At 43.1% G+C, this 121,896-nt stretch overlaps 1 protein-coding gene across 1 annotated transcript; it reads left to right on the forward strand.

Moving 5' to 3' along the window:
- Nucleotides 1–42,862: 42,862 nt before the first annotated feature.
- Nucleotides 42,863–118,196, forward strand: LOC308516480 (WW domain-containing transcription regulator protein 1). Its single transcript, XM_081087445.1, has 5 exons — nt 42,863–42,992; nt 83,608–83,810; nt 104,974–105,107; nt 106,717–106,829; nt 116,059–118,196. The coding sequence occupies exons 1-5, from the start codon at nt 42,899–42,901 to the stop codon at nt 116,241–116,243; spliced, it is 729 nt and encodes a 242-aa protein (XP_080943571.1). The 5' UTR covers nt 42,863–42,898; the 3' UTR covers nt 116,244–118,196.
- The last annotated feature ends 3,700 nt before the right edge of the window (nt 118,197–121,896 follow it).

A 121,896-nucleotide genomic window follows, 5' to 3' on the forward strand; every position in this document is an offset into this window, starting at 1 on the left:
AAAAGAAAATGAAACAAAATCAAACAAAAAGCTTTATTGCATCTTAATAATCATTTTGCAACACTAAGCAGGTATGAATTTGGACACCTGCAAGTTGAAAATTTAATTATAGACATAATTTTCAATTTTTAGAAGATGTGTAATATAGAAGGACAGTTTTCACATTTAGAAGAATAGTATCTTGCCCTAACCTGTTTGGCTCAGTGGATAGAACATTGGTCTGTGGGCCGAAGGGTCCCGGGTTCGATTCCTGTCAAAGGCACATGCCTCAGTTGTAGGCTCCTCCCTAGCCCGAGTCTTGGTCAGGGTGCATTTAGGAGACAACCAATCGATGTGTTTCTCTCACATCAACATTTCCCTCTTTCTTCCACTCTCTCTAAAATCAATGGGAAAATATCCTTGGGTGAGGATTAAACAAACAAACAAACAAACAAACAAACAAACAAACAAAAAACCCACAAAAAACAAACAAGAATAGTATCTCAAAAAGTAAGAAAAAATGCTTTTCAGTTCCAGATAATAAACATTCTTTTTTTCTTTCCATAGGGTAATTTTATTTTTGCTAAAGTAGCTATTTGTTTTTTCCCTCCAGCTTGAGCCCTTCATTGTAAAAGAGAACCTTTAGGGGTCCTGAATTCAGTAGGGGAGGATGTACATACAAACTGGTGAGTGAAGTAGTGCTTTAAATTTCACTGGAAGTGAGGCAGATGAGGACCTTGGAAAAGGAAGGTTATTATTTCCTTTGTGGAAACTTTTATCTTTGTTTTCTAAGTGACTGGTAAAAACAATAGTTTGCTGTGGAGTTTCAATAATCAAATAAAAGGAAATAGCATGCAAGTGACGGCAGCTGGTTGGCAGGGACAGGGCTGGCTCTTTGGAAGGTGAAATTTACCAAAGTCACGTTAACTATCTCCTGGTGCAAGGGTGGGAAGACCTCTTCTATAAAGGGCCCGATAAATATTTTAGACTCCATGGCCACGCAGTCTCTGTTGCAGCTGCTGCCGTAGCACGAAAGCAGTCACAGGCAGCACACAAGTGTGACTGCATGCCAATAAAGCTTTATTTGAACTTTCATATGTTCCAACTATTGTTATACTTTTAATGTGTTCCATTTATTTAAAAATGTAAAAACCGCCCTGGCTGGTTGGCTCAGTGGATAGAGCATTGGCCTGTGGACTGAAGGGTCCCAGATTCAATTCCAGTCAAGGGCACATGTCTGGATTGTGGTTCCATCCTCAGTAGGTTTGCAGGAGGTAGCCGATCAATGATTCTCTCTCATTGATATTTCTATCTCCCTCTCCCTTCCTCTCTGAAATCAATAAAATATATATATCTATAATAATAAAAGCATAATATGCTAATTAGACCAGACAGCCGAACAACATTCCGGACATCCTTCTGCACATCCTTCTGGATGACCTTCCGGACAAAACCAGGGCTGCGAGGGCCAAGCCCCTTGCACGAATTTCGTGCATTGGGCCTCTAATGTGTGTGTGTGTGTGTGTGTGTGTGTGTGTGTGTGTGTGTTTATAAAAACCATTCTTAGTTTGCTTACTGTATAAAAACAGGTAGTAGGTGGCATTTGGCTGCAGCCATTATTTGCGGACCCCTATCCATCCTGGTGGGTCAGCAAGGTGATTTCTTGAGGTTGAGGGAGGGTATAGTGTTGAACACATTGCATATCTTGTACTTTTTAGTTTACCTTTTAGTCTGATTATTGATTGGTTAACACAGACTTGTGAAGAAAATTCCTGGTGGGTTGTGGACCACTGTAGGAGTCCTTACACCACGAATAAAAAGTTGAGTGGTACTTGGTAGCTCATCTGGTGTAAGATGGGATTGGACTAGATGACTATAAAGGCTTCATGTAGATTTTAACATTTTAGGCCCTATGTCACTTGGATATTTGCTAATGATAATTCTTGAAAATTACCTTCCTAAAAATTATCTAAATATTTATTGAGAAACAAATATGCCCTACCTGTATAGGGCTTGATGATGGTGGGTGGTAGGGTAGTCAGAACACATACATGGAGGTGGATGGTAGGGTAGTCAGAACACAAAAATGTACATTTTAGTATTCCAAACGAAAAATTTTCTAGATTGTGAAAAAGAGAAAAATAACCTTTCTTGTATTTATAAAAACAATATAATGCAATTATACACTTAAAAAAATTTTTAAAAATAAAAAAATTATTCATTCATGCAACACATATTTCTTGAGTACCTACTATGAGTCAGGTACTGGTCTGGCATTGAGCATCAAATAGGCTTTATAAAGCTTAATTTTTTTTCTTAATAACATTTTTCAAAAATATTTTTTAAAATATATTTTTATTGATTTCAGAGAGGAAGGGAGAGGGAGAGAGAGAGAGAGAAACATCAATGATGAGAAAATCATTGATTGGCTGCCTCCTGCAAGCCCCCTACTGGGGATCGAGCCTACAACCCGGGCATGTGCTCTTGACTGGAATTGAACCCGGGACCCGTAAGTCCACAGGCCGATGCTCTGTCCACTGAGCCAAACCGGCTAGGGCTATAAAACTTATTTTTAAAACTTACTTTTATTTTTTAAACATAAAGCGTACATGCTAATGGGAATCTTTTGGTGAAGGTGATGGGTTGGTAGTTTTATTTGTGCTTTTCACAAAAGGTCTGCTTACTCACTACTTGTTTTCATATTGTTTTGTTTCAGTTATCTCTTGGCAAATCTCTGAGTAATGTTTTTGAGTAATCAGAGGAAATTTTACCGTAGGTCACACAGGTTTTTGTTGACGCTTCCAGTCTCCTAAGGTTTGTTAATCATTGAACATAATTCTAATTCCTCACTGACAGAAAATGAATTCGCTCTTTTTAGTTATAATAACCAATTTAATCTACTTAAAAAAGCACTTCGATCTACTTAAAACTATAGGTAAGGCCAATCAAGTAGGTCCTTTAGAAAATTACTGTCACATTCTCAAAGGAACTTTTTATCCATACTATCAGTCTTCTAAGCAATACTAATGAATTTAGGTTTGCATTACACAATACTGTCTATAAAATATTCCATGTGCATTTATTCAGCAAATACTAAAAAAATTCACAGGCAAAATAAAAGCAACTGAAAATACTTAATACCTGTTAAAGCTGTCTCACGGCTTTACCTGGATGCCACAATTTTTGTTTTTTATAAGAGGATGGCATTCTTGGACTTTACAACTAGAAAAAATACCATTCCATTAATATTATGACAATAACAACCATAACCCAAGGATAGTGAAAGCTGTCACTCCTCATCACTCTCCCCAGACCACTCCCCATTCTGCTCAACTGCTGTTCAGAGTGGTCACCACTTCATTTTTCTAAAAAAATAAAGTCAAATCTGGCCTCGACCTTTCACACATTTATTTGCTGCTTTTGGGGATTCCCCTCATTCTAACCCTACTCTCTAGTTAATTTCTGATGTCTGACCTTGAAAGTCCATCCCCTCTTCACTGAAGCATTCCCTGACCTCCCTGGGGATGGATGTTCCCTTGTTATACACCCTGTAGCATCCCCTAGTTTTTCATAGCCACGGTAATTATTTATGTCATCTAACAGTAGGCCATATGAATGTAGAGACTGTATTGCCTATCACACCACCTCAGCACTTGGTATAAATTGGTGTCATCCCGGAGCCTCCCTCCTAGGCATCTCAGTCACAGAAGTATCAGTATAAGCTACTACTCATGTGATTTAGTGAGAAATCTTGATGTTTCCTCTTCCTGTGGTTCTGTGTGTCTTTTGTGGGTTTCAAACTTTCATGGCCTAAATATTTAATTATAATGTTAGCTGACTAGTTCGTTCAATTACTCTTTTAAAAAATATTTTTATTGATTTCAGAGAGGAAGGGAGAGGGAGAGAGATATAGAAACATCAATGATGAGAGAAAATCATTGCTCAGCTGCCTACTGCACATCTCCTACTGGGGATTGAGCCCGAAACCTGAGCATGTGTCCTTGACTGGAATCGAACCCGGGACCCTTCAGTCCGCAGGCTGATGCTCTATCCACTGAGCCAAACCAGCTGGGACTCAATTACTCTGAGGAAATGTTAGAACTTTTCATAACATTTAATAGCACAGAATGAATAGGGTCAGGATATTTGGAACCCAGACCTCCTTGGAAAAATCAGGGCATGTAATAAGCACATATTTGTCTTTAAAGATGAGTGGCACGGGAAAATACATATGCTTGAAATAACTAGTATGCAACCAATGACAGTGTTTGTCTGTCTGTATACCAGTCTGATATTCCCCTCAATATCTCATTGATATTGTACAAGGCCATTAAGTTCAGAAGAGGAGTCAGGAAAGGAATTGATGTGAGAAAGCAGCTTCATGGAGTAGCTGGGGTTTGAGTGGGCCTATAAGACATAGCCACATTTCAGTAGCTAGAGAAAAGGTTCCAGTCATTGGATGTCATAAGCCCTCTATCTAAACTTCAAGCTCAAATCTATCTTTTGGGTTCCAGACCCTTAAATCCATTAGTGCATTAGACACGTCCACTTGTGTGTCTCACCGTCACCTCAAAGGCAACATGTCCAAAGTGAATTAATTTTCTCAGCCTCAAAATTGCTTCTCTTCCATTGTGTTGGAACTAGTAAATGTTACTCAAGCTGGGACCTCACTCATCATGTCTTCCTCACCCATCACATTCAATCTTTCTTCAAGTCCTCTTAGCCCCACCTCCAGAATTTTCCCACAACCTCTCTCTCCACACTCCCTTGTCTAGGTCACCATCCTCTTGCTCTGGCTCCTGCAGTAGTCTTCTAAGCGATCTTCCTCCTTGTAGGTGGCCTGTTCTCCTCTGATTCATGCTTTGGCCACAGTGATTTTCTTAAAAGACAAATGTCTTAATATCATGTTATCTGCTTTAAAGCTTCTCACAAAGTAAAAATGCCTTATCTGAACTTACAAGGCCCTCTTGATCCCTGCCCAGCCTCAGCCATGCTGAACTTCTTACAGGTCCTCCCACATAGTGCATTCTCTCCAACTTCCGCAATGCTGTTCCTTCTGCCTGAATTACTTGACTCTTCAGTAGGTGATCCTTCCCTCCTCCAGTGCACAGGCCTGGAAGACTTTCTGTGAACCTCAGTACTTTGAAATCCAGGGAGTAAGGTGACTCTAAACCTCAGCAAGTCAAGCCTTCATTGACATTTTTCCTCTGCTTGGTGGGTGAGAATGTGGAACTTATGGCTTCAGTTTCCTTGTGTGCCTGGTTTCTTCTGGCACCTGTCCTCACACCTGCTTTCTGGCCTGCCAGTGTGTCTGATCTAGGAGACTTGGGGAGGATTTGAGGGGGGTCAGCAGTGCTTTAGCAGGAAGGACAACACAGGGAGGCCCAGGAGCCATGGGCTTGCCTGACTCCTGGCCCTGTGTGCCGCCCCCCCGTTCCCCCCCCCCCCCCCCCCCGCCCCCAACACACTCACACAGAAGCATGAGCAGCTGGTCAGCATGTGGGCTTGGAAGAATGGGGCTGGGCTGGGGACTAGGGATTAAGGCAGCCCTCATAGCAGCAACTGTGACATAGGGAGCACCTGGCCCTCCTGGAAGTCCTAGGACTCTTTGACCTCATTCCTGCATTTCCTGGATTTTCTGAATTATAGCTAAAGTAAAGGAGACAGAGCTCTAGGAATCAACCATTGATTTCCTGAGATTGACTTCTTTTCAGCTGAGGAGCTTCTCTGAATATGCCTGGAAATTGGAGCCAGCTCTGGCGTCCTTGCAAAGCCTCGTGACTAACCCCTTTCCAGTGTGCCCTGGGACTTGCACTCTGTGAGCCTTGATAAGAGGCCCATCCCAGGAGCTGGGTCTCAGCCATAGTCTTACACAGCGGTTCTCAACCTGTGGGTCGCGACCCCGTTGGCGGTCGAACGACCCTTTCACAGGGGCCGCCTAAGACCATCCTGCATATCAGATATTTACATTATGATTCATAACAGTAGCAACATTACAGTTATGAAGTAGCAACAAAAATAATTTTATGGTTGGGTCACAACATGAGGAACTGTATTTAAAGGGCCAGAAGGTTGAGAACCACTGCGTTAACCGAAGAAAAGGAATGTGAGGGGATGAGGAGTGTAACTACAATACAGGACAGAAAAATGTAACTCCATAATTCAATTGTTAGAATTATTATGAAGGAACTGTCTTTTGAATTGTTTTTAAGCAAAGGAGTCATAAAACTTTTATGTGACCATTTTTCTTTGCATTTGAAGTTTATATGCCAAAAGTTCTTCATAAATCTTCATTAAGATGTCAGAATTCCTTGTGAAGCCTCTCTTCATTTGCATTCCCTTGTACAGTTATTAACAAAAGACTCTTTATGTCCCCACCCAGCCTGATTTCAGTCATGAACTCCATTTTCCTTTTATTATTTCATAGAATCTGGTTACTTGACTGAACTTAGTGAATCATTTCTTGAGGACTTGGTGGGACAGAGAATGGCAGTGATGAGGGCAGTATGTGAGCCCTGGGTGAGTGGGGACAAAGAGGGGTAAGTCACCTGTGACACCACTCACTCCTCAGAGTAGGAAGAACCAAATTATTACCTCAGAGTTTCTTCTTGTCAAGTTTTAAAAATTGTTGGCCAGAGTTAATATTTTTTGCACTTGGAAAATAGATTTCTGCAGTTGAAACATATAATTGGATGAAGCCTGGTTATTATTATTATTGATTAGGCTTCTCTCATAAATTATTTGAGCATCAGCTTGGTCAATTTAAACAGTGATGACAGTATGAGCTATGTAAGGGGTTTAGGGACCATTTAAAAATTGTGCCATGGTTGATCAATCACAGGGGTTTAAGTTCCTATTCATATCTTGTGCTTTATTCATTTGAGGCCTGTGAGATTGAGTGGGATGTCCCCAAGCATTTAAGAGCCTGTGTCTGCTGGGATTTCAGAGTTGCTCAGCACTCAGAGTGAAATGAGGGAGGGAGGGTTACTGCTACAGAACACCTCTTCCCATCTCAGGTTTTCTCATCTCATATTGCCTCCATTCCAGATCCCCAGCTTGTTCCTAAGTAGTTGTTAGCAAAAGTATATGTGAATGCTCATTTAAGAATATAAAACATTTAAAAGTACTCTTTTACACTGTGACTTTGGAATGAAAAATTCTAACTGAACTTGGCCTTGTGTTTTTCTAACATGCCTTCTGAACCCCACATAGATACATTTCCTTCTGTGAGAAACTTAAAAAAATTCCCCCCCCCCCCACCTCATTTTCCAACCAGCAGTATTTGAATGCCTACAAAATGCATATTGATAGTTTTTCTAGTGGGGCCTGGTTGTGGCTATTAGTGATGAATGTGAAGATTAGATGTGGTTCAGGCTCAGAAGGAATTTAAAATGTGGCAGAAATAAGACCTACCCCAGCCATGAGTGTAAGTCTCTGTGGGTTAATGTAACTGGAGTTATAATGTACCCCACTGCTCACATCTTGCTTAGTTTACATTGAATTCTTTCTGTGTGAAGGGATACACTCTATACCAGCCGTGGGCAAACTACGGCCCGTCCGTTTGAAATGAATAAAACTAAAAAAAAAAAAAAGGACCGTACCCTTTTATGTAATGATGTTTACTTTGAATTTATATTAGTTCACACAAACACTCCATCCATGCTTTTGTTCTGGCCCTCCAGTCCAGTTTAAGAACCCATTGTGGCCCTCGAGTCAAAAAGTTTGCCCACCCCTGCTCTATACCATATGAATCTATGGCTGCTTACTTGCTACAGTACTGCCTTTAGAATTGTTTGCTGTGTTATAAACATGCACATCTATTTCTCAAGTAAACTAGAGGATCCCTAAAAGGTATGCAAGGAACAATATTTTGTAAATTTTTGTTTCATATCCTAAGTCATGGCTTCCTTGTTAACAGTGACATGATAGGATGAAGAATTGAAGGTTGGTTTGGGGTATTTGAGCTGGTTGTTACCTAGAGAAGAATTAGTTAGTAACTACGGGGAAGTTATTGGGGGAGGACTGACCTTGCAGTTTCAAGTAAAGGAGAGCCATGCCTGCTCATTTTTTGGGTTGCTTCTTTGAAATATGGCCACCTCTTAAAATTTATATATTTTCCAGTTAAGAAATGTTGATTAATTAGAACCTGAGCATGGCTCTGTGCTTTACTGAGATAATGTTATTTTTAAAAATTAAGACTATTGCCGAAACCGGTTTGGCTCAGTGGATAGAGTGTCGGCCTGCGGACTGAAGGGTCCCGGGTTCGATTCCGGTCAAGGGCATGTACCTGGGTTGCGGGCACATCTCCAGTAGGAGATGTGCAGGAGGCAGCTGGTCGATGTTTCTCTCTCATCGATGTTTCTGACTCTCTATCTCTCTCCCTTCCTCTCTGTAAAAAATCAATAAAATATATTTAAAAAAAATAAAAAATAAAAAATAAAAATTAAGACTATTTATTTTTCTCTCAAATCTGCAATTTTGACAGAGTGTGGTAGGGACAGTGGATCTCTGCTTCAAACAGTGTCCGTTGGAGAGGCAGCTCATTTCTATAGATAGCAAGTTGGTGTTGGCTGTTGGCTTGGTGCATCAGTTTCCTTCCTGTGAGTTTCTCTGTGGACTGCTTGAGCTTCCTTATGGCATGGTGGCAGGGTTCCAAGCATGAGCATTCCAAGAGACAGAAGGTGGAAACTGAGTTTGTTAAGACTTAAGCCCAGAAACTGGTACCGTTCTAATGGTCAAGCAGTTGATAATGTGAATTTTGAATAGGAAATTATATGTGAACGCCATTTAATGCTTACCCCCACTTACCCCCACCCATGGCTCCTACTTTGGGTAAGGGGAAGGTGGTTTTATTCCGATTGAAGAGTAAAGGAAAGTGCCAAGTCCATGAGGTACTGTTAATGCTTATTATAAGGTCTGTTTTACTATTCCCATTCAACTGAATGGGGTGTCAGGGACAGAAGATTGGATCCCAGCTTAAGCTTCTTAGAGGGATGAGGAGGGCACACTTGTGTTAGTTTTGGGGTGAGGAAGTTGACAGGCTTCTTTCCCCTGTGATTTTATTAGCTGAGCTATTGCTTACATAATACAATGTACCAGATACTACAGATATTATCCTATATAATAAAGAGGTAATATGCAAATTAACCCTCACACCCTCACAAAGATGGCTGCCTATGACCAGGCCAGCAGGGGCGTTAGTGAGGGACATCCAAACGACTGAACAGCAGGCTGTGTGGGGCAATCAGGCTGGCACGGGGGGGGGGGGGCAGTAAGGGGTGACCAGGCCAGCGGCGGGGGGGGGCAGTTAGGGGTGACCAGACAGGCAGGGAGGTGAGCAATTAGGAGCCAGGGGTCCCAGATTGGAGAGGGTGCAGGCTGGACTGAGGAGACACCCCTGCCCTGTGCACGAATTTCATGCACCGGGCCTCTATTCTCAATTATATTTCCACAAGAGACTGTTACTGGTAGAATCTTAAAGTACTGTTGCTGTTGAAGAGGTTATTATTGATAATTCCTTGCCTTGTTTTATTACTCTGTATAATATATACATTGCTGCCATTCAAAGGTAATTCTAAAGATATTCAGAAATTCTTACATTTTTGATGTTTTTGAACACATCCTTAAATCCTTCCTCATATTATTTTAGTTTCTCTTAAGACTAGAATAAATATTTTCTTACTGCTTTTTACTTTTAAGTTCAAAAAAATCTGATTTAGTGAGAATCCATATATTTTAATTTGGGATATTACCACACTGCCAGAGTTGATTAAGTCTTATTTCCACTCAACACCATTTAATAGTATATTGAGTATAATAAGCACAAGTTTGGGATTGCCCCTTCTTTTTAGTTGAGGTCAGTTGGCAGCCAGCATGCACTGTTCCTTTATTTTGCAAAGGTTTTGCTTGGGCAGAGACTCCTCTTTTAACCAAATCCTGCTTTTCATCTGTTTTTAATGGCAATAGAGCACATTTCCCAGCCATTTGTAAACAGTGCCTGTCTGGCAGGATTTCCTGGACACAGAGCCTTGACAACCATTACCAGCCAACTTTTTTTTGAACTTCAGTGATTAACCTGGTTATTTGTTCTGCATTTTCTGCCATGGGAACCAATAAAGCTTATCTTTTTGAATTTAGCAAAAGGTCCAAGGAATAAGCCATTTGCTAATTAGGCCTTTTGTTTTCCCCAGCATATTAATTTGATGATTCCAGCTATTCATCTGTAAGTCAGTACTATGCAGAGTGATGTTAATTTCTGAACAATGTTCCTATGGTAGACCTTGGTCATTGCAATCTTGGAATCCTTACCTTATAGACTGACATAATCCAAATATGGCAGGAACACTGGCCTATGATTAAAATTTGGTTGGTCAACTAAAGATAATTTTGCAGTGAAAGTATTATTAATATGGTTTTTTTTATTAATATGCTCTTAAGCACAATAATTTTAAAAATCCATATGTAATGAGTCATCCTCAATAATAAGGCAATCATTTTTTTTTTTCACCTCTATAAAAATAAGCAAAAGATAAAACGTGGTTGCTGACACTGGTTGCCTGTTGATTGTGCCAGTCCTCTAGGGGAACAAAGTCCCCGAATAATGGAAGACTGGGGAGGTCAACTGGGCCAGCACCCAGAACAATGATGCTCGTGCCCAGTCACATTCTCTTCTCCGTGGGTTGAGATGCTCTGTGAGATGTGTGTGACTCGAGTGCTTCCTCCTGTCACTTAGGAATGTGCACAGTGAAGCAGAAGACAAATTAACAAAGAAGTTAGATTAGATGGTCTCAAAGTTTTCCTATTTTTTTAGCATTCTAAGTGTGAAGGGAATGATGTATTTACCTTTTTTGTCTTCCAGGAATAAGCTTTTTGATCATAATGCAAATGATAGAAAAGAGGTGCTCTGATTTAAAAAGTTATATTTGAAGCCCTGGCTGGGTAGCTCAGTTGGTTGCACTCTTTACCCAATGTGCCAAGGTTGTGGGTTCGATTCCCGGTCTGGGCATATACAGGAAGCAACCAGTGAGTTCTAAAATAGGTGGAACAACAAATCAAAGTCAGTTTCTCTCTCTCTGTCTCTCTCTCTGTGTCTCTCTCTCTCTCTTCCCTGCTTCCTCTTGTATTTGATAACAGATTTTCAGAAGCACAGCCTTCCTGGTAAGTGATGAATGTCTACACATTGCTGGATATTATTAATAAAACCATTATTCAGTGAAGTGAGCCTGCCCTGAAGAAAGCTGCAAATCTAGTCTTCTCTGTAGCCTGCCTGAGGGTTTGATGTAATATAAACAGCTGGCGGAACATAGGAGTTCTGTTGGGAAAAATTACTCACATATTGTAGGATCCAGTATGATTTATGATCTTTGTAACCAATGACCAGACCACTGCTATAGGTATTTGGGATGTATTCTGGGTGAGTATTAAGAATCCTGATATCTTAATTATCAGTATATTTACTTAGTTACACAAAACTTGATGAGAATGGGAAGGCTGATCTATATAGTTGGATCATCTTTTCAGGGCTCTTTTTTGAAAATTATAATATTTTGGTCTATGCTTAGAAGTGTTACTATTAGTCCTTATAGAAAACTCTGTTTCAATATGTTTTTCCCACAAGGGCTCAAAAGTTAAATATGAAAATGCAATGACTCCTGGCTTTGATACTGATAAGTGTCATGAAAATGTCAAGAAATTTATCAACGTTTTATTCGTTTTTGCTTCCATTAATTAAAAATGCATTTTAACAAGTAAACCAACTTTTTGTATGTACAAAACTACGTGGACCTTATAGGCAAAGTGTCGCCAAGCCTCACTCCTTTCAGCCCCACACTGAGAGGTCAGACTACCACTGCAGGTCACAATGGTAAAAAAAATATCACCTATACAGTATTTATTTTGCTAAAAATAAAATTGCTGGATGTTTCAGCCTCTAGCAGTTTTCCCCTTTCAGATGAGTTTTATCTCCTTTAAGAAGCCTGGGAGGAAAGCCTGCCAATTGGAAAATAAGACAGGAGTTCATTTAAACGCACATTTTAGTAAAGCATCACTGTAGCACAAAGGCTGTAGCTAAAATCATGTGCTACTTTTCTTGAAGTGCAGCCCAACTTCAGACGCTATAATGGCTGTCAACTACTTTTCTCCTCTTTGTAGCTAAGCATTGAGTCACATTCTTTAGTGACAGGGGAGTACTTCCCCCTTTCTCCCCTCCCTTCTCTGTCTCTGTTCTAAAACCTCATCAACCTTCCTGCTGTGATTGGACCTAGGCATATTAATTTCAAGTAGTGAGCTGGCCTGGACAGCCAGGGAGACAAGAGCCTGTGGATATCACTGTGGATGGGCGCTGAGAATCAAGCAGGAGGCAACCTGCACAGTAAGCAGAGCACAGGGGCAGGGGACCCATCGACTTGCTTTTGTTTAGAAAGTGATGTCTTTTGCTCTGCACAGAGCCCATGGGGAAATTCTTGGACTTGACCAAGTTTAATTCTTTATAATATTTATTTTCTTTTAATTTTGGATTCAGTTTCTTAAGATTCTAAGTAAATTATTTTTCTTCCAAGGAACACTAACAAGAAGATTAAGGAAAATTTCAGGAGTGCTTGGTTTTGGTGCCAGGCAGACCTACCTAGGTCCAAATTCCTACACCACTTATGAGTTAGGCAAATTTCTTAAACTTTTAAATCTCAGTTTCCTCATTCATAAAATGGGGATAATTTCTCTTTTCAGGATTATTGTATTAAATGAGATAATGATTCAAGTAAAATTCTTGAGGTTCTGTAAGAGATGAACAGCTGGGTGGTAGCTGGTATCAACAGCTTCAAGAAAGTGATCTCCTGTTGTATTCTTGACTTTGACACTGTGCTGTGAATTTTGCATTGTTTGCTCCTAATTTGACCTACCAGTGGGGAGAATGTTTTTTTATGGCTTTTCTGGTCCACTATAGGCACATGATCAGGGTCCATCACTCTCTACCTGAGATGGACCAATAACACCAACCTGAAGGCAAACACTCTTGAATACAGATGCTTATTATTTTCAGTTAAACAGGTATAGGAAAATCTGTATCTACAGTAACATTGATAAGGATGGAGATTATTTTTTTAAAATGTTTTTATTGATTTCAGAGAGGAAGGGAGAGGGAGGGGGAAAGAGAGAGAAAGAAAGAAATGGAAGGAAGGAAGGAAGGAAGGAAGGAAGGAAGGGGGAAGGAAAAAAGAAAAGAAAAGAAAAGAAAAGAAGAGAAGAGAAGAGAAAAGAAGAGAAGAGAAAAGAAGAGAAGAGAAGAGAAAAGAAAAGAAAAGAAAAGAAAAGAAAAGAAAAGAAAAGAAAAGAAAAGAAAAGAAAGAAGCAACAGTGAGATAGAACTATTGATCGGTTGCCTCCTACACTCCTACACGCCCTCTACTGGGGATCAAGCCCACAACCAGGGCATGTGCCCCGACCAGAATCGAGCCATGACCTTTCTGGTTCACAGGTCACTGCTGAGCAACACCAGCCTGGCAAGGAGAGCTTATTTCTTTAGGAAAAATAATCACTCACTTTTCAAAAAGATTCGCATCAAAATTATTTTTCACAGGGAGCAAAGTAGAAAAATAAACTACATCTTAATCCTATTCCTTATAAATACTTTAGGTTAATCATTATGCTTCTGGAGCTGACTACTATATCCCTTTTTCTTTTATAAAAATTACTTTAAGAATTAATTAATCTTAATTACTTTAAAAATGAAGTATAATTTTTGTAGAAAAGCATACATATTTTAAGTATACTGCTTGATGAACTTTCACAAATTGAACACACCCACATAGGCAGCTTTCAGGATACAGGGCATTCCTGCTCTAAGAAGTGCCCTTCTCCCCTTCTGGACCCTTGGGCCCCCCAAGGGTGCCACTCTCCTTATGTCCAGTTGTCATGGGTACATTGGCCTGATCAAAATGACTTCTGTTTCCCTAAAAGAGGGAACACAAATTAGAGAAACCATAAAAGATATGTATATTTTAGTTGCAAATTATGAAGACCCATCTTCAATCAAAGAAATTTTAAATGATATATGTATATATTTCACACAAAATAATTCCCACAACAATGTTGTACATAATGGTTTCATTCAGTGGCTTCCCCTGCTTCTTGAGAAATGGGATTGCATCCAAAACCCTAAAGGTTAAGTTATCAATAGAATCAAAGGGCATTTTGTTTCCATTTGTATAAGTCGTTTAATGTTTTTTAAGTCCACGCATGTTAACAATGGATACAGTCAATTATAGGGGAGCTTAGCAAGGCATTCTTAAGAGTTCTCCTTGGAGGTGAGTGTCAGGGTGAATTCAGAAAAGAGCAACTCTTTGCATGGAAGGAAATTATTTTAATTAGTAACTCTCAAAGGATAGTAAATAGTCAAATAATTCTGAAATCTGGCTTTGGGACAAATAGCTACAATTAGCGTGCAGTTAAAAAAAAAAGGAAGAGCTGGTGTTGCTCAGTGGTTGAGTGTCAACCTATGAAACAGGAGGTCATGGTTCCATTCCCGGTTGGGCACATGCCTGGGTTGTGGGCTCAATCCCCAGTGTGGGGCATGCAGTAGGCAGCCGATCGATGATTTACTCCCATCATTGATGTTTCTGTCTCTCTCTCCCCCTCTCCCTTCTTTTCTGAAATCAATTAAAAAATACAATAAAAAAAAGAAAGGAAACTAGGATGGGGGCATGTACAATCAATTAAAATGCAAGGATATACCTCATGAAGACTTCATGACAATTTTATGGTACATTAACAGTGTAGAAAAGTGAGCATCTTACATTCTAGTTAGAAAACCGACAGCACAGTCCATGTGCTTACCCTGAGCATGGTTTTCAGGGTCTTCTAGACTGTAAGTTAGCGATTTTCAACCAGTGTGCCACAAAGATTTTTAAAACATGCAATACCTGCGTATTTAGTCAGGGGCACTGACCTCTTTTCCCTTAGATTGTCAAAGGGAAATATAATAATAATAAAAAAAGATAACAGCCAGCATAATGGTAGCTCTCTCATGTGAATGCTCTGTCCTCAACCATAAATATATAGTTCATATAATAGAATTTTATCTTATTGGTCATGACACATAATAAGGTTGTGTCTGATTGGTTAATTCTTGTTACCAGAAATCCTTACTAGTATATCCTATCTAATAAAAACAGAATATGCAAATTAACCATCACTCTGCAACAAAGATGGTGGCACCCACAGCCAATAAGGAGGGAATATGCAAATTGACATGACAAAGATGGTGGCGGCTGGGCCGGGCCTCTGGGCAGTGATCGCACGCAGGTGCAGAGTGGTCGGGGCTGGGCGGGACGCCTGCTATGAGGGCGAGTATGGGGAGTGGAGGGAGCTACAGGAGGGCGGCAGGGCCGGAGCGAAGGCCTGGGTCCAGGATGCCAGAGGGAAGCCAGTGCCAGCAGCCAGGAGAAGGAAGGCCTATTTTTGCACGAATCTTCGTGCATCGGGCCTCTAGTACAACTATAGGCACCTGATTTTTTAAAAAGTCACTTTGGAGCAAGAAGGGTAGGTAATTACTACTATTATTATTTTTTTGTAAATCAATCAACATTATACCTATTTTTTGTTACAACTACAAAAAACATAATATGTTTTATGGTGTGCCACAGAATATTAGTAATGAGTTCATGTGTGCCGGGGGGTGATGAAGGCCTGCTGATTGTGGTGTCTAGTGAAGCCTTTTTAGTCACGGCATACCTTGAGTAAATGAGGTCCATGGACTCTGCGTTTTGCATCTGGGTGATACTGCTGTAGGCACCTGAGTGGGACTTTGTGTGCCTGCAGTTTTTTAGGGGGGGTTGGCATCTATCTGCCTTCACTGATGTGGTTCACAATGTGGCATGCCCTAGTGACATTAGTTTGAAGTGACTTGCTAAAGTTAGAAAGTGATATTGAACAGCTGGGTTGATGGCCCAGTGCAGTTCCCACCAGTTGTTTCAAGGAGATGGAGAGGAGCCACCCAGAGTGCTGTGCAGCAGCTGTGACCCTGAGCCGAGGGAAGCCACACATGGAAAGCATGCTAAGAAAAGACAATCACAGGCTCTTTATTTTAAAATAAGGAGGAAGGTTAAAAGCTTCTGGATGCAAACAGCTAGTTAACTTTTTAAAAACACAAGTTTAATTTTAACATAATTTTGAAAAGCTTGAACCCACGCATGCCTATATATGCCCTCCTCCTCTCTGTCTCTTATCTACATTAACTCTGCTTTGGATAAATGTTGTCATTGGGGTGCTTTGGAATCAGGGCTTTGTAGCATCACACTCCCATTTGCCCAGTGACTCTCGATAGGAACTGCCTATAGTTTTTAGTTCTGATAAGTTGGGTATAAAAATATTGTTATAATGTCTGAAGCATATTGTGTGTTCGGATAATGTTGCTGAATTGAATCTGAAGCCATGATTGAAAAAAATGCCACAAATGTTATGTCTTAACTCCTAAACTGTATTTTTATAGCATATTAATAAAATAAAAAAATATTACACCTAAAATAAATTAGAGAATTGTTGGATTAAGCTAATTTAAACTCAGAGCCTCTTGTAATAATGCATATCTATACTAATAAAAGGGTAATATGCTAATTAGACCAGATAGACCAGATGTCTTCTGGATGCCCTTCCAGACAAAGCCACAGTGGCTTCAAAGGCTGAGGAGGGCTGGCAGTGGCAGCAGCAGTGGGGTGATGGGGGTGGCGCCTTCCCCTGATAGGCCTGGTTGCCTCCTATAGAGGGAGGCCAGACTGCGGCTTGGGCCCGCTCCCCACAGGGAGCGGGCCTAAGCCATCAGTAGGACATCCCCTGAGGACTCCAGGACTGTGAGAGGGGGCAGGCTGGGCTGAGGGCCCCCCCGCCTCCACCCCCCTAGTGCATGAATTTTCATTCACCGGGCCTCTAGTATAATATAAATTTTATGAGGGAAATATAAAATTCAGTGTTTCCCAAATTTGTTTGATAACAAAACACTTTTGAGTATGGACATGTGGGGTTTATCTTCTAGTACTAATATTTTGAAGAATATACTTGAGGTGACCTTGCCCATAACTGTATCTCCTCACAGACAATGTGGCTGAGCACACAGGCTTTTGTAGAAGTGGAGAAGTAGATTTTAGGGTGAAGTGCCATATGAGGCCCATCCATGCAGTTATGTGATGTGTACATTAAGAAGTGTCTTCTTTAATTGCCTTATGGTACCTTAGTATTAGTCCCTAGGCCCCCACCTTAGTGCACACTTTCATTTTCATCTTTTTGTTAAAATAGTTGTTGCCAGGCCCTGGCCCATGTTGTTCAGTGGTTAGAGTATCAGACCATGCATCAAAGGTTCACAGGTTTGATTCCTGATCCAGGGCACATACCTGGGTTGCAAGTTTGATCTCTGGCCCCAGTTGGACATGTGCTAGAGGCAACCAATTGATGTTTCTCTCTCACATCGATGTTTCTCTCTCTCTCAAAATCAATGAAAAAAATATCCTCTGGGGAGAATTTGAAAAGAAAAAATAAAGTTTTCAGGTTATGGGAAATTTCCAGACTAAAGCTCAATTGCCTGGCTTAATTTAGCTTGCAAGAATGTAATGTGCAAAGTAATGTTTTGGAGCAAACTAAGAAAATACAGGTAGTTAATTTAGATAGTCATGTAAAGTCAAGTTTCTGTCTTTTTCCTCTTGATTTTATTTCATTGCAACAATAGGCTCTACCCTTTTCTCTCATTCAGCAACATATGATAACCAGTGTTTGTACATTGTTTGGTAGTTTTTCGTGTTAACGTTGTTTTTATTTGTCTGAATATGTCAACATGAACCTTTTCTCAAAAAGTCATTTAAAGTGAATGCAAATCCTACTCCCCAGTGAACTGTTTCTTTTAATGTAACTATTTCTATTTCTATTTCTATTTCAGAGAGTCTCACAAACATAAACATGTGCCTCTGTTAGTGTAAAAAATATGAGATGTTAAAAAAAAGCTGGAAGGTAGTAGCATAGTAAAATTGGAATTATCTTGAATACTTCTTTCCCCCCATTGAAGTAAAATCAGGAAAGATGTTGAAAATTAGTTAAGTTATTACAGGCAACTAGAGGTCCGGTGTAAGAAATTCGTGCACTCGGGGGTTGGGTGGGGTGGGGGTGGGGTGGGGTGTGCGTGTGTGTGTGTGTGTGTGTGTGTGTGTGTGTGTGTGTTTCCCTTAGCCTGACCTGCATACTCTTGCAGTCTGGGATCCCTTGGGGGATGTCCAACTGATGGCTTAGGCCCGCTCCACATGAGGAGTGGGCCTAAGCCAGCAGTTGGACATCCGTAGTGCTGCTGCGCAGGCGGGAGAAGCTCCTGCCACTGCAGCTGTGCTCGCCAGCCGTGAGCCCGGCTTTTGGTGCACTGACCACTAGGGGGAAGCTCCTGCGTCGAGCGTCTGCCCCCTGGTGGTCAATGCACATCATAGTGACGGGTCCTTCTGCCATTTGGTCGATTTGCATATTAGCCTTTTATTATATAGGATAATATAAGCTAGTAACCTAACATGTTATAGAATGAACAGATTTTTTTTATGGAACGTCAACCCTATTTGGATATTTTTCCTAGTAATCAACATTAATACAAACTAAAGACAATCCAGCTGAAACTGTTACTGTTAGAGACTGGTTCCTGGAGGGACAGGCTTTCCAGAAGGCAGGGCCTTCAACATTACAGCCCAGCTCTGGCGTGGCTTTCTTGCCACACTCATGCCGGCACAGCAGTTGCTATCAAATCTCCAAATCCATCTCCCAAGTCCTTTTACCACTTTCTTTTAAGTCAGAGAAGAGCATTGGCTTCTGCATTTTTATTTTTTTAAATAAATTTATTTAAAAATATTTTTTATTGATTTTTAGAGAGGAAAGAAGAGGGAGAGAAAAATAGCAACATCAGTGATGAGAGCGAATCATTGATCAGCAGCCTTCCGCATGCCCCACACTGGGGGTGGAGCCCACAACCTGGGCATGTGCCCTGACCAGGAATCAAACCGTGACCTCCTGGTTCATAGGTCGAGGCTCAACCACTGAGCCAGCTGGTCGGCTTTTGAATTTTTAAAAGCAGTAGTGTGTTTTTCCCTCTCCTTTCTCCCTGACAACAACTACAAGATCACATGGAGCTCATTCGTTTTACTGTCACGAGACTCCCTTTTCTTGACAGGATGAGCCTGATTAAAACCAAACAGTTAAAAGGTTCAACTTTGTAGGCCAGTTTTATACACTACGTGACTCAGGACTTTGGGAGGGACGAGGCAGGATAGTAGTGTGTTACTAAAGCAAGAGCAGGGAATCTGTCTGTGGGGCCTTTTGCTGCCAGGGACCAAAGGAGATGTTGTTTCAGACAAAGTCCTACTATCAGCAGCACCCACCGTCCATATCCTCTTTTCCTTCCTTCCTAATGGCCCACATATTTTGCATCAGCTTCCTTGGGTTCATGAGGCAGTACCATGTAATGGGAAAAGCTTCAGGAGCAGCAAGTTCCTCAAGGAATTTATTAGGTCATTTCACTTCTCCCAACTTGATTTCTGGATCTTAAAAATGGAGATTAATAAACTATGTGAGGATCAAGTTAAGATAAATTTTGAAGCTATAAAACACTATGTAAATGTGAGTTGTTACACATTATCACTATCATTGTTGTGATTATTATGAAGTATGACTAAATGAATCATTAGCATGACCGTTATTATTAATGAACATTGGTACCAATTCATTCAACAAACATTTACTGAGTGTCTATGCCAGGGTGGTGTGCTTTCAGGTCTCATGGTGGGTGGCACTTGGTAGAGGCTCAGTGATCTGTTTGTTGAATGAACTGAGACTGTTTTCACATATTTTAGAGGATGTTCTAGCTTCCTAGATAAGTTCTTTGATTATAGATAAAGATATGTATGATATTCATAAGATTCATTTTATACAGACACTCAGAAGCAAAATGATTTGTTAAAGGAACACCATTAAATTTATTCATTTTCTCACTCATTCCTTCTTTTTCTTACTTCATTTATTCCATGAGTTTCTGAATATCAGGTCTTCTATACTCAATCCACAGTTGGAACCACCGAGAAGTTGAAAGCTTATTTAAAGTCTCCTTCAATTTCAACACCCTTTAAAAGAGTCTCACAGAAAGGAAAAATCTGAAAGCATCCTGTGAAGAAAATACTATTTCCTCTGAAAATTCTTGCCCTGCTTCATTCCTTGCATAAAGTTCCTCTCCAAGTCAATGGGAATTGCGTGAAGGGTCTGAAGTCAGGATGTGCCTCCGAGTGGGATGAGAAGGAGCCTTGTGGCTGGTCATCAGACTAAATTTAAAACATTACTAGAAGAGAATATATAATTAACGTGGGGGTTAACAATGAAAAATACAGCTGCAAGGGTAGGTAAAAAAAAAAAAAGTTGGGTGGGGTACTAAGCAAGAAGAAAATAAACACAATTACATGAGGTATGCATTCTCTTCTATAAGAACAATCAAAAGATAGTTTCATCCTAATCTTTCTAGATACAATAAGTGCCTGTCCCTTCTGGATTAGGCAGATGACAGCAATAACAGCACCGCAGCCGGGTGTCTCCAAGGCCGACAGGTGCTGGATATAAGATGCCCATCTGCCCTGTGAAGTGCAGACAGTGCTGCGAATGATGGGCCTCACTTGATCTGCCCAGGGAGGGGTTGTTCCCCTTAGTTGATGCCTTGTTCAGAGTCTGCCCCTGGCTCAAACAGCTGCAAAGGCGGCCATAAAATATTGCTGAATTATAGAATTTCCCTTCATCTGCTTTATCCCTTCCTTCTACTGCTCTCTTCCCACCTTTTTTGTGCCCTTCCCTGGTTCAGAGCACCTCTAAGCTAAGCACTCATAGGGGCATTACCATGACGCTGTTTCCAGCTCACTGTTTCAGGGACTGACAAGATTTTCAACCCTACACTCTAGCTGTGGAATTATTCTCAGAGGTTGTAATTAGCAGGTACAGGTTCAAATGTGGAATGCAACATTACTTTTTAAGCAGGAAGTGAGTTCATTTGGGGGGAGGATAGCTTTCTCATTCTCTCCTTTTTTCCTGATTGAAAAAATGCATGCTTATTGTACAAAATAAAGTACAAAGCAATCTAAAGATATGAATACAAACCACTGTCTCCTCATTTTCATGTTATGTATATTAACCAAAATGGGTTTATGTTCACTTAGCAATAGATTATGAACATTTTTCTATTTTCACAAGGCTGTTTGTGATTAACAGGGAAGTGAAATGAGATTGTTTATTATTGCTAACATTAAAGAAATCTGAAATAAGATAGGCAAGGGCTGGCTTGATAGATCCTCATGCACTTACCCTTTTAAAAAAATTGTTGCTTTTATTAAGTGGCTTCCATTCCTCATGATTCAAGAGGGCTGCTGTAGCTCTAGCCATCATGCTCACATTGCAAGCAGGAGGACAGAAGATAGGTGGAAAGAAGAAAAGACTTCTGTTTATTTTGTTTATTGTTGTGGATTGAGTCTGGCCACACCTAGCATCTAGAAGAAGGGTGAGCAGATACTCAGAAGCAGCCTGCCATCTCTATCTAATTGTGCTCTTGGTATAGTTTCATGGAAGTGGAGTTGGTGGATCAAAGCTTTTTCAAAGTGTTTTGTTACATGTCGGAAAACTATCCTCCAGAAAGATGGTGGTACAAAATTAAGTCTAGTTATGACCCTTCATAAGGCTGCGGATTCTTTTGTGAGCACTTTCTGGGCATTTTTAAAGCTATTTTCCTAGAGCTGTGTTTTCTTTTGTTTAAAGCACATTCTGCAGAGGGTGATGTGGGGATTTTTGATATATTAACAATTTTTTCTTCAAAGACTTTGTCTATACAAGTAAAGCATTCATTCCAGATATTGGAAGGTCATTTGCCTGAGAACCTAAATGTTATTTATTTGTATTTTCTTTACTTCTAAAAAATACATGTGGAGGTTGAATTAATAAACTAACCAAACTAAGGTGGCTTTCTCCCAGTTTGAAAAATCTCCTTCCCGGTTAAGTAAAAGGCACAGGGAAAAGCTGTTCTGCCCAAGTCAGTGCTGAGACCTGTTGGATCCTGCCGCAGTGGGTGGCCCTCAGCAGTTCCAGACATACTGGACTTGTCTGCCCCTGTTCCTCCTCTTGGGTGGGGCCTGTTTCTCTTTCAGTGAAAGGATTTTAAGGGTCACCATTATTGCTGAATTTTTATGGTTTCTGTTTAGACATTAAGGAGTTCAATTCACTCGTTTCTTGATTTGGTTATTCAGATTGATTATCTTAGCCTTTTTTCTTCGAATTTCTACATCTTGCATATGTTACAGAGTAATATTCATTTCTCTTTTTTTTAATGTATTTTATTTTATTATTTTTTTAAATTAAATCTTTATTGTTCAAATTATTACAGTTGTTCCTCTTTTTCCCCCCCACAGCTCCCCTCCACCCGGTTCCCAACCCACACTGTCCCCTCACCCCCGCCCCCACTGTCCTCATCTATAGGTGCACGATTTTTGTCCAGTCTCTTCCTGCATCCCCCACACCCCTTTCCCCCCCAAGAATAGTCAGTCCACTCCCTTTCTATGCCCCTGATTCAATTATAATCACCAGTTTATTCTGTTCATCAGATTATTTATTCACTTGATTTTTAGATTCACTTGTTGATAGATGTGTATTTGTTGTTCATAATTTGTATCTTTACCTTTTTCTTCTTCTTCCTCTTCTTAAAGGATACTTTCAGCATTTCATATAATACTCGTTTGGTGGTGATGAACTCCTTTAGCTTTTCCTTATCTGTGAAGCTCTTTATCTGACCTTCAATTCTGAATGATAGCTTTGCTGGATAAAGTAACCTTGGTTGTAGGTTCTTGGCATTCATCACTTTGAATATTTCTTGCCACTCCTTTCTGGCCTGCAAAGTTTCTGTTGAGAAATCAGCTGACAGTCTTATGGGTATTCCCTTGTAGGTAACTGATTTTCTTTCTCTTGCTGCTTTTAGGAATCTCTCTTTGTCTTTTGCTCTTGGCATTTTAATTATGATGTGTCTTGGTGTGGTCCTCTTTGGATTCCTTTTGTTTGGGGTTCTCTGTGCTTCCTGGACTTGTAAGTCTATTTCTTTCAGCAGGTAGGGGAAGTTTTCTGTCATTATTTCTTCAAATAGGTTTTCAATATCTTGCTCTCTCTCTTCTTCTGGCACCCCTATAATTTGGATGTTGGTATGCTTGTAGCTGTCCCAGAGGCTCCTTACACTATCTTCGTATTTTTGGATTCTTTTTTCATTTTGTTTTTCCGGTTGGGTGTTTTTTGCTTCTTATTTCAAATCTTTGACTTGATTCTTGCAATCCTCTAGTCTGCTGTTGGAACTCTGCATAATATCCTTCATTTCAGTCAGTGTATGCTTAATTTCTAGTTGGTCCTTTTTCATAACCTCGAGGGTCTCACTAGATTTTTTGAGGGTCTCACTACGTTTATCGGTGGTCTCACCAGACTTTTTGAGGGTCTTACTAAATTTATCGGCGGTTTCTAGAAAGTTCTTGAAAAACCTTAAAAGTGTGGTTTTGAACTCTATATCCAGTAGTTCGCTTTCCTCCATTTCTGTCATTTGTGTTCTGTTTCTTTGTCTCCACATTTTTTTATGCTTCCCTGTGTTGATAGAGTGGCTTTCTGTGCTAGGTGTCCTATAGGGCCCAGTGGCTCAGCCCCCCCAGTTACCTGAGGTGGACACTCTTGGTGCACCCCTTTGTAGGCTGTGTGCACAGTCTTGTTGTAGTTAAGCCTTGATTGTTGTAGGTATCACTGGGAGGAATTGACCTCCAGGCCAACTGGCTGTGAGAATCAGCAGTGTCTGCAGTGGGAGAACTTCTGTGCTGGATACACCCCTCTGGGGCAAGACTTGCTTCAGTGGGGCTTTGGTGCTCACTGAGTCTGCCCTCTGAGTGTGTCCTTTATGGATCCGAGGAGCTGCAATCTGGATGGTCCCACTCTGACCACCGGGCACACTGGCTCCTGGATCTCTAAGGAGGTGCTAATCTAGCCTCTTCCTGAGGCTACCCAGCAGGAGCTCAGCTGTGAAGCAATGCAAGTTGCTGTGGGGCCTTTGGCCAGCTGCAAGTTTGTTAGGTAATTTTCAGATTGCAAAGAGCCACGCCTTTCATATGCAAAAGCTGGCGCACAGCTTGGGCGGGGGGGGGGGGGTGGTGTCCCAGGGGATCAACAGAGCGGAGTAAGCAGCTATGGCTACCTTCAGAGACCCCACTTCTCAGTGTCCTGGCAATCGCTGCAAGCACCTCCAAGAGAAAGCTGCCCTCGAGTTCCGACCGATGCCAGACAGTCCAGTTTTTCCCGTATGAGTCTGGATCCCCAGAGACTCGCCCAGAACTGGAGCTCAGCTTGAGACTCCCTACCAATTGAAAAAGACAACCATGTCCTCAGCCACCAGTCCTCTCCACGTGCGCCTCCGTACCTCTATACTTTACTTCTGCACCGCAGCTCCTCTGAGTCTCGGTATGCTTTCTCTTTCCTTCTAGTTGTAGAATTTCCACTCAGCCAGCCTTCCTGGGGTTCTGGATGATGATTGTTTCATCCTTTAGTTGTATTCTTGAAGTGGTTGTGCTAAGCAGCAATCTCCGGTGTTTACCTATGCCGCCATCTTGGTTTTCTCTATTCATTTCTCTTTAAAGTCAGAAAAGTGACCTGCCAAAGTACTGTATTTTTTCATCTATAAGACGCTATTTTTTTCTAAAATCGTTAGACTGAAAATCAAGGAGTGCCTGATACACGGAAGTCAGCTGAGGAGGGAGCCCCGCAGTGGGGTGTAGCTGCCCATACCTTGTCACACAGGCTTCCTTCAATCACGCTCCTTATTGTTACTGATGTCAGCTGATGCCATAATTGGATGTGGAGAGTGCGCAGATGTAATAGGCAAACACAACAGGGACCAGAGCGTTCTGAGCCCATAAAGAAGTAAAAAAATAAAAAGATAAATACTGGTAGGTGATTGTCTTACTCTGCAAAATTCAAACTGAATGTAATCAACTATGCAAAAGAGCATGGACATAGACCTGCAGAGAGGAAATTTGGACCTCCTCCCACTGAGTGTGTGATCAGACAATGGAGAAAACAGGAAGAACAACTCCTTACAGTGCCAAAAAAGAAGAAGGCCTTAAGAGGAAAACCAGCAAAATGTTTAAAATATTGATTTAATTTTGGGTTGGAAAAGAGGGGGGCATCTTATACATCGGGACATCTTAGTCACGCAAAAATACTATTACTATCACTGAGGAATTATATAAAAGCAGATGAGTATTCTAGTGCTACTCATCAGAAGTAATTTGAGGGAAAAAAAGCTTGTGAATTGGTAGATGGAAGTACATTGTATATCCTTGCGAGTTTCCTGTAAATTTAAAATCATATCAAAGTTAAAAGTTACATACACATAAGTAACTGCTTATTTTATATGAGAATTAATACTGCCTGCTTTAGTGAAGAATAGTTGGGTTTGGATGGAGAAATTACTCATAAAAATTGAAACAGATACATAGTTATGTTCTTTGTTAAATAAAAAATTTAAAGCAATAGTAAATTTCTAAATTCAATGTGTGGGTACAAAGCTAACTCTCTGGAGTGGGCAAAAATATGCATTGTATAAAATTTTACTACTTTTAGGCTAAAATTTGTTTTTCCTTTTGTTGTGTCACAGAAACCTCAAATTTAGTCAGGTTACATTTATGTAACCTGATCTTTACCCCTATATTTTGGGGTTTAACTGTTGTCAACTTGTAAATGATTAAAAGACTAAATTAGCCTAAAACTTCTTGAGCATTTCTGTTACATAACTATGGAAGCTTTTATATACTGTCTTCTAAGTATTCAGTCCTACCTTGTTTTTTCACTTCAAGGTGAAATCTTTTTTACTTTATTTTATTATATAAAAATATCTTTTTATTGATTTCAGAGAGGAAGGGGGAGAGATAGGAACATCAATGATGAGAGCGGATCATTGATCAGCTGCCTCGCCTCCTGCAGGCTCCTTACTGGGGATCGAGCCCACAACCTGGGCATGTGGCCTTAACAGGAATCAAACCCAAGGACCCTTTAGTCTGCAGGCTGATGCTCTATCCATTGAGCTAAACTGACTAGGGCTACTCTTTTTACTTTAAATGAGAGACTGAAATCTTAGGCAGGCACAGGAAGCTTATCACACTCACCACCTAAAGGACTGGACAGGCACTGGAGGAATCCCAGCTTTGGCCTTTTCTCATGTGTGGTTGAGTTATTCTATATAATAAAAGGGTAATATGCAAATTGACCATCACACCCTCACACAAGATGGCCACCCCCATGTGGTCACAAGATGGCCACCACAAGATGGCGAACAGGGGAGGGCAGTTGGGGGGGGGGTGCAGGCCTGCAGGGAAGGGCAGTTGGGGGGCACCAAGCCCACAGGAGAGGGCAGTTAGGGGCAACCAGGCCATCATGGGAGGGCAGTTGGGGGCAATCGAGCCAGCAAGGGAGCAGTTAGGCATCGATCAGGCTGGCAGGCAGGTGAGTGGTTAGGAGCCAGCAGTCCCCGTGGGATCGGGCCTAAACTGGCAGTCGGACATACCCCAAGGGGTCCCAGGTTGGAGTGGGTGCAAACCGGGCTGAGGGACACTCCCCCCCCTCCCTTGTGCACTAATTTTGTGCACCGGGCTTCTAGTCATTAGAACAAAAAAGAAAAAGAAGGTGGAGGAGCCACTTGGGCTGGTGGTTAGCTAGTTCTTTTGTGCTTTGAGAATGTCTTATGTCTTTAGATCAATTATTACTTAGTCATTCTGACTATGTGAAATTAAGTATAGCTCTAGTTTTTGCAGCAAGTTGGTATCCACCATTATTTCCCCTCATTTTTGGTGGTTCATTGTACCATGGGTGTTTGCATTTAAATTTCTCATCTATTTAAACAATTGTGATAGATTTTCACAAGGAAAAGGAAGGGCATGAATGTTTACAGTGTTGTGTATGTCTGACACTTTTGTTGTTTGATGAAATATTCAAAACAATAATATTACTTATCTGGTTAATAGCAGATGTAAAATTCAAAACCACTGTGCACTCTGTCTAATTTGGGTGGTACTTTGAACCAAAGATGCCAAGAAATACATGTAAAGACAGAATGTGGGCTGGATTTAAAATAGGAAACATAGGCAGTGCTGCCCAGTGATTACCTTCAAGGTCCCTAGCACTCCCTCCCCTACCAGTGAAAGCCTAACTCGATCCCTTTTAATGCCTCAGTTCTTGTCTTCGAATCTCCAAATCATTTCCTGTGAAATGGCACCCTGGGTCTGAACAGCACCACCAATCTTCTTCAGACTGGGTGTGGGGTTCCTGTCAGTTTTCTTTCTAGTTCCAGTTGTCATGTCTTTCAAACGTGCAGAAAGTGACTTTGACAACCAGACAACCAGAGCCCAGGATGGCTCATCCTCTTTCCAGAATTAAAAACACACGTAAAGCCAACCAAAAGGAATTGAATCTCTTCACATGAATAGAGAAGAAGATAGACTAACCCAAAAGAATTTTTGGTTTTAAGGAGGCTTTTACCTTTCTTGGGGGGGTTGTGGGCCAGGTGACACTGAAGTCATTTGGCCTCATTAGGAAGTAGAGAAATTAGGGCAGCCACTGTTTAGCTGTGAGGTAGTTTATACTTGCAATGGCTTAGGGCAGTGGTCGGCAAACTGCGGCTCGCGAGCCACATGTGGCTCTTTGGCCCCTTGAGTGTGGCTCTTCCACAAGATACCGATGTCTGCGCATGGGCCACGAAGTTTCAGTCACACTGTACATGCGCGCCCGCACGTGGTATTTTGTGGAAGAGCCACACTCAAGGGGCCAAAGAGCCGCAGGTGGCTCGCGAGCCGCAGTTTGCCGACCATTGGCTTAGGGGGAAGCAAGCCGTGTGTTAATGTCCCATTTAAGAAACAACTGGAAAAACAGCACGTTGAAACATGTGTTGGGCATGGAGAGCCTGGAAAAACAATTTTCAAAGTATTTTAACATTTAGAGTAGCTCAGTGGCCTAAAAACAAGCTCCTTTTAAAAACTGAACATGAAATTAAAGCTGTTTACCAGTTGTCAGACACAGTTGATATGGGGAGTGTATCTAACATGTGGCTATCAAGGTAGAATGTCAGGCTCTGGACACTTATAATAACAATAAAAATAGGGTCTGGTCTCTGTTGCCCTCCACACCCCTTGTTATTACATTGTTACTACTCCTCACGAGTTTGATTGCCAGCTTGGAGGGCCCACGCTAGATCATCTTCCATTACACCCAACCTGGAGCAGAGGACACCACAGGCACTTGGGCCATATGCCTCTTTCCATGGCATGAATTCGAGACTGCACACCCTGCAAATCCCAACATTGTGCTTGGGGACAGCATCATTTCACTGGAGCTTGCCTGTAGAAACAGTACCATGCTGCAACACTGGAAAGAATTGGCTATGATTACTGAAAAACAACATAATGTATAGAAAGCCTAGTAGGCTGTACATTATGGGACTTTTAAATGATTTTCAGTGGTAATTTTCACCACTTGCACATATGCCTAAACTGACCTTGAAACTGAATCCCCACGGAAGATACAGCTCCCCATAAAGGCTTGTCAAATGAATAAGTGAACGTGTTTCACTTCATGTTGATAATTCTAGAATTCAGCATTCATAAAGAGCCTTGTCTTTTCTCCACTTTCCTCATTTTCATCTCATGTTTATGTTTGGGAAAAATAAAGTGAGAAAATATGTATCAAGTACATAATTTATTCTTGACATCTTTAAATAATAAAACAGTGACACAGACTGTTATGTTGTTCGGTTTGAACACAACAAACTTAACGTGATTTGTAAATATTTTAATAGCATTTTTGATCCTGACATGAGAACAGAAAAAAAATCTTAAGTGCCCATAGTGAAATCTTAATTCAGTTAACATTCTTTGATAAACCTCTTGGCCTGAGGCAAACAAGCAAATGAAAACACAGGCCTTCACGTTTTCTTCTTGCTTTATCAGGGGATAGAAAAAATGAGGTTAAGTGAGAGTTTAGCTAAGTTTGCAGAAGCGATGACAGGAGTCAGGGTTGCCTACATTGGGTGACATTGGGGACCTCACCCGGAACAACAGGGCTCTCTAACACTGTGGCTCCCCCTCAGAATGGATCTGTGAGTCACATCTCGTCTGTGCTGATGAGTCACTGGCTTCCCAAAGTGGTTTTCTCCAGAAGTGTGGCACATTCATAGTGTCCCCTTCTTCCCTACCTCAGGGACAAAATGCTGGTAAATAGGCCTCGCAGGAACTGCGGCTATTTCAGTCTCAAGTGGCTCACACCCAGCTTAGGGGTGGACAGCAGGATGGCTTGATTCGGCTCTGTCCTGACCCGCAGCCTCAGTGGTGAGTCTGCAGAAAAGCCCGCGGTGCTCTGTGGTAAGCTTCCAGCAGACAGAGCCGCACAGCTGGCCAGACCCGCACAGCTGGCTCAGCGGAAGTGTGCACAGAACTTTCACGCTGCTGCTGCTGCGACTGCTGCTAATTTAAATAAGTGGAGGCTTCTTGGCATGGCTGTGATGGAAGTTGAGGATTAGAGCCTGGTAGTTAAAAATACAATCCCTGCCATTCATTCTAAATTCCAGAGAACTCTGAAATTTTTTGAATTGGCAAGTGAATGGTAGAGACCGGAAGCATGCACCAAAATAATAATTCTGGTTTTGTATCCTCTTTTATTAGAGGAGCCTAAAAAAAAAATCCTCTCTTTATATGTGAGTTATTATTTCTGTGTCATAGATTGCAGCTATGTTTGATGAGCTGCTTAACTAAAAATCTGACCAGAACCTTTTAACTATAAATCCTTTGTGGTTTTCAAAAGATGAGCTTTTACATCCAACATGCTTCTGTTATGTGAGAGTCACCTGTATTATATGGTATGAGAGAGTCAGTTTTTATAGCTTGGGGATTTAATCTTTGACTGATATGAATGTTTGCTAATGGATTTGTCAGCCTTGTCCATTAGAAGCCTGATTTTTACTTCTTTGTAGCTTTTATTCTAATGCAGTGGACTAGTAAGAGATGGTGTTGTTTTTAAGATTTGGGCAGAACAGAGAAAGAATTGTAGTGATCGTGCTATGAAAGCTGCTTTGGGGCAAAGAACCATCCTGTCTGGGTGACGATAGGAAGGACGACAACTTGGGGGGGTGGGGGCGGGGAGTGATGGCTTTAGAAATAAAATTAGAACATTAGCTCTTCAGCTAGGTGAAGAGCCAGCACCTTATTTCTGATTGTCAGTGTATCCAAGTTCAAAAGCAGACTCCCCAATTTCCAACTGAGCTGATAGTGTTAAGCAGAGGAGAACAATTTAGTGGATGTCTACTCATCAGGTGGGGTTGTACATGTGGGTTGTGAGTTATCCTGGCAATGGGGTGCCGCTGTTATCAGCTTGCCCCATGTTCTGGTTTTAGATGACAGCAGAGAAACTCTCTGGAGAAAGACTGTGCATCTGGGCCTGGGAGAACTGTTGACTGTGTATGCCAGCGGTCTTTGTTCTTGTGGTTAAGACCTACCTAGGTGTCCCATCGAAGAGCTAAGTACTGAAATAGGAGTTTTTAGGGGTGAAATAGGAAGGTTTAGGGAACTTTTAAAAATTAAGGGAGTCCATGGAAAAAGCACAGACTATAGAGCTGCAAAAAGTTACTTTTCCGTAAGTGACTTTTTTTTCCAACATGGGAGTTGGGGGAGGCAGAAGTTACATTTCCGTAAGACAAGGGAGTTGGAAGCAGCAGAAGTTACACTTCCATAAGACAAAGGAGTTGGGGGAGGCAGAAATTACATTTCCATAAGATAAGGGAGCTAGAAGTAGCAAAAGATACACATTTACAAAATAAAGGGAAGGAAGCCTCTCATTCAAAGAAGGAGAATTAGGAAAACAATAAGGGAGGAGGGCCTCACTTTTCCCATGTGAGGTTTGACCTTTTGAGCTCAGGAGTTGCTGTAGTGACCAAATCAAAGCAGGATAGTGGCCAATCAGAAGGGCTATTGAGGCAGCCTTTATAAACTGTGGAAGAAGGGTCTGGGTGGGGACTCTTTCTCCCTCCCCATGTGAGAGTCTGCTTGTTCTTCAGAACATTTCCACCTTTGCTATGCCATCTTCTGTCCATGGTTTCATTCTTCAACTCCAATGGGCAAAGAGCCTGGGGAAGCCATCCTGCCCAGGGGAACACCGCGTGTTCTAGTCTACAAATCCCGTATCAGTACCACTGGCCAAAAAAAACCCCCAAAAACAAAAGATGCCACTCAAAGAAATGTAAGATATGAGTAAGATATGATGTGTCTTTCCTAGGTCTTGACATTTTAAATAAGAACACACTACTAGTGTTGTATCACAAATCAGCAAGCTGGACAAGATGCCTAATGAGTCAATTAGTAAGGAGTCATCTTTATTGCACACAGGTTCAGAGCAGATTACCTCTGTCAATTTCTGAACACCCAAAGGAGGAACCATTTTCTTTTTATATTCTTTTAGGTCCTTGTGTAAGTTATTTTTGCAGGCAATTTGTAACCTTGAGTACATATCTATATAGACACCTGTAACCTTGGATGAACAAACACTTGGCATGGGAATATAAGAATTATTATCAGTACAAGATAAAAATTTGTGCACCGGGGGGGGGGGGTCCCTCAGCCCAGCCTGTGACCTCTCGCAGTCTGGGACCCCTCGGGGGATGTCCACTTGCCAGCGGGGAGTAGGCCTAAGCTGCAGTCGAACATCCTTAGCGCTGCTGAGGAGGTGGGAGAGACTCCTGCCACCACCACTGTGCTGGCAGCCATCAGCCTGGCTTGTGGCTGAGCAGAGCTCCCCGTGTGGGAGCTTACTGACCACCAGGGGCAGCTCCTGCATTGAGCGTCTGCCCCCTGGTGGTCAGTGTGTGTCATAGTGGCCAGTCATTCCCTGTTGTTCCGCTGTTAGGGTCAATTTGCATATTACCCTTTTATTATATAGGACTAGAGGCCCAGTGCACAAAAATTTGTGCACTCAGCGGGGAGGGGAGGGGTCCCTCAGCCCGGCCTGTGCCCTCTCGCAGTCTGGGACCCCTCGGGAGATAACAACCTGCTGGCTTAGGCCTGCTCCTTGGTGGCAGAGGGCAGGCCCAATCCCTAGGTGCAGCTCCTGGTCGGGCTCAGAGCAGGGCCAATTGGGGAGTTGGGGCGCCCCCCCCTGTCATGCACAGAGCAGGGTGGATCTGGAGGTTGCGATGCCACCCCTAGTCACGCTCAGGGTATGGCCGATTGGGGGGTTGGGGCACCGCCCCCTGTCATACTCAAGGCAGGGTCGATAGGGAAGTTGCGGCGCCACCCCCTGTCACGCACAGAGCAGGGCCCATCAGGGGGGTTGTGGCTCCGTACCCTGTCATGCACAGAGCAGGGCCCATCAGGGGGGTTGTGGCTCCGTACCCTGTCACACACAGAGAGGGTCGACCAGGGGGTTGGGGAGCTCCCCCCTGTCATGCACAGAGTAGGGCCAATAGGGGAGTTGGGGCACCGCCCCCTGTCACACACAGAGCAGGGCAGATCAGGGGGTTGGGGCACTGCCCCCTGTCATGCACAGAGCAGGGCCCATCAGGGGGGTTGGGGCTCCGTACCCTGTCACACACAGAGCAGGGCCGATCAGGGGGTTGAGAAGCTCCCCACTGTCACTCACAGAGCAGGGCCCATCAGGGGGGTTGGGGCACCGCCCCTCATCACACATAGAGCAGGGCGGATCAGGGGTTGGGGCGCCACCACTGTCACACTCAGGGCAGGGCCGATGGGGAGGTTATGGCTCTACCCCATCACACACAGAGCAGGGCCCATGGGGTGGGGGATTGGGGCGCCACCCTCTATCACCCACAGAGCAGGGCCGATCAGGGGGTTGGGGCGCTGCACCCTGTCACACACAGAGCAGGGCCGATCAGGGGGTTAGGGCGCTGCACCCTGTCACACACAGAGCCGCAGGGCGATCAGGGGGTTTGGGCGCTGCCCCCTGTCACGCTGATCCCGGTGCCGGGAGGCATATTACCCTTTTACTATATAGAATAGAGGCCTGGTGCAGGGGTGGGGGCTGGTTGGTTTGCCCTGAAGGGTGTCCTGGATTAGGGTGGGAGTCCTCACTGGGGTGCCTGTCCAGTCTGGCTGAGGGGCTGAGGGCCGTTTTCAGGCTGACGGGTGACTGAAGCTCCCAACCGCTCCTTTTTTTCTTTTCTTTTTTTTTATTCTGGGCCAGCTTTAGCTCTGAGGCCTCGTCTGCTGAAAACAGGTTTCTGGCCTTTGTTTACTGTCTGTATTTGATACAATGTTGCAGTCCAGCTGGCTGAAGCCCGGCTAAATAAAGCAGGTTTCTGGGGTTTTGTTTAGCTTCTATATTTGCAACATAGTTGCTTAGAGTTGCAGCTGAGAGGCCAACAAGTCAGGCGGGGAACGTTGGAGTCCTCCGTCACTGAAGCAAGGAAGCCTCCCTGTTCGCATCAGCTTCCTCGCTGCCGGCCGCTATCTTGGCTGGCAGTTAATTTGCATATCTCCCTGATTAGCCAATGGGAAGGGTAGCGGAGTGACACCAATTTGCATGTTTCTCTTTTCTTAATGTAGATAGAGGCCTGGTGCATGGGTGGGGGCCGGCTGGTTTGCCCTGAAGGGTGTCCCAGATGAGGTTGGGGGTCCCGCTGGGATTCCTGGCCAGCCTGGGTGAGGGGCTGAGGGCCGTTTTCAGACTGGCTACACCCCCTTCAGGTTGGGGGTCCCTGCTGGAGTTCCTGGCCAGCCTGAGTGAGGGGCTGAGGGCCGTTTCCAGGCTGGCCACACCCCCTTTAGGGAGGGAGGTCCTGCTAGGTGACTGGCCAGCCTAGGTGAGGGGCTGGTGGCTGTTTGCAGGCTGGCCATGGCCCCCAGCCACCCAAGCTCTCAGTGGAGGCTGGATGGAAGCAGGCATCTGGGATTTATTTATCTTCTATAATTAAAACTTTGTTGCCTTGAGGCCACAGCCACAGCTGGGTAGGGCAGGTGGGAAGCTTGGCTTCCTGCATCGCCGGGGCAACAAAGCCTCCTGCTTGCTCCAGCTCCGTGGTTGCCGGCCGCCATCTTGGTTGGGTTAGTTTGCATATAGTCGCTCTGATTGGTTGGTGGGTGTGGCTTGGGCGTAGCGGAGGTGCGGTCAATTTGCATGTTTCTCTTTCATTAGATCAGTGTATCAGCCCCTTTAGATGGCTAGCTTGCAAGGTCAGACAGTTAAGTTTATCTTTTCTATTATTCAAGCTTAAAACAAAGTTATTTTACAGTCTAAAAATAACAGAGTTGACCTACAGAATAAGAGACTAAGAATGACAGAGTAGTTCAAACATCAGTTTCAAACCGCCATTTTTCCAAAGGAGGGACCACTATGCTTCACTAGCATGTTTAATTTAATTGAAACACAGGCATTTATCCTTGAGATACAACAAAAAGGTAAACCAGCTTTTGCATATTTGAATTTGAATTTGAATTGAAGGAAATTTAAAAAGTTTAATATGAGTCTTGAGCAACAATTCTTGCCATCTGGTCCAGGAGTAAGCATTGGTATAGCATTTGTTGTCTTTTGACAATGGGTCAAATTTGCTTGGCCAGCCCTACCTCGGAAATTATCACTCTCATGCAAGTCTGTTTCAGTTTTCATTTTTAACACTGATGGGTTTAATCGAACTGGTCACAACAAGCAAGCTGCAAACCTGTTTCAGTTAGTAGTTTTAAAGCAAGCAATCTTCAGTTTATGATAACTGGTTATAACACTAATAGGGTGGTGAATTGGCCTAGTACAGTGGTCTGCAAACTCATTAGTCAACAGAGGCAAATATCAGCAGTACAACGATTGAAATTTCTTTTGAGAGCCAAATTTTTTTTTTTTAAATATATTTTGTTGATTTTTTACAGAGAGGAAGGGAGAGAGATAGAGAGTTAGAAACATCGATGGGAGAGAAACATCGATCAGCCGCCTCCTGCACATCTCCCACTGGGGATGTGCCCGCAACCCAGGTACATGCCCTTGACCGGAATCAAACCCGGGACCCCTCAGTCCGCAGGCCGACGCTCTATCCACTGAGCCAAACCGGTTTCGGCAAGAGAGCCAAATTCTTTAAACTTAAACTATATAGGTAGGTACATTGTTATTAACTTAATTAGGGTACTCCTAAGGCTTAGGAAGAGCCACACTCAAGGGCCAAAGAGCCGCATGTGGCTCGCGAGCTGCAGTTTGCCGACCACGGGCCTAGTAAATAAAAAAGGTTTTTAATGCCTGATTTAAAAAAATAAGACAACTTACTTATATCCTAAACTGGACTTGTGAATATTATGAGTATTGCAGCAGTATTGCTTTTCAGATGCCTGCTATGGGCAGAACACTTTGCTTTGTCCAATAGGGTCATTTCTGTCATCAAAAGAGCTTATGTTCCATTGGAAAAGAAATATCAGCACCCCTAAAAAAGAAATAGTGAAGGGAGAGGTTAAGAAGAAACTGGGATTGTCAGGGGATGAAGTGGAGTGGCACTTATGAATTGAGTTGGAAGCAGTCAGAGTTGGTTGTATGACCCAAGCCGCTTTTAACTTCCCATCCCATTGGCTGGTTCTGTAACCACTACACTAGGTTGTGGTGGAAAAGAAGAGGCAGGTTGGAGGCTGACTCCAAGTCTTGTCCTAACAGCTCTGTTGATGATAGGGAGCCCTGAGTAATGTCTGACACTAATGTGAAACTAATATATTAAAAAAGTGGGGGTGGGGGAAGAGGTTGGGGAGTAAAAAGGCTTATATTTAAAGATGAAATCTTTGCCCATGGAAATAAGCAAGCAGATTATGTTGCTAAGAATTCTAAATTCTTTCAAAATTAAGCACTCATAATCATGCCTATTTTTTTTATTGTTTAAAGTATTACATATGTCTCATTTTTACCCCATTGACCTCCCCCTGGCCACCCCCACCCTCCAGCATATGCCCTCACCCCCCTAGTGTCTGTGTTCATTGGTTATGCTTATATGCATGCATACAAGTCCTTTGGTTATCTCCTACCCCCCTCCCCCCCCAGCGCCCCCCTCCCCCGTCCTCCCACTGAAGTTTGACAGTCTGTTCAATGCTTCTCTGTCTCTGTGTTTATTTTTGTTCATCAGTTTATGTTGTTCATATATTCCACAAATGATTATTCCTATTTTTTGTATGCTTCCAGGAATACAAAATGTATTACATAGGCCTCCTATTTCAGAATCTTTGTTATGTGACTTCCTTCCATAAAGTTGGTAGAGGGTAAATTCATCGAAAATACTAGGCCTTTTCCTGGGCTCTGAGAGGCCAGTGGATTCTAGTTTTACAGATAAGATTTTATCTTTGCCTTTAATGGTTCTGCTGCTAGTCAGGGTTTTTTTTTTTTGCATTTACAAAATGATTTTCCTTTTTATACTTAACCTAGTACATCACACACAATAGGTATACTGTCCCCACTTGTTGAATAAACTTGAACCGAGCATTGCCAGCCTTGGTGATAGGGACGGAAATAGAATATTGGGGACCAGCTATAATTATAAGAAATATTAATCATGCTGTGTTAATTGCGATTGTTTTATTCTGAATAAAGAAGGTACATTCTAACCTGGCTGGCAGTTGCACCCAGGACCTGGAGACCTCAGCTCACCTGGAAAGACAGCCCATCCTCTCCATTTGGAGCTGCCAATTCTCATGGAAAGATTAACAACCTTGTTGCAGAATCCAGAATCACCAGCCCTTTGAAGACTCCAGTCCTTGCATATTACTAAGCCCTTTGAAGATCCCCAGCCCTTTGCATACCTGTAAACTGCCCATTTGTCCTTTTTGCCTACATCCTTATGTAGTCTTTGTCCTTGTACCCAGTATAAGCAGCTGGATTATGTTGGGGTATAGAGCAGATGACCTGCTGCTTTCCCCATACTGCCAGCATTATTGGAATAAACACTCATATGTGATTCAACCCTGTCTCTGCTTAGTTAGCTCAGGTAGTGAAAGGCAGCTTGGACCCATTGATTGTCCAGTTACATTGGGAAGGCAGCAGCTGCCTTCCATGCTGCAAGGGGAGCCCAGATAACTGGTCCAGAAATCTGTGGTTTCCCAGAACAGACCTGTTTTACCTCCACAACAAGGAGCTGGTGTGCTTATTATTTTTATTTTTTTACCTACTCTCATGGATACAGGCACTGAGACTAGGATGGGTTAAATGGCTTACTCAGTTAGGTGACACAAGGTCAGAGCTAGCATTAAAACTCAGGTATGTGTGAGCTCAAGACTTTGGTCTTTCCAGGGCCCAAAGTATCTCACAGGAGGCTGCCTGTATGGACCCAAGTCACTTCTGGGCCCTTGGTCCCCTTTGCCCCTGAAGTAAAAGAACTACTCACTTAGGGTGGAGGGTGGGAGGAAAACTAGGAAGACTGGAGGCTTTTGTGATCATCCAGGTGAAAGGACATAAGGAGGCTGGCAAGAATTGCTCAGCTAAATTAACAATCCCCTGCAGGCTGATGGGAGGGTCCAGGCAGAGGGGGAATGGTGACTGGAAAGATGGTCATGCTGACCCCTCTCCTGCTGATTTCAATGACATTTTTTTGTTTTGTTAATCCTTACAGAAGATATTTTTCCATTGAGTTTTTGAGAAAGGAATGGAGGGGGAGAGACACAGATGTGAGAGACACATTAATTCAGGGGTCCTCAAACTACGGCCCCCAGGCCACATGTAAATACAAATATTGTATTTGTTCCCGTTTTGTTTTTTTACTTCAAAATAAGATATGTGCAGTGTGCATAGGAATTTGTTCATAGTTTTGTTTAAACTATAAGTCCGGCCCTCCAATGGTCTGAGGGACAGTGAACTGGCCCCCTGTTTAAAAAGTTTGAGGACCCCTGCATTAATTGGTTGCCTCCCACACGTGCCCTTGATAAGAATCGAACCCGAGACCCTTCAGTCCTGGGCCCATGCTCTATCCACAGAGCCAAACCAGGTAGGGCTGATTTCAATGACATTTTAACTCCAAACAGAATTTCCTTAATAAAATAAGTTTCTGTCTTTATTGAAGAACATATTTATCCAAAAAAGAAAAATTATTTCACACAACACCATTTCCCATAAGCTACAATTTCCAGACAAATATCTTCCCAGAGAAGTGCCCACCTTTCTTACCCCGGGACAACTGAAGGTCCTGAGGGCTGAAACTCTTCTGGACCTGGGTGGGATTCAAGCACTTGCTCCTGATGTGGTTGGAGACCAGGATTTGTTTTGTTCTCTCTGAAAGAAAAAGACAACCTGGGAAGTAGTGGTCAGAGGGACTCTCAAAGGAACAGGAAAATACCATCCCATTATCTTTGCTATAGACGCCTTTCCCACCACACACCCAGGGCCTCAGTGAAACCCTGCAGGCATTTTTTTTGTAGTCTAGGGGGAAAAAAATACTTTTTTTTTGGAGGAGGGGTCGAGGGTGTCAGTTTTTCTTTCTTGTAGGATCTGGTTCTCTTTTTTTCTATATAAACAACATGGAGCTGGTAATTGATTCCATTTCCCTTCTTACTTTGGCCACATGATGACAGATATGCATCATTTCCCTTTTGTCTTTTTGTAACTTAATAAGTATTTTTGTTTTTACTGGTTATGAAAACAATAGATAATCACTGTTAAAAACTTGAAAGTTCAGAAGAGTTTAGATAAGAAAAAAAGCAAAAGTGAGCCATTGCATATATCAGCATAAAAGTTTGTTATCTTTTTAAATATATGTTTTTTTATAGATACATAGATATTTTGAAGAGAAATTAGACTTTTAATGATGGCATAGGGATATTTTCTTGCAGTAGATTCAGCAAGGGAGTGAAATCAGGAAGGAGGTGGGAATAGTAGGGGAGTGGGGATTAATCTGACTAACTGTGGGTCCTGGCAGGCAGTAAGGTTACACTGACAAATACGAGAAAGGAAACGACTCAGAACTCAGAGAGGCAGCTGAGATGAGACAGCAGCACGGAAGACTGAATGGCTTATCCTACGTTTGGGAATGGGGTGAGGGGCACTAAATGATTTGAACCATAGTAGAATTTAGTTTTCAGGTTAAATAATAAGCAATGTATTAATGAGTACTTGTGAGTAATGCCCTTGCATTTGGCATTCAGACTTGGGCCACTCTGGCTTTCATCATAGAGGTCGAGCCTTAGGGTAGAGCTGGTGTCCTGTCCACTGGCTGTAGTGGCTGAGAATTTGAGTGGCTTTCAGAGTTGTTTCAGAGCAGTGAGAATTGCTCACTTAAGAAAGGCTCCCCCTTTTACTCAAGTCTTTGGAAAATACTGTGAGTGACACTTTTAATTAACAAATCCTCTGGGAACAAAACTCCTTTAAAAGCATTGGCTGGGTATAGAGTTTAAAGAGTGGGCTTCGGAGGCTCCCACAGTCCTGGGGGAGTTTTGGCATTTGAAGCCATGGCCGCATTGTACATCTTTGGGGTTAGACCTATTGGAATGAGGGCCAGAGTGTTTGTCCAGAAAGCCCTGCACTCTGTCTCAGGGGTGGAGGCTGGCCAGGCTCACGGGCAGTTCTGGGCTCATCCACCACTAGAGTGGGTCTTACAGCTCTCCCCAGATCCTGGGGCCACAGCCCACTTTTTTTTTTTTTATGTTTTTATTTAAAAAATGTATTTTATTTTTCAGTTACAGTTTACATTGAATATTATTTTGTATTAGTTGCAGGTATACAACATAGTGGTTAGACAATCATAAACTTTACAAAGTGCCACCCCCCACTCCCCAGTATTTCAAGTACCTACCTGGCACCATACACAGTTATTACAGTATTGTTGACTCACAGCCCACTTGTTCAGAATGGCAGAATGGAGGACCCGCATTTGGGAGTGTATCACTCTAGCTCCTGTATGATTCCTTTTACTGACTGGTAGCTGAGTGTGTCTGACCACAGTAGTGTCCTTAATGTCTGCTACCATTCCATGTACATCACTCCATCTTACCGGGCTGTGCTTATACTGGTTCTCGCACAGCATCATTATTCATGGTGTCGGAGGGTCTAAGAAAGGCTCCTGATAGAGAGAATGATTCCTCCCCTCTGGTACTATAGTGGGAAGTATTTATGCAGGACCTTCCTACCTTGGGAAACAAGTTTCAATAGTATGGTGCTGAAAGAATAGTTAGTCAAAGGGTTTCTTAGTTCTAATTACTTTGTCAAAGCAAGTTAGTTAATTTTGACATCTTCAGCAATTGCTCTCTCACTCTGAAGGCCTGTTACAACCCTCCCCTCCCCTCCCCACAGGCTGGCTGTGAGTTTCCACAGAACCAAAAGTTGACAAAAGTACTTCATGAAAAGCTTCAAACAGAATTACAATTGTTAAACTGAAGGCATAACTAAAACCATTGTTCTTTTTTTCATTTTTTTATGCTTAGGTAAAAAAAAATGATCTCTTTAGTTCAATCTCTTCCCCCTCTATTTGTTTCTTTTCTTAACAAGATAGTTTTCTTTTTAATCCTCACGCAAGGATATATATATATATGTATTTTAAATGATTTTAGAGAGAGAGAGGAAAGGAGGGAGAGAGGGAAACATCAGTGTGAGAAATATCAATCAGTTGCCTCCCATATATGCCCTGACTTAGAATCAAACCCACAACCTTTTGGTGTAGGCGGGGATAACATTCCAGTCACCTGCCAGGGCTAAGAAGATAGTTTTGGTTCTTTGATTTTATTACTCTCACTGCATTATTGATTTCTTTGAAGACGGCTGATGGCTCCTACAGGAGTGAGATGCAGCAGTTCCACCTTTTCCGAGGCTGTTCCCCTGCAGCTCCTCCTTAACACTCACACTCATTTCAAGCATTCTTGGACTCTGACTGGTTTGGCTCAGTGGATAGAGGGTCGGCCTGCGCACTGAAGGGTCCCAGGTTCGATTCCAGTCAAGGGCATGTACCTTGGTTACGGGCACATCCCCAGTAGGAGGCGTGTAGGAGGCGGCTGATTGATGTTTCTCTCTCATCGATGTTTCTAATCTCTATTTCTCTACCTTCTTCTCTGTGAAAAATCAATAAAATATATTTAAGAAAAAAAAAGCATTCTTGGGATACGTCCAAGTTTTCAATCAAGGCAATGGATGAGTTCCCCAAGGCAATAGCTTCCAGTCTAGGATGGGGAAATCTGAAGAGGAATTTTAGCAGGGCCAGTGGCAGCATTTCAATGTGAGGAAACAGCCTAGCCGATTGCACAGTGGTTGAGCCTTGACCCACGAACCAAGAAGGGCACATGCCTGGGTTGCAAGCTCAATCCCCAGTAGGGGGCATGCAGGAGGCAGCTGATCAATGATTCTCCCTCATCATTGATATTTCTATCTCTTTCTCCCTCTCCCTTCCTTTCGGAAATTAATAAAAAATGTATTTAAAAATAAAAATAAATGTAGCCCTAGCTGGTTTGTCTCAGTGGATAGAGCGTTGGCCTGCAGACTGAAGGGTCCTGGGTTGGATTCCGGCCAAGGGCACATGCCTAGATTGTGTGCTCGATCCCCAGCAGGAGGCAGCTGATCAATGATTCTCTCATCATTGATGTTTCTATCTCTCTCTCCCTCTCCTTTCCTCTCTGAAATCAATCAATCAATCAATCAATCAATAAACAAACAAACAAACAAATAAATAAATAAATGTGGAAACAAGCAACAGAAAAGACCTTTTCTAGCAGGGTCAGTAGTACCTAGGGGTTGGCATTGCAAATTGGGTTGGGGAGTGCAGCCAATTGTAAGGCCTGGAACAAAGGGCTGGCATTCAGTTTCTGCTATCAGTTTTCTGTCTTTGAGAAACATAGAAAATCTCTGATATAGTTCCTAAAAAAAGGCTGTGAATATGCTCATCTGTAAAAGAAATACGTAATAACCTCTCTAAAAAAGATGGAGCCATGGAATGGTGCGGGGTTTATATAAAGCACGCAGAATAACTTGTGATGTGGTTGGGAGCCAGGTAGGTAGAGCCGGCCCGTCCATCCTTCCAAAGACATATCAGAAACTGGGCAGAAGCTTGTTGTGCTACTTTCTCTGAGACAGTCATAATGACAAACAGTGGTAGTTGTATGTGACTCAAAGTCTAATGTTTTCTCCCTCAGAGGCCTTTGTGCCTCAGCGTCGAGCTGTCTCCTTAATCTGGTGCTCCTGCCCTCCTGCACTTACTAGTACTTCCTGCTGCTTTGCTCAGTCACACAGTTGTGACCATGCACGGCAGAACATAGGCCTCTCGAGGGTTTTATGTATCACCCATATGGACTTCACAGTGCCTTACTTAGTAAGGACACAGTGAGGTCATGGTTATGAGGTTGGTTTCAAGGTCCTGGTCTTTAGCTGAGGACAGGTGGAGGTGTCAATTAAATGAGCTTTGCGAGTGTCGGAGGGCTGGCGGCCCTGCTTCTGGATAGGAGCTCACCCCGTGGCGTCCCAGTAATTGGATGGCAGTGATGTCCCTGAGGAGCTGGGAACACAGGATCCTTGGGCGGTGGTGAGGACTGCTGGGGATGGTCTGTCCCCAGTAAGGCAGAAAACCTTTCAGAGGGGCTTTTGGGACAGCTTAGTGATGGACTTGTGTTCAGAGAGTCACTGCAAAATCCCCAGTGTAGCCTTGTTTGGATGCTAGGTAAGTGACCTGACCTTGCATGAAACCAAGTACAATGGGTCAGCTGCTCGGAAGCAGGTCCTAAGGGAAGAAGAGCCAAAGTCATGGACTGTTGTGCTGTTATTGGTGATGGTGATAAGGATAATGATACTGAAAATTAAAAAGATAATTGATAAGGATAATGATACTGAAAATTAAAAAGATAATTGTTTTCTTTCTTTTAGTCACATAGAAAAAATCACCACATGGCAAGACCCTAGGAAGTTGATGAATCAGTCCCTGAATCATATGAGTCTCCACCCTGCCGCCACTTCCACACCAATGCCCCAGAGACCCATGGCCGTGTCCCAGCCGAATCTTGGTAAGCCATGCTTTGACTTGGAGTTGAATGCAGTGTTCCATCAAGGGGCTCTGCTTGCTGTGGTGCCCATTTGTGCACCCAGAGAGCATTTTTTCCTGCCTTTGGCTGCATTACTTATCCTCTTTGCTACAGTTCAACCTAGGGTAGGGTTTACACTGCTGGTCCGGCCTCTCCTCCAACTTCCTTTCTTTTTCCTTTTTTTTAATTAAATCTTTAATTTTTTTTAATTAAATCTTTTTTCCCCACCATAACTCCCCTCCACCCAGTTCCCACCCCACCCTCCGCCCTCACTCCCCACCCACTGTCCTCATCCATAGGTGCACGATTATTGTCCAATCTCTTCCCTCACCCCACACCCCTTCCTCCCCCCCCACCCCCCAAGAATAGTCCATTCCCTTTCTATGTCCCTGATTCTATTACAATCGCCAGTTCATACAGTTCATCAGATTATTTATTCCCTTGATTTTTTAGATTCACTTGTTAATAGATGTGTATTTGTTGTTCATAATTTGTATCTTTACGTTTTTCTTCTTCCTCTTCTTAAAGGATACCTTTCAGCATTTCATATAATACTGGTTTGGTGGTGATGAACTTCTTTAGCTTTTTCTTATCTGTGAAGCTCTTTATCTGGCCTTCACTTCTGAATGATAGTTTTGCTGGATAAAGTAATCTTGGTTGTAGGTTCTTGGCATTCATCACTTTGAATATTTCTTGCCACTCCCTTCTGGCCTGCAAAGTTTCTGTTGAGAAATCAGCTGACAGTCTTATGGGTACTCCCTTGTAGGTAACTGATTTTCTTTCTCTTGCTGCTTTTAGGATTCTCTCTTTGTCTTTTGCTCTTGGCATTTTAATTATGATGTGTCTTGGTGTGGTCCTCTTTGGATTCCTTTTGTTTGGGGTTCTCTGTGCTTCCTGGACTTGTAAGTCTATTTCTTTCAGCAGGTAGGGGAAGTTTTCTGTCATTATGTCTTCAAATAGGTTTTCAATATCTTGCTCTCTCTCTTCTTCTGGCACCCCTATAATTCAGATGTTGGTACGCTTGAAGCTGTCCCAGTGGCTCCTTACACTATCTTCGTATTTTTGGATTCTTTTTTCATTTTGGTTTTCCGGTTGGGTGTTTTTTGTTTCTTCGTATTTCAAATCTTTGACTTGATTCTTGCGATCCTCTGGTCTGTTGTTGGGAGTCTGTATAATGTTCTTTATTTCAGTCAGTGTATGCTTAATTTCTAGTTGGTCCTTTATCACAACATCGAGGGTCTCATTAGATTTCTTGAGGATCTCACTACATTTATCTGCGGTCTCACCAGTCTTCTTGAAGATCTCACTACATTTGTCGGCGGTCTCACCAGTCTTTTCGAGGGCCTTATTAAGTTTATCAGCGGCTTCTAGACAGTTCTTTAAAGACCTTAAAAGTGTGGTTTTGAACTCTATATCCAGCAGTTTGCTTTCCTCCAATTCTGTCGTTTGTGTCCTGTTTCTTTGTCTCGGCATTTTTTATGCTTCGCTGTGTCGATAGAGTTCCTTTCTGTGCTAAGTGTCCCAATTACCTGAGGTAGACACTCTTGGTGCACCCCCTTGTGGGCTTTGGTGCACAGTCTTGTTGTAATTAAGCCTTGATTGTTGTAGTTATCACTGTGAGGAATTGACCTCCAGGCCAATTGGCTGTGAGAATCAGCAGTGTCTGCAGTGGGAGAACTTCTGTGCTGGAGACACCCCTCTGGGGCTAGACTTGCTTTGAAGGGGCTTTGGTGCTCAATGAGTCTGCCCCCTGAGTGTGTCTTTTATGGTTCCACAGAGCTGCAAACTGGATGGTCCCACTCTGACCTCTGGGCTTCCTGGCTCCTGGATCTCTAGGGAGGTGCTAATCTAGCCTTTGCCTGAGGCTATCCAGCAAAAGTCTCCCTGCAGGGCTTGGGCGTGGCGGGTCCCACCTGATCTACAGGGTGGGGCTAGCAGTTATGGCTGCTCTCAGTCTTTCCCTCAGAGGCTCTGCTTCTCAATGTCCCGGTAATTGCTGCCAGCCCCTCGGAGAGAAAGCTGCCCTCGAGTTCTGACCGATACTAGACAGTCCCGCCTCTCCCGTTTGAGTGTGGGTCCCTAGAAAGTCGCCCGGAACTGGAGCTCAGAGCCTGAGACTCCCTCCCGATTGAAAACGACAACCATGCCCTCAGCCGCCAGCCCGCTCCGCATGCACTCCGCACCTTAGTATTTTTCTTCAGCACTGCGCCTCCTCCGAGCCTCGGTATGCTTTTCTCTTTCCTCCTAGTTGTAGAACTTCCACTCAGCCAGCCTTCCTGTGGTTCTGGATGATGTCTGTTCCATCTTTTAGTTGTATTTTTGAAGTGGTTGTTCAAGGCAGCAAACTCCAGTGTTTACCTATGCCGCCACCTTGGGTCCCTTCCAACTTCCTTTCTTGAACTTCTTTGAAAAATCACACAGGCCTCTTGTCTTCATCCAGACCAAAGCAAGGAGGAGGGCATGTAGCCACTTTCTGTGAATTTGGTCCCTGAAGACTGCCAAAGAGTACAATTCTGGTCTTGAATCACTTTCTTTTCTTTTCTTTCCTTTTCTTTCCTTTTCTTTCTTTCTTTTTTTTTTTTTTTTTTTTTTTGCATGATATGTGACTGATACCAGGGTAAGTGTTTTCTTGCTTTATCTCATTCAATCCTCTCAACAGTCCTACAAGAAGTGACAGCATTCCCATTTATAGATAGGAAACTTGCTCAAAGTCACTACTTGCGGATAGCAGAGCTGGAGTTGAACCGAGGTTGGTTTGATTTTAGAATGCATTCTATCATTATATAACCTGCAGGTGGCTTCTCCTATACCTGCTCTGGGATAATTGACTCACTTGCCATTTCATTTAGAATGTTTAAGTGTGATTTTATATTTGAGAAGAGATTATCTTCTGCTAATTTCCTTTACTTCAGAAAACTAAAATTCTGCCCAGTAGAGATAACCAGATGTGAATTAATATACTGTAGCAACAGAACTAATAAGTTTTTGTTGTAGTCATTCTCCCCATCCCACAAAGGCTAAAAATAAGATGGCAATTTTAAATTTTTCTAAAAGATGGTACCATTTTCAGATAACATTCCCATTTAAGATCAAATGTCTAGATACTGCTTTATACACAGAATAGTTAACTTTAAAGTAAAAAGAAGCTCCTGTTAGATTGGCAGGAATGGAAGTCTTTTTGCTAGACACCCTGCCCTCATACCCTGGCTTAGCCAAAGTGAACATGAACTTAAGTAGACCCAGGTTAGCTTCAAGTAAATATGCAATCTGTTCTTGCAGGAAGTTTGGACCTACCATTTTAAAGCTTGCAGATGTAAAATATATCCAAAAAGCAAATTACTTGGGATAACCTCTGTTGTGTTACTTGTCTAAAGGGCAGATCAAGGAAAATGGTATCAATGCTTCTACCAGCAGTGGTAACCCAAAACTTCCCATGAGTCATTTATCCCCAATATATAAAAGCTCACATAGAAAGCAGATGCAAATGCAGTAAAGAAACCACATGTTAGGTAAATTAGAGTAGTTTCAAGGTTTCTTTAAACATTTAATTTTCATTAAAAATTATAAAAACTAATTATAAAGTATTAACCTTAACTTTATAATCACTATAATAGAAAAAAATCTTTTATGAACCTGGTTGAAAAAAATTAACTCATTCAAAGAGGTGTTCAAAAAGTCAGTCTTTGTCTGATCCCAATTCCCTGTCCCTTACATGTTGCATGGGGTCAACCAATGTTTTCAGTCACATACAAATGCTAGCATATTATACCTACTGTTCTGCACCTTGCCTTTTCCATTTCTATATCTGTGCATATAGAGCTGCCTCATTCTTTTAAAAAATTAACTAATAGCTCAACATGTTGGTCTGCTATAATTAGTTTATTTAATCAGCCCCCAAACTGATAGATATTTAGATATTAGTGTGTTACTAGTACATAATACACTACAGTTAATTTTTAAAAATTGTACAAGTAGGAAGTACTGCCTACACACATGCACATGCACACTCGTGTGTGCTCGGGTGCATACACACACAGCTCAATTGATGGTAAAGTACATCAAAAGAAATTGAAATCTGAATGTCTGAAATAAGTTTACCTGTGGTTGAATAAAGTACTTTTCCAGATTTCTAATAAATTGGGGTAGTAAATTGCTCATGACACACATTCTGGGGTTTTCCAACAATATTTGAGTATTTGTCCATTACAAAGTGTGTTGCTAGCCTATAGAGAATCACAGATGTGTCCTGTAGATGGAAATATACTGGGGAATGCAAAGTAAGCACCAAAGATTGGGACAATTTAGAGAGTCACAATAGGGTCTTTTTTTTTTTAATTAAATCTTTATTGTTCAGATTATTACATTTGTTCCTCTTCCCCCCCCCCCCCCGTAACTCCCCTCCTCCCTGTTCCCGCCCCACCCTCCGCCCTCACTCCCCACCCACTGTCCTCATCCATAGGTGCATGATTTTTGTCCAGTCTCTTCCTGCATCTCCCACACCCCTTTCCCCCCCAAGAATAGTCACTCCATTCCCTTTCTATGTCCCTGATTCTATTATAATCACCAGTTCATTCAGTTCATCAGATTATTTATTCACTTGATTCTTAGATTCACTTGTTGATAGATGCATATTTGTTGTTCATAATTTGTATCTTTACCTTTTTCTTCCTCTTCCTCTTCTTAAAGGATACCTTTCAGCATTTCATATAATCCTGGTTTGGTGGTGATGAACTCCTTTAGCTTTTCCTTATCTGTGAAGCTCTTTATCTGACCTTCAATTCTGAATGATAGCTTTGCTGGATAAAGTAATCTTGGTTGTAGGTTCTTGGTATTCATCACTTTGAATATTTCTTGCCACTCCCTTCTGGCCTGCAAAGTTTCTGTTGAGAAATCAGCTGACAGTCGTATGGGTATTCCCTTGTAGGTAACTGACTTTCTTTCTCTTGCTGTTTTTAAGATTCCTCTTTATCTTTTGCTCTTGGCATTTTAATTATGATGTGTCTTGGTGTGGTCCTCTTTGGATTCCTTTTGTTTGGGGTTCTCTGCGCTTCTTGGACCTGTAAGTCCATTTCTTTCACCAGGTGGGGGAAGTTTTCTGTCATTATTTCTTCAAATAGGTTTTCAATATCTTGCTCTCTCTCATCTTCTGGCACCCCTATAATTCTGATGTTGGTACGCTTGAAGCTGTCCCAGAGGCTCCTTACACCATCCTCGCTTTTTTGGATTCTTTTTTTCATTTTGCTTTTCCGGTTGGGTGTTTTTTGCTTCCTCGCATTTCAAATCATTGACTTGATTCTTGTGCTCCTCTGGTCTGCTGTCGGGAGTATGTATAATATTCGTTATTTCAGTCCGTGTATGCTTAATTTCTAGTTGGTTCCCCAATATAAGATCGAGGGTCTCATTAGTTTTCTTGTAGATCTCATTAAGTTTATCGGCGGCTTCTAAACAGTTCTTGAGAGACCTTAAAAGTGTGGTTCTGAACTCTATATCTTCCATTGACAATTTTGTCCTGTTTCTGTGTCTCCGCATTTTGTTATGCTTCCTTGGTGCACCCCCTAGTGGTCTTTGTGTGCAGTCTTGTAGTTAATACCAGGGAGGGTTTGACCTCCAGGCCAAGTGGCTATGAGAATCAGCTGTTTCTGCAGTGAGAGAACTTCTGTCCTCTAGGGAGGTGCTAATCTAGCCTTTGCCTGAGGCTATCCGGCAAATGACTCTGTGCAGGGCTTGGGCGGGGCGGGTCGCACAGGATCAACAGGGTGGGCCGGAGAGAGCAGTTATGGCGGCTCTCAGTCCTGTCCCCAGGGGCTCTGCCTCTCTGTGTCCCAGCAACGGCTGCAATCCTTGGAGAGAAAGCTGCACTCGCTCTGACCGAAGCCAGACAGTCCCACTTCTCCCGTTTGAGTCTGGGTCCCTAAAGACTCGCCCGGATCTGGAGCTCAGAGTCTGCAACTCCCTCCCGATTGAAAACGCCAACCGCACCCTCCGCCGCCAGCCTGCTCCGCGCACTCCGCACCTCAGAATTTGACTTCAGCACTGCGCCTCCTCTGAGTGTCCGTATGCATTTCTCTTTCCTCCTAGTTGTAGGACTTCCACTCAGCCAGCGTTCCTGTGGTTCTGGGTGATGTCCCTTCCGTTTTTTGGTTTCACTTTTGAAGTAGTTGTTCAAAGCAGCAAACTCCGGCGTTAACCTATGCCGCCATCTTGGTTCTCCCTCGTCACAATATGGTCTTAATAAAAAATTATTTACTAAGAACATTTTATTTCAAGCTATGGTCTGCCTGAAGTTTATGCACTTTGTTATCAATCTTTAAAAATATAAAGAATAGATTCTTTCCTCTGGTATTTTTTAAGATTAAGAATAATAGGTCTATATCAGTGTTTTTATATATTATACTAGAGGCCCAGTGCATGAATTTGTGCATGGGTGGGGTCTCTCATGGTGGCCTGCAGGGATCGAACCGAAACCTGCAGTCCAATGCTGCCTGCCGCTCCCGCTCATCCCGGCCCCCACTGCACCTGCTGCGGACTCACACCCAGTCAGTTCTGATCAGGAGAGGCTCACACTGCTGCAGCAGCTCTTGCCAGCCATGAGCCCTGCATCTGGCATCTGGCCGGAGTGGGCTGGGTGAGGCTGGGACATGATCAGCCCAGAGGCGGTGGGATGCCCTTGCCGGCCCAGAATCCAGACCCGTCCTGCTGATGTTCATGCTGGTTATCAGGAGCCACCTGGCAGCCACTTTTATATAGTTTCTTCCTTGTGAAGCATCTAGGGAGGGGAAGCGGCTATGGTGCCCAAGGCTGACTTCCCAGAGGCTGGCGGCACTGTCGGGACCGTGCTAGCTGCGCTGGTCCATCAGTGCCTGGCCCGTTCTCCAGAGATTGGACTTGCAGGACTGCTGAGGGAGTGAGTGGCTGTCGCCAGGCTGGTGGGCCGCCAGGATGGGGAAGTCAGCTGAGCAGCACTCCAGCTGTGGGAGTGCACTGGCCACCAGGGGGCAGTTCCTGTGTTGAGTGTCTGCCCCCTGATGGTCAGTGCATGTCATAGCGACGGGGTCATAGCGACGGGTCGACTGGTTGTTCAGTCATTCAGTCGCTTAGATTTTTTTAAATATATAGATTAAAGGCCCGGTGCATGAAATTTGTGCAAGGGGAGGGAGGGTCCCCTCAGCCCATCCTGAACCCTCTACAATCTGGGACACCCCTCTCACAATCCAGGACCACTGGCTCCTAACTGCTTACCTGCCTGCATGCCTGATCGCCTCTAACTTGCCCCCTTGCCAGCCTGATCGCCCCTAACCGCCTTTGCCTGCTGACCTGATCACCCCTAACTGCCCCCCTCAGTTGGCCTACTCACCCCTAACTGCCCCCCCCGACAGCCTGGTTGCCCATCACTGCCCTCCTCTGCTGGCCTGGTCACCCCACGTAGCCTCCTGTTCAGTCGTTTGGTCATCCCTCACTAACACCCCTGCCGGCCTGGTCGCCCCACACAGCCTGTTGCTCAGTCATTTGGTTGCCCCTCACTAACACCCCTGCCGGCCTGATCACCCCATGCAGCCTGCTGCTCAGTCGTTTAGTTGTCCCTCACTAACCCCCCTGCTGGCCTGGTCGCCCCACACAGCTTGTTCAGTTGTCCCTTAGGTTGTTTTGGATGTGATGGCCCCTGGCTCTTTATATATATATAGATATAACCTATGCCATATACATTAGCATATATTAACATATATATGTATGTATATAAAAAATCAATATTTTGAATATGATTCAAAATTTCTATTTCTGTTTTACATCAACTGCATTTTATTTTCTTTTTACCTTTTGATCAGAATATATCCTCCCCCTGCCTTCTTCCTCCATCTCCTCCTCCTAGAAGTTTGGTCTTTTCATAGAATATAGCTGACAAATAAGATAACAAGTGACACATCCCTTCATTGGGAGGTATTTATATGTGAAAATGATGTAGAAATACATCATTAATAGTTAATAATATTACTCTCAGATGATAGAATCCGTACCATTCATAGCTAATTTTATGTATTTCTCTAGCTGTGATATAATCAGTGACAGATAAATAAATTCCTCAATAAATCTCCTTTTATTGTGATTCTTTGGTTTTCTGTAGGTTGGGTACATGAACTTGGGGGTCAGACTGTCAGAATTTGAACCCTAGCTCTGCCCATTACTAGCTTGGTGACTCTGCTAAGTTATTTAATTGTGTTTCAGTTTCTCCATATGTAAAATGAGTATTATTTTCATAACTAGAAGCCCAGTCTATGAAATTTGTGCATGGGAGGGTGTTGTCTCTTAGCCTGGCCTGCACCCTCTCCAATCTGGGACATTCCTCTCACAATCTGGGACTGCTGGCTCCTAACTGCTTGCCTGCCTGCCTGCCTGATCACCCCTAACTACCTCTGCCTGCTGGCCTGATGGCCCCTGACTGCCCCCCGCTGCCAGCCTGATCGCCCCTAACTGCCTCTGCCTTGGCCCCTGCCACTGTGGCTTTGTCTGGGAGGATGTCCAGAAGACATCCAGTCTAATTAGCATATTACCCTTTTATTAGTATAGATAACCACTAAATTTTTTGAAGGAGTTAAAAAAAAAATGAAATAGAAAAAATCCAAAGACAAGACACCAGCCCTATTGTAATATACAAAACAATGGACATGGGAAAAATGGAGTTTGCTAAAGAAGTCAGTTAGGATGTTAGGGTGGTGATGAGGGTGGGTGGAGGGCAGGGGACCTTTTTCTTTTTTTCTTTCTTTTTATTGTTTAAAGTATTACCTACATATGTCTCCTTTTTCCCTCATCAACCCCTCCCCGGCCATTCTCACTGCCCAGGACAAGCCCTCACCACCCCAGTGTCTGTGTCCATTGGTTATCCTATCTAATAATAGACAAACATGGTAATTCACCATACCTCCGACACGCTTCCCATTGGCTAATCAGGGCGATATGCAAATTAACTGCCAACCAAGATGGCAGCCGGCAGCCAGGCAGCTGAAGCGAAAGGAGGCTTGGTTGCCCCAGCGATGGAGGAAGCCAAGGTTCCCCGCCTGCCGCTGCCCAGCTCTGAGCTCCTGAAGCAACAGCTCCAAAAGATACAATGTTTCAATTATAGAAGCTAAAAGATGGCGGTTAATTTGCATACACCAGCTGCGAGCGAAGACTGAGGACAGCAGGGAGGCCAAGCGGTACCGAAGGAAGCCAAGTAGAGGCCGCGAGGACAGAAACGGAGCCAAGGCTGCGGAGGTGGGAGCGGGAGGTGGGAGGGCAAGCCCAGCCGCAGCACTGCGAGCGGGAGGGGCAGCGGCTTGGAGGGGAAGGGGCAGCGCCTGGGAGCGGGAGGGCAAGCCCAGCTGCATTGGCTGGGAGTGGGAGGGGAAGCCCAGCTGCATCGGATGGGAGTGGGAGGGCAAGCCCAGCTTCAGCCAATGCGAGCAGAAGGGGCAGCGGCTTGGAGGGGAAGGGGCAGTGGCTGGGAGTGGGAGGGCAAGCCCAGCTGTAGTGGCTGGGAGCAGGAGGGGCAGTGGCTTGGAGGGAAAGGGGGAGCAGTTTGGAGGGAAAGGGGCAGCAGCTGGGAGCGGGAGGGCAAGCCCAACCACTGTGGCTGGGAGCGTAAGGGGCAGCGGCTGAGGGCGGGAGGGGCAGTGGCTGGGATAGGGAGGGCAAGCCCAGCCCCAGCGGTTGGGAGTGGGAGGGCAAGCTTAGCCCCACTGACTAGGATTGGGAGGGCAAGCCCAACCACTGTGGCTGGGAGCATAAGGGGCAGCGGCTGGGGACGGGAGGGGCAGCGGCTTGGAGGGGAAGGGGCAGAGGCTTGGAGGGGAAGGGGCAGAGGCTTGGAGGGGAAGGGGCAGAGGCTGGGAGTGGAGGGGCAGTGGCTGGGAGCAGGAGGGCCAGCCCAGCCCCAGCCACTGGGATCAGAAGGGCAAGCCCAGCCGCAGAGGATGGGTGCAAGAGGGCAAGCCCAGCCCCAGTGACTGGGATCGGGAAGGCAAGCCAAACCACTGTGGCTGGGAGCATAAGGGGCAGTGGCTGGGGGTGGGAGGGGCAGCAGCTTGGAGGGGAAGGGGCAGCGGCTGGGAGTGGGAGGGCAAGACCAGCTGCAGGGTCTTGAAGCAGGAGTGTAGCCCTCCTCAGCGAGTTTCGCTCCCTTCTCTGCTTTGCTCCAGCCGCACGAAGCCCTATTCTTGCAGGAATATTCCTGCAAAGGGCCTCTAATCCTATCTAATAATAGACAAACATAGTAATTAACCATACCTCCGCTATACTTCCCATTGGCTAATCAGGGTGATATGCAAATTAACTACCAACCAAGATGGCGGCTGACAGCCAGGCAGTCAGGCAGCTGAAGCAAACATGAGGCTTGCTTGCTCCAGTGATGGAGGAAGCCAAGGTTCCCCATCTGCCACAGCCGGGCTCTGAGCTCCAGTCTAAGCAACAATGTTGCAATCATAGAAGCTAAACAAACCCCAGATACCTGCTTTCAGCCAGCCGGCCTCGGGAGCTGGAGCCGCAACAAAGTTTCAATTACAGAAGGTAAATAAATCCCAGAATAAAAAAGAAAAGAAAAGAAGGAGACACTGGGAGCTTCAATTGCAGGCTTGGCCCGCCTGAAAACAGCCATCAGCCCCTCATCCAGGCTGTCCAGGCACCCCAGTGGGGACTCCCACCCTGAAGGGGGTGCGGGAAGCCTGAAAACAGCCATCAGCCCCTCACCCAGGCTGGCAGGCACCCCAGTGGGTACCCCCAAACAGCCATCAGCCCCTCATCCAGGCTGGCTAGGCACCCCAGTGGGGACTCCCACCCTGAGGAGGTGCGGACAGCCCGAAAACAGCCATCATCCCTCATCCAGGGTGACCAGGCACCCAATCGGGACCCCCACCCTGATCCAGGACACCATTCAGGGCAAACCAGCCGGCCCCCTCCCGTGCATCAGGCCTCAATCCTATATAGTAAAAGGGTAATATGCAAACTGACCCTAACAGCAGAAAGACTGGGAATGACTGGTCACTATGACACACACTGACCACCAGGGGGCAGACGCTCAATGCAGGAGCTGCCTGCTCTGGTGGTCAGTGAGCTCCCACATGGAGGAGCTCTGCTCAGCCACAAGTCAGCCTGATGGCTGCCAGTACAGTGTTGGTGGTGGGAGGCTCTCCTGCCTCCTCAGCAGTGCTAAGGATGTCCAACTGCAGCTTAGGTCTGCTCCCCACTGGCAAGTGGACATCCCCCGATGGCTGCTGGGCTGCCAGAGGGATGTCTGATTTCTAGCTTAGGCCCAATACCCTGGGGAGCAGGCCTCAGCCAGCAGATGGTCATCCCCTGAGGGGTCCCAGACTGTGAGAGGGCACAGGCCGGGCTGAGGGACCTTCCTGCGCCGCCCCCCCCCCCCCGAGTGCACTAATTTTTGTGCACTGGGCCTCTAGTGCTAATATATGCATGCATACAAGTCCTTTGGTTGATCTCTTCCCCACCCTCCCCTTCCCTCTGAGGTTTGATGGTCTGTTCGGTGTTTCTCTGTCTCTGGATCTATTTTTGTTCATCAGTTTATGTTGTTCATTATATTCCACAAAAGAGTGAGATCATGTGATATTTATCTTTCTCTAACTGGCTTATTTCACTTAGTATAATGCTCTTCAGGTCTATACATGCTGTTGCAAATGGTAAAAGTTCCTTCTTTTTTATAGCAGTGTAGTATTCCATTGTGCAGATGTACCACAGGTTTTTAATCCACTCATCTGCTGATTGGCACTTAGGCTATTTTCAAATCTTAGCTATTGTAAATTGTGCTGCTATGAACATAGGGGTGCATATGTCCTTTCTTTTTTTTTTTTTAATCTTTTTTTATTGATTTCAAAGAGGGAGAGGGAGAGAGAGATAAAAACATCAATGATGAGAGGGAATCATTGATCAGTGCCTCCTGCTTGCCCCCTACTGGGGATTGAGCCCACAACCCGGGCATGTGCCCTTGACTGGAATTGAACCCTGACCTCCTGGTTCATAGGTCAATGCCCAACCACTGAGACATGCTGGCTGGGCCATATGTCCTTTCTGATTGGTGTTTCTGGTTTCTTGGGATATAGTCCTAGAAGTGGGATTACTGGGTAAATGAGAGTTCCATTTTTAATTTTTTTGAGGAAACTCCATACTGTTTTCCACAGTGGCTGCACCAGTCTGCATTCCCACCAGCAGTGCGCAAGTGTTCCTTTTTCTCCACATCCTCTCTGGCACTTATCGTTTGTTGATTTTTTGATGATAGCCATTCTGACAGGTGTGAGATGGCACCTCATTGTCGTTTTGATTTGCATCTCTCGGATGGTTAGTGACTTTGAGCATGTTTTCATACATTTCTTGGGGGACCTTTTTCTTTAGTGGTTAATGGGAAGAACTTGAAGTCAGAACTGAGTTTCTGTTGGGTTAGATATTTACGAGTTGCTTTTGCTATTTAACCCTCTGAGTCTCCTTTTCCTTATCTGTAAAATGGGGCAATGAGAGTATCTGCCTCATAAAAGTTGTTTTGAGTACTTAGGGTTGTGCGTGCCTTGGTACTTGGACTAGAGAAAGGCCCCCAAAATATGCCTTGTTAAAACTAATTGTTACCAGAGAAAAAGGGGGGGGGGATGGGAGAGGTAGAAGGAAGATATAGAGGGGATAAATGGTGTTGGCAGAAGACTTGACTTGGGATGGTGAACACACAATACAATATACAGATGATGTATCATAGAATTGTACACCCGAAAGTTATATAATTTTATTAACCAATGTCACCTCAATAAATTCAATTAAAAACACACCTCATTTCTAGCTGGTAGCCTTGTTTCCCCCCACGTTTCTGGTCCATATATATATTGAAGGCAGAGCCTGTGTGTGCTCCCTCCTCAAGAAAACCCAGCCATAGTTCCTGTAACTTTGGGCACTTTTGCTTACACACTATGAAAATAATCTTTAACCCCAGACAGCAGTAGCTTGTGACCTGGCTGCTTCACTGTCACATCTTTGACAGGGAATTTGTGAAGAAGATGCATACTGAAATTATGCAGCAATTTAACATGTCTCCATGTTGTTGTTTTTTAACTTTTTTTTTTAAAGCCTCACCCGAGGATATGTTTATTGATTTTAGAGAGAGAGGAAAGGAAAGAGATCGAGACAGAGAGAGACATCAGTGTGAGAGACAAACATCCATCAGCTTTCTCCTGTACTTGCCCCTATCAAGAATCAAACAACAAGCTAAGTATGTGTTCTGACTGACTGGGAATTAGCATCTTTTTTCGTTTATGGGACAACACTCCAACCGACAGAGCCACTGGCTGGGGCAACATATCCCCATGTTTTAAAATGTTTTTGCCAAACCTTGGCCATAATGGTTCAGTTGGTTGAGCATTGTCTTGTGCAACGAAAGCTTGTGGGTTTGATTCCCAGTCAGGACACATGCCTGGGTTGTGGATTCCAACCCCGGTACGGGGCATGCAAGAGGCAGCCAATCAATGTTTTGCTCTCACATAAATGTTTCTCTCTCTCCCTCTCCCTTCCTCTCACTTTTGAAAACAAAAACAAAAACAAACAAATCAATTTTTAAAAATCTAAAAAAAACCTCCATGTTTTTGCCAAGAGAAGTCACGTACAATTTTTTCTTTTTGGTGATAATTCTAGCAGTCATAAACCATGGTGTGTTGGGCTCCTGTCACATGTTAATGGTCTCTTTGCTAGAGTGAGGCCCGGCTGGGGGCACCAGTGTTCTCCCAGACAGGACAGGAAAAGTAAAGACTGTGTAAAACCTTCACTGGATGGCCATCCCTAGCCAGTTTAGAGACTATTGGTGAAGTGCAGCCAAAGTGTATTTTTAATGCTATTGGAATTTTAAAAATATCTCTCTCTCTCTCTCTCTCTCTCTCTCTCTCTCTCTCTCTCACACACACACACACACACACACACACACACACACACACACTTCCCTCCTTTGAAGGTGTGCCATCCCCTAAGCCAGAGTTGATGTCCTCCAGGTCTATCTTCTTCTGTACTTCAAATTACAAATATATGTTTTTTTTGTTGTGTGGATTTTTTGCAAGGCATGCTTTTCAAGACAAGATGGAAAGAAAATCTTGTCTGTGCTCATTTGCTAAGTTGGCTCATTCTTCCCTTTAGGAAGTATACAGAAACACAAAACCATTTTATCAATAGCAAATAAAATAGCCAAGCATTGCTTAAAGTATATGGGAAGGTAGCCTGAAAGTTTGTCAAGTGTCAGATTTTTATGTAGGATATCTATTTCTTTTTCCTGTGTTTTTTCCTTGTCAACTTTATGTGGTGAGTTCATGAAAGACGCATCTGGCTACTATGTTTTTTTCCAGCTCTGATCTTCTCACTACTTTTTGAACTTTGTGGTTTCTGCAGTATAAATTAGCCTAAAGTGCACTAACACATGCACACACAAACCCAAAGACAAACTGGCAACCTTCAGACTTTATGGGGAAGGGTGGAGATGATGGGGCGTTGGTAGGATTGGGGTGAAGGAAAGTGGGTGTGTATGGAAAGGAAGGAAGACTGGTGGGTATGGGAAAGAGGAAAAGGGTTCTGGTAAAGAGAGTTTTTTGTGTGTATTTGTAAATTTATTTTTCAATTGTAGTATACATTCAATATTAGTATGTATTAGTTACAGGTGTGAAAGTCGCCCCCCCCCCCCCTTGATTAGAAGAAAAAGGAATAGTTTTTTCTAAACTTTGTGGAAAATCAATATTATAATTTCTTCTTAGATTGATTTGGTGGAAGCCATCTATTGTCAAAATTTACTCTATTGAGTCATCATTATTGTAAACTGCTCTTTGGGTTTCCCAAAAGGAGATTCATTACCATTTTTTTTCTTGTAAAGCTTTTAAGGAATTTGTGAAATGGGTACTGAAAACAAATTATCAACTAATTTAATTCCTCTTTTTAAAAATAATTGATTGATTGATTGATTTGAGGGAGAGAGGAAGGGAGAAAAAGTGGAAAACATCGATTTGTTGTTTCACTTATTTTTACATTCGTTGGTTTACTCCTGTGTTTGTTCTTACTCAGGAAGGAACCCGCAACTTTGGAATATCAGGATGACACTCTAATCAACTGAGGTACCTAGCTAGGGCCTGATTCAGTTCCTCTTGTGATTATATATATGAAAGGCTAATATGCTAAGTGTCCGTCCGACCAGTCTTTATGATGTGCACTGACCACCAGTGGGCAGACGCTCAATGCAGGAGCTGCCGAGTTGCAGTGACTTGGCAGCAGCAGTTCTCAGGTGATTCACCCTAAAACCAGAGAGGAGGGAGCCCGATTCCTCACGGGGGCGCGTGATTCCCCCTTTGGCCATGGGTTATGTTGTTGCTGGGGCACTGTTGTCCTGGATCTGGTTTACTGCACACTTGCGTTTGCGTTCCACACCCTATACAACAGAAACTTTGCAGAGTGCCCTCTCACACTTCAGAACCCATCGGGGGATGTCGGAGAGCTGGTTTCAGTCCAATCCCCGAAGGCCAGGCTGAGGGACCCCACCTGCCAGAGGGACCCCCGCTCACTCCGCAGATACCCTTTGAGTCATGGCACTGCCCCCAAGTGTGGCCGGTGGGGGAGAGATTGCAGGAGGTTGGCTCCAGGGCATGTCTGGCCAGTCTAGCCCAGTCCTGCCCTGCTTGGCCACCTTCTAATTAATTTCTTTTCAATGTGCACGAATCCATGCACTAGGCCACTAGTAGTATATAAAGAAATTAACATTGTGTTGTGATGGCATATTTTATTTATCTTAATGTGCATGAATCTTTTATTTAGATCAGTTTTTATTTATCTTGATACATTAAGTTTAGGTATTGTATTAAGATTAGGTATAAAGACTTACAGATTTAATTTTACAAATTTAGGAATTTAGGTAGAAAATCTTTGTATGATAGGAAGTCTCAAGACCCATGAAAGCTGATGCCACAATTTTCCTATAAAGATATTCTTCAAGATAAAATTTTTATGTCATATGCTAGATGAACACTTTGGAAATATGTACCCAAAGATGTGTTATTTATAATGTAGCCCCCCTCTCATTAAATGCCTGCAATAAAAAAATAAATTTATTTTTACTATTAAAATAATAGTTATAAGGATTTTATGGCACATAAAAAACTTTATGTCAGTCTAATTTTAAAAAGCAGGCAAAAGGGCTTATGCCATGATTATAATTTTACTTTTTATAAAAGACTTTGCTTGGATTCTCTTCCCACAGGATTTTGCTCTCCATCTGTGTATTTCTAGCTCCTAGCCAGGGGCATTATGTAGCACAGCTAGAATAATGGTATTTTACCATTTTGTAAAATAAATGTATTGAGTAAATCAGGTATGTATTTTAAATATCAGACGTGAGCATAGTAAGACTTAGATTGGGGGTGATTTTCTTTATTTTTTTTTCTGTTATGTGATTATGTCTTTTTTGTGATCGATAGAAGAAGAAAAAGGAGAACCTGTTGGTGTGGTTTTTATGGTGGGAGAGGAGGGTGCAATGTTGAGAAGAAGGCTTTAGTCCCTCCACCCCGCTCCTCCATGAGCAATACAGATAGAACTTTGAATCGTCAAGCCTCCAGAGTCAACCCCGTCTGCTTGTGGCCAGCAAGTCATTCTCTAGTCTCTAAGATCAGTGTTTCTCCAAGTGGGGTCCAGGGCCAGCACTACTTGTATCCCATGGGGCATTTATCAGACACACACGTTCGGAATCCAGCAGTCTGATTGCTCCCCAATGGACAGTCATGGGCTGCTGATAGGAGGAATACTGCCTGGGCCCCCACCCTTGGGAAAGCCTGTTTCAGACAATGTGGGGTGGGGTCTGGGAATGGGTGCTGTTTCATGTGCCCAGATGATTCTGGCCATCAGCCAGGTGTGGGAACCACAATAGAATTGTGTGTTTTAGCACCATGATTGGAGAATGCTATCATAGTAAATGGCAAAAACCAACTCAGATGTTTAGTCTTTAAGCAGTTACCTGAATAGAACTGCAAGGATGCTCACTAACTTTTTGATTTTTGTCCAAAGTAGACATTAATGTGGCATCGACATTTGTCACTTTGGCACTTGTTGGCTTTAGTGCACACAAGAGCATTGGGTCTGTGAATGCTGACACCACTTTCCAGAAAGTTTTGACCCCAATCATACCAAGTAAACTTCAAAAGTTCAGTGAAACGTTTGGCTTTCGGATTCAGATTATTGAACTGTATTGTTTAAATTCACAGGGTAACTGTGCAAGCCTGCCTTTAACTTGGCTTCCTGAGAGCTGGCTGGAAAGTCAGGCATCTGCAGGCCTAAAGTTCCAGAGGGTGCCTCATGCCCTGAAGGAGAGCAGAGCCTCTCAGAAAGGAGATGGAGGCAGGTCAAGCTTTTCCTTAGTCACTTCTTTGTGTGCACTACCTTAATTTTAAATTATTTTTAACTAGAGGCCCGGTGCACGGAATTTGTGCATTGGGGGGAGGGTGTCCTTCAGCCCAGCCTGCACTCTCTGCAATCTGGGTCCTTTCGGGGGATGTCCGACTGCCAGGTTAGGCCCGATCCCAACTGCCCTCCCCTGCTGGTCTGGTCACCCCAAACTGCCCTCCCCTGCTGGTCTGGTCACCCCTAACTGCCCTCCCCTGCAGGCATGGTCCCCCCTAACTGCCCTCCCCTGCAGGCATGGTCCCCCCTAACTGCCCTCCCCTGCCAGCCTGATTGCCCACAACTGCCCTACTCTGCCAACCATCTTATGGTGGCCATTTCGTGACCACATGGGGGCGGCCATCTTGTGCAAGGGCATGATGGTCAATTTGCATATTACCTCTTTATTATATAGGATGGAGTCTGATCTCTTCATCAAGCTGTGGGCTTCTGCTGCTGAGAATTTTAAAGATAATGCTGGCTGACTTCCAGTAGCGTGCCCTTGGGAGCTTACTTGCTGTGGCACATTTTGCCTAATGTGAGGCAAAGGAATTCTGGGATGGTTTGTCATTCGGTCACTTGTTCCAAACTGATTAGTGTTGAGTGACATTTGGACACTTCTTTGACCTCCTCTTTGGGACCCCCTGATGATGCTGTCCACCTGTGTCTTTACCACCACCTCCCCCAGTCCATATCAGCTGGAAGATTGATCTCGTCTTCCTTTCTGGAAGTCTAAATTTATTCCCTGGTGTCCTGCAGTTGCTGGTGGTCAGGGACAGCTGTTCCGCCACGCTTGACTCTGAATAATTTTGATGAAGTCAGCAAAATAACACCATAAAAGAAACCAGAAAAACAAAAGCCTCCATAGTCTTTCAGCACCTTCTCATTAAATGCTGAAGAGAGGGCGATAACCCCCTCTTCCTGCTTTTAGGGGGGGAAAAAAAGGAAAATATAAGAATCTAAACTTATTTTGAGTCAGCAAGATTCAAGAATCTTCTTTCCCTCATCTTATGAAATTACTGTTTGCTCATTGTAGAAAATGCTGATCAGCAAAAAAGCGAGAAAATATAAAACACTCTAATCTGACCATTCTAAATCACATGAACATTTTCTCATATATTTGCCTCTTTTCAATACAAATGTAAGTAAAAAAGTTTGGAAAGTCCTCTACAGTTTTTTTTTTGTAGCCTCCCTCCCTTCCCACTCATGTATCATGAGCATCTTTCCATTTCAGTAATGATTTTTCTACAATATTTTTGAGTAGCTGTTTTTATTGGAAAAATAGCACAAACATGGCAAAAATTCAAACAGTTCCAAAGAGTATTCATGAGAAATACGTCTCCTCCACACTAGAACCCTCAGTCTTTCTCTCCTTCCCAGAGAAACACTGAGTGAGATTCTAGAAATAGTCTATATACACATATGCATGCTTGGATATATAAGTTGTCTTCTTATAACTTAATATATCTTAGAGAGCTTTCTAAATTAGGACTTGTAGATGTATTTTTCTTTGTTAGCAATATATAATATTTCAGTCTATTGATGTACCGTAATTTATTTAACCTGTCCCCTGTGCTTAGATATTTAGGTTCTTTTCTGATTGTTAGCTATTATTAAAAACTCTACAGTGTGCATCTCTATACATAAGTTCTTTTTTTAAAAATAAATCTTTATTGTTCAGATTATTAAAGTTGTTCCTCTTTTACCCCCATAGCTCCCCTCCACCCAGTTCCCACCCCACTGTCCTGGTCCATAGGTGTACGATTTTTGTCCAGTCTCTTCCCACACCCTCACACCCCTTTGCCTCCAAGAATTGTCAGTCCACTTCCTTTCTATGCCCCTGATTCTATTCTATTCACCAGTTTATTCTGTTCATCAGATTTTTTATTCACTTGGCTTTTAGATTCACTTGTTGATAGATATGTATTTGTTGTCACTTTGTTTTTCATAATTTTTATCTTTACCTTTTTCTTCTTCTTCCTCTTCTTAAAGAATACTCTTCAGAATTTCATGTAATACTCGTTTAGCAGTGATGAACTCCTTTAGCTTTTTCTTATCAGTGAAGTTCTTTATCTGACCTTCAATTTTAAATAATAGCTTTGCTGGGTAGAGTAATCTTGGTTGTAGGCTCTTGTTATTTATCACTTTGAATATTCCTTGCCACTCCCTTCTGGCCTGCATAGTTTCTGTTGAGAAATAGGTGACAGTCATATGGGAACTCCCTTGTAGGTAGCTAACTGTTTTTTTTCTTGCTGCTTTTAATATTCTCTCTTTGTCTTTTGTCCTTGGCATTTTAATTATGATGTATCTTGGTGTGGTCCTCTTTGGATTCCTTTTATTTTGGGTTCTCTGTGGTTCCTGGACTTGATTTTGATTGGCTTGTATATACATAAGTTATTGTATGCTGTTTATGTAAAGGATAATTTTCAGTAATGGTATTCCTGGGTCAAAGAGTATATGCATTTGAAGTTGTAAAAGATGTTCCATTTCCCTCCAAAATGGTTACACCAATTTATACTCCTATTATCAGTGGGTCAAAGTGCTTCTTCCCCCTACCCTGTCCAGTCATGTCCATGATTACACTTTTTAGTCTTTAGAATTCTTTTTTCTTTTCTTTTTTTCACATTTGAAAATATATATTTTTATTGATTTCAGAGAGGAAGGGAGAGGGAGCGAGAGATAGCAACATCAATGATGAAAAAATCATTGATTGGCTGCTTCCTGCAAGCCCCCTACTGGAGATCGAGCCTACAACCTGGGCATGTGCCCTTGACTAGAATTAAACCTGGGATCCTTCAGTCCACAGGCCGACGCTCTATCCACTGAGCCAAACCAGATAGGGCATTCTTTGTAATTCTGACGGTACAGACTAGATTCTCATTCTTTGATTTCTTTGTTTTTTTAAAAAGTTATTAATGGACTTGGGAAGATTTTTGATTATAAACATTATATAGTGTTAATAGCTGTACAATATTCTATGTGGCTCTACCACAATTTATTCAACCAGTTCTTCTACTGAGAGACATAAAAGCTGATTCTATATTTTACCATTATAAATGATGTTATAACAAAATCCTTGTACATAAATTTTTTGTGCCTTCCTTTAATTCCCTCATTTTTTTTCAGTTTCTTTGGAATGCTTGTTAGTAAAGCAGAATGATTCCTTTAAAATTAAATTTTGACATGGTTTGCTTCTATGGAACTAAACAAATAATTGTTTGCAGATGCACTGTGTGTGTTGTGGGGGGAGGGATTTGTTTGGAGTGCTACTTTCTTTTAGAAAGAATGATTGCTTCAAAAAGTGCATTTTTAACCAGGCACCTAGCTTTCCCACTAGCTCTGTTTTGCAGCTTGCGTATCCATATGTTTTTGACTAAGCCATAAATGGAAGTTTCATTTGAAGTTTTTTTGCTTCCCAGTACTACATGTTCTGCATTTCATTCCATATTATTTTCATCCTTTTCCTTTCCAATATTATATTTCTCAGACACAAGTAAAAAGTGAGTTGTGAATTTTCAATTTTGCCAAGAGTTAAATATTTGCATAGCTGGAAAAAAATAAAGTAAAACAATTTTTAATGTGACTGATTTAGTCTTGATTCCCAAGACTTTCATTTAGCTGTTTCAGAGCTCACACTTAGTAACTATCAGGAAAAATATTCTCTTTCCACCCTTATCAATTGCCATAATGCCTGAATTAATTAGAATGGAACTATAACTTCTCCCCAAATAGAATTGGGTCATCTCATCCTAATAAAATGGACACTCAGGGTTGATGCACTTGGAAGGTTTCTGTATTCCTTGCCTACGTTGTTTATGTTGTTTTTCTTTTGCTACTGCCTGGAACACAGCGAACAAGGGATGCTCCTCTGAGATCCCACTTGTCGCATTTGCTTGTGCCATCTCCTCCGTCTTTGCTCCAGTTTTAAGCACAAAGCTTTTCCCCTGCAATTTGAAGGAATCCCATGGTTCAAACTGTATTAAAATAGGTTGCTGTGGCCTGAGACATTCCTTCCTGGAGCATACTGCCATATGTCTGCATTTGCTAGTTTCTTCTCCAGCCACAACTCTGCCCTCCTCAGCTTGTTTTTTTTCCCCCCTTCTATTAAGATGCCATGCGCAATTTCTTCAGCTGTGACCCTGGAAAGTGAGGTCCATTCACAGCAGAGCCTCAAGCTTTAGGGTCAACAACTCTCTTGGAGCTTGGGTTCCCTCCAAGAAAATGTGTAATTCTTTAGTCCCCTGTCTTGTCAGGCACAGCTGTGCAGAGCTGTTGCTTCTGAAAGACCGAACCAGTTCCAGAAGGCAGCAGTTTGTCCTGTATTCCCAGACTCTCTGTTTTTTGAAAATGAGATATTTGCCCCACTTTTTCAAAATTGAGATATAATTGAAATATAATATTACATTAGTTTTAGGTATACAACATTCGATACATGTATGTATTGCAAAATGATCATCACCACAATAAATCCAGTTAACATCCATAAGCACACATAGTTACACATTTTTCCCTTGTGATGAGAACTTTTAAGATCTACTCTCTTAGCAACTTTCAAATATGCAGTACAGTATTATTAACTACTAGAGGCCTGGTGCTTGACATTCGTGAACTGGGTGGGGGTGGGTGGGGGGGTCCCTCAGCCTGGCCTGCTCCCTCTCACAGTCTGGGACCTTTCAAGGGATGTCCGCCTGCCACAGAGGTGGGAGAGCCTCCTGCCACCACCACTGTGCTCACCATCCATGAGCTCAGCTTCTGGCTGAGCGGCGCTCCCCCTGTGGGAACTCACTGACCACCAGGGGGCAGCTCCTGCATTGAGCATCTGCCCCCTAGTGGCCAGTGCTTGTCATAGCAACTGGTCATTGTGCCGTTCGTTCGATTTGCATATTAGCCTTTTAATATATAGGATAGTCACTGTGCTGTACATTACACCCCTAGGGCTTATTTATTTTAGAACTGGATGCTTGTCTTTTTTGACCATCTTCACCCATTATTTCTCCATTAGCAGTTGAGTTTGGGGTGGATAGGGTAGCTGGGAGGAACAGTGAATGTGAGGTATCAGAATCATGTGGTACATACTACAACCAGGGTTCTCTCCCCTACATCCCACTTGGTTCTCAGAATCATTGTTTAGTGGGGATTTCCTCAAAGATAAATCACCCACAGGAAAATGCTCAGATATGACACTGTTTCTCTGGGCCCTGCCAGAATTGTCAATCGCCAGGGAGTTTAAGGTGTATATAGGGACTTTTTTCTTTGTTGTTTTTATTTTATTAATATGTCACTTTTTATTTTGAAATAATTTTAAACTTACAGAAAAGTTTCATGTATAGTACAAGGAACTCCCATGTACCTTTTGCCCAGATTTGCCCCTGTTCATTGTTTATGATTTGCCTTTCTCTCTCTCTCTCTCTCTCTCTCTCTCTATATATATATATATATATATATATATATATATATATACACACACACACACATATATATATATGTGTGTGTGTGTGTGTGTGTGTATTTCTTTTTTTTTTTTTGAAAAATATATTTTATTGATTTTTTACAGAGAGGAAGGGAGAAGGACAGAGAGTTAGAAACATCGATGAGAGAGAAACATCGATCAACTGCCTCCTGCACATTCCCCACTGGGAATGTGCCCGCAATCAAGGCACATGCCCCTGACCAGAATCGAACCTGGGACCCTTTAGTCCACAGGCCGACACTCTAACTGCTGAGCCAAACTGGTTAGGGCTCTATTTCTTTTTTTCCCCCCTGAACCCTTTGAGACTAAGTTGGAAACATAATGCTCCTTTATCCTTAAGTATTTCAGAGTGTATTTTCTGAAAGGACGTATTCTTACATAAACACAGTAGAAGTATCAAAATCAGGAAATTGAATATTGGTACAATAGTATCGTCTAATCCACAGTCCATATTTGAAATTTCTTCATTTATCACAATTATGTTCTTTTTTTAAAATTTAAATTCTTTATTGTTTAAAGTATTACACGAGTCTCCTTTTTCTCTCATTGATCTCTCCCTGGCCGCTCTCACCCCCTGGCACATGCCCTCACCCCCCTAGGGTCTGTCCATTGGTTATGCTCATATGCATGCATACAAGTCCTTTGGTTGATTTCTTACCCCCTCACCCCCAGCCTTCCCTCATAGGTTGGACAGTCTGTTTAATGTTTCTATGTCTCTGGCTCTATTTTTGTTCATCAGTTTATGTTGCTCATTATATTCCACAAATGAGTGAAATCCTGTGGTTTTTTCTCTGACTGGCTTATTTTGCTTAGCACAATACTGTAATGTTCTTAATGGTTCTTTTAGTTTCTGGTTCAAGAGCTGTCGAGGATCATGCATTGCATTTAGTTGTCCTGTTTTCTTAATCTTTACCTTGAACAATTCCTCAGCTCTTGTGTTTCTGGATCTGACATTTTTGAAGAGTATAGATTAGTTATTTTGTAGATTGTTTTTTATTTTATTTTATTTTTATTATTTTTAAACGTGTTTTTTATTGATTTTTAGAGAGGAAGGGAGAGGGATGGAGAAATAGAAACATCGATGAGAGAGAAACGTCATCAATCAGCTGCCTTCTGCATGCTCCCTATTGGGTATCGAACCCACAACCTGGACATGTGCCCTGACTGGAATCGAACCAGCGACCTCTTAGTTCATGGGTCCATGCTCAACCACTGAGCAATACTGGCCTGGCAGTTATTTTTAATTTGGGTTTGTCTGGTGTTTCCTCATGATTTAGATTTAGGTTATACATCCTTGGCAGAAGTTCCTCAGAGGTGGTGTGTGGTTTGCTCAGTGGCACGTGCTGTCAGGTTGTCCAGGCTGGGTGACGTTGGCTTTGATTACTTGGTTAAGGTCGTGACTGCGGAAGGCGGGGAATGGGGAGGCAGAGTTTGCCTGGGTCAACTGGCTCCTCTAACCAGCATGTTCCATAAAGACAATGCGATATAAGGAAAACATTTTGGTCCACCAGGTCTCTGTCAGAGATGGCCTCAGGTCATGCAAACCCTCCTCCTTGGGATGACGGCAAATGACATTTTCAGCACACTCAGTTAAGCTTCACAGAACAGTATTTAATTGGACAAATAAAATAATATATCTGTGTAGCTTTATACCCAGAGATATAATTTTAAAATTAAACTGATGCTTCCACCTATTTATTTCGTACTCTTGCTTCTTACAAAACACATAATTCTAAAGGATACATATAAATAGTTGAGGTAACTTGGGTTAAAGGGAGACTGTGGCTGGGAATTGTATTATTTTATTAGCCAAGGAGAAATATGAACACCATGGGCCCTGTATGGTTACTAGAAGTGCCTGCAGATTTGGCCTTGAGATCTGGGGACTCCTGCAGAGAGGGCAATATGTTCAGTAACAGGAGTCAAAGCACTTGTGGGCAAGGCTTGCCAGTTTTGCCAGGTGTATGTGCCTAAGAAGGAGTTCTCCTTTTGATTTCCTATAAATGATTTATACACTGGTGTCTAGGAGGCCATTCTCAGAAAGCCTCCTGACAGTGACCCCAGGAGTTTTAGAGAGAGTTTTTCTGTAACCTCCCTAAACACCAATGAGGATGTGGTCTCAGAGCACTAGCAGCATTTGAGAAGACCAGAACAAGGTTCCACCCCATGCCCTGGGTGCGTCAAGGATAAATTTGACAATGTCCAAAGTTGTAGCTTTTTTGTTGTGTGTTTTGCTTTGTTTTTGTTAAGAATAGAACCCCTTTGGCACAACCTTCCAAATCAAATTTAGAGGTGTAGGTTTTTGTTTTGTTTTGTTTGGTACCTGAATCTCCGTTTCAGCGTTTCAAAGCAGAGCTGCTTTGGATTCCACTTCCCTGACCCCCCCACCCCAAAGCTTTTTCCTTTCTTCCTGAAAGAGGACCCTAAACCACCTCACAGGCTGAAGGGACACTGTTCACAGATAGTTTCTCTTTCTCGGCATTTTCTTCAGAATTTTTTATTCTACAATAGTGCATGAAATATTCTGGCAGTTTCCAATGTCGTCCAAGCAGTCAGCCAAAAGGAGATTGCTATCATTTGGAATAGAGCCAACTGCAGTGCTCACCACAGCCATGAGGCCCCACAGGCCCTGGTCCCTTACCCTTTGCCCCTCAGCCACATGGGCCAGCCTGTTTTCCAGTTACTCCAAGCCCACAGGTCAGGCACCTTAGGACCTTTGCACTTATTATTCCTCAGCTGAGATTGGCCCCCACACTGATTTCTGCACTTTATTCAGATTATTTTAGATCACATATCACCTCCTCAGAGAAGTCTTCCTTAACTTCCAGGCCTAAAGTAGTTCCACATTTGTTTGTTCAAAGCCCTTAGCCCTAGAATTAGACTCTATGTTTGCTAGAATTAGACTCTATAGTCTGTCTCCCCATTAGACCACAGCTCCCAAAATGCCAGGACCTTTCTGTCTTGTTCATTAGTATCTCTAGCACCTAGAAGCAGTGCCTTGCACCTACTTGGGGCTCAGCAGATATTTGGTGAGCAAATAGTTAAATGAACTATAGAAAGATCATCGAAAAGAAAAAAAATCATATAGTCTTAGCATCTAAACACCATTATTAGTATTTTGATACTTTTTCATTTCAAAGGTAATTAACCTTTTGGGGCCACTATTAGATCTAGGGGTACAGCCCTCAAAATGCATATATGCACAAATTCCCAAAATATGACGTGTCATTTTTATCAGAATTCGTAATCCTGTGCCCCCTAATTTAATTCTTGTTTCATTCCCACTACACACAGTAGTCCTGGCCCAACACAAAACACTCACATCACATCTTTGTAGTTTGATTGCTGAACAATGGCTTTTACTTTTATTTGCTGTGACTTCATGTGAAGCTGATAATTTTTCCTTATTTGATTACTAGTTGCATGTTCTCTTTCATAAACCATTCAAACCCTTTGTCTCTTAGAGCGTCTGCTGCATGAGCTCTTTGACTAGTGATGACAAAAATGGCATGTTATGAAAAGAAAACATTAAAATCTAGCGGCCCACATTGCCAAATTTTTCTCCGCTTCTTGTGGAAAACAGCTGTGGTTTCATTTTCTGATGTTTAGCTTGGGTTGCCACACGTTGCACCTGGAGTAGCTTTAATACCATTCAGGAAAGCTAACCAATAAAAAGCTCCAGTAAACTCTCTTCTGACTAATGAAAATAAGTGCATGAATCAGAGTTTCCATTTCCTGCTGCAGTAAAGTATACCTATTGTCTGAAGATAATAAAACAGTTTTGGTTTTGCTGCTGTTGCCAGGCCGTGGCATTAAATTCAAAGACACAAAGATAACTTTGTGAAGCAGCACAGTGAGGCTCCCAATTTCCTCTTTTTCCCAAGTTAGGTCATTATTTGCCTAAATTCCCTAGCTTCATTAATGTGCTTCCTGCCATGGGCCACTTCTGATAAATCTGGAGATATCCCCAAAATCAGATGGTGTTGCTTTAGGTGGAAGAAATATGATTTCTTTATAGCAAAAGGACCCAGAAGAAATCAATATGCCAGAAAGATAAGATTTTTTTTCAGCTTGTTCTGGATATATTGCAATGATGACAACTGATGTCTAAATCCTTTAAACGCCAATCAAATATACATTTTAGGTAATGCATTTGCTGTGAAACATGAAAACCCGTGGTACCGGCATTGACATCCTTACACCTAGGAGAGCAGAGTCTCCCAGATATGCATACACTGGCACACTGGCTTGTCGACTACATTGCTGCTTGGATGGGCAGACAGGATAGCAAACAGGAAAATCATTTCCTGGTACTAAAAATTCAGGTTTTCTGTGAAGTAAATGCAGCTTGGGTTACAAATCTAAAACTGGAGAGCTGGGGGCATCTGGAAAACCAAAGGTCCACCTGTTAAGTTTTGGGGCACCTGGAAATGTTTTCAAGCTCGATGCCCTGAGGCTGAATGCACACCTGCCCTTGGGCTCTGGTCTTTATCAGTTGAGCCCATGAGAAATTTCCTTACAGCTATTCTCACCCAGAATTGGAATAAAGGGCTCAGTGTGAAGTTGGGATAGCGCAACTTCTTGGTTTAATACTTTACAGATTTTTGGAACCAAATGCACCCTGAAGTGAAAAGCTGCTCTTTTTTTGCTGACCTTGTTGGACGGCTAATAGGGTTTCTGGGAAATAAGAGAAACAAGTGGCTCATTGTTGGCAGGACCTGAGAGAGACACAAGAAGGGCGAGAGACGTGTCGGCAGCCCTTTTCCCCTTAATTGTATCGTGACTGAGTCAGGGTTGGCCTGTGTTGGGCCTTTCTTTCTACCTCTGTAGACATGTGTTTCACATCAGACAGGCCTGCATGACACCTGACGTTGGCCAGTTCACATGAGTTAAGCCATAAACAGCGAGGAAAAGACCTATAGCTGCACCCAGACACTCTGGACTCTGAAGCACTTTTGAAGCTTGGTGGCTGGGTCCCCACATATGTCAGAAATGATGGACATGTGTGTTTGGCCTCTTTCTGTGCATAGCGTTACTTCATGCAGTCACTGCAGCCAGAGGTTTCGTATTGCCTAATGGCAACCCCTCTTCTTGTTTAAACCTTCTTGAACCATGAAATGCAACTTGTCAAAGTCATCTGATTTTTGTCTTTGGCTTTTTTTTTAAGAACTGAAGAAGAACACCTTATACCCTATTCTGTAAAACCAGATTACATAAACAAGTTGCCATCATAACATGCGGTCCATGTTGATTTCATCATTTTGTAGTAGTAAGTAAGTTAAATACATTAGTCTTCATTAAGCTTTATTATGACATAGGGAAATGGAAGCACTTTCTGTCACCAAATTTAACTCAGTAAACATTTTTGATGACTGAGGGTGGATGGGACAGGGCAGCTAACACCAGCCAGGACATTCTAGCATATTCTCTGAGCTTCAGAGGTTTGTCAGCCTATGTCTGTGATTTGTGATGAATCATTTAACCTTCCAAGTTTCTTCATCTCTAAAATGAGTGAATTGGCCTAAATCATTGGTTTTAAATTGTGTCCCAAGGTCCTATGCCAGGGTTTCAGGGTGATGTGAACAGAAGCAAAACTTACATAGTATTCAGAGTCCCCTAGCTGTGTCAACAGATTTTTTAAATCTGTTTAATATTTGTAATATGCATTGAGAAACGCCAGCAGGGAAAATCAGACCAAGACCACACAGAGAAGATAGTCAAAGTGCCACCAGTGTGCACATGCCCACCAGCACCAGCAGGGGCCCAGGCCTGCTTTGAATGACTCTCTGCACATGAGCATCACCGCTGCTTCATGCCATGTATCAGGCTTGGAGAAGGATCCTACTGCTAAAGAAAAGTTTGAGAACCCTGGTCTAAATGGACTAAGGCCCTTCTAGCGGAATCTTCTATGGCGATGGAAAAACGTAGGGTAAACGCATAGCCCCACCCCTAATGAGTATGGCGGGGGAAGTGGTTTGTAAACCACTAATAATAAAAAAGCAAAATGAAATGGTTGCTGAGCAGGGAATATGCTCTGGGAGTAAAGAGAAAGCAGCAACAAAAAATTTAGTATTTATTAAATATCCACTTATAAAAAACTAGAGGCCCGGTGCACAAAAATTTGTGCACGCGGGGGGAAGGGGGGGTCCTTCAGCCTGGCCTGTGCCCTCTTGCAGTCTGGGACCCCTCGGGAGATAACGACCTGCTGGCTTAGGCCTGCTCCCAGGTGGAGAATTTTAATGCTTTTCATTTATCACTACATTTATCGGCAGTTTCTAGAAAATTATTGAAAGACCTTAAAAGTGTGGTTTTGAGCTCTTTATCTTCCATTTCTGACATTTGCGTCCTGTTTCTTTGTCTCCGCATTTTTTTTATGTTTTCTTGGTGCACCCCCCAGTTGTCTTTGTGTGCAGTCTTGTTGTAGTTAAGCCTTGATTGTTGTAGGTAATACTAGAGGGGATTTGACCTCCAGGCCAAGTGGCTGTGAGAATCAGCTGTGTCTGCAGTGAGAGAACTCCTGTCCTCTAGGGAGGTGCTAATCTAGCCTTTGCCTGATGCTATCCGGCAAATGCCTCTGTGCAGGGCTTGGGCGGGGCGGGTCCCAGGGGATCTACAGGGCAGGCGGAGTGAGCAGTTATGGCTGCTCTCAGTCCCGTCCCTAGGGGCTCTGCCTCTCTGAGTCCCAGCAACAGCTGCAAACCTCGGAGAGAAAGCTGCCTTCGAGTTCCGACCGAAGCCAGACAGTCCCGCTTCTCCCGTTTGCGTCTGGGTCCCTAGAGACTTGCCTGGATCTGGAGCTCAGAGTCTGAGACTCCCTCCCGATTGAAACAGACAACCGCGCCCTCAGCCGCATGCACTCCACACCTTAGTATTTGACTTCAGCACTGCACCTCCTCTGAGTCTCGGTATGCTATTCTCTTTCTTCCTAGTTGTAGAACTTCCACTCAGCCAGCCTTCCTGTGGTTCTGGATGATGTCCTTTCCGTCTTTTAGTTGTATTTTTGAAGTGGTTGTTCGAGGCAGCAAACTCCAGCGTTAACCTATGCCGCCATCTTGGTTTCTCTAAATCTCCACTGAAACTTCTGATCTCCTTATTTCTATTATTTTCTGTGTCCAAGTCACATCACAAAGATTTGGTCTAGTAATCACTCGTCTAAGGCCTTTATGTTGAGATGTCTCTTATTTTCTCTTTCATTTCCTTTGCCCTGGGAGCTGTACGGGTAAAGATATTGTTACGACATACGTCTGCTATTTGCTGCCTATGGATTCTTCTAGTATTTGTATGGTTTCCCGTCGTATATTTAAGTCCTTTATCCATTTTGAGTTTATTTTTGTGTATGGTGTAAGTTGGTGATCTAATCTATCTGTCCAATTTTCCCAACACCATTTATTGAAGAGACTGTCTTGACTTCATTGTATGCTCTTGCCTCCTTTGTCAAATATCAATTGAGCATAATGGCTTGGTTCAATTTCTCGGTTCTCTGGTGTGTTCCACAGGTCTATATGTCTGTTCTTGTGCCAGTACCAGGCAGTTTTAAGAACAGTGGCTTTGTAATATAGCTTGATATCTGGTATTGTGATTTCTCCAACTTTGTTCTTCTTTCTCAGGATTGCTGCAGCTATTCATTGTCTTTTGTTATTCCAGATGAATTTTCGGAGATTATGTTTTAGGTCTGGGAAATGTTCAGTTGGTATCTTAATAGGGATTGCATTGAATCTATAGATTGCTTTGGGAAGTATGGACATTTTAATGATATTGATTCTACCAATCCATGAACATGGTGTATTTTTCTATTTGTTTATGTCTTCCTCTATCTCTATTTCCAACGTCCTGTAGTTTTCAATGTCTGAGTAGAGGTCTTTTACCTCCTTAGTTAAGTTAATTCCTAGGTATCTTAATTTTCTTGTTGCAATGGTAAATGGAATTTTTCTTTTAGTTTCTCTTTCTGTGAGTTCATTATTGGTGTATAAAAAAGTCATAGATTTCTGGGTGTTAATTTTGTATCCTGCTACTTTGCCAAATTTATTTATTAAATCTAGTAGTTTTTTGATGGAATCTTTGGGGTTTTCTATGTACAATATCATGTCATCTGTGAATAATGACAGTTTTATTTCTTCTTTCTCAATTTGGATGCCTCTTATTTCTTCTTTTTGTCTGACCACTATGGCTAGCACTTCAGTACTGTGTTGAACAGGAATGGTGCAAGTGAGCATCCCTGTCTTGTTCCTGTTCTTAGGGGAAATGGTTTTAGTTTTTGCCCATTGAGTATGCTGTTGGCTTAGGTTTGTCATATAGGACCTTTATCATGTTGATATATGCTTCCTCTATTCCCATTTTGCTGAGAGTTTTTATGAAAAATAGATGTTGGATTTTGTCAAATGCTTTTTCTGTATCTATTGATATGATCATGTGATTTTTTGTCTTTCAATTTTTTTATGTGATATATCAGATTTATTGATTTGTGAATATTGTACCAGCCCTGCATCCCTGGAATAAATCCTACTTGATCATGGTGTATGATCTTTTTAATATATATCTGGATGCGATTTGCTAATATTTTGTTGAGGATTTTAGCATCTATGTTCCTCAGGGAAATTAGCCAGTAATTCTCTTTCTTTGTAGTCGCTTTATCTGGTTTTAGAATTAGGATAATGCTAGCCTCATAAAAACAGTTTGGGGTATTAAAGCCTATTTTGTCAGATATGAGTATTGCTACTCCAGCTTTTTTTTCTTTTCCTTTTGCAAGGAAATTTTTTTTCCATCCATTCACTTTCATCCTGTGTGTGTCTTTTGTTTTGAGGTGGGTCTCTTATAGACAGCATATAGTCGGGTCATGTTTTTGTATCCATTCAGCTTTTGATTGGAGCATTTCATCTATTTACATTTAGGGTTATTATTGAGAGGTACTTATTTATAGCCATTTTGCTTCTGTATGGTTAGGTTTCTCTTTTTGTTTCTTCTTCTGAGCAATCCCTTACAGCAATGCCTTTAGCCAGGGGTCCTCAAACTATGGCCCGTGGGCCACATGCGGCCTGCCGAAAACATCTATCCGGCCCGCCGGGTGTTTTGCAGCTGCCTGTTGCTTAGCAGCCGACTCGTCCTGGGCCTGCAGTGTGCATCTGTGGAATGTGCGCCGCACTCTCTTACTCCCCTCCTTCTCTCTGTCTCTTGACTCCTCCTCTCAGTCTCTGGTGTGATCGGACGAATCACGAGCTTGCCTGTGCAGAGCCTGCTGCTGCCTGAGGACTGAGGTAAGAACAAGTTAGGATTTATTTCTTTTTTTGAAGTTAGGAGGTCTATTTTTTTTTTTTTATTTTGCAGTTAGTAGGGCCTTTTTTTTTTTTTTTGAAGTTAGGAGAGCCTTTTTTTTTGAAGTTTTGTTTTTTTACTTCAAAATAAGATATGTGCAGTGTGCATAGGAATTTGTTCATAGTTTTTTTTTAAACTATAGTCCGGCCCTCCAGCGGTCTGAGGGACAGTGAACTGGCCCCCTGTTTAAAAATTTTGAGGACCCCTGCCTTTAGCATTTCATATAATGCTGGCTTGGTGGTGATGAATTCCTTTAGCCTCTTTTTGTCTGGGAATCTCTTTATTTGACCATCTATTTTGAATGATAGCCTTGCTGGATATAGTAATCTTGGTTTCATATCCTTGCTTTCCATTACCTTGAGTACTTCATGCCATTTCCTTCTGGCCTGTAGAATTTCTGATGAGAAAACAGGTGTCAGCCTTATGGGAACGCTTTTGTAGGTAACAGTTTTCTTTTCTCTTGCTGCCTTTAAGATTCTCTCTTTGTCTTTAATTTTTGGCATTTTAATTATGATGTGTCTGGGTGTGGGTCTGTTTGAGTTCTTGTTTGGGGTTCTCTGTGCCTCCTGAACTTGTGTGACTTTTTCCTTTTCCAGGTTAGGGAAATTTTCTGCCATTATTTCTTTAAACACCTTCTCTATTCTTTTCTTTCTGCCTCTTCTGGCACACCTACTATTCTAATATTTTTATATTTCACATTTTCCCACAGCTTCCTTAAGCTGTCCTCCTGTTTTTTCATTGTTTTCTTCTTTTGGTTCTCTGAGTGATATTTTCAACTCTGTCTTCTAATTCACTGATTAGATCTTCAGCTTCCCCTAATCTACTGTGTATTCCTTCCAATGTGTTCCTTATTTGTGTTTTGTCATTCTTTATCTCAGACTGTTCTTTTTTCATAGTTATAATATCTTTTTTCATACTGTTGAACATTTTTACCATCATTACTCTGAACTCTGTTTCAGATAAGTTTCTTATCTCTGCTTCATTACCTCTTTTGAAGATTTCTCTAGTTCTTTCATTTGGAGGTTGTTTCTTTGTCTCCTCATTTTGGCTGTCTAGGTTTGTGACTATGTTTTAGTTAGGTGTTCTACACTTCTCAGTCTGTAGTGCAGGACAGTATTAAAGGCAGTTTCTGACTAATTGTATCAGGCAAAGACTCAAAGCTTCCAGAGACTCCCTCTGTCTACAGACTAATAGGATTCTGACTTGAATTGCCCAGAGGCAATCGTCCTCAGGTGTAGCAAGAGTTTTTTCAGCAGGGTGGGTCAGTTGCTTCTGCATGGAGGTTAATTGTTACTTGTAATCTCTTAATGGCCTCAGGGCAAGGAGTTTTCCAATAAGGTGGACTGTCTTCCTCCCAGGCAAAGCAGATGTCTATATGGGAAAGATGTCCTCCGCTGGGAGAGGCGGAGTGGTGTGTCTGCCTTCTGAGCACTATCCCCCGAGTCCCCAAAACTGGGTTCTGCTTTCACAGCTCCAGTCCACTTCACTCTCCCTCTGCCAAACACAAGGTGGGTGACTCCATAGGGAAGTTTTGTGCATTAGTTAGCCCTTCAAAGGGTGCCTGAACTTTCAGCTGCCACTCCCTGGCAGACACACCCCACTGGTTTTCACAGCTAGAATGTATGTGGGTACCCTCCTCAGATTTAGTGCTCTCTGCTGGGGAGCACAGTTTGGGGATTAGATCCCAGAGTTCTCAGTGGCACCCTCCCCCCCCCCCCCCCCCCCCACATATGAGCTATCTCTCCGGGATTTCAGTTGCTGTCTGTGGGGGCCCGGCCAGCCTTTTTGCACCTCTGCCCCTCCTACCAGTCCCTATGTGGTCTCCACCTTCAGTCCTCAGGTATCAGGGTTCTCTCCTGTGAATTTTCCCTTTTAGGAATTTTGTATGATTCCCCTCTATTGGGATTTTTTGGATGTTTTCTGTTATTAGACTGGGATGATGGGTTTTTGAGAAAGATTGCAGAGGTAACGTGCCTTTTTCATAATATCTTAGGGAGGGTTATGACCTTGATCATTTGGCTCATATACAAGGTTTCTCTCCTGTAGAATTATACTGTACTTTTTGGGAGGCAGTTACTATGCACAGTCCACACTAAAGGAATTGGAGTTAGACTCCTACCACTTTCATGTATGTATGAAATTGTTTTGAATTCTTCTGTCTGATTTGTCTCTCCTCTCCCCATTTATTTATTTAATTATTTGGGGTTATTTTTAATAATTCTTTATTGTTGAAAGTATTACATATGTCCCCTTTTCCCCCTATTGACCTCCTCTAACCTGCCTCCGTCCCCCCCTCCTCACCCCAGGCCTTCAGCATCCTATTGTCTGTGTCCATGGGTTATGCATATATGCATACAAGGTCTTTGGTTGATTATCTCCCATCCATCCACCCACCCCCACCTTCCCACTGAGATTCCACACTCTGTTCCATGCTCCTATGTCTCTGGGTCCATTCTGTTCATCAGTTTATTTTGTTACTTACATTCCACATATGAGTGCAATCATGTGATACTTGTCTTTCTCTGACTGACTTATTTCACTTAGCATGAAACTCTATAGGTCCCTCCATGCTGTCTCAAAGGGTAAGAGATTCTTCTTTTTTACTACAGCATAATATTCCATGGTATAAATATACAACAGCTGTTTTATCCACTCATTTACTGATGGGCACTTGGGCTGTTTCCAGATCTTAGCAATTGTAAATTGTGCTGCTGTGAACATAGGTGTGCATACATTCTTTCTGATTGGTGCTTCAGGTCCCTTAGGATATATTCCTAGAAGTGGGATCACTGGGTCAAATGGCAGCTCCGTATTTAATTTTTTGAGGAAACTCCATACTGTTTTCCATTATTTAATTATTTGTTTATATGAGTGTGGACTCATGAATATATATTTTTAATTAAACTAATGAACCATAGTCGGCAACATGTGAACCTTTCCCCACTCTTGAAAGAATTATGGTTCAGGAATGGGTTCTGTGAGTGGAAAGGTCATGGAGTACTCAAAGTCTTACTCACTTGAAAGGAATTGTGCCTCTGGCATATTGACAAAACCACATTTTAAAAAAATTTATTTTATTGATTTTTTTACAGAGAGGAATGGGGAGGGATAGAGAGTTAGAAACATTGATGGGAGAAAAACATCGATCAACTGCCTCCTGCATACCTCCTACTGGGGATGTGCCTGCAACGAAGGTACATGCCCTTGACCAGAATCGAACCTGGGACCCTTCAGTGTTCAGGCCAATGCTCTAGCCACTGAGCCAAACCGGTCAGGGCTCTTTTATTGATTTTTTACAGAGAGGAAGAGAGAGGGATAGAGAGTTAGAAATATAGATGAGAGAGAAACATTGATCAGCTGCCTCCTGCACACCCCTTTCTGGGGATGTGCCCGCATCCAAGGTACATGCCCTTGACCGGAATCGAACCTGGGACCCTTCAGTCTGCAAGCCGACACTCTGTCCACTGAGCCACATATTTTAAAGGTTCAACTCAAAGTGCCAGGTGTAGAGATACCTCAACTAAGAAGTTTGTTGTCAAAAGGAAAAAGGAGGCTGAGAATGAGAGGGGAGATGTGTAACTAGCTACAGGTATTCCTCTGCCCTCCCCAGACTCCCATGTCAATTGGAGAAGGACTTGAAGAAAATAAAGTAATTTTTGTCTTTCTAGCTCTTAGGTGTGGCTTCTAGCCATTGGCACATTGGTTCTTTTCCATAATCTATCCAGGCCAACCCCATGCAGGCCCATGATGGGTTTTGTACATGAGCCTAACTTCTTGTTTTTCTCACTTGGCTATGTGTGTCGTTGTTGTTGTTGTTGTTGTGTGTCTGTGTGTGTGTGTGTGTATTGGTGGTGGTGGTGGGACTCGTGGTATGTGTGTGTGTGTGTTTATGTATGGTGGTGGATGGGTGTGTGCATTCACATGCGTGCACACTGAGAACATACAAAAGCAAGCCACTAAGACTCTCCAAGGCCAAAAGGACACTTGTCAGACATTCCAGAAGGCTGGGCAGCCTCTGATGCATTGGCCTCCCTCGTTGTCTGCAGCTCTGGCTTGGGGACACTGCCAAAGCACTTTAACTATGAGATGTTGTGCTGTATTCCCTGGTGCAGCAAAAGACAAAAGTTCAGGAGTGAAACCTGTACCTTTTCCATGTCTGCTTCTTAAATAGCAGATGTTTTGCAGGCTTAGAATTGAGTCCAGGGAATTTCCTGACCTTCAGCCTCCTCTTGGGGGTTCTAGATGAAGTGACCGAGTGTGTTATTAGAACAGGTCAGAGGGTACACAGTGCATCTTGTCCCAGGCAACATTAACCAGAGGGTCATGTCAACATGTCACCCCTCCTCTACACCCATTCCCATGCTGACTGCTAACTTCACCAAGGACATAGTCATTCAGTCAAAGGGGTGTTCCTGTCTCAGATGCTGTGAAGTTGCTGTTTCTTGGTGTTTCATTCTGTTGAGTAATAGCAGAGAAATATTTGATCATATAGCTGCAGAGTATGGTTATTGAGTTCCAAGTACAGAACAGAAAGCCAAGTATTGAAGGAAAAAGGAAAGAAAACAGAAAAGAAGATGAAAACAATGAGAAAGAGAAATGTAGATTTAAATTTAAATTCTGACTTTTTGGAAGGGAAAAAAACGTTGTCTGCTTTAGATTTGGTTCATTCCTGCTTCAATGGAGAAATCTTGTTTGGATTATTCCTTTGTGTGAGGACTGGCAAAAGTCTAGAACTGATGCGGTCTTTAGCCTTTTTGAGGCATTTAATGGCAGTCTGCTCTTAACTGGTTTGGCTTCAGACACTGTGTTTGGGATACTCTCCCCCCCGCCCCCGCCCTTTTTTAAAAAACTGAGCTATTTTCTTTCCCTAAAATGTTCTGGAATATTTTCCCAAGTTGTATTTTGTTCATCACAAATTTAGGTGTTTCGCCTTCCCATGCCCCTGCGGGCCTCCTCTCTGTCTGTCTGTGTTGGACTCCTCTACCGCACTGTCTCTGAGTGGCTAACAAAAGCAGCGGTTTTAAAGAACCTTAACTGCCACCCACAAGCTCCAGTCTCAGAGAAGGTTCAGTGACAGTTCAAAGTGGAACAGCTCCAGGGAACAGAGTGGCAGGTGGAATTGTGAACACCTAGATTGAGTTAGGACACCTGGTTTCTAGGTCCCCGACCCCTTTGAGACCTTGACTAACTCACCGGCTCTCTGAGTATTGGTTTCCACATGTTCACAAGGAGGAGTCGAATGGGGTGGGCACTCAGCTTTGATGACCTTGACTATATTCTAAGCCTTATTTGTTATTTTTCAAATAATTTTGAGGCTACCGCCTATCACTCCACCAGGAAAATATTGAGTTTGATCTATACATGACCATGTTTTGTTTTATGTTTTCTTAACTTTCATATTTTGTTTAAGTTTTGCATAAATAATAAATGCACATAGGGAAACTTCAAACAGTACAGAAGAGGAAAAGGAAGATCTCCTTCCACCCCCAACGCCCAGCTTCCTCTCTAGAGTCACCACTGTTGCTAGTTTCTCGTGTGTCCTTCTAGAATTCTGCTGTATGCGTACACAGACCCCCCTTTTTAACTACAGATAGGATGACTCATACAAATAGTTCTGCCCCTTGGATTTCCCTCTCCAAACAATGTTTCTTAGAGATTGTTCCATGGAAGTGCCTGTAGATCTCCCTCCTTCTCTGCAGTAGTGCACACACAACTCCTCTCACCCAGGGCTCGCAGTCTCCCATTGGTGGGCAAGTGTTAGCCTTTTGCTGTTATAGACTGCATGCAGTGAATATTCTCACACAGGCTTGCTGGGTTTTGTATGTGCCTTACTTTGAAAACAAAGTCATTGTCTAAGTTGCGCTCTTTTTCAGTCTCTACAGTTAATAACTGAAGATGTCTAGTCTGAATGGTCAAATCTGAATTAAGTGGAAGAAAGCAGCATGCCCACCTTTCCTCTCTTGGACGGCTCTGTGTGGCTGGTGCTTTGGAACCAGCAAGGGTGTGGCTTTGGAAGAGCTCGTCTCCAAGTCTTAAACCCCCCAGATAAGAACGCAGACATGGATGAAGTGCGCCAAGCAGTGTCTGCGTGCTGTGTGGAGATGAGTGAGAGTCCACTGAGTAGCTGGGGCAGGATTTTCTACACTGGCAGGAGTCTTCTCAGGCCACTGAAGACAGTTCTGCACCCATTTATTTGTCATATCAAGAACTTACCAGACCTGAGTCATTCTTAAAAAATGTTCAAAGTATCTGATTTATAAAAATTAACAGTTAACCTCTGAACTACCAACAAAAACTTTTACAAGCCTCTTTTTCCTAACCTGAGGGTTTCTGATAATAGAAATATTCTATGTACACATTTCTCTTATAAACACAATTGGGCATTTCAGGAGGTTCACAAACGACTATACCTGGAAATGATCACCATCCCTTGCCTTGAAAGAGGTCTGATGAACTGAATTCTTCCTGGTAGTTGGACTTTGTCTTACTTGAAAAAGTATTGAAGAACATTTTTTCCCTTGTGCACAGTCCCTGGCCTCCTCCTCAGTCCTTCAAATGGAGACCGTAATTATGCTCTAGCAAGCTATGCAAATGAAACACTCAGTTATTTTGCCACCAGTCACGACTTTTTTTTCTGTTCTCAAGCTAAGAACATAAGAAATGCCCAGGTGCTTTCACTCACTTATCACATCATTTTCCGAGCCTCCTATGTGCTGGGATGGTGCCTGGGGTGAGAGTTTTTTGTGGTGGGCTTAATTCTGGGAGAGAAAGCTGAACTCTGGACAGACTATTCCTGTCCCTGCAGTAGCTCGTTATTGAGCAGAGAGCTATCAATCTAGCCAAACCTTCCTCGAAACCTTCCTGTTTGTGAACTGGACAGCTTTTGATGACTTGCTGTCTCAGTGGTACTTCCTTGCTGTCAAAGGCAACCTATGCTTATAGGGTTGCTCTCAGTTTGAGCATTTGTTCCTGTTCTTCAGTCTAAGGTGAGGCAGAGGGCAGCCAAGGACAGTTGAAAGAACAGGTGGACCAGGTCTCAGGAGGCAAATTTGAAAATAGTTCTTTTGCTAACCAGAGCATATCCCTTCACCTCTCTGGGTTTCCTCTTCTCTGCCATAAAATGAAGGGATGGGTTAGATGATCTCCAAGGTTCCTTACAAAGCCTATCATTCTAGTGTTCCACAGCCACACATAAAAACCACCTCATTTCTTCCCACATTTTTTCCAACAGCCTATTAGTTCTTGTGAGGGTAGGAGCTATCTGTTCCAACTACAAGCCCACTGCCTGATACACGGAGTGGGGGACGCAATAAAGATTTAAGTGAGTGTATCAATACATTTTTTTTAAAAGAATGGTTTAACACCCTCTCCCCCTAGGTGGAGGAAGTTCCTCCATGAAATTAATTGTTCCTTAAGGAAACCAATTCTCTCTGTGTGTGAAGTTGTTGTCGTTGGCCCTGACCTAGGAACAAATAGACTGAAAAGCATGGTTTTCATTATTATAGCATATCGCCCAGGCAGAAGTTAAGCAAATTTGACTGGTAAGCTGTTTTGAGAAAAACTAGAACCTTTTAAAATGCATTTTTTTTGTGAGAATGCTAATGATAGAATTTATTAGAGAATTTTTCAATTGTCTTCTGAAGTGAAGTATGACATGCTAAAATTAAAAATGGTAGTAAATGCAGATAAACAGAAAAACTTAAAACACTTGAAAAGCTTAAAACATTTCTAATGACTTTATCCAATCACAATTAACATTTTAATGTAATTTTTTATCACTAATTTTTCTCTTTGCAAAAACTGAAATGCTTTTCCTCAATCATTTACTTGTTCCTGAGCTTAGCTCACACTTATTTGGGGCACCCTTCTTAGACAAAGCACTAATGGGGGCCTGCCTGCGTACAGGTCTCTGGCCCAGGCACTGTTTTTACATGTGAGATGGATTCTCCTTCACCCTAGGTATTGCTGCATACCCAGCAAGCACTGAGGCTCACAGCTTCCGCAGCTCTACCATTCACATGCGGGTGGTCTGAGGAAGTGCACTACACCCAGGTGTCCTGGTGAAATGATGCCATATGTAGTGCTAACTAACCTTTGTAGAATTTAGTTGTGACCACTATGTTCTGTGAAAGGCTTAAAATGTATTATAGACAAAGGGAAGGTGTGAAATAAGATTTTTAACAGAGTACAAGACCTGAGACTAATGAGTCAGGAGTGGGGCCAGTATCTGAGGCTCCATGAATTGATTTAAGGTGATAATTACTTAAACAGTATCGATTGACAGGGAAGTACTTTGGAAGGGACCCCAGAAATCTATACTCTAAAGCACAAACATTGTGATGGTTTCCTTTTGATAAGATGTTGTGGACCCTTGTCATTGATCTCCTATGTTCCTCCCTCCCACAGTGATGAGTCACCAGCACCAGCAGCAAATGGCACCCAGTACCCTGAGCCAGCAGAACCACCCTACTCAGAACCCAGCAGCGGGGCTCCTGAGTATGCCCAACGCGCTGACCACTCAGCAGCAGCAGCAGCAGAAACTCCGGCTTCAAAGGATCCAGATGGAGAGAGAGAGGATTCGAATGCGTCAAGAGGAGCTCATGAGGCAGGTATGTCTTCCAAGGTGCTTGGTGGCGCTTTGTGGCCTTGTTGCCAAAGCTGTTGGCTAGTAGCTGCTAGCCATTAGGGTACATCCTCCTCTAGAAGCATTAGAGGCCCAATGCCCTGCTCCAGACCTCTCAAGTAGAATGAGTTTCTTGTCCCAGCCTCTGCCTGCACTATCTGCAGAGCCACCTGAGTACAGGACTAGCTACACTAGCATGGCTGCCTTTGGCTTTTGCTAGCTTTAGAAGGAGAGAAGGAATATATTCCAATTATCTATTACTTTGTAACACGTTATCCCAAATTTAATGACTTCAAACAGTAACCATTTTATGATATTACACACATCTTGGGTCTGGAATTTAGGCAGGGCTCAGCTGGACTGTGCTTTTGCTCTATGTGGTGTTGACTGAGGTCACTGAGTGGTGTTCAGCTGGTGGACAGGCTAGTCTGGAGGGTCCCAGATGGCGTCGCTCAAGCGTGTGGCACCACAGTCAGGATTGCTGGAAGTGTGCTTAGCTGGGACTAAAGCCTGGAACGTTTACCTATGGTATCTCTAGTATGGCTATCTCAGAGTAATGGCACATATTACATAGCAGCTTGGGTCTCCCCAAGAGAATGTTCCAAAAGACAGAAAATGGAACTGGCCAGTGTCCTTAAGAGCCTGGCTCTGGAACTCAGAGTCAGGTCTGCCATATTCTCTTGGTCAAAGCAGTTACAGATTAGAGCAGGTAGCAGAGGATGCTCTGTGGAAAAATGACAAAGAATCTGCGACCATATTTGATCTGCTGTGGAGCATGATAAAGAGGGGAGGTTGAGGGAGAATGAGCAAGGAAAATGGTTTGCATGTGGACTCTGGTAGAGTGGTCTGCAAACCTGTCTTGGCATTGATCATTCATTTATTCATTTGATCAGTCAATAGACTGCTCCTGTGTGTTCTCTCTAGGTCAGGCTCAAGGCTGTACCTCAAAAACTGAATAAGGAGAATCCCTGAAGGAACCCATGTTTCCCCTGCTTCTGTGGCTTGGCCTATCCAAGACAAAACATGAGCTGCTAAACTAATGCAGCACATGTTTTCTGGTCTCATAAATTTTGCTGGCTACATTTTGGGGAGGAAAGCTTCATTTATTGTTCTAATTCTTCAAACTTTGCTTTATGACTCCCATGAAGCCAGATACATGAGTAGCTTCCTTTCACTGGCTTTTAAGGAAGTAAGAAGTTATAATTGGTTTAGAGAGCTTTCTTGCAGGGAACTGGGGGCATTAGGGTAAACACTATTTTCTCTTTTAATTACAGCTGATACTTTAAAAAATATACGGAATCTATTTCTCATCAAATAAATTAAAAGATATAAAGTATCCAAGCTGCATGAGGTTTTATAAACATGGTAAATTAAAATAATTCCTTAGAGCCTTTGAAAATGAGGGAAATGAACACAAATTGTTCTTTTTGTTCATTTGAACTGTTCCACTGAACTCTGTAACTACAGTTGTGCCTTTACTCTGAGGATTTGTGTCTGAACTCATAGTTATTTCAGGTAACGGTTATTTATGTTGTTTTGAGATAAACAGTATCATGTTTCTCAGAAGGGAAATAATTACATTATTGTTTTCTGTCTTTGGATAAGAATTCCATTTGGAATAATTTTTCTATTTTATAATGTAGAATAAATTAAACAATATTATTTTAGGAACATTTGTAAGTTTTCTGTTAGTTTTAGATTTAAATGAGCTTTACTGAGTTTTTTCCCTTAGGCAAAGCCATACCAAAGGCTTGTTTCTCAGTTTCTGCCTCTTTCTTTGCTTCTCTTTCTCTTGCCCCAACTCCTTCTTTCCCACAGAAAGTATTTCTGAAAAGGGGTGGGGAAAAGCGCCCTAAATTGTTTCCTCTATTCCAACCCTAAGTGCCTTTGAACCAGAATGTATTATTGATGGTTCCTATTACAGAAATGCCAACCAAGTTCCTTAATGCTGATCCCCAGAGGCTGTGGCATTTGGTGCATTTTGCTGCCTCATAGCGTGCATTCCATTGTGTAGGACAGGGAAGGAGAGCTGTCTGGATTTGCACAGAGGCTCATACAGTTCAGCTTTGACCGTGTGTGTGTGTGTGTGTGTGTGTGTGTGTGTGTGTGTGTGGTTAGAAGGAAGAGATGAAATGGATAGTTGATGTCTCATTACTTTTATTATGGAATATAGGAAAAATGGTCTGATGAGACTACTGAAAGCCATATAGTAGTTGGAGTGGTCTATAATAGTTTTCTGGGGCATTTGTCAAGATGCCTGATGCTTCAGGTGTGGATTATGTCTATCATCTTGGTGGTTTTTCTACTTGTTGGTTTTTTGTTTGTGTGTTTTTTGGTGGGTTTTTTTTCTACTTCACTATTTGCACTTAAGCCAGGGCAGAGGCAGGGATGGATTGCCAGTAAAAGTGATATTTGGCTCAGCTGTTAGCTACCTTCCAGCATCTGGTAGAAATGTGAACTTTCCTCTCTTCATTGTGCCCCACTCTCTTGTCCTCGGCATCAACAACTGCCTGCACATCATCGGCTCACCGGGCAGTTAGTAACTCCTGCTCTCCCCATGCTTGCAGGATGGCCCTGATTATGTAGCCCATCTTCACTAGGGCCTTGTCCTGTAGGCATGCAGTTCTCTCAAAGGAGGCTTTCTTATGCTCTATCTCTGGATTAGGAAGGAAGCTTAGCACATTTAATAAGTAGACGAATTTATTCCACAATTTCTGGGAAATCATCACACTCCTGTATTTTTTTTTTAAATTTTTTAATTAAAACTTTATTGTTCAGATTATTACATTTGTTCCTCTTTTCCCCCCCCCATAACTCCCCTCCTTCCAGTTCCCACCCTACCCTCCTCCCTCACTCCCCACCCACTGTCCTGATCCATAGGTGCACGATTTTTGTCCAGTCTCTTCCCGCATCTCCCACACCCCTTTCCCTCCCAAGAATAGTCAGTCCATTCCCTTTCTATGTCCCTGATTCTATTATAATCAACAGTTCATTCTGGTCATCAGATTATTTATTCACTTGATTCTTAGATTCACTTGTTGATAGATGCATATTTGTTGCTCATAATTTGTATCTTTACCTTTTTCTTCTTCTTCCTCTTCTTAAAGGATACCTTTCAGCATTTCATATAATACAGGTTTGATGGTGATGAACTCCTTTAGCTTTTCCTTATCTGTGAAGCTCTTTATCTGACCTTCAATTCTGAATGATAGCTTTGCTGGATAAAGTAATCTTGGTTGTAGGTTCTTGGCACTCATCACTTTGAATATTTCTTGCCACTCCCTTCTGGCCTGCAAAGTTTCTGTTGAGAAATCAGCTGACAGTCGTATGGGTATTCCCTTGTAGGTAACTGAGTTTCTTTCTCTTGCTGTTTTTAAGATTCTCTCTTTATCTTTTGCTCTTGGCATTTTAATTATGATGTGTCTTGGTGGGGTCCTCTTTGGATTCCTTTTGTTTGGGGTTCTCTGTACTTCCTGGACTTGGAAGTCTATTTCTTTCACCAGGTGGGGGAAGTTTTCTGTCATTATTTCTTCAAATAGGTTTTCAATATCTTGCTGTCTCTTCTTCTGGCACCCCTATAATTATGATGTTGGTACGCTTGAAGCTGTCCCAGGGGCTCCTTACATTATCTTCGTATTTTTGGATTCGTTTTTAATTTTGCTTTTCCGGTTGGGTGTTTTTTGCTTCTTCGCATTTCAAATCTTTGACTTGATTCTTGCGCTCTTCTGGTCTGCTGTTGGGAGTCTGTATAATATTCTTTATTTCAGTCAGTGTATGCTTAATTTCTAGTTGGTTCTTTATCATAACATCGAGGGTCTCATTAGATTTCTTGTAGATCTCATTAAGTTTATCGGCAGCTTCTAGACAGTTCTTGAGAGACCTTAAAAGTGTGGTTCTGAACTCTATATCCTCCCTTGACAATTTTGTCCTGTTTCTTTGTCTCCGCATTTTTTGTGCTTTCTTGATGCACCCCCTAGTGGTCTTTGTGTGCAGTCTTGTTGTAGTTAAGCCTTGATTGTTGTAGTTAATACCTGGGGGATTTGACCTCCAGGCCAACTGGCTGTGAGAATCAGCTGTGTCTGCAGTGGGAAAACTTCTGTCCTCTGGGGAGGTGCTAATCTAGCCTTTGCCTGAGGCTATTCAGCAAATGGCTCTGTGCAGGGCTTGGGCGGGGCTGGTCACATGGGATCAACAGGGCGGGTGGAGGGAGCAGTTATGGCTGCTCTCAGTCCCGTCCCCAGAGGCTCTGCCTCTCAGTCCCAGCAACCGCTGCAAACCTCGGAGAGAAAGCTGCCCTCATGTTCCAACTGATGCCAGGCAGTCCCGCTTCTCCCGTTTGATTCTGGGTCCCTAGAGACTCGCCCAGTACTGGAGCTCCGAGCCTGAGCCTCTCTCCCGATTGAAAACGACAGCCGCTCCCTCAGCCGCCAGCCTGCTCTGCACACCTCCGCACCTTTGTATTTTCCGCACTGCGCCTCCTCTGAGTCTCAGTATGTGGTTCTCTTTCCTTCTAGTAGAAGAATTTCCCCTCAGCCAGCCTTCCTGTGGTTCTGGGTGATGTCCGTTCCATCTTTTAGTTGTATTTTTGAAGTGGTTGTGTGAGGCAGCAATCAATGGTGTTTACCTATGCCGCCATCTTGGTTCCACCACTCCTGTATATTTTTATTATTCTTACATATATGATAAATGTGAAAGCTCTTTATAAATTATGTGCTATATAAATATTCTGTTTCTTCTTTTCTTCCTTCTTCTTCCTCTTCTTGCTTCTTCCTTCCATGCCATTCATCTCTAGGCATAGAGTTTGATGATATTGTGCCATGGAGAAAACCACTTCTCAGTCCTCGTTGCACAATCTAATGTACACCTCCCAATCCCAAGGGCTCAAATGTTAACTCATTGTCACTGAAATCATGTCAGGATATTAACAAAGTGGATTTGAGGAAAGTTTGACTTCAGTTCTAAAGTGACCCTCCATTATTACATAATGGAAAAATATTTTTCCTTCCTTCCTGTATCTCCTCAATCCTTTATTCAACCAACATTTATATAGTGGAAAATAATAAATGGGACATGGCTGCCCTCAGGTAAGTTATATTTTAGCAGAGGGGACAAGATGATTAAATCTAATCATTGTCCAGAGAGGGAATTCATACACTTCCCTACTTTAGGGAATCCAGGTGGCTCCCATCTTTGACTCTTATTACTGGAGCAGAGACCAGACACCGGCAAGCACAGAGGCTTATGAATGTGAGTGCAGGATGCTTCTTTATTTTCTTCAGTGGCCCATCAGGCCAAGCTATTGAACAGCTACAGAATTAGGATCAAAGAGCCAATGAGGATTGCTATCTCCCCCAGGTAGGAACCTTCTAAAGTGAAGCAGTTTCATTAAAAATGGCTTGCTTCTACAATTAAACATTGGCTGCTGTAGCAACAGAGTTGAACTACTTGTATCTGATAATTGGTGAATTATCTCAGAATGTGTTAGGTGCTCTGAGTAGAGGGGTGCCACCAGCACTGGGGGGGGGGGGGGGGGGGAGATCCCAGGACACTACCTTTTTAAGAAAGTAGATCTTCCCCTGCTTTCAACAGGCATCTATCACAGACATTGTGCAGAGTGAACTTTCGTGAAAGACCTTCTCCACTGGTCCTGATAATGAGAGTTTGATTTTTGCTAAATTTCCCAAAAGGCTATGAAGCAGTTCTGGGCCCATCAGAGCAGTGACAACCCTAGAAAGAGCAATTTCAGTTAAAATTGTACTTCTTGGTATCTTCATATTTTTAGAAAAGGAATTAGAATTCAGTTTGTGGATATTTTTTCTTTTTTTTTTATTAATTAGAAAACTAAAGTTTTAACTTTTAAAAATATAATTGAGTGCTTTGTTTTTTCCTAATTGAGACAAAATAAGTCATTTTTCTAGGTGAAAGAAGTCTGACCCCAAAAAAGCTACATACTATATAATTCCATTTATATGACATTCTGGAAAAGGCAACCAATAGGGACAGAGGACAGATGAGTGGTTGCCAGGGTTAGGGGTGAGGGAGGAGGGCCTGACTACAAAGGGACAGCACTAGGGAATTTGGGGGGCGGGGGGGTGATGGCACAGTTCTACATCTTAGTTTTAGTGGCTGTTTCACAACGGTATGTATTTGTCAAAACTCAGAACTGTATGTAAATAAAATCATAGCAAGCATAAAACACATTCATTATAAAAATATTTAACATACTCAAAATCAAGGAAGAACATCATCACTCATGCTCTTACCTAGGTAGAGTAACTATGAAGATGTGATTTCTTTCTAGTCTTTGTATGGATTTGTGTGTGTACTTTGTTATTTAAAACACAGTTACTAGCATATCACATTACTGTTTTGTCATCTAATGCATTGGGCAGTCACTTTATTTTCTGTATCATGGAAATTGTGCTGTGACTTTGGTTGTGTCTATTCTAAGCTGCCTGGAATCTTTTCTACAACAAGGCTAAACGTATATTTTAAGATTACATGAGCCACACCTGCCTAAAATGACTATAGAATATTCTGTTTTTACAGCCTAAAATTCAACACAGTATTATAAAGGACATGTTTGCAACTTTGCCTAATGAAATGGAAAATTTTAGTAACTGGTAAGAAATTGAGAAACAGGCTTCTCAGTCCCTATTTGCCTGTCTGAGAGAACAATTCCTTTACATGGAAACAGACTCAGACCTTTATCTGAGGAGAGTGTTTCTTTTCATGTGTATTATTCATTTAAATATGAAGCCGGGGGTATGAGTGGGGGCTTCTGTCTCTAGTATTTTAATCTTCCTGTCAGTCCCCAGGGCCCCTTCTTGGGGTCTGCGTTGTTGAGAAACCGGTATTTTTCTCAAGCAAGCTCAGGACTGAGTTTAACTCCATCCTTTCCTTGATGAGGGCTCAGTGGATAGAAGAATGCAGCTCAGTCAAACAAAAATGCTGACTAAGGTTGGCCTCTGGTTGCCAGGGCAACAAGGAGGAGGACAGAGGGTTTGGGCGGGAGGCTGTGGAATTTTTTTGGCTGGTCTCAGAGATTTCTCTTAGGCTTGAACACCACTACCGGGTCCTGCTGGCCAGCTGGCGGGCTTCTCACAGCCATTCCTGACCAAGGGTGCTGGGAGGGACACACCCAGCTGTGAGCAGCACTGGTCTGGGGTGAAGGTTCTGAGGTCTGTGTTTTGTCATGTGAAGAATAGCTATTTAGAGAGGTTAAAAAGTGTCATATCATAGCAGGTCATGAAGCACACGCGGTGGCTATTTTATAAAGTCTTTCCTTTAGAAAAGGAGCTAAAATTTAACTTTTAAAAAAACATTTTATAGAATTATATTTCAGGGTTGACTGTGATTCCACCAACCTTTAAATCCCTCTAGAACAGCCTGGCTCTCTAAATTCATTCATTCATTGTTCAACATGCTCAGGACACTGAATGCAGAGCGGTGAGCTGATAGACTTGGATCCTTTCCTCACAGAGCTCTTCCGCCTTCCGTCAAGTGTTTGGTTTGCCCACAAGTCCCAGAAATAATCCATTTTCTAAAATCTTCTCATTTTTTTGAAAAAAATAATATCAATTCCAGTCTTTTTAAAAGGACCCTTTAGAAAATGTTATAAATTGAACACATTTTTAAACATAGGTTCACCAAATTTGCACGAAGGGAAAAGCAGCTGCTAACTTCTGGTCTTAATGAGATCACCAAAGTATGAAGAACTATTCCATTTCAAGGTCCATTCAGCTATTTTTTTAAGCAAAGAGAGTGTCATGGAAGTTATGCTGCTATTATAATATCTAAATTATAATGTGTTCCGTTATGTGATTCTCAGAAACAACAGAGATTATATAATAACACAATGTTGTTATATACATCCTGAATTAAAAGAGCAACAAACAGGCTGTGTATAATAGTACGGACTCTAATTGTCTTCCTGAAAATGCTAGGGTTCCCGTTGTTCTTTCATAGCGGCAGTTCTGGCAGCTGAGCGTGTGATGAAGTGTTTCAAGAAGGGAGGCTCCCGAAAATGTGACAGTGGGTTTCTAGAACCCTTTGGCACAGGCATTTTTCTATGAAGAAGGTGAATAATTCAGCATTCTGCCTCTAAGGCCTCAGCCTTTGGGCAGAGAGAGGCGCTGCTCTGCATGGGAATAACTGTTTTAATGTTAGGATTTCAAAAGGTCTTCATTTTTTCATTAGTTTCTAGTCACCCCACCCTTTATAATTAAAACAATCCAATCTTCCATTTTTCTGGAATCCCTGGAACGCACACTTATATCAAGCAGGACACCCTTGGAAAAGGTTATTGTCATTTGTTTCTCTTTGAAGTATATTCCAGGGAGGCAGGAGCCATGGCAGAGGCCGTCCTCAGCCCCGGACTGGCTGCAGAGGCCCTCACCTGTTGTGGAGTTGCTCACTCTGCTGTTGATTTATTCTGAGGGTGAGCTGCAGGCCCTGGGGAGCTGGAGGGGAGGAGGTCTGGGGTTTGCTTCCTTTTACTGACAAATCAGTATTTTCACACCTTCACCCTCCAGCTCTTTAATCACCACCCTCTCCCCCAGCTATTAGGAGAGGGTGTTGTTGTTTTTTAAATATATTTTTATTGATTTCAGAGAGGAAGGGAGAGGGAGAGAGAGATAGAAACATCAATGATGAGAGAGAATCACCAATTTGCAGCCTCCTGCACACCCCCACTGAGGACCGAGCCCGCCACCTGGGCATGTGCCCTTGACCGGAATTGAACCCGGGACCTTTCAGTCTGAAGGTTGAGCCAAACAAGCCAGGGCTAGGAGAGGGTGTTTTTAAACCTACATATACTTATTCATTTCAGGGAGCTAGATGGATGACCACAACCTCAACCAAAAACTGTGAGAGAGAGTCTCAAAGCCTTCACTTTGCAGCAGTCTTTCCACTCCAGCCTGGGTCTAGAGACAAAGTAAAGTTGTGGTGGAGGAAGGAAGGAGTGGATTACCAGGAGCAGCTTTCCAGATCTTTCTGAAACTGGCCTTTAAAATCTGAAAGTATAACTTTGCTTGATGTGTTGTGTTTTCCTAGGGCACTAGCTCCACCCATATATACATTGAAAAAGAACGTAGAACCATGCAGTTCAATCGCTTTCCCAATTCAGGACAGTTAACTGTGTTCAAGAGTTAAATGAGCTGTTTCAATAAATCCTCCTCTAAACTGTCTGAGGGGTGGGGGTCAGTATTTCCATATCAGAGCTGGGAAAACGGGCCCAGAGCAATGAAATACCCTGTTCCAGTCTCACAGCCAGTAGGTGAAAGGGCCAAAAATTTGAGGTCTGCCAACCTCAGCCCTCGGCTTTTCTCTGTCTGCCACACTGTTGGCGTTGTGGCCATGAGAACAGACTCTGGAGCCAGATCGTGGGAAAGTTGCTTGACTTCTCAGTGCCTCAGTTTCCTCATCTGCCATATGGAGACAGTTGGATAGTCCTGAGGATGAAATGAAATAGTTTGTTAAAGTGCTCAGAACAGTGCTTCACACATTGGGAGCCATTTGCAGGTATTAGCTAATATTCCTGCCTCTAAAAACATTTACTACTATGGGTTATTCATTCTGTTGGCTGCCCTACAGTACTAGCTTCTTTATAAACATGCTTTTAAATTTTTATAACATCCCAGAAAAGTGAGTCAGATGAATAAACTATCAAGAAAGGTTAAGAATTTAGTCCCAGACATTATAGCTGGGGAGTAGCTGAGCTGGGACTTGAACTCCAATCTTTTTTATGCGAAATACACTTTTTCCCTGTGCCAAGCTCAGGACATGTCTAATAGCACTGAGCCTTTCACAACTGCTTGAGAATTGCAGTGTCCAGTACCCCAGAGAATGCAGAACAGCTAGTTCCACCCCAGAATGGACTGATAATTAGAAAGTCCATCATATTGGCCTCAAGTTTGAGGAGAAGGGATCTTCCTGCTCCCATGTAATGTTTCCTTGATAGTTTGAGAGCCAAAGTGTGACCCTCAAATCTTTCTTCTGGTTAAATAGTCTCCTACTTCTCCACAGGACATTTCATCCAGACCCCTCCCATCTTAATTTTCTTTTCTGGTCAGTCTTTGTAAAGACCTCAGCAAAGTGTAGAATAGAGACCGGGATACAGCCTTGACAAGGTGGGCAGGTCGGTTGAAATGCCCAGGGGAACAGTGCTGACCTGCTACTTGAGATGGAAGCTGGGTTTGGACCAAGGAGATATCAGGGACATGGACTCCACCAGGCTTGTCTCTTGTCCATCATTATTTGTATAGCCTGTTTCGCCCTCTGGAATGCTCCATGAGGTAGGGCACTGTCTGTATTTGCTGCTGTGCCTCTGCTTCTGAGAACAGTATCTGGCACCTGCTAGTCCCCATAGTATTTAAATAAATAAATGAATGAATGAATAAAGGAATACAGGAATGAAGGAATTGTTGTGGGGATTGAGAGAGTCAGCTGACTTGGACTTTGAGCTGGGCTAAGTGGTGTGGGCCTTCAGAGAAAGCTTGAAGTTAGTAGGAAGAGCTGCTTTGGGGCTTGATGAGGAGTGTTTGGGGAGACATGAGGTTTCAGACCCCTGCTGGATGTGTTTGTTTAGGAGTTCAGGGCTGGGAGAAAGGGAAGGTAGCTTGCTGTGGTTATGGTAGTCAGGGAAGGCATCCTGGAAAAGGTGGTGTAATGGAACCTCTAAGGCAGCAGTCGCCAACTGGTGCTCCATGGACCACTGGTGGCCTGTGAGGTCCAAAAGGTTGGTGACCGCTGCTCTAAGGGTGGGTGAGATCTGACTAAATGAAGGGAGACCCAAAGTACTGAGGAGTCTAGGAAACTGAAGACTTGTTTGGGAGAACAGGGTGGGTGGGGGTGGAGGGGATACTGGGAAGGGGTCTATGAATAGACCTGTTGAACGGGAGAGGAAGTGGGAGATGAGAGACAGACCAGGGGGCTTGGATGTGCCTCCAGCTTAGCATTTCTTCTGCCTCAACTAGAGGAAGCTGAGGATGGAGCACAGGGTTGGTTATGGCAGCTGCACCATCAATTCTCTGAGTTGGAGTCCTGAGTCATGTCCTGGACCAGCTTTGATCAACTGTCCCCCTGTTTTCACATCAGTTTACGTAGTCCGGTGCTCCCATCTTCTATCTTTGCTTCAGCTGTTCCAGTTCCAACAGTCTTCACTGTCTGCTGCTTCTTGGTCAGTGTTTGCCTCTTGGTTCTGCCTACACAGGTCCGTGGGTGTCAAGGCAGCTAGAAGCATACTGAATCTGGGGTTGAATTTTATACTTAAACTTAGTTGTTTTTTATTTTTATTTATTTATTTTCTTTTTTTAATTAAATCTTTATTGTTCAGATTATTACATTTGTTCCTCTTTTTTCCCCCCCATAACTCCCCTCCTCCCAGTTCCCGCCCCACCCTCCGCCCTCACTCCCCACCCACTGTCCTCATCCATAGGTGCACGATTTTTGTCCAGTCTCTTCCCGCATCTCCCACACCCCTTTCCCCCCCAAGAACAATCAGTCCATTCCCTTTCTATGCCCCTGATTCTATTATAAGCACCAGTTCATTCTGTTCATCAGATTATTTATTCATTTGATTCTTAGATTCACTTGTTGATAGATGCATATTTGTTGTTCATAATTTGTATCTTTACCTTTTTCTCCTTCTTCCTCTTCTTAAAGGATACCTTTCAGCATTTCATATAATACAGGTTTGATGGTGATGAACTCCTTTAGCTTTTCCTTATCTGTGAAGCTCTTTATCTGACCTTCAATTCTGAATGATAGCTTTGCTGGATAAAGTAATCTTGGTTGTAGGTTCTTGGCACTCATCACTTTGAATATTTCTTGCCACTCCCTTCTGGCCTGCAAAGTTTCTGTTGAGAAATCAGCTGACAGTCGTATGGGTATTCCCTTGTAGGTAACTGAGTTTCTTTCTCTTGCTGTTTTTAAGATTCTCTCTTTATCTTTTGCTCTTGGCATTTTAATTATGATGTGTCTTGGTGTGGTCCTCTTTGGATTCCTTTTGTTTGGGGTTCTCCGTGCTTCTTGGACCTGTAAGTCCATTTCTTTCACCAGGTGGGGGAAGTTTTCTGTCATTATTTCTTCAAATAGGTTTTCAATATCTTGCTCTCTCTCATCTTCTGGCACCCCTATAATTCTGATGTTGGTACGCTTGAAGCTGTCCCAGAGGCTCCTTACACTATCCTCGCATTTTTGGATTCTTTTTTCATTTTGCTTTTCCGGTTGGGTGTTTTTTGCTTCCTCGCATTTCAAATCATTGACTTGATTCTTACGCTTCTCTGGTCTGCTGTCAGGAGTCTGTATAATATTCGTTATTTCAGTCCGTGTATGCTTAATTTCTAGTTGGTTCCCCAATATAACATCGAGGGTCTCATTAGTTTTCTTGTAGATCTCATTAAGTTTATCGGCGGCTTCTAAACAGTTCTTGAGAGACCTTAAGAGTGTGGTTCTAAACTCTATATCTTCCATTGACAATTTTGTCCTGTTTCTTTGTCTCCGCATTTTGTTATGCTTTCTTGGTGCACCCCCTAGTGGTCTTTGTGCGCAGTCTTATAGTTAAACCTTGATTGTTGTAGCTAATTCCAGGGAGGGTTTGACCTCCAGGCCAAGTGGCTATGAGAATCAGCTGTGTCAGCAGTGAGAGAACTTCTGTCCTCTAGGGAGGTGCTAATCTAGCCTTTGCCTGAGGCTAACCGGCAAATGACTCTGTGCAGGGCTTGGGCGGGGCGGGTCGCACAGGATCAACAGGGTGGGCTGGAGAGAGCAGTTATGGCGGCTCTCAGTCCTGTCCCCAGGGGCTCTGCCTCTCTGAGTCCCAGCACCCGCTGCAAAGCTCGGAGAGAAAGTTGCACTCGCTCTGACCGAAGCCAGACAGTCCCGCTTCTCCCGTTTGAGTCTGGGTCCCTAAAGACTCGCCTGTATCTGGAGCTCAGAGTCTGCGACTCCCTCCCGATTGAAAACGCCAACCGCGCCCTCCGCCGCCAGCCCGCTCTGCGCACTCCGCACCTCAGAATTTGACTTCAGCACTGCGCCTCCTCTGAGTGTCCGTATGCGATTCTCTTTCCTCCTAGTTGTAGGACTTCCACTCAGCTAGCGTTCCAGTGGCTCTGGGTGATGTCCGTTCCGTTTTTTAGTTTCACTTTTGAAGTAGTTGTTCAAGGCAGCAAACTCCGGCGTTAACCTATGCCGCCATCTTGGTTCTCCCTAAAGTTTTATTTTGATACACGAGATGCAAACGCTGCTTCACTTCCAGCAGACCCGGGCTTCTATAGTTGATCCTGGGCATTGCGTGTGGTAGACTTCCCCTCACCTTTTTTCGGTGAGTTTTCCACACCTTTTCGGTGAAAACTTCCTTTTCTCGCTCCAGCGAGACCTGCACTTCCAGATTACCCATTGGGCGCCAGATGTCAAGTAAGACTCCCTCCACGTTCTGCGTGGAGTAGGGTTCGGTATCTGAAAGAGGAGCCGCACAGCAAATGAGAGAAAAAGACATGAGATAATTTTGCAATATTGGGGGACCAGGCGGCAAGTCCCAAAGGACTTCCCTAAACTTAGTTGTTTTTTAAATCCTCCCTAGTTTGGATGGAGATGTGTTCGTGAGGATTCCCTTTTGTTTAAAAAACTAGGATTTCATGCTGCTTTTTTTTCCTCCCATTCATGAGCAATAGTAGAAAAATACTGTCATTCAAAAAAACGGTGATACTTTTAGAAATTCTAAATATAGAACTATCCTATCTAATAAAAGAGAAACGTGATAATTAGCCAAACATCTGCTACCCTTTCCATTGGCTAATCAGGGCGATATGCAAATTAACTGCCAGCCAAGATGGCAGCAGGCAGCCAGGCAGCTTGAAGCGAACATGAGGCTTGCTTGCTTCAGTGACGGAGGACTCCAACGTTCCCTGCCTGGCGCTGCAGGCCTCTGAGCTTGCAGTTTGAAACATTGTTACAAATATAGAAGCTAAACAAAACCCCAGAAACCAGCTTTCAGCCAGCCAGGATCTCAGAGCTAGAGTTGAAACAGTGTTTCGATTATAGAACCCAAACAAACCAGATACCTGCTTTCAGCAGTGGAGGCCTCAGAGCTGGAGCCAAGCCTCAGAGCTAAAGCTGGCCCAGAATAAAAAAAAAAGAGAGAGAGAAAGGAGCAGTTGGGAGCTTCAGTCACCCGCCAGCCTGAAAACAGCCCTCAGCCCCTCACCCAGACTGGCCAGGCACCCCAGTGGGGACCCCCACCCTGAAGGGGGTGTGACCAACTACAAATAGCCATCATCCCTCATCCAGGCTGGCCAGGCACCCCAGTGGGGACCCCCACCCTGATCCAGGACACCCTTCAGGGCAAACCAGCTGGTCCCCACCCGTGCAACAGGCCTCTATCCTATATAGTAAAAGGGTAATATGCCTCCCAGCACAGGGATCAGCGGAGCCGCGAGGCTTCCCGGCACCAGGATCAGCGTGACGGGGGCAGCGCCCAAATCCCCTGATCACCCTGCAGCTCTGTGTGTGACAGGCAGCGGTGCCCCAACCCCCTGATCAGCCCTGCTCTGTGTGTGACAGGGTGTGGCGCCCCAACCCCTCCCACGGGCCCTGCTCTGTTTGTGACAGGGGGCGGTGCGCCAACTCCCCTATTGGCCCTACTCTGTGAGTGACAGGGGAGAGCTCCTCAACCCCCTGATCGGCCCTGCTCTGTGTGTGATGGGGGGAGCTCCCCAACCCCCTGATGGACCCTGCTCTGTGCATGACAGGGTACGGAGCCACAACCCCCCTGATGGGCCCTGCTCTGTGAGTGACAGGGATGGTGCCGCAACCTCCCCATCGACCCTGCCTTGAGTGTAACAGGGGCGGTGCCCCAACCCCCCAATCGGCCCTACCCTGAGCGTGACTGAGGGTTGCATCACAAGCTCCCGATCCGCCCTGCTTTGTGCATGACAGGGGGCGGCACCCCAACTCCCCAATCAGCCCTGCTCTGAGCCCGACCAGGGGCTGCACCTAAGGATTGGGCCTGCCCTCTGCCACCCAGGAGCAGGCCTAAACCAGCAGGTCGTTATCTCCCAAGGGGTCCCAGACTGCGAGAGGGCACAGGCCGGCTGAGGGACCCTCCCCCCCCCCCCCCCGAGTGCACAAATTTTTGTGCACCGGGCCTCTAGTCCTATTTAATAAAAGAGTAATATGCAAATTGACCCTAACAGCAGAGCCATTGGGAATGACTGGTCATTATGACACACACTGACCGCCAGGGGGCAGATGCCCAAATGCAGGAGCTGCCCCCTGGTGGTCAGTGCACTCCCACAGGGGCAGCTCTGCTCAGCCACAAGCCAGGCTGTCGGCTGCCAGAACAGTGGTGGTGGCGGGAGCCTCTCCCGCCTCCTCAGCAATCCTAAGGATGTCCGACTGCAGCTTAAGCCTGTTCCCCACTGGAAAGTGGACATTCCCCGAGGGCTTCAGGGCTGCCAGAGGGATGTCTGACTGCCAGCTTAGGCCCGATTCCCTGGGGAACGGGCCTAAGCCAGTAGGTGGACATCCCCTGAGGAGTCCTAGACTGTGAGAGGGCACAGGCCAGGCTGAAGGAACCCCTCCCCCCACCTGATTACACAAATTTTTGTGCACCGGTCCTCTAGTTATATTATAAAATATAATTAAGTGAACTGAAAATTCTCACCATTCTCCATTTATATTAAAAACTAATTTAACCCTGGCCAGTGTGGCTCAGTTGGTTGGAGCATCATACCTTATACCGAAAGGTCATGGGTTTGATTCATGGTCAGGGCACATACTCAGATTGCCTGCTCCATCCCCAATGGGGTGGGTACAAGAGACAACTGATTGATGTTTCTCTCTTACATTAATGTTTCTCTCTCTCTCTCTCTCTCTCTCTCTCTCTCTCTCTCTCTCTCTCTCTCCCCCTCCCTCTTTCCCTTTCTCCCCTTCATCTCTCTCTAAGATCAATAAGAACATGTCCTTGGGTGAGGATTTAAAAACAAACAATCACCCACACACACACTAATTTTATGTTATACAAAAAGGTTTAAAAAAGAAATTGTTTTCTTAGTCTTGCTGATGCATCATGATGAACTTCACACTTTAATCCTTCAGGGTGGAAGTTGACCAGGAAGAAGTGTCAGACACTCAGGCCACACAATAGTGTGACCTTTAAGATTTTTTATTTTGTTTTCAAGATTGGAATATAAAACATGAGATGATAATAATAACAGTTAACATTGATTAGATGAGCTCATGTTCTATGAGCCTTACATATGTAACCTCACTTTATCATCACAGCAGCTCTATTGGGCAGATGCTGTTGTTATCCCCACTCTGCAAAAGAGGATCACAGGAGTTAAAGAATTGGCTGGGAGATGTCAGGGCCAGAGTTCAAATCAAAGCATCTAGCCCTGAAATCCCTGCTCCTGACCACTTTGCCCTCCTGTTCACTCTCTATGTTTGGAGCAAGGAGGAGTGTAGTGGCATTATCACATGAGGATGAAGTTTGTGCCTGGTTAGTAAGCAGTGTATACTACAGGCTGTTATTGCTCTCATATTTGTGGTTGAAGGTGAGCTGTAGGCAGTGGGGACATAGGAGTGAACATGACAAAACCTTTCCCTCTTGAGCTAATGGGAAAGACAGCCAACAAATATATAAGTTGCTATGGAGAAATTTTCATGCAATCTTTGAGGAGATGGCATTTGTAGGAAATAAACATTAGTGAGGGAGTGAACTTTGGGAATATCTGAGGAGCATGTTCCAAGCAGAGGGAACAGTTGGTGCAGATGCTGGAAGTGGGAGAGGCAGCAGGGAGGGGATGTGTAAGGGGATGTGTCGGAGATAAAGGAGGAAAGTGGACAGGGCTGTCCTGCAGGGCTTTGTCATGTTCACTCCTATGTCCCCACTGCCTGCAACAGCTGGGATATAGTAGGTACTCGATAAATATTTGCTCAATGAATAAGTGAAGAACATGTAGGTGGGTTTCCAGTAGGGGCCAGCATGATCTTCGGGTTGGCTGCTGTGTGGAATAATCTTGGAGAAAGTGTTGCCCCTTATGATAACTTTCCAACTCAGACTAGCCTAATTTATATTTCAAAGTTATGGCCTGGCCATGTAGCTCAGTTGGTAGGAGTGTCGTCCCATGCACCAAAAGGTTTCAGGTTTGCTTCCTGGTCAGGGCACAAACCTAAGTTGCAGGTTCAATCCCGGTTAAGGGGTGTTTGGGAGGCAACAGATCATGTTTCTTTCTCACATCAACATCTCTCTCTCTCTCTCTCTCATTAGTAAAAGCATATCCTCGGGTGAGAAATATAAAAATAAAGTTATTCAGATGCATTTAACACCCTTTCTGTATTCTCTCATTTGTTAATCATTTGAAGGTGGAAAATGATACTGTGAGTCCCCTGCAGACAGAACAAGGCCTTGTGCTTATGATGACCTGAGAGTCAAGTCGTTCAAGTAGAGAAACAGTGCTGCTGGAGAATGGAGCTTTGGTTATCTTTAATTTAAAATAGATGAAACAAATGTGAAATGGCACAGTGAACCTCTTTCCCCATTATAGTGCAGGTTCTTTCAGCTTTGATTATTATACACATGCATGGGTGGGGTTCCTACACCTGGTAGGAGATCAGGGCCAATTGGGGTTGTCTCACCCAGTCCTGATAGGGGCCGGGGGAAGGGATGGTGGGGAGGGCTGCGGGAGGTTGGCTACTGGTGCGGGGGAGATTGGCAGGCCGAGGGAAGTTGGCTGTGGGAGCACACTGACCACCAGGGCGCAGCTCCTGCATTGAGCATCTGCCCCCTGGTGGTCAGTGCGTATCATAGTGACTGGTCGATGGGTCTTTTTGGTCATTTGGTTGTAACAGTCGCTTAGGCTTTTATATATATACTAGAGGCCCGGTGCACAAAAATTTGTGCACTCGGGGGGCGGAGGGGTGGGGTCCCTCAGCCCGGCCTGTGCCCTCTCGCAGTCTGGGAACCCTCGGGAGATAACGACCTGATGGCTTAGGCTTGCTCCTGGGTGGCAGAGGGCAGGCCCAATCCCTAGGTGCAGCCCCTGGTCCGGCTCAGAGCAGGGCCAATTGGGGAGTTGTGGCCCCGCCCCCTGTCACACACAGAGCCGCAGGTTGATCAGGGGGTTTGGGCGCTGCCCCCTCTCATGCTGATTCTGGTGCCTGGAGGCCTCGCGGCTCCGCTGATCCCGGTGCTGGGAGGCATATTGCCCTTTTACTATATAGAATAGAGGCCTGGTGCATGGGTGGGGGCTGGCTGGTTTGCCCTGAAGGGTGTCCTGGATCAGGGTGGGGGTCCCCACTGGGGTGCCTGGCCAGCCTGGATGAGGGATGATGGCTATTTGCAGCTGGTCATACACCCTTCAGGGTGGGGGTCCCCACTGGGGTGCCTGGCCAGCCTGGATGAGGGATGATGGCTATTTGCAGCTGGTCATACACCCTTCAGGGTGGGGGTCCCCACTGGGGTGCCTGGCCAGCCTGGATGAGGGGATGATGGCTGTTTGCAGCTGGTAACACACCCTTCAGGGTGGGGGTCCCCACTGGGGTGCCTGGCCAGTCTGGGGGAGGGGCTAAAGGCTGTTTTCAGGCTGGTGGGTGACGGAAGCTCCCAACTGCTCCTTTTTTTCTTTTTTTTTTTTTTTCTTTTTTTATTCTGGGCCAGCTTTAGCTCTGGCTCCAGCTCTGAGGCTTCCGCTGCTGAAAGAAGGTATCTGGTTTGTTTAGGTTCTATAATGGAAACTCTGTATCAACTCCAGCTCTGAGATCCCAGCTCGCTGAAAGCTGGTTTCTGGGGTTTTGTTTAGCTTCTATATTTGTTACAATGTTTCTTAAACTGCAGGCTCAGAGGCCGGTAAGGCAGGCAGGGAACGTTGGAATCCTCCGTCCCTGAAGCAAGCAAGCCCCATGTTAGTTTCAAGCTGCCTGGCTGCCGGCCGCCATCTTGGCTGGCAGTTAATTTGCATATCTCACTGATTAGCCCATGGGAAGGGTAGCGGTCGTATGCCAATTACCATGTTTCTCTTTTATTAGATAGGATAGATAGTTTTTTTGAATTTTATTTACATATTTAGCCACATACAGGCATTAAAAAAAAGTTCTATATTGTATTTATGTGAAATATGCCAGGAGTAATTTAAATGAGGAGGAAAACTTATACCTGGTATCTGGTATTTTTTCTTATAATGTAAACATTTTCACATTATATCCTTATAAATGATAAATAATTCATATGCTTTATGTATCTAATATGGATTTTTTTTTATTCCATGAAACTCCCAAAATGATTCTTATGTTTGTATTCAGACTACCTAAAATTACAAACTCAAACAGTATTCTTAAAACATGGTGATAGCCCTAGCTGGTTTGGCTCAATAGATGGAGCGTTGGCCTGTGGACTGAGGGATCCCAAGTTCGATTCCGGTCAAGGGCACATGCCAGGATTTCGGGCTTGATCCCCAGTAGGGGGCCTGCAGGAGGCAACTGATCAATGATTCTCTCATAATTGATGTTTCTATCCTTCTCTCCCTCTCCCTTCCTCTCTGAAATCAATAAAATACATTAAAAAATAATAAAAGGGCATCAGTTCAGGGTTAAAACCCACATTTATTAGTGTATGAATGTGCGTGAGGGGTTGGTGGGTTCTAGGCTCCTCACACCAGGTTCAGTCCCTGTTGGTCACCCCTATGAGGCCTTCGGGTAAGCTTTGGTTGCGAAATAAGGTTTCCAATGCACACTGCTTGCCATGTAAGGACCAGCAGACTTTTCTATATTCAGAGGCATTTCCAAGATTTGGATTATGGATTAAAATTAACTTTAAAAAAAATCTCCTTTCTTTTTGTTTGCTTGCTTTTTATGGATTAACTGAATAAAATCTGTGTTAGTTAAGTATTCTGATTATTTGCAAGCTAAATGAGCAAAAGTGAACCAGGAGCCCTTCCTAGCCAGCGCATTAATTTCAGTGTATGTTAGCAATGCAATTTCTTATCAGTCAGCCTCACGTATGTGAGAAACATGTCACCGTAACTCCTAGTAACAGTGCAGTGAACTCTAGTAACTGAAAATTTTTATAGCCGATGACTTCACTAGACTTGTCTAGACAGCAGTTAACTCTGTGAAATCATAGCATATTAGGGCTGGAACAGATCTAATAAAGATATTGTAACTTACATGGCCTAAATATTCTCTTTGCCATTGTAGCCATAGGGTGGGGGTTTATGGGACAGTGAGACCAATGTTGTTAGCCTGGAAACTGGGCAACTGATAGGCATAAGTATGGAAAGGGCCTAGCCTTGGTTTTGGATGAAGTATAAACATGCAAAACTATTCTCTGGAATTTGAAAGAAATTTGATGTCTGATTATGTTTGTCAAAATGGGAGAGACTCCCTGGAGGTTATACCTGAGAAAATAATTGCAGTCAAATCCATAATCTTCGGGTTGACTCTCTTGGCAAAGTAATATTAGCTTTTAAAAAAATAATGCTAGCATTCTGATTTTTGCTAATGAAATGCAGATGCTCTCAAACATTCATTCAGCAGAGGGATTTGGACTAGGTCTGCATGTTTCCCTAACCTTCAGCCATTTTAGTCCTTGACAAAATAATTAGTCTATAGAACAACTGATTGACAAGTTTTTAACTGATTGTTTTGCTCTCCTGGCTACCGACATAAAAGTGCCAGCTATGATTTAATGTAGAGCTTGAACTCTGTAATCCCACAGTTTTACTGGACAGTGCCTGGCAAAGACCAGAATGTACCTGCTAGTGCAGAGGAGTCCAATGTCTTTGATTGATGGAGATTTGGTCTGAATACCTAGGATAAAAATAGGCTTGTCTCTGAGCAAGTGCCTTGAGAGGCCTTTCTAAGATTTGGGCATTTAAGCAATTGGGTGGATGGGACATTACTAAGTGTCCCGAGAAGAAATATTAGCTGAGCTTCTCATTAACTTTGTGAATGTGAGGAAGTGTCTTTCGCCTGTAAGACTTTCTTTCGAGAAAGAACACTGACGATTTCCTGATGATTTTGACTTATTAGCAATTAATGTAAAGTGCTTTGTATTTGGTGAAATGTTTTCATGTGAAGTATACTTTGCTCTGATCCTGAGACTGAGGGAATAACTCTTGTCTCTCCCTCTGACTGGCATATTTCTGCAGGAAGCTGCCCTCTGTAGACAGCTCCCCATGGAAGCCGAGACTCTGGCCACGGTTCAGGCTGCTGTTAACCCCCCAACCATGACTCCAGACATGAGATCCATCACTAATAATAGCTCAGATCCTTTCCTCAATGGGTAAGTGAATATTCGGGACCACTTATTTTTGCTTACTTTATTTTGTGATCTAGAGTATGGTGGGTGTTTGTTTGTGTGGGAAAAGGTGGGGAGCTTGGAGGTTAGAGTGAGGATAGAGGTAGCAAGTGGTGGCAGAAAAAAAAGCAGAGGAAGTTAACTACTTTTCTTTTTTTAATCTCAAATTTAAAAATTGGTGATATGACATGGACTGAAACCCTTGTCAATAATTTTAAAATGGGGATGAACTTATTTCAGTGGGATGGTGTTACACAGTAATTATTTGGAAAAATCTTGTGTTTTAATGTAGCTAGTGGGGGTGGGGGATGGGGGAAGCATGCCATGTGACAAATAGAGAACATAACAGTTAAGAAATGATGTTTATGGTGAAATGTGAGTAAGGTCTGTAGCTCAGTTAATAGTGTTATATGATGTCAGTTTCCTGGTTTTGATCCTTGTCCTGTGGTTACGTAAGTGTCCTTGGGGAAGCAGGGGGAGAGTGCACGGGGATCTGCTCCTTTTGCATCTTCTATGTGATTCTAAAATTATTTCACAATAAAATTAATTTTAAAAAGATGATGTTTTAAAATAGGAAACACAAGAACAGACAGAAAAGATAATTTAGTCAGGAATATCTTCATGAGCAGAAGTAGTTACCTTTAGTTTCTTAAACTCAAATAAACGAACGGCAGGGTTCTATTTCCTGTGCCTTTTCTGTCTTTTCAGAGGATTCTGGCAAACAAATAAAATTATGAATGCTATTAAAAATAGAGAGAGGTGAAAACAAAGAGTAGCTAAAATAATGAAGAAAAGTTTTTAAAGTATTGATTTTAAAGTATTTCAAATGTTCAGAAAAGTATAAAGAATAATGTGAGATTCACCATGTACCCCAAACCCAGATTTCCCATATTTTTATTGATTTATTTTTTGAAATAAGCATTACAGTTAATATTTAAACTCATTCCTACCACTGCACATTCATCACACATGCTTTTATGCTTCTGGTTGCCTGATAATGTGTGCTTCCCTAAGCAGAGTTCAACACTGTTTTCTATTTTTTTTAAAATTTATATAATGCTATTATACTTGATATGTAGACTAGTGTTCAAAATACCGTTTTAAGATGAAAAGGAAATCAACCAATTTACTATGAACAGCCAATTTTATTTGCTTACAATTTATTAATTTCATGGACATTGGGTATATGTTTCAAAAAAATTAAAAGGAGCTACAAATTGTGCCTTTCTTCATTACCTGGAAAGTTGGGCCAAATGACAGAACTACACTAGGTTAGGGTTTTCATGACTATACTTTAATTTGGAGATTTTTTTAGTGGGTTCGTCTTTTATTTTTTTAAAAAAATATATTTTATTGATTTTTTACAGAGAGGAAGGGAGAGGGATAGAGAGTTAGAAACACTGATGAGAGAGAAACATCGATCAGCTGCCTCCCGCACACCTCCCACTGGGGATGTGCCCCCAACCAAGGTACGTGCCCTTGACGAGAATTGAACCTGGGACCCTTCAGTCCGTAGGCCGTCGCTCTATCCACTGAGCCAAACCCGTCAGGGCTTGTGGGTTCATCTTGACATTCCTCCACTTTTGCTCTCCAGCGGGCCATATCATTCAAGGGAGCAGAGCACCGACAGCGGCCTGGGGCTGGGATGCTACAGTGTCCCCACCACCCCGGAGGACTTCCTCAGCAACGTGGATGAGATGGACACAGGTAGGAGCAAAGCCTGCAAGTACATGCAATGAGTTTGCATTTTTTTAAAAATTATATCTTTATTGTTCAGATTATTACAGTTGTTCCTCTTTTTTCCCCCCATAGCTCCCCTCCACCCGGTTCCCACCCCACCCTCTGCCCTTAGCCCCCCCCACCCCACTGTCCTCATCCATAGGTATACAATTTTTGTCTGGTCTCTTCCTGTACCCCCACATCCCTTTCCCCCCAAGAATAGTCAGTCCACTCCCTTTCTATGCCCCTGATTCTATTATATTCACCTTTTATTCTGTTCATCAGATTATTAAATCAATTAGTTTTTAGATTCACTTGTTGATAGATCTGTATTTGTTGTTCATAATTTGTATCTATACCTTTTTCTTCTTCCTCTTCTTAAAGGATATCTTTCAGCATTTCATATAATACTCATTTGGCAGTGATGAACTCCTTTAGCTTTTTCTTATCTGTGAAGCTCTTTATTTGACCTTCAATTGTGAACTGTAGCTTTGCTGGGTAAAGTAATCTTGGTTGTAGGTTCTTGGTATTCATCACTTTGAATATTTCTTGCCACTCCCTTCTGGCCTGCAAAGTTTCTGTTGAGAAATCAGCTGACAGTCGTATGGGTACTCCCTTGTAGGTAACTGACTGTTTTTCTCTTGCTGCTTTTAAGATTCTCTCTTTGTCTTTTGCTCTTGGCATTTTAATTATGATGTGTCTTGGTGTGGTCCTCTTTGGATTCCTTTTGTTTGGGGTTCTGTGTGCTTCCTGGACTTGTAAGTCTATTTCTTTCTCCAGGTAGGGGAAATTTTCTGTCATTATTTCTTCAAACAGGTTTTCAATATCTTGCTCTCTCTTTTCTTCTGGCACCCCCATAATTCGGATGTTGGTATGCTTGAAGTTGTCCCAGAGGCTCCTTACACTATCTTCATATTTTTGGATTCTTTTTTCTTTTTGTTTCTCCGGTTCCGTGTTTTTTGCTTGTTCATATTTCAAATCTTTGACTTCATTCTTGCGATCCTCTAGTCTGCTGTTGGAACTCTGTATAATATTCTTTATTTCAATCAGTGTATGCTTAATTTCTAGTTGGTCCTTTTTCATAACCTCGAGTGTCTCACTAGATTTCTTGAGGGTCTCACTAAATTTATCGGCGGTTTCTAGAAAATTCTTGAAAGACCTTATAATCGTGGTTTTGAACTCTATATCCAGTCATTTGCTTTCCTCCATTTCTGTCATTTGTAACCTGTGTCTTTGTCTCCACATTTTGGCTGCTTCCCTGTGTTGATCGAGTGGCTTTGTGTGCTAGGTGACCTATAGGGCCCAGTGGCTCAGCCTCCCCAATTATCTGAGGTGGACACTCTTGGTGCACCCCTTTGTGGGCTGTGTGCACAGTCTTGTTGTAGTTAAGCCTTGATTGTTGTAGGTATCACTGGGAGGAATTGACCTCCAGGCCAATTGGCTGTGAGAATCAGCTGTGACTGCAGTGGGAGAACTTCTGTGCTGGAGACACCCTTCTGGGGCAAAACTTGCTTCAGTGGGGCTTTGGTGCTCACTGAGTCTGCTCCCTGAGTGTGTCCCTTATGGATCTGAGGAGTTGTAATCTGGATGGTCCCACTCTGACCACTAGGTACACTGGCTCTTGGATCTCTAAGGAGGTGCTAATTTAGCCTCTGCCTGAGGCTACCAGCAGGAGCTATGAGAGATCTGCAGATTCCTCTTCTTTGTTTGGGGTTTGGAGGTGCCCAGATGAGGTCCAGCTGTGAAGCAATGCAAGCTGCTGTGGGGCCTTGGGCCTTCTTTTGGAAGTTCTGGATCTCTCTGACCCAGCTGCAGTTTGTTAGGTAATTTTCAGATTGCAAAGGGCCAGGCCTTTCATATGCAAAATCCTCTGTGCACAGCTTGGGTGGGGCGGGGTCTCAGGGGATCAACAGGGCTGAGCAAGCAACTATGGCTGCTCCTCAGTCCTACCCTAAGAGGCCCCGTGTCTCAGAGTCCTGGCAGTAATCACTGCAAGTACCTCTGAGAGAAAGCTGCCCTCGAGTTCCGACCGATTCCAGACAGTCCAGTTTCTCCCCGTATGAGTTTGGGTCCCCAGAGACTCACCCTGAACTGGAGTTCAGAGCATTCTGGAGCTTGAGACGCCCTCCCGATTGAAAAAGACAACTGTGTCCTCAGTTGCCAGCCCTTTCCATGTGTGCCTCCGTACCTCTGCACTTTACTTCTGCACCTCCTCTGAGTCTCAGTGTGCTTTTCTCTTTCCTTCTAGTTGTAGAATTTCCACTCAGCCAGCCTTCCTGTGGTTCTGGATGATGTCCGTTTTGTCTTTTAGTTGTATTTTTGAAGTGGTTTTGGGAGGCAGCAATTTCAGGTATTTACCTATGCAGCCATCGTGGTTTCTCTGGAGTTTGCATTTTTAAATCATCTTTATAGTCATCTCCATTCTGGAATCCAACCAGAAACAATCTCAACAAAGCACTTTTTAAAAAATATTTTTTAATTTTTTTTTTTTTTATTATTGATTTCAGAGAGAGGAAGAGAGAGGGAGAGAGGGATAGAAACATCAATGATGAGAGAGAATCATTGATGGGCTGCCTCCTGCACACCCTCTACTGTGGGTGGGGCCCACATCCTGGGCTGATGCCCTGACTGGAAATCAAACTGTGAATTCCTGGTTCATGGGTTGATGCTCAATCACTGAGCCATGCTGGCTGGGCCCCAAGCACTCTTAGTAAACTCTAGTCCCTCCCCCATTGTTTATATAAATATAGTTTTGTATATGGCACAAGATTTTCAATTCTGCCTTTTTTTTTTGCTTGTCCTTGCTTCACATAGCCCTTTCCTCACCATCATATCAGGACACCGCTGTCTGCTTGTCATTCTTACCCAGTGAAATAGTGATGTGTTTGGTCCTTATTTATAATAAACTAGAGGCATGTTGCACGAAAAGATTCATGCAATAAGCTTTCCCTTCCCCTGCCTGCCGGCACCGGTTTTCCTCCAGCACCTGGGACCCAGGCCTTCGGTCTGGCTGGAGCCGCCTTCAGTCTATGCTGCTCCGGCCTGAGCTGCCTTCAAGCCTTCACTGCTCCGGCCAGAGCCGCCTTCAGTCTTCGCTCCACTGCGTTGCACCTACGTATGCAAATTAACTGCCATCTTTGTTGGCAGTTAATTTGCAGATCTCGCTGATTAGTTAATGGGAGGTGTAGCAAAGGTATGGTCAATTACCATGTTTGTCTATTATTAGATAAGATAAGTCACTTTCTCTCTTGAGAAAGTACTGGTTTATAGTTCCACCAGCACTGCATTTGGAGGGCAGTTGACTGTGGGCTTTGGACAGGTAAGCAACTCAGAAGATTCTAAATTGTCAGCTCCAAATCCCAACATGGTGCAGTGTATTTCCTCCCTCAGCAATTAAAATGAAGAGTTGGGTGACTTCACCCTGGTCCCCAGCCTGCAGGCCAGTCCTCTGCTGGCTTCCCGGTTACCTCTCCCTTCCTCCTCTACTCAAGGAGTAAGGCCTTCAATTGAAGAAACCAAATTTGGATTTATTAGCCAAATCTAGATTTAATTATCAAAGTCCTAAACTCCCAGAGATATTCTAGAACCAAAAATAAAAGATAGTAGAGGTGTCCAATATTTGGAGTTTTTATGCATGTTTCTCCTTTATTCTGATGGCTGACAGAAAATTGTTTTGTGGTGAAAATAATTGGTTTTCCCACTGCTGGTGTCCACAGTGCCTGTATTTGTCACATTCTGCTTCTCGAAGCCTGCTCTTGCCATTTGACTCTGAATTATCGGTCAGCCAAGAGACAGACTTGCCAGGAGTGTGGGCGCTGGGGCACTGCCCAGGTCTCCCGCAGGCATCATGTGCATGTTTAGAGGGTTGCGTAGCTGTATTGTGAGGAGTCATACAGGAATAGTTTTACCTGTTTGTTTTGTTATGTTTTAATTTGTAACTTCAGCTTTCTCCCTCCTAGCCTGTCTTCCTCTCTCTCTTTCTTCATCTCTCTCTCCTTTTTGGTGTGAGATTTATTTGCCCTCTTTGGAGTGGCTCCTTCCTATGTTTAATAATTGTTTGCTTCATCTTTTAAACACTGGGAAGCCAGCACAGATAAAGCAAAGTTACAGAAGAAAAGACTAAGGCGACCTAAATCTAAGCTTGACATTTAAAAAAAAAAAAAAAGGTGAATTCTATTCTATGGCTTTTTAAAATAGAGAATGTTTTAAAGCAAAATGTGGAATTAAGTGGTGTCCTGAAAGAGCAGTCTTTGCAGACAGGCAACTGAAGTTGAGTTCTTGCTTCCCACTTCCTGCCATTGACTTTGGCTGAGTGCCGTTAGTTTCCTCGCCTGTAAAGTGGGACCCCTGTGCTCACTTCTTAGAGCTATGAGGAATCATGAGACCACAGAGCTTGGTCTCCTTCTAAGAAGGCTGAGGTAAGGTTCCAAAGGAACTTGATAAATGGTAGGGCTCCAGGGTACCCTGGTTAGGTGATTGTCAGCCCACTGACTTGTGAGTCACTTCTCTGAAGGCTTTATAGGAAATGGGGGTAAGCCCTCTCAAGGAGAGGAATGTAATTACCCATCACAAGATGAGGGGAGGCTGAAGGTGTGTGGAGCTCCAGTGTAGCTAGAAAAGCCAGTTAGGTCCACTGACCACATGCAGAATGGGAATGAGCCAGCTGAGTACTCCCCTTGTGAAAGGCACACAAAACCACAGCTGAGCGTATAGAGCAAAGCCTGGGAGGTAACTCATCCTTCCAGAATATTTTGAAATAATCACACCCTTTTAAGAACTCCCTGCTTTTTGTCTCCCACTTTTTAAGTGGATAAAACTGCAAAGACCCAAAAGATTACAATGAGATTGCAAAGTTGTTCCAAGAGAGATAATTTAAAATTGTTAACCTTAACAAAGAACCTTAACTAGTCTCCTCATGCCTTCCATGTCTGAGGAGAAAGGATAAGGTGAATTATTTAAAACAGAGAGTTTTTGGTTGGCTAAAACAATGTATTCTGGAGTTATTAGAAAGCTAAAATGGGAAATCAATAGTGATAAAGGATTCTAACTGGTGATGAAGAAAAAAAGAGATCAGCACCTTAGATCATTCTTCAAGGCAGATAAATTTTTTTAACCTCACTTCCAATCTGTTACACTCTAGTGGCAGAAAAAGTTATTTTGGATTTTCTTTTCTATTTTGATGTTTTTCACTACATGGTTGAACTTGATTTAATTTTTCATTGTATTTTGCAATGAAAATCCTGTAAAATATTGCCAAGAAGCATTGATATTTTATGAGTTATAGAAAAGTCATGAAACTTTGCTATCACCCAAATAAAGTTGGATTATGTTTCCCTCATTACTAGGAAGGATATAATTTTTCTCCCTGGAAAATATTTAATTCATATGCTTAAAATGAATTTTCTGCAGTTTTAGTCAGAATAGTGAATTTCTATGCAAAAACTACTGCACTTTATGACACAAAAGCTAATGTAATGAGTTTCATAAAAAAGATGCTGTGGTGATATCAATGTTCCTCAGTCTTTGAGGTATATTGTATTCCTTCAGAAAATTGTTTGGGGCCGTATACATTAACTAGTTGTTCTAATATTCTGTAATCAATAGTGATTGAGTTCTAAGTATTTTCTTTCTTTAAGCACAATTGACAAACAATTATTGTATTTTTGTATGTATATGAGTTTGTGGGAATGGTGCCAAGAGCCGTGGGTGCTTTACTCTATTTTGTGAAAATGGTGCTATAATACCAACTTCATATGGGTAAACAGGGCCAGACATCTCATATACAACAAGTTACATATATCTAAGGCCACGCAGTTAAAAAGGTCTATGGACACTGGGTCAGTACATTTTCTCCTACACTATCATATCTAATAAAAGAGAAACATGGTAATTAGCCATACCTCCGCTACCCTTCCCATTGGCTAATCAGGGCGATATGCAAATTAATGGCCAGCCAAGATGGCGGCCGGCAGCCAGGCAGCTTGAAACTAACATGAGGCTTGCTTGCTCCAGTGATGGAGGAAGCCAACATTCCCCACCTGCCGCTGCTGGCCTGTGAGCTTGCAGTTTGAAACATTGTTACAAATATAGAAGTTAAACAAAACCCCAGAAACCTGCTTTGAACCAGCCGGGATCTCAGAGCTGGAGTTGAAACAGTGTTTCGATTATAGAACCCAAACAAACCAGATACCTTCTTTCAGCAGCGGAGGCCTCAGAGCTAGAACCAAGCCTCAGAGCTAAAGCTGGCCCAGAATTTAAAAAAAAAAGAAAAAAAGCGGTTGGGAGCTTCAGTCACTCGCCAGCCTGAAAACAGCCCTCAGTCCCTCACCCAGACTGGCCAGGAACCCCAGTGGGGACCCCCACCCTGAAGGGTGTGTGATCAGCTGCAAACAGCCATCATCCCCTCACCCAGGCTGGTCAGGCACCCAAGCGGGACCCCCACCCTGATCCAGGACACCCTTCAGGGCAAACCAGCTGGCCCCCACCCATGCACCAGGCCTCTATCCTATATAGTAAAAGGGTAATATGCCTCCCGGCACTGGGATCAGCGGAGCCGCGAGGCCTCCCGGCACCGGGATCAGCATGACAGGGGGCAGCGCCCAAACCCCCTGATCACACTGCGGCTCTGTGTGTGACAGGGGGCAGGGCCACAACCTTCCTATCTGCCCTGCTCTGTTTGTGACAGGGGAAGGTGCCCCAACCCCCTGATCAGCCCTGCTCTGTGCCTGATTGGGGGGAGCTCCCCTACCCCCTGATTGCCCTGCGGCTCTGTGTGTGACAGGCTGCAGCGCCCCAACCCCCCCCCCCCTCCTCCCCACGGGCCCTGCTCTGTGTGTGACGGGGTAGAGCCATAACCTCCCCATCGGCCCTGCCCTGAGTGTGACAGTGGCAGCGCCCCAACCCCCTGATCGGCCCTACTCTGTGGGTGACAGGGGGTGGTGCCCCAACTCCCCTATCGGCCCTACTCTGTGAGAGACAGGGGGTAGCTCCTCAACCCCTTGATCGGCCATGCTCTGTGCGTGACGGGGCGAGCTCCCCAACTCCTTGATGGGCCCTGCTCTGTGCATGACAGGGGGGAGCTCCCCAACCCCCTGATCAACCCTGCTCTGTGCTTGACAGGGTACGGAGCCACAACCCCCCTGATGGGCCCTGCTCTGTGAGTGACAGGGGCAACGCCCCAACCCCCTGATTGGCCCTGCTCTGTGTGTGACAGGGGGTGGCACCGAAACCTCCCCATCGACCCTGCCTTGAGTGTGACGGGGGCGGTGCCCAACCCCCCAATCGGCCCTACCCTGAGCGTGACTGAGGGTGGGATCGCAACCTCCTGATCCGCCCTGCTCTGTGCATGACAGGGGGCGGCGCCCCAACTCCCCAATCAGCCCTGCTATGAGCCCGACCAGGGGCTGCACCTAGGGATTGGGCCTACCCTCTGCCACCCGGGAGCAGGCCTAAGCCAGCAGGTCGTTATCTCCTGAGGGGTCCCAGACTGCGAGAGGGCACAGGCTGGGCTGAGGGACCCACTCCTCCCGCCCGAGTGCACAAATTTTTGTGCACCGGGCCTCTAGTCTATATATATAAAGAGGTAATATGCTAATTGTCCTAACAGTGTCTCAGTCACGACCAGTCTACAGGATGCACTCACAGGAGCTGGTGGGCAGGGATGGGAGCGGGGACTTGTGCCACCGGGACATGAGGCTGCAGCAGTGGGTGGCCCCCCTGACGGAGGCGCGTGCAGGCCTGCAGCACTGTCCAGCCTGGCGGGGGACGTCAGGATGGGGGCAGGGCCTCGGCAAAGAACTCTCAGCACTCCTGAGCCGGGGTCTGAAGGCGCAGAGAGGAGGGGAGAGCACAAAGGCAGTTAGGGGGTTTAGGCCAGTAGGGGAGAGCAGATAGGTAGTTAAGGCGATCAAGCCAGGAGGGCAGTGCATATAGGAAGTTAGGGGGATCAGGCCAGGAGGGGAGAGCAGATAGGCAGTTAAGGCGATCAAGCCAGGAGGGCAGTGCATATAGGAAGTTAGGGGGTTTAGGCCAGTAGGGGAGAGCAGATAGGTAGTTAAGGCGATCAAGCCAGGAGGGCAGTGCATATAGGAAGTTAGGGGGATCAGGCCAGGAGGGGAGAGCAGATAGGCAGTTAGGGGGATCAGACAAGGAGGGGAGAGCAGTTAGGGGGATCAGGACGACAGGGGAGCAGTTAGGGGCATCAGGCAGGCAGGCAGGTGAGTGCTTAGGAGCCAGTGGTTCTGGATTGTGAGAGGGATCCCAGATTGGAGAAGATGCAGGCCAGGCTGAGGCACCCTCCCGCCCCTACCCCTCCCCACCCCCCAACCCCCACCACGTGCACTAATTTCATGCACCGGGCCAGTAGTTATTCATAAAGAACATGGATTCCTCATGTCACACCCCAGACACTTAATTTTATTCTAGAACAGCATTTTCTCAACTGTCTCTATAAACTCTAGTTTATCAGGACCAAGTTCTGCCAAAGTTGGATTAGGTGATTGCATGCGCTTAAGTAAGGGTGGCTTAAACAAAATAAAGCAGACTTCTTTATTGCAAGACATCTCAGAACCTTCCTGAGCTCACAGACATTGTGACTCGTCTGCATTGTAAGAAAGGCAGATGGTGTGGGGGGTGGAGTGGAGGAAGGGGCATGGTCTGCAGAACCCACTTTATAAAATGCTTTGACATTGATCCCTAGTGCCACCAATGAAGACAGCCTTTTAATAACACTGTTAAAAGAAACTCCTCACTATTATCTTTGAACATAGAGGGAGGATATGGGTACATATAAGCTTGCAATTAAATCCTGAGATTATAGGCCTGTGATAAGGCATTTCTTAACAGGCAGGGCCTCTCGACTCTTTCACAAAACAGCTCTTCAAGCCACTGTCTTGGGAAAGCACAGGTCAGACCCCCAGGGCCTTCACCTGTGCCTCTCCTGTCTCCCAGGACTTGTCCCCCTGGACTTGTCTACCCAGGACAGTTGCAGATTCCCCTGGCACCTCTGCATCTCCTAGGAGCGAGCATCACCAGCTCAGTGTCAGTGTGGTAGCTGAAATTTTGCTCAGAGATGAAATATTTTATACCCGTAGCAACGAAATCTGTTTCCGTATAGGCATAGCACAGGTGAAGACGTGAGTTATGTTAACATTTGAACTGCCCCTCTTTCAAGAACCTGAAAAAGGAGTGAACATGGTTTCTTCTCATTCTGTTGCAGGGGAGAACGCAGGGCAGGCACCCATGAACATCAATCCTCAGCAGACCCGTTTCCCTGATTTTCTGGACTGTCTCCCAGGAACCAATGTGGACCTCGGAACTCTGGAATCTGAAGATCTGATCCCCCTCTTCAATGATGTAGAGTCTGCTCTGAACAAAAGCGAGCCCTTTCTGACCTGGCTGTAGTCAGTATATTGTAACCTGTGTGCAGCCATGACCTGACATTTCCTGGGCCTCTTGGGAAAAGCGATGGAGCAGAGCAAGTCTGCAGGTGAACCGCTTTCTGCCCCCATGACTCATGCTCCCTCCTTTCCATGTGGCCAGTTTAATCATTGCCTGGATTTGATTGATAGTAAACTAAGTTAAACATAAATAGATATTCTATTTTCGTTTTCTGCAAGCCTGCATTCCTGTGGTGGGTTATGCAGAATTGCGTTCCTGTTTTTCTCTCTGTAGCCCCATGGCTAAGCTTTATGGATGTTAATTGAAATTTTTACAACAATTGATTATAAACCATAAAAAGTTGACCACAGGCAGTGATTTCTGACAGGTGGCTTGGTCCAGGAAATGTATACAAAATCAGACCTGATTTACAGTTTTAAAGCTATTGATGACAATAGTACCAAATGCTTTAAATATTTACCTGAACTTTGAAAATCATCATATAGACAGAAAAATTTTGCTTTATGGAATACCATGTAGTGCTGAATCCATCCTGGTTCTGATGATTCTTATTACTCTGTATTTACAAAGGCACACACAGTCCTCTTGTAGTTTATGCTCCATCATTTTGGGCCTAGCATCTGCATAGCTAGTCCTTCCAGTGGGAGAGCAGCGGCAGCATGCCGTAGTCTCTATGCTGCGGATCTTATGAATGACACCCGTTTGCTACTAATTATGAGCATTTATTAAACCAAAACATTTAAAATTACAAGTTATATTTTTTAAAAATTACTGCTTAGAAATTGATGTTTATTTTATGAAGCACTATATTTTGTAGCTGATGACAAAGGGCAGGCAAATATTTTTGATGAATCAGTGGCAACTGCATTTTTGTCTTTTGAAATTGTTCTGAAAACATCAGGACACATAGCTTTCAGTCCAATGGCACACACAGCAAGCTGTTGCTTTTTAAATTCTGAAGCCTTGTCAGTTTTGCTTTTAAGATTTCAAGTTTTAAAATAGTCTTATCTATGAAACTGTTTGAAGGATGAAGCAGATCTCTGACTGACATTTAAAAATATGTCCTCTATATGGTGTGTGGTGGAGGCATATGTTTCTGAATTCAGTAAAAGTGATTCCTAAGTATATTATCCTAATCCTTTTGTTACAGTTGATATAAAAAGGCATGAACTATGTACTCAATACCTCTTATGTAACCAAAAAATGTTTTTTTTTATTAGCTTTTAAGGACTGAGAGAGTGCATCAGGTTCACCTGGCATGCACTCTGTCTGCCAATGAAGTCCTCAACTGTTTAGTGTTTTCAACTGACGTTATTTATAATATATGAATTTAATATCTTTTTTAAAAGACAATAATTGAAGTCTCTGGGAGGAACCTTTCAATTCCCAAGGGGACTTATTCGTTTGGGATCGTAAATGAGATCCTTTTGCTCTATCAGAATATAGATGGGCAGAGTACCTTTTATCTTGTTGGAAAGAAGGCACGTGGAAAGGTCAGAGATTAAGTAGTAAAGTTATGGAATATAGTGAAAGGATACCAGTTGTGAAATGAAAATAGACAAGTTATAGTACCCCAAAAGCAAGACAGGCAGAAGGTATGAACAGTGCACTCCCCAAAAAAATAACAGTTTTCAACTACAAACTTTATACCAAAAGACTGTTGTAGAAGAAAAGAAGGCTTTCGTGCACTTTATGTGGCGGGGGAGGGGCAGGGATGGAGCCCTGTCTATGCTGATGCTGAGCAGCAGGTGGACAGGGCATGAGCCTGCTGTGCTTCCTACACAACGCAGTGATTTCTTTTTCCTGAAGGACCCGTGATTTAAGTTCCTTTTATTTCTTCTCTCTCCAAGTCTCCCAGAGAGATAGGGGTGATGTTTATGTTGCTACTAAATTGAAGGAAGCACTATTTCTGTTTCTCTTGTGTTAGCAATAATTGCAAAAAGAGTTGTACATTCTAAGAAAAAAAAAACAAAAAAAAACAAAAAAAAACAAGGGACCTAACAAAACTGAGCAGTGTTACTGTATTTTTAAAAAATATTTTTATAGACTCATTTTCAGGTTATTAAGTGTAAAAGAAACAGATACCCCTCTTTTTTTCCTAAAGTAGTTAAAACATCGATGATTTGTATTATCAATTTTTAGAAATAATTTCCTAATAAGCTTGTGGCATTAGAAAATACTAGAACTTTTTAAAGTGAAATTAGTTGAAACATTTGTTAATGAACATAACAAACATTTTTTTCAGAATTAAACATGGACTCTATGTGCTTACTAATAGATAAAGCCAGATATAATTTTTTGTGTTTGTTTTTAAGGCCATAAAATATGGCTTTTGTTAAAGAACACTAAAGCTAGAAATCTGTAAGAACAGCTTTTTAAAGGCTACTTCCTATTATTATGAGTGTTAAAACCCCTGCAGAATCATGATAAGGTGCTATTTATATTGTTTTTCTTATTAGAAAACAACCACCAGGATATCTAGTCTTTTTAGTTCTACATCCATCAACTTCAACATTTCATTCAGTAGTTTTGCCATAGAAAAGGCATATTAAAATTGAAATAGGAAAGTAATTTCATGTATCTTTCTTTCTAGGTACCCCCCACCCCCATTAAACACATTTTCTTGAAGTAAATACATTGTTAAAACCTATTTGCAATTCCATTCAATCTAGTAATTCTTAGTGTTTCACCTTAGTATTAGGATGTGAAATGCCATCTCTTTCACTGATTACACAGACTACCAGAAGCACGTAAAACAGGAAAAAAAGACAGTATGCCAAGGGGCTATTCCCAGTTTGGCAGAAAAGCTCTCAGTAGAAGAAGGTGATCTGAGTGACAGGAGTATAGGAGTGTTGCTAATTACGAGTTGTTTTGTCATGATATAATTAGGAAGTAACTTCTGAAAGTACAACTTCTATGAAAAAAAATAAATTATAGATTAGTTTAATTGGGAAAATGGACCATTGACAGAGACTATTTCCCTAACACACTACATCATTTCTGTGCTAGTACTTTAACTTTTTACAAATTTTATTTCTACATTTTATAATGTGTTTAATTTTAATTTAGAATGCTTTTTGTACAGAGTATGCAGCCAAATCAAGCAGATCAAACCATTTTACCTGGACTTTGGTACTAGTTTTTACTTCTCTGATTCTGTAAAAGAAAAATAAATACAATTGAGTTTCCATATGGAGCCTTTGTCTTTTTATTATTTGTGTGTGTTCCTTTTCCTGAGGGCTTTGGGTGGTACTAAACTAAAGAGAGGCTTATGCAACCCTCCTGGCAGAGAATGAAAGAAAGAAAATTTTGTAGGCAAACATTTTTTTGGCTCAAATGCTTGTTTTTCAATATTCTAAATATCCTTTATTTGAAGTGACCCTCTAGGATTTTTAAAGACTGTGCATATGTATTGTGTGTATACTTTAAAACTTCTACTGTCCTTCCAGCACCCTCACAGATTTGACAGACATCAGAAGTATAGGAATTCAGTTTTTCTTCTATTGTTAACAGTATGATATGCCTCCTTGTGATCATTCACTCTGTGCACTGGGACTGTGTTTTCTCTGCTTGTTGAGTCCCTTGACTCTCATTGCCATGATCCTTTAGTCACTGCACAGGAGCACAGGGGGAGCACACTTGTGGCAGAGACTGTTTAAACAGAAACATTCAGCTAAACAGCAGAGAGAAGAGATGCTAGTAGAAACATTACCCACATTCCAGGGTCTAAGTCTCATGCATCATTTTAAAAACCATATTTCATCATCATTTGTAAGGTAATGTGCTCATTGTTGAAAATGTTATAAATCACATGTATAATGTAAAACTAAAAGTTCTGTATCCCCCAAATCTCACATTAAAATAAAAAACTACATTAGATGCTTTATCGATACATGAGATTTTTTTTTTAGCAAATGGAAAGCATTTATACATGCTGTTTAGAAGTTTTCATTTTTTTCTCTTAATAAAAATAATATTACTAATACCTATTGAGCATATACTATATGCCAGAAACTATGCAAAACAATTGCTATAATCTAATATGCACAGCAACCTTACTATTTTAAGGATATTATCCTCAATTTACAGATGAAGAAATTGAGTATTGGAGAGGCTATGTAACTTGTATAAGGTCACACGATAAGCAACAGATATATCCCATACCTTCTGGTCATCTTTCCATGCCAGTACATATAGTTGTATACTTCATTATTTCTAACAACAAATAATATTCTTTTGTATGGATGTCCCTTATTGATAGCCAGGTGGTAGCTACAAATACTGTTTTAGAAAAGGGCATATTCTTGTGTGAATATGGCTGGAGGGTAAGTAACTTCCTAGGAAAGAAATTACTACATCAAAAGATATGTGATTTTAAATATTGATAAATTCTGCCAAATATTTTTCAAAAAAGAACCTACCCATTTCTACTTCTAACAACAATGTGTACAAAGGTCTGTTTCACCATTGCCAACCTAGAGCTGCATAATGCCTAACTTTTTAACATCATTTAAAAAATTTTTAATTATAGTTGACAAAATATTATATTAGTTTCAGGTGTACAACCCAGTGATTAGACATTATAAAACTTACTGATAAATCTCGTACCCATCTGACATTATACATAGTTATTAGAATATGATTGACTCTGTTCCCTATATTGTACTTGACATCCCGATGACTGTTCTGTAACTACCAATTTGTACTTCTTAATCCCTTCACCATTTCACCCATCCATTCCTCCCATCTGGTAACTGTCAAAATGTTCTCTGTATCTATGAGTCTGTTTTTGTTCTGCTTGTTTGTTTATTTTGTTCTTTAGCTTTAATTATTGATAAATATGTATTTGTTGCCATATCTTTGCCCTTTTCCCCCCCTTCTTGAAGATCCTTTAATATTTCATTTAATACTGGTTTAGTGGTGATGAACTCCTTTAGCTTTTCCTTGTCTTGGAAAGTCTTTATCTGACCTTTGATTCTAACTAAAAGCTTCACTGGGCAGAGTAATCTTAGCTGTAGGTCTTTGCTTTCATATCTTGCCTCTGTATTTCTTGCCTCTCCCTTCTAGCCTGTAAAGTTTCTGTTGAGAAATCAGCTGATAGTCATATGGGAGCTTCCTTGTAGGTAACTAACTGCTTTTTTCTTTCTGCTTTTAAGATTCTCTCTTTGTCTTTAGACCTTGGCATTTTAATTGTGATGTTTCTTGGTGTGTGCTTCTTTGGGACTTTCTGTACTTCCTGGACATGGTGCCTGTTTTCTTCACCAGGTTAGGGAAGCTCTCCATCATTATTTTTTCACATAGGTTTTCAATTCCCTGCTCTCTTTCTTCTCCTTCCAGCACCCTCATGATGTGAATGTTAGTATGCTTGAAGTTGTCCCAGAGGCTCCTTACACTCACCTCATTTTTGGATTCTTTTAAAAAGTATTTTTGCTGTTCGGATTGGGTGTTTTTTGCTTCCTTATAGTTTAAATCACTGATTTGACTCTTGGCCTCATCTACTTTACTGTTGATTCCCTATAAGTTATTCTTCATTTCAGTTAGTGTATTCTTCATTTCTGACTAGTTCTTTTTTTATGGTTTCCTATCCTTTTTATGCTATTGAAGTTCTCTCTAAGTTCATCTATTCTTCCCCTAAGTTAATTGAGCATCCTAATAA

Source organism: Myotis nattereri (assembly GCF_964212035.1).
Source record: "Myotis nattereri genome assembly, chromosome: 3".
Taxonomy (NCBI): Eukaryota; Metazoa; Chordata; class Mammalia; order Chiroptera; family Vespertilionidae; genus Myotis; species Myotis nattereri.

What these genes read in the sequence shown, in the direction of transcription:
- LOC308516480 (XM_081087445.1), top strand. Translation starts at nt 42,899, where the DNA reads ATGAATCAGTCCCTGAATCATATGAGTCTCCACCCTGCCGCCACTTCC. An exon ending in AAGAGGAGCTCATGAGGCAG is followed by an intron (nt 83,811 to 104,973) that starts GTATGTCTTCCA and finishes ATATTTCTGCAG; the next exon opens with GAAGCTGCCCTCTGTAGACA. An exon ending in CGTGGATGAGATGGACACAG is followed by an intron (nt 106,830 to 116,058) that starts GTAGGAGCAAAG and finishes ATTCTGTTGCAG; the next exon opens with GGGAGAACGCAGGGCAGGCA.